This window comes from Eleutherodactylus coqui, chromosome 8 (assembly GCF_035609145.1).
Source record: "Eleutherodactylus coqui strain aEleCoq1 chromosome 8, aEleCoq1.hap1, whole genome shotgun sequence".
Classification (NCBI taxonomy): domain Eukaryota; kingdom Metazoa; phylum Chordata; class Amphibia; order Anura; family Eleutherodactylidae; genus Eleutherodactylus; species Eleutherodactylus coqui.
Genome location: NC_089844.1, coordinates 72,271,140 through 72,415,318, shown reverse-complemented (window position 1 = coordinate 72,415,318; position 144,179 = coordinate 72,271,140). Strand labels below are relative to the sequence as shown.

At 44.2% G+C, this 144,179-nt stretch overlaps 1 protein-coding gene across 5 annotated transcripts; it reads right to left on the bottom strand.

Moving 5' to 3' along the window:
- Positions 1-25,988: 25,988 nt before the first annotated feature.
- ATF2 (activating transcription factor 2) lies at positions 25,989-131,540 on the bottom strand. Of its 5 annotated transcripts, XM_066575809.1 has the most exons (13): positions 131,251-131,404; positions 131,077-131,146; positions 121,842-121,912; positions 120,206-120,302; positions 114,502-114,620; positions 113,293-113,421; positions 109,716-109,891; positions 107,205-107,319; positions 96,069-96,155; positions 75,219-75,368; positions 72,733-72,939; positions 52,825-52,930; positions 25,989-32,318 (listed from the first exon to the last, which is right to left on the bottom strand). In XM_066575809.1, the coding sequence occupies exons 3-13, from the start codon at positions 121,887-121,889 to the stop codon at positions 32,092-32,094; spliced, it is 1,461 nt and encodes a 486-aa protein (XP_066431906.1). In that variant the 5' UTR covers positions 121,890-121,912; positions 131,077-131,146; positions 131,251-131,404; the 3' UTR covers positions 25,989-32,091. The 5 variants fall into 5 exon arrangements, with proteins under 5 accessions (XP_066431906.1, XP_066431904.1, XP_066431907.1 ...); XM_066575807.1 differs by lacking the exons at positions 131,077-131,146; positions 131,251-131,404 and adding an exon at positions 131,411-131,540; XM_066575810.1 differs by lacking the exons at positions 131,077-131,146; positions 131,251-131,404 and adding an exon at positions 131,411-131,540 and having other exon boundaries at positions 25,989-32,315.
- Between the last annotated feature and the right edge of the window lie 12,639 nt (positions 131,541-144,179).

Sequence of the window (144,179 nt, the reverse complement as noted above, 5' to 3'; positions counted from 1 at the left end):
TACCAAAAGTTCATAAGGACCTGAATAAACCACCTGGCCACCCAATTGTGTCTGGCAGGGGGTCACTTATGAACAATGTCTCGAGGTTCCTCAACAGAGTGTTGAGAGATTTTGTTGTATCTACTTCATCATATGTGCGCGATACCTCAGACTTCTTGCTTAAAATCCAAGATGCTGAGGTATCAGAAACATCGATACTCGGGTCATTCGATGTGACATCACTATACCCCAATATCCAACATGATAGAGGGTTAGAGGCTGTAAACTACCACCTATCCCAGTCCCGTTTCAGCAACAGAAAAATAACTTTTCTTCTTAGCCTATTGGAAATGGTCCTTGATAGGAACTTTTTCCTGTATGGCGACTCCTCCTTCAGGCAACGCAGAGAGACGGCGATGGGCACGAATGTTGCCCCAACATATGCCAATTTATTTATGGCGCACGTAGAGGAGTCCCTTATTTACAAATTACAACTATGGAACAAAATGAAGATGTAGGTACGCTATATAGATGACATATTCATCATCTGGGAAGGTACCCAGCAAGAGCTTACACAGTTCCATGAGGAGCTCAATAACTTGGTTCCCAATCTAAAATTTACCCTAACTTGCTCTGCTGATTCTGTTCAGTTCTTAGATGTCCTGGTCTACAAACAGACGGGACGTCTACGATCTGATTTGTTCATTAAACCTACAGACAGAAATAACCTGCTAGCTTATGAGAGTTGCCATCCCCCAAGAATGAAGGATTCGTTACCCTGGAGTCAGCTGCTCAGGGTCCGATGTGTCATTTGCGATGAACATATCGATCAACGTTTGGAGCAGATGTGTTCCAATTTCCGCAGACGGGGGTACCCTGAGCGGCTGACTTCTGGGCTCTGTGAAAGAGCACGTCAATTGGACCGTGCTTCTCTCTTAATTCCAAAACCCAAACAATGTACCACAACCAGGATCCCTTTTGTGTCTTCATTTGGACCCATGAGTGGCCGTGTAGGCCAACTCATTAGGCGCCATTGGCCTTTATTGACACGATGTTACAGCACGATTCCAGAATTTCAAAGTCCCCCTATCTTTGCATATCATCGAGGAGTCAATCTTAGGGACAAAGTAGTCCATACAGTGAATGGGCCGGTTCAGCAGACGAAACAAATGATTTTAGGGCCTCTTAAATCTGGTAATTTTCCATGCTTAAATTGTGCCAGCTGCAACAATTTGGTGCGTGGCAGCACTTTCACACATCCTCGAACGGGCAGGAGATATAATATCAAGGGCAGACACACATGCAGTACATCTTTTGCAGTGTGGGTTGCGTTATGTCGGAGAGACGACACTTGAATGTCGTAGTCGCATCTCCAAACATAAAAGCACTATCCGCACGGGTAGAAAGGATGTCCCATTGGCTAAACATTTTAATGAAGTCCATCACAATGTCTGCCAATTGCGATACCAAATTATTGATGCCGTACCAATTAATATACGGGGCGGAGATAGAGAGAGGAGACTCAAGTTCCTAGAGGCTCAATGGATCTTTGAGCTTGATTCTCTCCATCCACTGGGACTCAATCTGGAATATAATCTGTTACCATTCATGGATTAATTATTATCCTGTTCAGTGTGTTTTATGTTTTACATGATTTTAATTTGTTTGTAACATTTGTTTGTGTTTTTTTGTAGATCCGTAGTTGGACTGGAGATTTTTATATGGCGGCACCCCATTCTTTTCCTCATTTTAATTCGCTCATTTTTTGGTGATTCTATGCATTTTGTTCTAAGTATACATGTTGATGTAATTTCTATCAATGACGTTTTCTCTGTATTGATTTTTTTGAATACTGATCGTTAATAAAGACTATTTTTGAAATATGAGTTTTGTACTCTTCTAATATATCTATTGTCTGTACTCAGAATAATATTGACAGTCTTGTGAAGGCCATTTTATAATCTATATGCAGCTCTATATGCCTTATGAGAAATAGGGGTATTTATAAAAATATATGCCCCGTTACCAATATGTATTTCTTATGCACATATATATAATAACTGTTGAGATTATTTCTCTGTAATAACTGCTACTGAGACGGAGCTGAGACTTATATTCCGTTGGAATGCCTTTTTCCATTCGCGGAGTTGTGTGCTTGGGATTCCGTAGTAACGTGTTCTTACACGGAATCCCCGCGTATGCGCTGTGAGCGAATTGAAGTCCTCGCACGTCGGTGCGCATTGACATTATGGCCGCGCACGCCCAGTGTAACTTGAGGACGGAATATACTCCTCACGTCTGAGCGCAATTACGTCATGGCCGCGCATACTCAAAGTAATCTGGAGACGCAAGACACCGTATACCAGAATTGGGTTGCCGCCATGTTTTCTCCTTGTCCTACACAACGGCTCATACAGGTGAATTGTCTTGTACACATGTGTTAATATATATATATTATCACTATGAACGTGGATTGGTACTATTTATGTATGACTCTGTTGTATGGAGCATTATCTTGACAAAGGCCCAATTGTGGGGCCGATACGTAGCTGCTTGCTTCATCCTTTTTTAATAGATTAATAAAGAAGACCTTTTAATTAAATGCTGCCCTACTGCTTTGTTTTTCGGTTTTATTCTATCATTCAACTGTATGGCTGTACACGGGACCGGGGGAACTTAGTATCCCTATGACATTCCTGCACTTGAATCAACCTCTGGCCCTTGTACTGTATTTACACCCCTGTGTATGCCATCGGTGAGGGTGGAGGATAGAAGAAGTAACAGGGAGGAGTTTAGTAATTTCATAAGGGACTGAAGAAGGCTCTTTTGGACCAATCATTGCAGAGGATTTCCTCCAGTGCTACTTACCCAGCTGACAGAAATGCAGCACACCTCTAAAGCTGACATGTTCTGACATCAGCATGCATGTGATATACATGGGATTATGTGCTGTGCATGCTAGGAATATGAGGAATCACATCCTGGTTCTGGGACTCTGAAACACAAGTATGATGCACAACTCCGCTTCTACAGACCCCTTTCTAAGAGCTAATTCGCACGGACGGATTTCTGCCGCGTTTCCTGCAGGGGAATAACGCAGCTTTTAGGTTCTATTAAACCTAATAGCTCAGTGCTCACATGCGTGATTCTGACGTGGATTTCTGCTGTGGGAAAAAAAAATCGCAGCATGTTCTAATTACCCACGGGAGGTCTCCTTTGATATATTGATAGAGACCTCGGGATTTCCGCAGCGGAATTATGTGATTGCTCGCGGTCACTCGCATTTTTAAACACGGTACTCCCGCAGCGGAAATCTGCAGGCGTATCCTGCTCTGTCCGTGGACAGCAGGCCTAAGGATGAAGTGCAAACTTGTGTAAGTAGCGACATAGTAACATGATTAGTTTTTTGTTTTTTTTTTGAAGGGGTTGTCCGAGTTAATTGTTTTTTAATTTGTGCTGCCCATGCGTATAAACAGAGACCCCATGCTCACCCCTCCCCACTGTGTCGAGTGCCAGCAGCTCTGGTCTCTCATCTGATGCCATGGTGACAGGCGCCCGTGACGTCCCGTCAACAGTTACATCTGGCAGCACCTCCTATGCCAGCTCAGAGCTGAAAGAGGTTTCTACTTTAAAAGTACACGAGTTTCTGGTGTGCATCATAGGAACTGATATGGGCTGCACACGGCCATGTACCCATATAGTGGTGGAGCCTGCAAATGTAAAAGTCTGAAAAGTCACAATTGTGCATGCAAAACTAGTGTAAAAAAAGATAATAAATATGCCTCACTGTATCTTTAGTGGGGATTTTTCTTACTTTTAGTGCATTTTTTGGGTCAGTGCCATTTTTTCAAAATTGCCTCATGCGCTGGGTCTGGTATAGGCAAAAAATCCAAACCCAAAACCTATATGTAACAAGAAATGACACTAAAAAAGGCTATCCAATGGATAATCTAGAAAAAAAAACAACTATGTCTGAAGCATGCCTAAAACAGACTTCTAGTCCAAAAATGCAATCTTGACTGTGCTCCTGAGTTCTTCAGTGTGTAGATTGCCTCTTTTTTCTCTGACGTAGTATTTACACGGCCGATAGCTATTTGCACCCAAGATCTTCGGGCACAACTTGCATTGCACTGACACCCCGTCCATATGCTGTATGAGATACCGCGCATTGTAAGTCCTATTCTTGTGCAAGAATCCCATGAAGATATGAACCGCTCCTGTCATGTACTATTGGTGCGAAAGAAGAAATACCCGTGTAAAGTAACCCATTGGAAATAATGCGCTATTACAATGCGCAACTTCTGTGTGTTGCGCAGTCACACATTTTTCTTGCCCATGTAAATACGGCCTCAGTTACAGTGAGTGAACCCTCCATCTCTCCCACTGGCAGGCACTCATATACATAACTTAAAATATTTTTTTTAACCCTGTAAAGACCAGGGTGTTTCGCCCCTAAAGGACCAGATACTTTTTAGCGATTTACATATCCAGTGCTTGGTCCTTAATGGGCTAATCAAATCTCCAGATATAGAATAGGATATAAGTCACTTCAGTCTGAGAGAAAAAATGTTTTCCAAGATTTGGTAATAAGAGATTAGTAAACGATTTGTCATTGTCATTGCCTAGCATTGCTTGCAATGATCACCTTCCGTCCTTCTGCCCACACAACTAAAAGGTAAACTCATAGATCTCCCCAGATAGCTCCGTATGTATGCATGGGGAATATAAAACATGTCTTACTATATCCTAAGGAGACCAATTAGTCTGACTATTGAAGTCTTGGTGGAAAACTGAAGGTGAACAACTTTTATATTTATACCAATTCAACATTTCTTAAAGGGGCATCGCAGCAAAAAACATTTATCACCTATCTGCTGACTAGGTGATAAATGTCCGATCAGTGAGAGTTCAACCACTGGGACTCCCATCAACTGCTAGAAGAGGGGACACTACCCACATCGCTACAGAGAGAAGTAGTGTGTATGTAGCATGTCCTCCTATTTCAGAGGGAGACCTTCTAGACTGCCTCAGGAACCGGCGCCTGAGTGCAAACCCTGCTCCCTCTAAAACAAGAACAATTTTAAAAAGCTCAACACAACTAATATAACAATTGGTTTCTGCCATGTTTAATGACTACCGCTGTCTTAGAAATATTCAACCTGTTCAATAGAATCCTTCATAAAAGCACACATTTGCAAATGGGGTGTTTCTCAAGCACACCTGATGCAACTAATCAAGGGCTTCATTGGTTGCATCAGGTGTACTTGAGATTAAACACATCAAATACCTTGATTGGTTAGGGCTTTATTGACTGTGACGTTTGATTGCATGTTTTACAAGAAAGCTGTCTAAAAGGTTAAGAGAAGAGATTATTGCATTGCATAGACAAGTACAAGGATAAGAAAAGTTGGCAAAAGTACTGAATGTTCCTAGTGATACAGTTGAAAGTTTAGATCACAAGTTCAAAGTTAAAGGTACACTGGCTACATTACATGCATGTGGCAGAAAAAGGAAGCTATCACCAGCTGTGACCAGATTCCCAAGGAGGCAGGTGGTTAAAAACTTTGAAGTGACTGCAAAAGACCTGCAACAAAATTTTGCGGCAGCAGGTACTGAGGTTTCTGTTTGCACAGTAAGGCCTCTTTCACGTGGCTGTAGGCATTTTTACGTGTGCCTGCTGGCACCGTAAAAATTGCGTTAACAGGCGCACAAATTAATGTTTGTGCGCCCGTTTAGATGGCACAGGCCTCGGCATATATATGCTGAGGCTGCAATGCTATTGCCTCCCCTTCGCCAGCTCACCTCCTCTCTCCTTCCCTCTGGCTGTTTGGAATGGGAGTGGACGGGATGGTGGCGGAGCTAAGCACCCACTCCTCCCCTTAGCCAACAATGGGAGGGCAGAGCTTAGCTCCACCCTGCCCCCTCTCATTGCAAACAGCCGGAGGGGAGGAAAGAGGAGGAGAGAAGAGGGAGGGAGTTTAGCAGTCACGCTGCTAAACTCCCACCCACCTCCCTTCTCCGGCCACTGTCATTGGCTCCCATAGAAGCCCATGCAGCAGCCGTTGTCCTCCGGGAAGAAATATAGTTCCGGGATTATCTTTTTGGCCCGGTGTAAAAGTGCCCGATGCTTTATTGGACCGACTGGGCGCTTTTACGCCGCGGGAATATGGCCATGTGATCTGATGCATTGGAATCTAATACATCAGATCGTAGAGTATATCGGCTGGTCCTAAAAACGGCGGCTGATATACGCTCATGTGAAAGAGCCCTAAGGTGCACACTACATCCTGAAGGTATTCACGCCTGAACTCCAAGACGTATACCTCTACTGACCTCCAAAAGCACAAACGTCAACTCCAATATGATGAAAAACAGAAAATAAGCCTTAGAAGTTCGGGGATTCTGTTCTGTGCAGCAGTGAAACAAAACAGAAACTATTTAGGCCCATAGATCAGCGGTTTATCTGGAGGAGGAATAATGAAGCATATGCTGAAAAGAGCACCCTGCCTATAGTGAAGCAAGGTTGTGACTTGGTGATGCTCTGGGATTGCTTTGCTTCCTCTGAAACTGGAAACCTGCAGTGTGTGGAGGTGTAAGGGGGTAATGCCACAGTGATCCCCCTTAGACTCTGGAGCAGCATGCAGCCGCTGATAAGAGTGGCTTTTAGCTGTAACAATAGGCCTCGCTCCCTCCAGTCCTGTACCCAGGCAGAAAGGGGAGTATGAAGGAAGAGAAGACCAGCGCTTGCCAGCGGTAGTCCTAAAAACACTGCAGCATTGCTGCTTGGGCTTCCCTCCACTCTCCAGAGCCACGGGCAGGGAGGTGATGGAGAAAGGGAGCAGGGCACTATGTTGGAGCACCCCAGGCACCGTCATTTTGTTGTAGCCTTACAGGATGCTGAAGAGATGGTTCCGTTCCCAGTCAAAGTGCAGCTTCCCGTAGGGTTACCCCGGACACATGGTATATGCTAAAGAGCTGGGAGGGCAAGATGCTGGCTTGTCACAGTGGCACTTACCACACTCCCTCCCAGAGGAATGTACCAGGGCAGCGCTGGGACTCTTCCGGATACTCCTGGCATGGGGATGCCCAATAAACATTAGGACAGGTGAAGGGATAGTAACGGGTGACGCCACCGATCTGGCACCCATCAGCATGAACATCGGCGGGAAAATAATTGAGCCACAGACAGTGATAGAGTACCTCAGGACCCCGGGAACGGTCAGGGCCTGGAATAACTTTACTTAACGTAACTTCAGGAATACACAAGGCACAATTGGAAGCAATGACAGTGCAGGAAAATTAGTAGACATGAACAGTAGTAAGCAGTACAGTCCAAAGAAATGGGGAGCTAGAATTGTGAAAACAGTGTCTTACTTTATTTTTCTTGTGCCATAAAATACAGGAAGAGATCAGGCTGGTAGAAAACCGCCAAAACTGGGCGGTGTGGCTGGTTATGGAACAGTGCTGCAATAGCGGCATAAATGCTGAAGACTTCAAGAAAGGTGAGCCGATTCCTTTCCTTTTTTCTTGATCAGTAATACCTCCACACAGTGATCCAGACTTCAGATCGCCTGTGCGTGACAGACAAATTGGGTGTACCTCTACACAGTGATTCAGACTTCAGACAGCCGCATAGGAGAATATAAACTCAGACAGAACCTCTGCACTGGGCCTTGATAAGCACTCACTCATGGTTGCTCTCGCTCTGCTTAGGTGGGGCTCACTCCTTCCTCCTCACGTGCATATTCAAGCTGGGAAATCTCTCTTCCTCCTCCATGCTTCACTACACAAGGGCTGAACATGCCCCCATGCAGCCAGACCTCCTGACTATGACTCCTGAAGACATGGAACTCTTTCCCGCCCCGCTCTCAACCACTTACCTTTATAGCCTCACTCATATCAGGGGACAGGACATGAATTGATACATTTACAGACATTCAGCTCACACTTTGCAGACATTAACCCATCACACGTTGCAGCTGTGCAATACACATAGCAATGACAAGACAGTTTTGCACAGAGCATCCACATAAGACATACATGTGTGACATTATAGAGGAGGCCAGGAAAGCATGTACTGGGCCACAACAAAAGGGAATAATGCAGGGCTGAAGCCGGCCCCGGAGCCCGGTAAGATTTTGACGCTTTAGGTTCACCTTATATAAGGGCTTGAGCTGCATCACAGCTACAGTCTAGACAGAGCAGGCAGACCCTGAGACTGCAGCAGCAACCACAGCTATGCTGGGGAAAGATAGCCTGCAAGAGACAATTAGAATTGCCCCGATGACCCAGGCGCCAAGAAAGACTGCATAAAAGAAGAGTGAGTCTTCCTTACCACTGGGGGCTTGGTCCCTAAAAGCCGCTGACAGCACCGTGGTCCTGGGAATGGCGACAGTTGCAAGAATGGCGTAAGACGGGTCCAACACAACAGTTAGAGTGCACACACTGTAGACAGGGACCATGCTGAATGAATTCGGACTGGCGAAGTATCTACCCAAGGAGTTCATAGTTATGTTGGGGACTGTAGTTCTAAGAGGTCCACATTATGAGAGTTAGGAGGTTCGTTGATGTGTTGAACAAGACTGTGACTAGGGATTGGACACTTCGGACAACAGTGTTACATGCAGACAGAAATGTACAAGAAACTGTAATGCAGTAGTGTAGATGACAATGTAGCTGGTATATTGCTTTGCACCTATGGTGTGTTGTGGGCCGTGAAGTTAGGCATGCTGCGGACCTTCAGTAATACGGAGCACAAAGATGCATATGGCATAATACGAGTATAGTGGATAGATATGATGTTGTTCAAAGTGTCCGTTGCCATGAGAAAGGAGGAAAATATACCCTCACACCTATGGTGCACTTAGCCCGCATGCTGCAGAATCCTGCAAAATCCATCGTCAAAAAAAATCCAGCACCTAGAAGAAGTTGTCGTTTTGCTGCATAACTCGGCATGCAGTTACATCTCAGGTAGATATACAAATGATTAGAGTTGTGGTGCGATTAGATGAACATTCTTGGCACCTGAGGCCCTAAGAGTGGTTTCTGGCCTATGAAAAGGCTCTGAGAGGATACTTGTGTGTAGTGACATCTTTTTCTGCTTGTAGACCTGGTTGACCACTAGACGCCTCTACGACGAAGAGAAGAGATTTCACCCCGTTACCATAGTCTGAGAGGGGCGCATTATTGGAATGTGAGAAGCTGGATGGTCGTATTAACGAATTACCCGCCACCTGGGCCGTTCGCATCGGGCTGTTAGGAGCTGTTGGGTCTTTTGGATGCGTGAGTGCACAGACAAGGATACCAGGCTCAGGACGCCTCAACAGACCACCAGTAGAGAGGATCATTTGATCCTCCGACAAGCACAAGCAGCTCCAACACATTTGTTGTCCACCACCCAAAGACCCTGTAACCCTGTTGGAACCATTTCCTGGCACTTGGCTGAAGGACTTTTGGTCTCACGGTGTCAAATACATGTACTGCCTTTGAAACCCATTGAGACATTAGCAGTGGTGTCGTGAACAACGAAACGAGAAAGGCATTTTCCAGCAGGGTAATGCAATGCTCGGTCGCACACAGCAAGGGGTCACAGAAATGCCTCCACAACATTATCACACCTCCATAGCTGCCTAGTTGTCAGATTTGTCGCCAATAGAAAATGTATGGGACTATCTGTGATGCCAATTCAGACAGCCTACAAGTTTGCACGATTTAGAGGCTCAGTTACAGCAAATGTGGACCAATATGGCATAAGATAACATACGGAACCTGTATACCTCCATGCCCACCCATATCACATCTTGTATTCAAGCTAGAGGTGGTACAACAGGGTACCAAAGCCTCCATGTCCGCCCGTATCACATATTGTATCCAAACTAGCAGTAGTACCACAGGGTACTAGAGCCTCTATGCCCGCCCATATCACATCTTGTATCTAAGCTAGAGGTAGTATAACAGGGTACGAGAGCCTCCATGCCCATCCGTATCACATCTTGTATCCAAGCCAGAGGTGGTACAACAGGGTACTAGAGTCTCCATGCACTCCTGTATCACATCTTGTATCCAACCTAGAGGCGGTACAACAGGGTACTAGAGCCTCCATGCCCACCTGTATCACATCTTGTATCCAAGCTAGAGGCGGTACAACAGGGTACTAGAGCCTCCATGCCCACCCATATCACATCTTGTATCCAAGCTAGAGGCGATACAACAGGGTACTAGAGCCTCCATGCACTCCTGTATCACATCTTGTATCCAAGCTACAGGCGGTACAACAGGGTACTAGAGCCTCCATGCCCACCTGTATCACATCTTGTATCCAAGCTAGAGGCGGTACAACAGGGTACTAAAGCCTCCATGCCCACCCATATCACATCTTGTATCCAAGCTAGAGGCGGTACAACAGGGTACTAGAGCCTCCATGCCTGCCCATATCACATCTTGTATCCAAGCTAGAAGTGGTACAACAGGGTACTAGAGCTTCCCTACAAGTGTTCAGTTTTCTGCAATAAAGGATGCTTTTGCTCTGATATTGTAATCACTGACTTATATCAATGTTGCAATCACACAGAGAAAGTTTTATTTGGTTCAGACAACTTTTAGGCCTCATGTCCACGGGGAAAATCAGGCCCGCTACAGATTCTCCGTGGAGAATCCGTAGCGGGTCCCTCCTGCCCCGCGGACATGAGCGCTGAAAATAAGAATAAACTTACCTGCAGCAGATCGGGCAGGTCTTCTCTTCTTCATGGCCGGATCTTCTTTCTTTGGCCGGCGGATGTACTCAGGAGACCCGCACGAAAATGGAGCACGTCACGGTTTTTTTCATGCTCCATTTTTTAAAATTCACTTTTATTGACCATCCGCGGGTATTTATCTACCTAGTGGTCAATGCATCCCTATGGGATGCGGATCCGCATGCGGGTGATCCGCTGCGGATTTCAAATCATATTTTGCCCGTGGACATGAGGCCTTAAGTGTTTGATTGTTTCAGACAATGAGTGTGTTACGAGTGGGAATTACGGTTGATAATGCAACATTTAAGTATTATACACTCCCATGGAGTGATGCTTAATTCCAGTTTGTTAAGTAAAGCCAATTTTTTAATAAAAAAATGTGTGCCTCAGTCTCTGTCTGTCACCGCTGCACCATCTTGCATCCTGTAACAGTGGGCATTACCACCTTCTCAGAGGGCAAATGGATTCAATCAAGTATCAGGAAATCCTAGGAGAAAACTTCATGTCTTCTGTGAGGGAGCTGAATCTTAGGCGTTATCGGATCTTCCAGCAGGACAATGATCCAAAGCATACGGGTACCTCAAAGTCCACTGAGACTAAGAAAAGGTTCTGAAAGAATCTGGAGTGGCTGTCACAGTCGCCTGACTTGAAGTCAGTGGCAGCACACAAACCCAAGAATATTAGTGAAGTGTTGGCCATTGCCCATGAGGATTGGGCTAGGATTCATCGGGAGCGCTGTCATCAGCTGCTGTCTGGCTATGCATCACATTTGCAGCAGGTCATAACAGTAAAAGGTGCTCTAATAAGTACTAAAGGTGCTTGTCATGAAGGGAAGGGGTTGACTAATATTAAGACTGCAAGTCACTAAAAGTGGCATTTTGTGTTGAATTTCAAGAAACAACTTGTTATGTTAGTTTTATTGAACCATTTAATTTGTTCTTGTTTGATTGTTTTTTTTAAAAAACAGCTGAAAGTTTGTAAAATTGGCATATAAACCGAATTTGCAATGAGGGATGAAAAAGTTTGAATGCGGCTGTAGTTATTCCATTTGAATGCAGGTGTGAAATGCTAAGGATATAATCAGTATTGCCACTGGGTAGGTAGTGCCACATTGTCTGGAATGTCTCTGTACCCATACATAACCAGACCCCTCAATAATAGAAAGAGGGTTAAAGAAAAACACAACACAAATTGCAGATGAACACAGTAGACGTGCATCTTGTAGTTTTGGCCACTAGAGGTCACTTTATACAAACATACAGCATTTCCCCTTCTGGTGGGCTAGCATATAATACATTCTACACAAAAACATAGATAAAACATTAGTTTTGTTGTTATTTTTATAACACATAAAGCTAATTTGTATTTGGGATTTTTATAAGCTGTAGCATAACATGAAGTCAGTTTGTAAGTTTAAAAGCTTTTATCATTGAGAAACAGTTTACAGTTCTGTATGTCTCCAGCAATGTAAACCATAACTACTTCCATTCTAGTTGCTATGGCTAATATATAAGAATAAACGATTGTCCCCAATAGAATGCCTCTGGCCTGTCTGGGTCGCACTATTTACTCCAGGACCTAAATCCATGCTGATTGTACCCAGGCATATTTCCCTCCCTGGAGCAGATGACTGCTCATATTTACTGCTCATGCACATGGCATCTTAGTTATCAGCTTGTAAGCTGCACCTTAAAACCGTACCTAGGGCCTCCTGCCCACAGCCGTGTCGGACTCTGCCAGCGGAATATCACAGCGGAGTCTGACACTGCGCCCCCCCAAAGACCCCATACTCACCTCTCCGGATCTGCTGCGCAAGCCCCGCCCAGGGAGGTGGCGCTCATGCGCAGTGCAGCGCATGACGGGCCGGCGGCGACGCGTAATCACGTGATACTTCCGCTGTGCTCACAGCAGAAGTATCGTGTGACGGACAACTTTCATTGACTACAATGGAAGCCAGCCAATCGTTTTTCCACGGCAATTAAAACATACCGCGATTTCTTTCACACTGCGGAATTCCGCGGTAGAATTCAGCAGCGTGAACATTGAAAGGCAGAAAGCTATTAGGTTCAATAGAACCTAATAGCTTCGGGATAACACCGCGTAAAACGCAGCAGAAGTACATCTGTGGGAAGTAGCCCTTACTCATCTAATAGCCTCTGTGCGTCTCATCAATATTGTACTATATGTTCACTATTTATATTTTTAATACTGAAAATCAAGGCTGAAGTGCAGCCCTCTGCAATCCACTGCCTGTTGTTAGGCATTCAGCTTCTCTAGCAAGTAGGGCAGTACAAGACATTAGGACATCTTTTTAGCTGTGGGGAAGGGTTGTATTCACAGACTGGTCGTCTCTGCACTTACACAGCTTTCAGATCTGCAGCCAGTGTGTTCACAATCTCTACCTCTCCTGATGTTACATAACTTTTCTTTAGGTCATGTGTCTCTATAGTTTGTGGGCAAAAGCAGCACAACTCTTATTAGATTAATCTTTACTAGCTGCTTTACTAGCTCTTGTGTGTTTGCATGGTCATAGCATTTGTACATTCATTGTCAATAGAATTTCAAGATTCTAGAAGAAATTTTCGAAATTAAATGAAACTTTCTATGCGCGATTGTAACGTTGATATAAGTCAGTGATTACAAAAGGAGATAATTTATTGTGGAAAACTTAACGATTGAAGGGAGGCTCCAGTACCCTTTTGTACCACCTCTAGCTTGGATACAAGATGTGATACAGGTGGGCACGGAGGCTCTAGTAGCCTGTTATACCGCCTCTAGCTTGGATACAAGATGTGATACGGGTGGGCATGAAGGCTCTAGTACCCTGTTGTACCGCCTCTAGCTTGGATACAAGATGTGATACGGGTGGGCATGGAGGCTCTAGTACCCTGTTGTACCGCCTCTAACTTGGATACAGGTTGCATGGAGGCTCTATACCCTGTTGTACCACCTCCAGCTTGGATACAAGATGTGATACAGGAGTGCATCGAGGCTCTAGTACCTTGTTGTACAGCCTCTAGCTTGGACACAAGATGTGATACAGGTGGGCATGGAGGCTCTAGTACCCTGTTGTACCACCTCTAGCTTGGATACAAGATGTGATACAGGTGGGCACGGAGGCTCTAGTAGCCTGTTATACCGCCTCTAGCTTGGATACAAGATGTAATACGGGCGGTTATGGAGGCTCTAGTACTCTGTTGTACCACCTCTAGCTTGGATACAAGATGTGATACGGGTGGGCATGGAGGCTCTAGTGCCCTGTTGTACCGCCTTTTGCTTGGATACAAGATGTGATACGGGCGGGTATGGAGGTTCTAGTACCTTGTTGTACCGCCGCTAGCTTGGATACAAGATGTGATACGGGTGAGCATGGAGGCTCTAGTACCCTGTTGCACTGCCTCTAGCTTGGATGCAAGATGTGATACAGGTGGGCATAAAGGCTCTAGTACCCTGTTGTACCGCCTCTTGCTTGGATACAAGATGTGATACGGGCGGGTATGGAGGTTCTAGTACCTTGTTGTACCGCCACTAGCTTGGATACAAGATGTGATACGGGTGGGCATGGAGGCTCTAGTACCCTGTTGCACTGCCTCTAGCTTGGATGCAAGATGTGATACAGGCGGGCATGGAGGCTCTAGTACCCTGTTGTACCGCCTCTAGCTTGGATACAAGATGTGATACGGGCGGGTATGGAGGCATACAGGTTTTGTATGGTATGCTGTGGCATATCGCTCCACATTTGCTATAACTGAGCTTCTTGATCCCACAAACTTGTAGGCTATCGAAGCTATTGGCCCAGATGATTCTATACATTGTCTATTGGTGATAAATCTGCCGACCAGGCAGGCTACGGAAGTGTGGCATTGTTGTGGGGACATTCCTGTGACCCCCTTGTGTGTGCGGCCGAGCATTATCCTGCTGGAAAATGCCCCTAGGAAGCTGCCATGGCAGACAACACATGTGGCTGTGGCTGCAGACTATCACACCAGCAGTGGGGGCAGTGTGCCGCTCCACAGCAAAGGCAGTTTGAAGCACTAACCCCAAGGTTGTCAGTGCCCAAACTAAACCTGGATTCATAGCTGAAGACAACCCGGTTCAACTCCGTAGCGTCCAGTTATGTGGTTTACGACACCACTGCAAACGGTGGGTGTCAAAGGCAGGACATGAAATGGGCATCAGGAGAGCGTCTGTATAGGATTGCATAAACTAATACAATCTTATGGCAGTGTGCACGGGCAGAAATTCTGCAGGAAATCCTGCTGCGGAATTTCCGCCATTGTGCATTCACCCATAAAGTGATAAAGTGCAAATACCAGGTTATATAACATAAGGAGAGGCACAGATTCTGTACACACTGACTGCAGATCTGAGAGCTGTGTGATTGCAGAAAAGCAGAGACTATGAAGACAGTCCCTCCCCCATGGCTAAGATGATGTTCTAATGTCTTAATTGCTAGAGAAGCTGAATGTCTAACAACAGGCAGTGGATTGCAGAGAAACTGCACCTCGCACCTGATTTATAGTGGAAAAAAAAAACGTATGCAATTATATTCTAAAATTGATGAGAAACACGGACTATTAGATGAGCATGAGTTGTTAAAACTTAGTTACGCTACCGTATTGGACCTGGGAGATGAAGAAAGGCTTTTCCAGAAAGAAAAAATCCTTTTCGGAAAGATTTTTCTGCTTTCACATAATGAGGTTAGATTGCATCTTGCCACTGAGTTCCAGACTCATTAGGAGGCATAACTATCTGTGCTTCATCTAATAAGCAACAAGATGTACTGCTCCCCTAGCAAGATGACTACTACCTTACACTATCTAAGTACAGTGATGATGATTCCTCACTGCTCAAAATAGTCAGGAGGTTCTTTGGTGGGTGTGTATTTAAAATTCGACCCACCCCATTGCACTCTCATTGGTTGCTGAGTCCACTGAATGCACATAAATACATATGAGCGGTCTTCAAGTGAACACTCACTGCTGCGGTCCCTGACTGGTACGACTGAATAGTCAGTTTGAGTGACAGTTTTTTAGTAATCAATCATCTTTGCATAACTCTAAGTAGCTAATTATCTACTAAAGAGTTAATGCAGGCGGAGCGGGATACCCCTGCGATAGCTCCGAGAACAATGCAGCTGTTTTGTATATGCAAACAGTTGCTTTGTTCTCCGCGCTTTCAGCTGGTGTCCTTCTGAGAACTGTCAGCGTGATACCAGCTGAAAGAATGCTATCAGCACCGCCTGCTGAGATATCAGCGTGCGGCGCTGATAAGGCTTATCGCTCATTTCTAGCTTGCTAGAAATGAGTGATGATGAACAGTGTACAAAAAGTGCATGATGGCCGCGTGTTTAGACGCAACGGTTATCACTCAAAAGCTGACTTTGGAGCGCATTTTGAGCGATAATCGTTATGTCTAAATGGGCCTTTACATTCGCTCTATTGAGTAACCATTTGACAATAATTGTCCCATGTAAAGCCACCCTAAATCCACCGCTCATCTCTTTCCAGTAGAGATTCCACAATTGAAGTCAAGTTGGTCCCCCCTTATCAGGGTGCAGACGAACACCTCCTATCCTATTAAAGTTGTGCTGCTACAAGTTGATCTATGATCACATAAGCTCACACGGTTCGAAGAATGTGGTTTTCAATCATAGCACAAATAGCTCATGCATGCATTTTCTTTTAACCTCTTAAGGACCAAGGTGTTTTAGTCCTAAAGGACCAGACACTTTTTAAGGATTTTACCCATGTGGCAGTTTTACTGCCCTATTTTTTTCTCTTCAGCTACCAAAATTATTTTTCCCCCCATGACATATGGGGCTATTTTTAATATCTGTTTTTCACAGCCTTTTTTTATTCCCGTTTTTTTTAGTTTTAGTAGGAGTAAAAAGCTGAAAAAGAAGCAATTTTTTAAAATTTATACTTAGTGTAAGTATACTAATTTTAAAAATAAAGTATGGGAATGGGTTCCTCATTTTGTTTTATTTTGATATATAATTTGTATAGTTTTGGATCACAGGGCGCACACAGCGACGGTTTTGGTTGCCTTCGGCATGGAGTCATTTTCTCTTTTAAGTATATATTTTTATTTTATTCTGTACTTTTTTAAACTTATTTTTGTAGCTATTTTTTACCATGCATGTCTCCCATGGCGTCATAAGACCTCTGGGGGTCATTTACATTGTCTTTTTTTTAAATTCGTATATTTCCAGTGTAGATGGGGCATCCATAGGAGCCCCAGTTACAGGGAAAAACATTCCCCTATAGCGATAATAGTCACTAACAGAGCTGATCGGAATCTGCTAGGACCCTGCAGCTCTTTTGTAACAGGGGGACCCGGCAGTCACGTGATCGGCAGATCGCTGATCGGAACAAACACTTCTGCTTTCACTTTTTGGTACACAGCAGAGGTTTTAGGCCCAATCCATATTGGCGATTTTCTTGCGCGATTTTGTCGACAGTGCTACATATCACATGTATGTGGACCCCATGCTTTTCTATTGGTTCTTCCACACGAGCGACGTTTTGTAGCCTGCGACATTGCGAGACTACAAAATCGAGGGCATGCTCTATACAGTCGCGATTTGCGATGTTTTGTAGCCCATGTTTCCCTATGGAGCCTTCCTTTATGTCACATCTCATGAAAATGCGGTTTTCGTGCGGTGCAACTCTTACAGTAGGAAATTCTATTCTAAAAGCCCTGGCTGCAGTAAAAAAAAACAACAAAAAATAATAATAGATCAGCTATGTGTAGGCGGGGATTTTGATCCCACAATGCAGGAAGGGCTGGCAGAAGACTAAACATGAGGGCTGGAGATCAAGAAGGGACCCACTCACAGCGCTTCTTAGGTGATGTGTTTTTTTTTTGCTTTTTTTACTGCAGCTAGGGCTTATTTTTGGGGTAGGGCACTGTACTAATCTAGCAGGACTTGAATCATAACACACGGTTCACCTTTGAACAACTTCTGACATGTAGCTGAGACATGCCATAAGGCGTTATGGGTGAGGCTGTGGCCCTTGGCCCCCAGAGAGCTCTAGAACAATTGTTACAGCTCATTTTCTTACCAGGTCTTTAAACCTGATATAGGAATCTCCCCATGTAGTCACACTGCGGTGAATGGTAGATAATAACAATAGACTTGGAGAGCCTAAAACAGTGCAGTACTCGGAGGAGACCCTTCATTGTAGCGATCGATGGGGGTCACATCTTCTCAGTGATATGTCAGAGTCTACTTTTCAATGATATTTATCAATTCATGTATCTACGTCCCACAAAAGACCTCTCGCATCCAAACGGCCTCAAAGGTAAACTGTTGTATATCGTTGATAAGTCTACTAATAGGACTATCAGCTGGACTTGTAATGATATCCCAGATCCACCTTTCAATTACAGTAAATCACAATGTCTTTGTGGAGGTTTACCCGAAGGTTAAAAGCACATGGACATATTTTTGGGCCACCTACTGTCCATGTAATGAGGCTATATGAAGCGTCCAAAGAGCGGGCCCACAGCTGAGGAGATGGCGGGGTAGATAAGGGCCTTGTCACGGGGGTTCTACCATTTCCTCCCCTGGGGGCAGCTCTGGGCCTGTCCAAGCTACTGCTGGGGGAGGTCACAGGGATCTTCTTGCCACCGTTCTGTCCTCTGTGGTGACTCCCTCTGAAGTAAATAAATTAGTCTACGCACAGGGATGCTTTCTGGACAAACTGGGAACGGTTGGTAATGTCCGTTTACTGTAACTTCTGCAAAGTTTCAACGTACAACAGTTGTCAGGCACAAAGTACACTTCTAGAAGGGGGTGTGACAGGGAGAACGTCTCGGGGTAATCCGGACAATCTATAGTCCAAGTTATCTGTGTGATCCCGTTCCCAGGGACTGTCTCTCTCCCTCCAACACTCTACCGGTCAACACTCACACTTCTGGTGCCTTTCTCTCTCAAGCAATGGTCCTTCTCTCCCTCAGTGCTTAGTGGTAGCATCGGCACATCCTAAGTAGGGTAGGACCAGACCAAGCAGACTGGTATCACTCAGCTTCTTCCATTCTCCACACTCCACCCTGTGGGGTTCACTCGCTTGAAGGCTGGTTAACTCTTTCTAGCATAAACTCCCTTAGACCCACTTGCAAACACATATATATCACAAAGTCACATGACATGCAAGTAGATACATTTTCCAGACATTAACCCATTCGGTGCTGCAGAGATGCAATACACATACGAAATACATGCTACAATGAAGATACTGACAGGACAATGGCACGAGACAGACATATAACCTTATGGAGGGGCCCCACTTGTTTTGGGCCACTGCAATATACACTATTACATCTACCGTCCATGTAATTCTACGGACAGCACACAGCCTCGTTATAGCCTATGAGGCTATACACGAGTAATTTTTTTTTCTTTTCCTTTTATTGTAAAACACAACATTTAAATAAAAGCAATGCAAAAAAGAACAATGTGCAAAAATGTCAAGTTGTGAAAAAATAACTGCTCCCACACACTTGTGTTTTTTTTTTAATGTGATTGTCAATGGGACTTTCTAATGTTAAAAAGGCATCGCACAAAAATCGCAAAGCACAAACTTGCGATGCGTTTTAAACATTAGAAAGTCCCATTGACATAAGCATTAATAAAACGCAAGTGTGTGGGAGCCCTAAGACTACAATCAGGTGACCATCAAACAATAATACACTCATGAGCAATTTTTTGTACACTGCCCAATGGTCCGAATGAACAAACCCATGTCATATCCTATACCTGTACGTTTTCACCGACAAGAATGGGATATGTAATTATCACACAGGGTCCATATAGATCAGGCAACACAAGGATGGACACAACCCACATGATGGCCGTGTGCCTCTAGCCTGTACAACAGTGCAAGGAGCCACATGGTGTCAGGCTGCTGCTGTAAAGGCTCTCTCAGTTGCTCCATGTACAAAGCTCATCTTCCCTAGAACCAATACCTCTGCACATATGGCATTCAGAAGAATATGGCACAAATGTCATTATTGGATTCATTTAGTTTTTGACAAGACAAACTCCATATGACATAGGAAGCATGCAGAGTACAGTATAGGTTCCATGCACTTCTATGGGAGCCCTACTCCAGCTCTGTACAAAACAGACTTGTGATATAGGTGGATGCACAAAGCCTAATCCTAGGGCCACATGGTAAATTTATTGAACGGCTATTAAAGTCTGCATGTGGCTGCAGTCTAAAGGATTATGTACAGGGCCAGTTTTTTGATACAAAGCTATAATATGGCTTCCATATGGTACATGAGCCGTCTGTACTGCTGTGCCATTGCTTCTAGGGAAGAATTTTTAAAAATGATTAATTTAAAAAAAAAATAAGTATCCTTACCTGCGGTTTTCGTTGTGGATTCATGGGTAATCTGCAGCAAAATCAGCAAAATTACGATTTGTTACAGATTTAGACCTCTCTTACAGAAGCCTATTGTCACTGTGTACGCAACATGCGATGCCAATAGCTCATTGATTTCTACACTAGTGTGTTTTACTCACGCAAAGAAAATTGCGGCATCCACTATCTTGGCATGCATTACGCACGCATACATGCCAAGATCGTGTATTGGGATTGGCGGCACGCAGCAAGTACGCATGTCATTGCACCCTTGCTGCGCTCTCTCGCACACAGTGCTGCAACTTCCGACAGTCTGAGTCCAGTTTTGGACTTCCTCAGTGAACTGAATGGGGATAATCCGTAACTATTCCATTACCAATCCGCAGCATAGATTCACAGGCTGTGGATTTAAAATCCACAGAATGGGCCAAATTACAATGCAGATTATTATTTCCACAGTGGTTGGATGTGATTTCTTGAATGTTCATCAACTTGGTTTATACTGTAATATGCTGCAAATCTGCAGTGTGTAATACACAGCATATCCAGTCCTAGTCAGCATACCCTAAAAATATTTTGCCGAACATAAGCTGCAATGAAAAGCAACTTTTGATGCTCTGGGCTGTGGACATTGTGTGATTAATTGCATTCCCATAAATATGAGAGTCATTCAAAGTCGTGGCTAGAGATGCCTCCATCAATCAGATAGTAGTCCATCACAACAACAACCTATGAAGCCATATATTACCGCCATGAGGCTTGTTCGATAACTGCAAGACCTGTGAGTGAAGAACTGAATATCTGCTACTTGTAGCCATTGACATATAAAGACAGCAGATCCCCACCATGAAGATAAGGAAGCCACATTAGCTTTTTATGTCTGGTACAGAGTGTTATGGCAGCAGTATACAGTCCTAAGCTCTCGCTCAAGACCTGAAGGTTGTGAGTTGAATCCCAGCGTGGTTCAGGTAGTCGGCTCAAGGTTGACTCAGCCTTCCATCCTTCTGAGGTCGGTAAAATGAGTACCCAGCTTAGTGTGTGTGTGGGGGGGGGGGGGGGGGGGAATAAATAAATTATCTGAAAGCACTGTGGAATAAGTTGGCACTATACAAATAACAAGATTTTACACACAACAACACTATCATCATATTCGACATACTGCCGAACCAACAAGTCGTATATCAAGTCAAGTGACCACAGAGACAGTCTCATTCTTGGCAAGGTTCACACAACATAGCCTATGACCAGCAATAGAAATAATTGACTTTTTGGAGCTTACGCTGAAGAATTATAGTAGACTAAAGTAAAGTATATGACCTCATTGAGTGCAATGGTGAAAAATAATACACAAGCCATCTCATAACACTAAACTATGATATTAAATCTGACTTCAGAATGAAGTGCTCGATTGATTCCTTCTATTGAAACAGATTACAATATAAATTCTGTACCAAAAAAAGTGAACAGGAAATTGAAAATATGAGACTTGCTTTTTCTTATTAAAGCCCAGGAGAAAAAAAAGCATGAAGTGACTACAAAGAGGACCAGCACCAGTGCTATGACCAATGAAGGCAGGAGGAAGTGAAATGCGACAAGAACATAGCTGAATAGTCATCACTGGAGCCTGGGGAGGAGTACACCATGGATACCCAGCAGATAATCTGTTCACCATCCTTGACCACCAAAGGTGCTGGTATGACCATCTCACTACCCTAGACCACCAGGGATGCTGGTATTAAGTCTTTTTTCCCCATAGACCAACCAAAGATAAAACAAATTAACTCCAAAGCCTCCTTAGACTACCAGAACTAATATCAACTCCCTAAGCCAGTGGTCCTCAACCTGTGGCTTGGCAGTCACAAGTGGCTTGCAACCTCCAGAGTTATAGCCATATGCACTGGAAATTAGCATTATTGCAGACAAATTTTAACCACCAACCAGGGACAATTTGGATGGCGTAATACTAATGCCAAATTTTACATGAACATACTCCTCAGCGAATGTTTTTAATTTCACAATATATGGTTTCTTCATTTAGGTTGGGCTACATGGCAACTTGGTACAACACACATCAACGATTGTACTTTGGTCCAGCTAAATTGCAAACTGATAGAATTCACGTATATTAGAGTGTGATGTAGCAAGGCCACAATGTGGTTTTTGACTGGGTGCAAATTTTCGGAACCAAAGTCACTATGTAGCCCTAGCTTAAAAATTTTGCCCCTCCATTTTTAATTGGAATGTGGTCCCATCCATTCCTCAAAGTTGTATGTGGCTCACCAAGTACAATAAGTAGAGGACCTCTGCCCTTAGCTGTATAAAATAATCAGAAATATGCAGTGAACCACCCTTAGCTGCCAGGTATTCGATCCTAAGCCAAGTAGTTGAAGGGTATCCATACATGTGGTGGATGATCCGCAGTAACTACATATGGTTACCTATGTGCCTGACTCCATGACCTGCTATAATTTCAGTTGGCAAGTCCAGGTACAGCCCAGCAATTAATACTGATTTGCAAGCGGTGGATCATCCGCAGCCTATATGGTCACACTTAGAGGTTGTTGTCAGTGTATTTAGATGGCATAGTCATGTTAAGAATGCCTATATAAAGCAGGATTCAAGCTTAAAGGAGTTGTCCCAAAATGTAAATGTATCCATTATCCAGAGGAGAGTTGCTAAGTCTCTGATCGGTGAAGGTCCGACTGCTGGGACTTACACTGATCACAAGAAATGGGGTCCCATACTCCCCCCCCATCCCGGTATGAATGGAGCAGCCAAGAATGTGCACTGCCATGCCATTCATCTCTGTGGGACAGCTGAAAGTGTTTCTACAGCCTACAGAAATGGATGGAGTAGCTGCGCACAACTTCATTTATACAGGACCCCGTTCTTGTGATCAGTGGGGATACACTGGTGGACCCCCACCGATCACTTATACCCTATCCATATTATAGACGGAGGTCTCAAATCAAATGAGTGGAAAGTTTTACTGTTTACATACCCATTAGGCATCATCGATTTCAACCTGGCATGTAACAATATCACGTTCAAACTACATTAAAGGAATAGTAGTAACATATGTACATTCTATACTATACAATCAACACAATTGAATAAAAACATGCATAATATCTATGCAGTTTTTTTGCACACTGTCATATCTACATTATTTTTTTCCTTTTGCGCACCCTTCACATCATCTGCATTTCTGTCTTGTAGCAGTCTCAAACAAAAATCATGAATTAGTAATTTTCTTTACTTTCTTCATTTTTCAGGGCGTTTCTTCTAGGCATTATCCATGTTTTTTATTTGCATTGATAGAATAGTACAGAATGTACAAGTAGCCAACAATGATTTTTAGTCCTGCAGAAACTGGACAAGTGAGAAGCGGACGATTCTCGTTCAGCGCTCAGTTGTTGGCTCGCATTTAGACTGAATGCTTATCATTAATTTCCATTCAAACTTTTTTCAAAGATAATCGTTCCATCTAAATGCACCTGAAGAAACAGCGTGCAACACATTGAATGACTTTAGAATTCTTCGGACACCCTGTCTTTTTGCTATCTATGTCTTACCATGTCAGTTTGTGCTTTTACGACCTGTTCTATGGGTTTCCAGGAGCACAACTTCACAGGTGGGGGTTAAATGTGCTGGCTGGGTGTGGTGTTCTCTAGCCAGCCAATCTCCACTGGTCTTCTGCTCATATATACCAGCCTCTTTTGGTAGAGGATGCTGGTCATTTTATCCATGTTATGCATTCTGTGTTACTCCCAGGCTGAGCTGTTATGCATGTCTAGTCTGTAGTGTGTCTTTCACTTTTCCTGAGGATGGTCTGGACACTTGTAGTCCCCATCTGCATCTTAATCAGATCTCATCTCCCCTTCCCTTTGACAGGTGCGGCCTCCAGACATTTTAATGTCTCATGTGGCCAGGTGGGTAATGCCTGAAACTATTCCCTGTATGTCAGTTCGGTGTCTGACTCTTTCCCCTTGGTGTGAGGATAATTCCGCGAACATGGTTTGACATCTATATGCGTTAGAATTCTGAGTGGGGTTTTTATGCTGGGTTTCCCTTCCCCTTAGGGCTTTGATTTCATGCATTATGTGTGCGCATTTGCGTGGTATTTCCGGTTTCAGGGTCCGCTCACTGGATGTAACAACCTTTTCTGGAGCAATCTAATGACCAGCTTTCTCTTGCATTGTACTAGTACAGGCACAACACTATTGAAAGCCTGGTAGTACCTGCGGCAGCAACAGATCCATCACACAAAATGGTTCTGGATCCAACTCATATCATTCTAAGTAACAAATGGGTCTACATCAGCATGACACAAAATGAAGATAAAAACCCATCAGGTACAGTTTATTCTTAAGGCGTTTATTACTGAGGCTTCCCTCACACAGACAGTTTTTATTGCGATTAGCTCTTTCAGCACCACGCTAATCATGGTATAACACTCCAATTGTTTTCAATCTAACCGCTCAGATAGCTGCTCGATAGCAGCGCTTTTCAGCGCCACGATTTTCGAGCGGTGCATGTTCTATTTTTGAGCATTTAGCGCTCCTCATCAATGATGAGTGCTAGAAGCTGGTGTGTCTGTCGATGCTGCAGCCGAAAACTAAAGTAAATGCGGCACAGTGCCACAATTTAAATCATGACGCTTACAGCAACGCCTGTGTGAGGGAGCCGTTAGTGTCTGGATGACATGTTTCAGGAAAGAATGGTTCTCTTCTTCAGGTTAAATCAGAATACATCCTTATTCTCTGGAAAGATAGCAGAAGCACTTGTATCTTGAGATCGAAAGTAAGATGCAGCATGATTTTCTATATCTCAAAGATGAAAGCTTTAAATGGTCAATAACTTTTCAACAAACCTAAGCTTAGGTGATAGCCAGAGTGATAACAAGCAAAAGTGCAAATTACGTTATTTACCTAAAATGATGTCTTACAGCTAAAAAAATCCCTCAAAAGTGCCTAGGTCTAGTTCCTTCTAACTTGCTGTCCATTGCCCCTCGCCAAGTGAAATTTGTCTGTAGCAGCAGGGATCCCGAAATGAATTTCAGAAAGTGAAGGCTTTACTTGCTGCTGTCGCATGCTGCCCAGACAAATCTATTAAGGGGAAGGAGGCAAAGACTCAAGAGAAGCTGCAGGTACGTCTATGTATAAGTGTTTTATCTCACCTCAATGCTGGATTCATAGCTACACTGTTTAGTATTAGTTCTCTATAATGTCCTTAATGTTGCTTCTGAGTGTGTGCTACAGAGAGACAGGGGAGCAGGATCTCTTCTTTTCTGTGTGCACACAATACATCATAGCAGCTAGTCTTCACCCGCCAGCTTAGAGAATACTGAAAATCAGAGATGAAGCCTGCAGAAGGGAAGGCTGGTGAAAAGTGCCATTTATAGAAATGACACTTTTCCTCATGTATACACACAGCACCTTATTCTGAAAAGTCATCTGAAAATTTAGGTCGTACATAATATAGCCTACTTCATGCTGTACAATTCATTTGACCGCACCTGAAATGATAACGTTTTCTGCAAACAAAAATGATCTCTTTTATGAAGATTTGTAAAACTCCAACAAATTAACCCTTTCCAATCTACTGTCTGACGTCTAAAGACATTCTGATTAAAGGCTGTAGAGCTCCGATGTCAGAAAACACCCGGCAGGGTATTCTTACTGTAGATTACTGGCCGCTCTGTTGTCGGGGGCCTCTCCAGCATGTCCCATACCGCAGTACTGGCTCTAGCCAGCAGATGGCGCCATTGTATAATGGCAGAAAGAGAAAGCCACCTAGGAAACCCTGAATCCAAAATTGGATTGCAAAGGGTAAACCAATAACAAAAAGATACAATCCAACTGATTTTTAAAATGTTTATTTCAATGTACATTTATGTGCTTGCCTTCTAGACAGATCATAAAGACATTTTGTAAACAATGGAAATACAGTAACTGAATAAGATTATTAAAAATAAAAAACAATTTTAAATAATGTCTTATTTATTTTTATACATAATTTACTCATGCAAACTGTACTAAAAAAAAAAAATGATGCCGTACAGTTTGTGAAATGTTAAATCCAGAGATTAGAAATTGCTACGCATAGACTTGTCGACAAGTTGCAAAATGGACTTAAGAAGAACAAACCATTTACTCTCTTATATCCAGGACACAGATGCACATTGTTTTTCTAATATTGAAACTAACACCATTCACCAAATACATTTTCTCTTCATACTTACAGAATGATACCGTAAAATTTACAGCTGCGACAATTCTAGAATACAAAAACTGAAATGTATAAATAAAGTGAGAAGTGTCCACATTAGAGATTAAGAACCGCGCGTTCACAAATCATCATTAAATTCAACAACAAATAAAATATAAAGCTTTCCTGCAGAATTCACATTTGATGCAGCTGAGGTTAATTGGCATTAGAAGAAGAAAAATGCATTGTGTATGCCCCTTCAGCTGGAAACTAAAAAATGAAGAATAAAAAAAGGTAGTGCATTGTCTTTCATCTGGATTACTACAGCTTCATCCAGTGCTTAATTCGAGTTGATTTACATAGATCCTAAAACGTGACAGATGAAAATCTATTTAAAATGTAGGTTTACTTTTAAAGATTACGTTAAAATGCAATATGCAAATGAGAGATGGTGCAATGCCTCTAGAGTGCCACCTATTGGAAGGTAGCATTCTTGAAAGTCAATGTATATCCTTTAAACAAGCCTTGTTACAGGACTGGGAATATAGGCCAAAGCCAGAGTCTTCTCCAAAAAGCTGTTTCGGGGATCTTGCCCCTCATCTTAGAGTTGAAATAGTTTAGCTATGTGGTTAGGACCTTTCGGATAACAGCGGTCTGCTTGATCTGTCAGGACCGCCACTATATCAAGCCATTATTTACTATGTGGTCTGAACCTTTAACTATAACAGCAGTCTGGCTGTGTAGTCTGGACCTTCCTTCCCTGCCCATAACAGGAGTCTGCCTATGTAGTCTGGATCTCCTCCTACAATAGCCGTCTGACTAGGTAGACTGGACCTTTCCCACCATACAACACTCTAGCAAGGGGAGTCTGAACCACTCAATATAAGAAGTCAGGCTATGTGGTCAGGACCTTCCAGATAACAGCAGTCCGGTTGATCAGTCAGGACCGCTACTATATCAAGCTGTTATCTACTATGTGGTCTGACCCTCCCACTATAACAGCAGTCTGGCTGTGTAGTCTGGACCCTCCTTCCTTGCCCAGGGAGTCTGCCCATGCAGTCTGGATCTCCTCCTACAATAGCCGTCTGACTAGGTGGACTGTATCTTTCCTACCATACAACACTCTAGCAAGGGGAGTCTGAACCACCCAATATAACAAGTTAGGCTATGTGGTCAGGACCTTCCGAGTAACAGCAGTCCAGTTGATCGGTCAGGACCGCCACTATTTCAAGCCATTATCTATGTGGTCTGGACCTCCCACTATCACAACAGTCTGGCTGTGTAGTCTGGACCTTCCTTCTCTGCCCATAACAGGAGTCTGCCCATGCAGTCTGGATCTCCTCCTACAATAGCCGTCTGACTAGGTAGACTGGACCTTTCCCACCATACAACACTCTAGAAAGGGGAGTCTGAACCACTCAATATAAGAAGTCAGGCTATGTGGTCAGGACCTTCCGGATAATAGCAGTCCGGTTGATCAGTCAGGACCGCTACTATATCAAGCTGTTATCTACTATGTGGTCTGAACCTTCCACTATAACAGCAGTCTGGCTGTGTAGTCTGGACCCTTCTTACTTGCCCAGGGAGTCTGCCCATGCAGTCTGGATCTCCTCCTACAATAGCCGTTTGACCAGGTAGACTGGATCTTTCCCACCATACAAGACTCTAGCAAGGGGAGTCTGAACCACCCAATATAACAAGTTAGGCTATGTGGTCAGGACCTTCCGAGTAACAGCATTCCAGTTGATCGGTCAGGACCGCCACTATTTCAAGCCATTATCTATGTGGTCTGGACCTCCCACTATCACAACAGTCTGGCTGTGTAGTCTGGACCCTCCTTCCCTACCCATAACAGCAGTCTGGATCTGCTCTTACAATACCCATCTGACTAAGCAGACTGGACCTTTCCCACCATACAACACTCTAGCACTGTAGTCTGAACCACCTAATATAACAAGTCCGGCTATGTGGCCTGGATCTTCCTTCTCCCTTACAGCAGTAGTCTAACTAGAAGGGAAATGTATTTAATGATGTACGCCAGTTTTTGGTATAAGAAGGTTGCACATTTTGCCACATGTCACACCTGCACAAAAATCTGCGACTTTCTGCAGTTTTGTGCCTCCCTTGCTACTTTTCAAAACTAGTGAGAAAAAGGGAATGGGCTTAGCAAAGAAGCGGGGACATTCAGATCAACTGAAATTGGCATAAATCTATCCCTGCTCGTAGCCAGCAAAGCTTTGCTTTTCTGGCGCACGAAAGCCAAAAGATGCACCAAATTAATGAAAAGGCTTGCACCTCTTAAAAAAATTGGCGCAATTTACTCCAATGTACTTTGGATTGAGACCAGCATATGAAACGCTGGTCTTCGTAAATATTCGGCACCTCCCCTTATAACAGTGTAGGCAGGTAGTCCAACTTGCACCCTATAAAAGCAGTTTGCTTGTGTAATCCGGACTATCACCTTATTAGAGCAGTTTGAAAGTTTAGTTTGGAGTTGTCTGAAGTGTGCAATAGTCTATTACAAACTAATTCCTTCTTAAGCCTTCCAGCGACTTGTGATGTCATTCTTAGAAGTAACCTGCACTTTAAATCGGATTTGCATTTAAAATACAATAAATCATTTGAGGTTACAATATTTAATATAAAGTTGGGGCTGAAACCATTCAGAGGCTGACGTGTGAGGAAAGAATGATGTAACTCCTATTTGTCGCAGGTATGCTGCTAAGTAATCATTTTATATACATAAGACTTAGGAAAAACTGATTTAAAGTCAAGTAAACACTTTTACTTTCCTAGTGATCCTTGAAATATTGCATTGTGAATGAAAATACATCATGGCACATTGAGAGGACTTAATATCCTGCAGGCAACCTCGATAATGAGAATGTGTACCTTACAATCATCTCCTCCAACACAAACTACCGGACATTATGGAATGTTAGTTAGCAATCATCACACACATAAATATATATAATCTATATACATATACTTTTTTTTTTTTTTAAACCTGCAGTCTTCTATAAAGCCAGCATCACATTGAAGGCATCATAAAACATTCAGGCATAGATTGCTGGCAAAATCTATGGGTTCCGCTTTCCCCTTCCTGTTCCCTTACAGTCCTGACGTACACACTAGAATAATATTAAAGGGGTTCTCCGACAATATATAAGACGGGGGTAACTAACAAAGCACTGCATGGCATATTACATAACACCTTAAAGGGAGTTTCCAGGGAAATACAATTGGGGACCTATCCTAAGAATCGGTCATCAATAGTAGATGGACTGGGGTCTGCCACTCAAGACTCCGACCTGTCAGCTGATTGGGTTCCACGGTCAGTGGAGTGGAGGCTGCTGCTCCAACCCCTGGGTAGTGGCTGGTGATTGTAACTGCAGGCTGGGGTCTCATTAAAATCAACTGGAGTTGCAGTTCTGAGTGCCAACTACTACACGGGTTGGAGAACTGGCTTCCACTCCATACCCGTGTTAAGGTGCTAATACCGGGCGCCCAATCAGCCAGGGACCTGGATGGCGGACCCCGCCAAGGAACCATTGATGCCCTATCTTGAGGATAGGTCATCAATAGTATTTCCCTAGAAGGCACCTCTATTGTATCTTTACAGGGATCTCCAGTATGATGGGATCTTCCACTTTCCTTCAAGCTCTGTAATGCAAGTCATTTCTTTTTGTGATGTATTTGCCAGACAAGATGAGAAAGTATTTGGACTGATATGGAACAACATACACAGGAAGAAGCAGGTGACAATGCCAGAGGTCTATAGGCTAGCACTGCGTTGCTTTGTGCGTCCAGACTTTTTGTCCCGGGCTTTAGGTGAATCGCCATAAAAGGCATTCAGACGGAACAGTGAATGGAAAGATAGACCATTGTTAGTTAAACATAGGCCAATAAAGTTTCCGTTAGACATGGTTCCCGTTCCTTTACAGAATTAGTGTCAGACAGGATAGAGTAAATCAACTATGCCATTAAGGTCAAAAGGAGACAGAGCGGACAGGTTCTCCCATCTCCACCATTAAAAGCCTAGATAGGAATACCCCTTTAAAGCCAATGGTTCCCTCCAGAATTCCATTTACATGTTATTTTTTTGGCAATTCAGACGGAACGAAAAGCCTGAACAGACAACGAAACGCAGCGTGAACCCAGCCTTACTTCTGTGGGCACTAGTGGTGGATGCATACTAAAAAAGGACCATAAGTTCCTCCACTCCCGAGATTTCAGTTGGGACTATGACCACCGGTCTCCAGCACTGTACAAAATAAAAGCAATGCTTTTTTAAAGTTTTTAGGCAAGGGCACAATTGTATTGGCTTGCAGAAGAGATTTTTTTTTTACATGACATACATTTATTAAGATGTATGCAAACAAATATCACCCCAACCTTTGAGACATATGACTGATATTTGCTATAGCGCCAACATCAACCAGATTAGTTTCTATCCCCAGTGGTGCTTATTCTTACCATATCATAGCCACAAAATAGGGAGACTTATGTAGAAAGCCAATTAACTTAATATGCTTCATAAGTGTTGGAAGAAACCAGAGAACCCAGAGAAAACTCCTGCAAAGAGAGAAATCATACAAACTCCATGAAGATTTTGCCCTTAGTCAGATGCGAACCAGGACCCAAGTGCCACAAGGCAACGATGCTAACCACTGAGCCAATAGGTTGCCCCACACTGGCCCTGAGGGGTCAAATTTGCAACACAGTACATTGGGATGTTAGAATACATTTGAGTGCCTTGCCATAAATTACATAACATAATATCGCCAAAGATCGCCTTCCAGGTGACTTAATGGTTGGTCTCTACACAAAAAAACATATGAAAAGTCTGCTACAGATAATGATAATGCCACAAGTGGCTAAGTACAACTGAGCTTGCAAATACAATGAAAAACGTATGTTCCAAGTTGTCTAAACGTATGTATGTAGGCTCTTCCTGGCCATCAAACGCGGGAGCCCGTAGAGCATATAACGAGGTGTAGCTCTTGAAACTATCCCGCTGGCACTCCATGGATATGGGGGATTTTTTTTCACTATTTTTAGTAGGTCTGCCCCTTTCTCCCCCAACAAAGACAAAAAGGCAACTAAAGAATTATTGCACTTAGACGATAATTTCTGTAAATGAAAAGAAATTATTTTTTGTTTTGCTTTTTCAATGTAAAAGTGCCTTGATGACCAGACCACGAAAATATTGTGCAATTACAAAGAGGAAAAACAAAATTTCGTACAAAATGTAAATAATATCCCTTTCCAGCTGTGCAAATTAAAAGGAAAAAAAAAACAAAAACGGCAAAAAGATAAAAAACAAAAGAGTTTTTGTCTTTCTTTCTCACGCCTAGTGCATTGTGACCTTGACAATCAAGATCAAAAGGGACTATGCAACTTTGGTATAAAAGGTGACATAGTTCTTATTAGAAGCCTAGCTTCTGCCCTGGGTCTCAGGAGATCATCCCAATACTGTTTACAGGGAAATAGGGTTCTGATTTTTAGAATCCTGTATAGTCAAACATATGATACATATGTTGTTGTTTTAGAGCAGAAGGTATAACATAAATTGATTGAAAGCAACAAAGTAACTTCAAATAGTTACAAAATTAAATTAAGAGCCATTTGTTCCTGAAGAAGGGCAGAACTTGTTCCATGGTGGTAGCAACGTAAAACATAAAATACAGTAAGATGTTTTCATGTTAATTTCACCTAAAAGACTGGCCTTTTGCGGTTTTCCCCTCTGAAGTCACCAATCATCTGCTAAAACCTGACATGGTACATGTTTCTAATCAACTTCCTGAAGGCTGCGCAGGAGGTGGGGCCATAGTAGCGTGTGAGGCAGCTGGTTCTGTACTCTGATCGGCCATCTGGGTGAGAACAGATGTCGCTATTGCTTCTGCCACTGATGTGGAGCTCACGCCATTGGAAGTACTGATTGAACTGTGCTGGATTGCTTCAGTCTGTGGGCTGCCAGGCATCGAAAGGTCTTCTGAGCTTTCATCTTTTTCGGCATCTACTAAAAATACAAAATATATGTAAATATACAAAATTATAATACTACCGTGTTTCCCTGAAAATAAGACCGTCATATATTAATTTTTGCCCCAAAAGAGGCACTAGGTCTTATTTTCGGGGAGGTCTTATTTTACTTACCTAGCAGGCTCGGTCTGCGTCCATCATGCCACTCTCCGGAGGTCCGCGCTGTTCTTCAGTCCTAGCCCTTCGTACAGCATCACTTCCTGGTGACAGGATTCATAAGTCCCGCCTTCAGGAAGTGATGGCTATTGATTGGTTCTTCAAGCGCCGCGGCTCAGACAACCAATGTAGCACTGGATGAACCAATGCGATGGCTATCATTGGTTTATCGAACGCTGCATTGGTTGGCTGAGCGTGGCACTCAAGAACCAATCAACAACCATCGCTTTCTGGAGGCGGGATTTATGAATCCTGTTACCAGGAAGTGATGATGTACGAGCAGCTAGGGTTGCGAGGACTGCGGAAACAGTGCGGACCTTCAGAGAGCGGCATGAGGGACCTGGACCCATACTGCTAGGTAATATATTTCTTTTTTTAATGTAGTGTAGCTGAGGCTTATTTTTGGGGTAGGGCTTATATTTGTATAAGTCCCCACCAAAACCCCGAAAAATTAGGATAGGGCTTATTTTCAGGGAGGGTCTTATTGTCAGGGAAACACGGTACCCCATCTACCATAGGATCCATGTACACTATATCTATGAAAATCAATGATTGCATCTTGTCTGCTTGCATAAAGGCATGTGAGGCTATTGAGGAGCCATATGGGCTAGATAAAGACAGTCTGAAGGTTTTGCCTAACCAGTTGAATGCCCAACTGGAAATTGGCGTGCAACATCACAGGATAAAAGCTGAAAAGACTGGTAAATAGTGCAACCTTCCACTAAATCAAGGATGCGAGACCATAAAGAAAAAAACTTCTCTAGTTTTTGTAAAACCAGCAATGAAATGTGTTTCAAGGCTACAAGCCTCTTCCACAGTAATGCTGGGACATGTACAGCTAGGAGATGAATACTTGTTTTAGATGTATGTGAGGGCAATAAGTCTTCTCTAAAGAGCTGGGGACTAGACATTAGTTTAATTGGTGCACTAAGCTTGTTCCTCTTACGTACAGCCAAAACAATCATCATCTCCTAGCTGTACACGTCCCAGCATTACTGAGGAAGAGGCTTGTAACCTCAAAACGTGTTTAATCACTAGCTTCACAATAAATTAGGGAAGTTAGACTCATCTTCTCACCTCCTGCTTGACTTATTGGAAGATTGTGCCATTTACCAGTCTTTTCAGTTTTTATCCTGTCTTTATTATCAGACACAGGGCTGATCAATCATGTAGCCAGTAGCCATCTCCTCTGGATAGACAGTAAATATACAAAAGCAGGTCAGTCAAATGGGCGTGTTATTTTTGTGGTGGGAGGAGGAATAAATTCTTGACAGACAAGTACAACTGCTATGTCTCGCAAAGGCCGAAGTCAGGGGACGGTCTGCTGCCTCCCAAATTCATGAGTTTATTATCAAGCTCTACTGACAACAAGTTCATATCTATGTCAATCTTTACTTTGTGAGGTCCCTCCTAACCTACTCAAAAATAGGTGACGTACACTGAGTGCTGTTGGTGGTAAAACAAATTATAAATCCCTATACTAAATGGAGGACTCTAACTGTTTTTTGATGGTTGCGAATCATTCTCTTTTGATTTATTTATGATTACATTTATTATTAAACATTTGGAAACCCCGGTACGAATACATCCCTTCAAACCATATGCGCTTTTGACCATGAACCTTACCATATACAATTTACTAAGTCAAATATCTCCACATCCTCTAGTCCTCCTCAGGACGTATTTGGAGAATTCAGATAATTATCTCATTGACCACAAAACAAGGACGGATTCATTTAGATGTGACTGCCTTAATCGGTTACATTATATTACTTTTTTTGTTTATGTTTTGATTTCTGTTTATCCTTTATCAAAAGTATTAATATTGCAGGAAAGTAGAGCCCTCTGGTATGCCTAAATAATACAAGTAGATCTGCAATTCTGTGTGAACAAATACCGTATATACTCGAGTATTAGCCGACCCGAGTATAAGCCGAGTCAATAAGTTTTACCACAAAAAACTGGGAAAATTTATTGACTTGAGTATAAGCCTAGCTAAACTCGAGTATATACTAGGTAATTTAAAAAAAAACACAATACTCACCTCCCAGCTGACGTCTATGTCCCCGGCGCGATGGTCTCCCTGCTGTCATCTTCCTGCTCGGCTTTCAATTCCCCCGCCATCAGCGCTGTGTAAGTAAGCGCTGTGATTGGATCAAGCGCTGGCCAATCACAGCCAACGCTCGATAAACCAATCACAGCCATTCAGTGATGTCATTCACTGAATGGCTGTGAATGATCAAGCAGCAGCTGTGATTGGTCGGCGCTCGATCCAATCACAGCGCTTACTTACACAGCGCTGACGGCGGGGGAATTCAAAGCCAAGCAGGGAGATGACAGTGGGGAGAATTCTGAAGCAGCTTGCCACACAGCCGGAAACACAGACGCCAAATGGGAGGTGAGTATTGCGTTTAAAAAAATTTTTTTTACCTGCCTCACTGGAGTATAAGCCGAGGGGGGCTTTTTTAGCACAAAAGAATGTGCTGAAAAACTCGAGTATATACGGTAATTACATTTATAACTTCTGATAGGGATCTGCGTGTCCCATTTTATGTTGCCTCTTCCAGGTCTTTCAGCCTGTAGTTTTGTAACCTGCATTGCCAATTTGAGATGTACTCAATAACATAAGATTGAGCACAACAACAAGAGAATGTTAACAGTTATCAATGTAATACTAGTGCTCTTTGCCAGAGAGCACTAAATAGGAAAATAAATTATTAAATGTGCTGTCTGATAAAGACATCCCCTGTCCATATGCCCTTACAGAGTGGGGTACCCCGCTTACCCTTCCTCAGCCAAAGCAGAGAGCCCACTATAAGTGAAGCTTCCACTCAATCTGCCCATGTATTACATGGATGGTCATTCATCCAGCAAAATCAGCTGTGGGTACCAGGAGGCAGACCTGCAATGATCTATCAACCTCAATCTTAAAGAGGATGTCACCGATGAGTCAACTCCTTTAACCCTTTAAGGACAACAATTTTGGGGGGATTTTCATCTCTACTTTTCAAAAGTCATAACCTTTTTATTTTTCTGTCGGCGTAGCCGTATAAGGGCTTGCTTTTTGCGTAGTGAACTGTAGTTTTTTATTGGTGCCATTTTTGAGTACATAGACTATACTGTAAAATGTTTAATTCTTTTTTTATGATTGCAGGGAGAGAAAACGCATCAATTCTGCCATTGTTTTTTTTTTACAGCGTTAATCATGCAGCACAACTCACACAATAAATTTTTTCCACAGGTTGGTAAGATTACAACAATACCAGGTTTTTTCACAATAAAAACCTATTTTTTGGAATTTGTTTTTCTAAATCGCTGCATTCGAAGTCCTATAACTTTTTTACTTTTCTATGGATGGAACTCTGTAAGGGCTTGTTTTTTGGGTACAATTTGGGGGTACATACAGCTTTTTTGATAATTTTTATTATGTTTTTTTCCGTGCAAGATAAAAAGTGTGTTCAATTTATTGTACGAGTCATTACGGATACGATGATACCAAATATGTGGGATTTTAATTTTTACAATTTTTTTTATACTAATGGGGTAAAGCCCAAAAAAAGGTTGTTTTTTTTTAAACTTTTTTTTTACTTTTACACTATTTTTAATCTTCTGTCATGCAAATCACTTGTAATAGCGATCATAGGCATTGGCAAAGCAGGACGCCTGTAGCTGGTGTCCTGTTGCCATGGCAACCCACTGGCCTTACGCGATTACATCGCGGGGGTCCGATGACGTCATAGAGGGAGCATTCTTCCTCTGTGAACCCTTTACATACCGCGCTCTACATAGATCACAGCATGTAATTGGTTTACAGTGGGGGTCACTGTCCTTATGCACCCCCGCTGTTGCAGCGGGAGGCCGGCTATCAGTAACACGGGCTCCCACTGCCGGATAGCGCGGGATCTCTTCTGATCTCGTGCTATCCACAGGGTGTAAGTGTACATCCTCTTGCGTTAAGTACCCCGCCGCCAGGACATACACTTACACCCTGTGGCGTTAAGAGGGTTAACATTATGATCTGCCCTACCCACTTTTCCCAATTAGCCACAAATAGCTTACGCCTTTAAGACAGAACGCCGATAAATGAAATCATTTGCCAAGCAGCTTCATTAACGTCCCCCATCGCATCTGACATTTCCCGTTTTCAAATTTAGATCAAGTCCTGAAGAAAAAACAAAACACGTCAAATGCGCAACCTTCAAGAGACAAACGGGGAACAATGTTGTTCTTGAACATTTCTACTGTAAACTGGTTTAATTGAACTAATGCCATGTAATTATAGATGTGATGTAAACACACCTCGCAATGATTCCATGGCAAATAAAGATTATTTTTCACATTTATGGGGATGCCTCTCCATTAGGTGTAGCAGGAGCTGATGCTGGCACCTGACTGTAATGGTGTGCACTCAGGAGAATAAGCAGTATTTAGAGTCTAAATGCCACCAGCTGTTCCAGAGATGCACAAATTAATTGGGCTCAGGGCACCGAAAACATCCACTATTCCTCACGCTGAATCTAATAATTTAGCCCTTCTGAGCGGATCCTAAAAAGATAATTAAGAAGCCAATGAAAATACATCACTGTAAATTGTAGATGGCAAATGTGCAAATTGCTTCGCTAACCAACAAACATTTTTAAATGGTAAGGTAATGATGATGATGTTTTAACACATAAAAGAGTTAAGGCGAGCGCTGCTATGTTGTACAGAGACCAGCAATCATGATTCGAGCCGGCAAAGTTTGCTTATTTGTGAACAGATTCTACACTAATGCCGCTGCAAGGACGCCCCAAAGTAACTTTGCAAACATGTTTTGACTTAATTATTCTTTGGAACCGAAACGCAATAGAAAATTACAGTCAAATGGAAACATTCACTTCCTTCTGATCCCCAATTTGTAGATGTAGAAAATTGTTGTCTTTTTTGGGGGATCACTATAGATATTTTCTAAAGAATAGAAGATTATTATTTCACCATCTAGCATCATTATTGGAATTACTCCATTTAGAAAAGTAATAAAATAAATAAAAGTAGAAAAGTAAAATAAAATGCAGGACTGTAGAGAATCCCGACACACATCTTATTTTGACAGGTGAAGTTGCTGCTGGCTTTGTATTCCTCTGCAGCAGCCACTACAGGTGAAATGTAGTATTACAGTTGGTCATTCAACTGTATGGCCTTTCATGTAAATTATGAACCTGGAACGAGAGCGGTTGCTTGTTAAAGGTTCTGCTCTGCTTATATAGGGGACTTCCAAGTGAAGATAAGGTATATGATAAGGTATTTTTATGTGAGACAAGCCCTTTAAAATGGGAATTTCACCCAACTGTGACTTTTTTGCTGTATCAGGGCAAGGACACATGGAGCGGCTACCAGGAACCGTCTTTCAAATCAATTAATGTTTGCACAACTTTGCAGGTGAACAGCAATTTACCCACAAAACTATGCCGCTCCGTGTGTTCGTAAGAGGTCAGGAGTGTTTGAGCCTTATGCAGATTTTCAAAAATAAAGAGATACGGGTCTTTTCAATGATTGTGTTATTGGGCAAAAATGTTCATAGGGACGTTTGTTTGAGCGACCATCGGACTTTGTGAAGGCAGATGCTCATTTATAGGGTGAATGCATCTTTCATGCGGCACCATGCGGCGTGTTAGCGATCCTTCGTCCCTCATACATCCTGAATTGGCATGTGTAGGCAAGACAAACCAACGCTAATCTCGTTGATCGGTGCTCGTTACACGGCTCAGATTGACCCTAACCAAACAATTTGGAACTGCTCAGGGATCTTCAGCAACAAAAGTCATTCAAATAAATGGTGGCTTGCAAGAAAAAAAAAGGAATCTCCCTAGAGCACAATGTAGCGGAACCAAGGATGTATTTGGTTCAAGAGGAGTGTCGTGTCTCCTTACGGAGATCACCCAAAACGTGTGTGGAAACACCAAGGGGATGGCATCGTCTCTCCCCAAGGAGAGCACCTAGAAGTGGTGTGCTCTGCCATCCAATAGGTGGCGTTGCAGAGGTATTGTTCCACCTCTGTCTTTAGTATGTATTTCAAACCCACTAAAATACAACCCGATGCAAGCCTTGAACATTAGGGTGGAATAGTCTTTGGCCGTAATTCAACATACCACTCAACTTTACTGAAAGCATATACAGTAAGTATTATTATGTAAAATAATATAAGACCTAATGGACTCAAATTGTGGTAATCTAGCAAGATGTTGAAATAGCCCAGTTCAGAAATGCCAGGAAACTGCCTGATGACCTGGGAAGTGCACAGGAAGAGGCCATCTTTCTGCACAGCTCAATCTTGCAGAACCTCATCTCTGAAGCTTTGCAGTTGGTGCAAAAGCAGAGTATTGAACCTCAAGTGCAGGATCTGAAGTCAGAGCAAAGGACGTTTTCCTACCTATTATAGACCTTTCATGCTTGGTGTCAGGTTCTTGATGTCTTAATCTCACCACTGGTGATGCAACGTTTGGTGGTCCACCATGTTGGATAAATCCCACGCATTAAGATGGATACAAGCATTCATAAGGTATATTTAATGGTGGTGGGAGGTTACAGTTTATCACGGTTTAATGTTAGTATGTTGTTGTTTTCTTTAAGCTCTACTGGTGCACCAGAACGAGAACTGAGTGGATAAGGGCCCTTTTTACATGGGCGTAGGAGTTTTTATGTTTTCTTGCTGGCGCCGTAAAATAGCGTGAAAGGACTTTTTTCCGCGGGGGTAATTAGCGTTTTCTCACCTATTCACACGACTGTGAGCGTGGTTTTTAGCAAAAAAATATGTTGTACTCTGGAAAACCCTTGCTAGGCTTAAATCCTCTAAATTGACTTCTAATGCCTATATAGAGGTACCTGTAAGCTTTTCGCGGCATTGGCCATTGCAAAAATGCCTCCCTCTCCCTTTTTTCCCTGCTCCCATAGGAGTCTATGGAACTCGCTGGTGTATATTGGCCAAAACATAGTTCCGGAATTATCTTTTTGCCCAACATATATGCGTCGGTGCGTATTTTGATCGCGTATGTTCTATTTTTCATGGTTCCACGTTTTTACGCGCTGTATATTCGCCCGTGTGAACGGACGCATTGGAATCCAATGCTTCACATCGGTAGTGTATATACAGTCGGGTGTGAAAACGCGGCATACATGCGCCCATGTGAAAGAGCCCTAAGTGACAGGAAGTGCAGTGCGAATGGAAGGTAGCTAAGCCGTAGACTAAGGAAGAAGGGAGTCTCTTCTGGTTTGCACCAAAGAACTTTAGCAATTGTCCTACTGTCATTTTTCCTCTAGTGAAAAAGGAAGGGCTGAGTTTTTGAAATCAGTACCAGGTGGTTCTTCCATTCCTGCCCCTCCTATGACGCTGAACCCGCACCGGCAGCCTGGAGAGAATTTCATCCTAGTCGACCTGGCCTAAAGTCGCTAAAGGTATCCTGGGCCTAAAGACTGTCTACTGCTGATGCTGGTTGACCGGGCTGAGACTTTCGTTAAGCCCCGTTATACGGACTTTCATAGCTTTATTGATACAGTGAGATATCCCAAGTTATCGGGCCATACGTTATCAGTTTCCTTTTCCGCATGACAGCAATGACAGTTCCTGATGGCTATGTGAGCTACCCTAAAGACTTCAAGCCACAGTGGCAACTGCAAGACCCATCCCTCCACCGAACTGGTATGGCCAGAACTTGGACATGGGTCCCTGATGTCCTAATTGTTACCCACGAGAAAAAGAGGATCATGACCTCGCTTACGAAGTTCGGGCTGGCGCTCTTTGCCCATCACGCTGTCACCGACCCAGAAAACCGGGAAAGCCCCGAATCCACTTCCTGTAGTCTCTTACATATACATGTACTTTGCTTTTACTAAGTGACAACCATTCGGAATGAGCAAATTTCAAGAATGATTATATCATACAGCAAGATATCAAAATATGACAGCACATTTAGCCATTCTAATTGCATAACCCCATGACCTCATTTACTGTGAGATGAGTATACACGTGGCATGTCTACAAGGATATTGGGAAGACATCACAGCACACAATGGCAGATACTGGGAGCGTCTATGTGACATTATGTGGGTTTATCAGATGTAAAGGATAATAGCCTCATCCTCCCCGCAATCATTGTTAATACCCGTCTCCAACATATGCCTATGCCGATCCAATTTACTGCAAAATGTTATTCTCCAGCCCTGTCAAGTGGCTGTGCCTCCGTGTAGTAAGATTTATCAGCTCCGAAATGACAAAATCAGCTCCCTAAATATATATGGCGATGGAAAGTTGCCTTTACCGCTCAATTCTTTTAAATTAAAAAATATTGCCTGTTCTGATAAAACCGCTTAAAATGACTACAAGTAAAGATGGAGGCTATTAAGTTTTATCGCGAGCACCTGAGGAACTGTTTGCATGCAATTCAAAATGTTTCTTTATCCTCCTGAATTACTGACACTGGCAAATTAAAATGAAGTGGCTGCATATGGCGGAGACAATCTTCACATTTACAAATATCCTGGAATATCATTAACCCCTTAACGACCAGCCCATAGTGTTTTTACGTCCTCCCGAAGTGGGCTCTATTCTCTGAGGACGTAAAAACATGTGTCCTGCAGAGAATAGTGCCCCTCGGGCTGTGGACGTGACAGCTCCATGCTGTCGGTGTCCGCAGGTAGCTGACAGCATGGAGCTGTCATCCCGGGCTGTTCGGAGCCCCCCCCGGCATTGCGATCGGCGCTATGCAATGTATAGCGCCGATCGCAAAAAAAGTAAATAAAAGTACATAAAAGTTAAAGATTCAGCTGCTCTGATGGATCGGATCCATCGGAGCAGCTGAAATTACTCACCCAGGTCCTGCACGCTGCTCCCCGCTCTCCTGCCGCTCCGGGGCCCGAAGCCGGTCTTCTGCGCATGCGCGCCAGGCGGCATTACGTCAGCCGCATGCGCAGAAGGCCCGGCGGCGCGGGAGATTTAAAATCTCCTGGCTCCCGGCTCCTGTAGGTAGCCGGGAGGCAGGAGATGTCAGCGGGGACTGCGGTGAGCGGTCCCCGGTACCGCGATCGCCGTTATCCAATGGTTAGCGGCGATCGCGAAAAAGTTAAAAAAAAGTTTTAAAAAAGTCAGTTTCACCTCCCCTCATGGATCGGATCCATGAGGGGAGGTGAAAATACTCACCCCCAGTCCTCAGCGGTGTCCCGATGTCCCGGGACCCGAATCCCCGTCTGCGCATGCGCGCCCGATGATTGACATCGGGCGCGTGCACAGACGGGCTCGAGCCCCGGGGAATTTAAAATCCCTCTGCTCCTAGCTGCCATGTGTAGCTAGGAGCAGAGAGATTATACCAGGGACATGATCACTGTCATCCAATGGATGACAGTGATCATGTAAAGTGAAAAAAAAGTGTAAAAAAGTAAAAAAAAAAAAAAGTAAAAAAAAGTTTTTAAACGTTTAAAAAGCGTATGTTTCATCTCCCCTCATGGATCATATCCGTGAGGGAGGATGAAAGTACGTACCTAAGGCCCCCAGATTTATCCGCGGACCTTACCACAGCTTCTGCACACGCGCCCGTCGCCAAAATGGCGGGCGCATGCGCAAAAGCTGTGGATTGCCAGGATAATTTAAATTCTCCCTGCTCCTGGCTACAAAACGTAGCCAAGAGCATGGAGATTTAATGGGGGTCCGCGGTGAGCGGTTCCTGGTCACGTGTTCGCCATTATCCAATAATGGCGATCACGTAAAAGTTAAAAAAAAAATTTGAAGTTTCATCTCCCCTCACTGATGCGATCGGTGAGAGGAGATGAATCTTTTTACCGGAGGCCTCCGTATTTGAATCCCGACGCGATCTTCCTCCGTGGACCTTCCAGGATTCTGCACATGCGATTGCCGGCAAAAAGCCGGACACATGCGCAGGAGTCAGGGAGCCCAGGAAACTTAAAATCTCCTTGCTCCCAGCGACCAACAGTCGCCGAGAGTCTGGAGCAGTGACGGGTGGCCTCGTTGAGCGGTCCCTGGTCACGTGATAAAAAGGTAGCGAACTACCTTAGGCCGGTCTCACATGACCGGATAGGAATGACGGATTCCGCATGCGTCTGATCCGCGGTAATACGCAGATCAATCGCATTGGATTACACAATTCCGCTCACATTAGCGGGTCAGAATTGCGTAATCCACTCGCAGAAAAGAGAACGCAGCAGGTTCTATTTTACTGCGGAATCGGCAACATAGAGCCCATTGTGCTCCATGGTCGCGGATATACCTGCTGCCCATACGCAACTACCTTGTATACGGGCTGCGGGTACCCGCGTCATCGCTAAGCGACGGTGCGGGAAATACAAACAAAGGTGTACTGTGCATGACCGCCTGTGTGAGTAGGCAGTTATGCGCAGTACATTACGCAGCCGTACGCAGGGTCACAGCCGGGCTCACAGATGGGATCCGCTGTGGGCCTCCGCAAGCGGATTCCGCCTGCACCCGCGTGAGCCCGGCGTTATTCAGACCGCTACCTGTGATACGTATTTTACAAGAAGCCCCGGGAACGCTCGCTTTCCTGCAGTTCCAGGAGCACCTTGTTGAGCGCCTTCTGTGTGAGACCGCCGCACCTCATCAAGCTTACGGAGACTCACGGAACGCCACTTTTTACACCCCATACCCGCCACTGAGGTCATGAAATACCCCCAAAAAGCATGAGAGGGGGGGGGGATACCCGGTTTTATTGCCCCATGGGCCCATTCCAACCAGCCTCCGTAATTACCCCTGTCTTCGGAAATACTACACAGTTCACATTTTTACTTTTATCTAAGATTTGCGAACGCCAAAAAGGGCGTGGAGGGGGAGGGGGGGAATTTTTAGGGAGTCAATCTTTATTCTGTACAAATAAGCAATGGGGCCTGGAATGTATTCAGTTGTGCCCTAAAATCCAACGGGTGTTCCGTCCTTTATAGGCCTTGCCATGCGTCCTGTAAGTAGATTAGGGCCACAATGGGTATGTTTCTGAACTCGGGACAAACGGGGGTATCCATTTTGGGGTGAACGTCTTCATTCCTATGTACACTGTACAAAAAAACTGTTTTTAAATTGAAAAAATTGCCAAAAAAATTGAAAATCGTAACTTTTTCCTTCTGCTTTGCTTAGATTCATTCAAATACTGTGGGGTCAAAATACGCAGTACACCCCTAGATGAATTCGTTAAGGGGTCTAGTTTTCAAAATGGGGTCATTTGAGGGGGTTCTTTATAGTTTTGGCCGCTCAATGGCTCGATAAGTGGGCAATGGGGCCTGAAATTTATTCAGTGGTACCCTGAAATCCAACGGGTATTCCTTTCATTGTAGGCCTAGCCATGGGTCCTGTAAGTCTATTAGGGCCACAATGGGTATGTTTCTGAACACGGGACAAACAGGGGTATCCATTTTGGGGTGAAAGCCTTCATTTATATGTGTGCTGTACAAAAAAAACTGTTTTTAAATTGACACAATAGCCCAAAAAATGAAAATCCTATTTTTTTCCTTTTGCTTTGCTTGAATTTATTCAAAAACTGTGGGGTCAAAATATGCAGTACATCCCTAGATAAATTCGTTAAGGGGGTCTAGTTTTCAAAATGGGGTCATTTGTGGGGGTTCTATATGGTTTTGGGCGCTCAAGAACTCTACAAGTGGGCAATGGGGCCTAAAAGGACTTCAAGCAAAATCTATGTTCTGAAAGCCACCGATTACTCCTTTTATTTTGGGCCCCGTTGTGCATGCGGACATAAGATTAGGGCCACAATGGGTATATTTCTGAAAACAGCACAAACAGGGGTATCCATTTTGGGGTGTAAGTCTTCCTTCATATGTGTGCTGTACAAAAAAAGCTGTTTTTAAAATGACAAAATTGCCAAAAAAACAAAAATCCAAATTTTTTCCTTTTGCTTTGCTTGAATTTATTCAAAAACTGTGGGGTCAAAATGCGCAGTACACCCCTAGATAAATTCGTTAAGGAGTCTAGTTTTCAAAATGGGGTCATTTGTGGGGGTTCTCTATGGTTTTGGGCGCTCAAGAACTCTACAAGTGGGCAATGGGGCCTAAAAGGACTTCAAGCAAAATTTGTGTTCCGAAAGCCACCGGTCGCTCCTTTCATTTTGGGCTCCGTTGTGTATCCAGACATAAGATTAGGGCCACAATGGGTATGTCTCTGAACACGGGACAAACAGGGGTATCCATTTTTGGGTGCAAGTCTTCCTTCATATGTGTGCTGTACAAAAAAAGCTGTTTTTAAAATGACAGAATTGCCGAAAAAACGAAAATCACAATTTTTTCCTTTTGCTTGATTTGAATTCATGCAAAAACTGTGGGGTCAAAATATGCAGTACACCCCTAGATAAATTCCTTAAGGGGTCTAGTTTTCAAAATGGGGTCATTTGTGGGGGTTTTCTATGGTTTTGGGCGCTCAAGAACTCTACATGTGTGCTATGGGGCCTAAAAGGACTTCAAGCAAAATTTCTGTTTTGAAAGACACTGACTACTCCTTTCATTTTGGGCCCCGTTGTGGACTCAGATATAACAATAGGGCCACAATGGGTATATTTCTGAACACGGGAGAAATAGGGGTATCCATTTTGGGGTGTAAATCCTGATTTTCATGTAAACTATAGGAAAAAAATATGTCTTTAAAATGACAGATTTGCAAAAATATGAAATTTTACTTTTTCTCCTCTAAATTGAATTAATTCCTGAAAAAAAACTGTGGGGTCAAAATACTCATGACACCCCTCAGTGAATACATTAAGGGGTGTAGTTTTTAAAATGAGGTCATTTGGGGGGGTATCTATTATTCTGACACTCATGAGCCTTTCCAATCTCGGCTTGGTATAGGAAAACAAAGTGTTCCTCAAAATGCTAAAAAGTAATGTTAAATTTGTACGTCTCCTAAATAGTTAAAAAAAAACGAAAGTTTTTCCAATGTGCGCCCAAAATAAAGTAAACGGGTGGAAATATAAATCTTAGCAAAAATTTCTATATTATGTTTGCACATATTTAAGATATTGCAGTTGGAAATGTGAAAAAATGACGATTTTTTCAAAATTTTCCCAATTTTGGCGCTTTTAATAAATAAACACAATTTCTATCGGTCTATTTTTTCCGCCTAAATGAAGCACAACATGTGGCGAAAAAACAATGTCAGAATCGCTTGGATATGCAAAACCTTTCTGGTGTTTTTCCATGTTAAAGTGACACATGTCAGATTTGCAAAATTTGGCCTGGTCATTAAGGCGCAAACAGGCTTGGTCACTAAGGGGTTAAATCATAAAGGAGAAAGCTGTGGGTTATATATTATGAATGTTGCCTAATGCATTCCCAGCTTTGTTATTTGTTACAAATTTGTGTACCAGGGACAAAATTGGCCATTTATTCAGCGGCAGCAGCTGGTTGGAGCGCCGTATATCACAGCCAAAAAAGAGGGAGCGCAGGCAAGGCTCAATTAACCTTCCAAATGCCAAAGAGGTGACTAGTCATATTCTGATGGACAGACGTTACAGGAACATCTACTTTCATAAGCCGTACGTCTTACGGCGTTAGCGATATACAGAATGCACGGGAATGATTAGCAGCAACCGCCATTCATGGCGTACGGGGGCAATTTTTATTCCAGGTACAGGGTAGTTTTTCCTCATTAGGGCTCATGCTGACAGATGTTTTATTTCCACGGCATGGGGAATCTAGTGTAAAAAAATATATATATATGTTCTTCCCCTTTAAAGTCAACGGGAAATGACAGAAAGGAAAAGTAGGTGAAATCTGAGTATCAACTTCCCAATTAGGGGGAGTTCACATCAGTGTTTGATTCTCTGTTTTTCCATTCCGTCCTTAGAGCAGAAAACTGTGAAATAAGTAAAACCCCATTGATTTCAGTAGGATTTTTGTTTCAGTCGGCGTCCGTTTTGTCTGGTTTCCACTTATTTTGATGGAAAGAAAAAAGGAAATACAAGACTTTTTCCCCCCATTTAAAAAAAAAATTGAAGTTTTTAGGGGTTTTTTTTTGCATTCTGTCCTTCCCCCATTGAGTATTAATGTAAACTTCCATTTGTATCCGTTTGGGCTTTTGTTTAACAAGTCAGTCAAATTAGTAAACTTAGGCATTAGTTTTTTTTTAATTTTGGGAGAAAAAAAAAAGGGATTGGTTAAAAAGGATAAAAGAGCGCAGCCTTAGGCCGGCTGCACATGGGTGGATTTGCACTGCGGAATCCGGTGTGGGCATCCACCTCTGAATTCCGCAGCATATACCTTCCATAGCACGCTATAGAAAAGCGCTTTTACCTGCACACGAGCGATGACGCGGGAAAAGCAGGGGTTAAAAAGAAAATCTGTAGTGCGCATGTCCGACGGCGAGCCGTGCAGACCATCAGCAGTACAGAAAAGAAGATGTAAGGACAGGTATGCACGGTCGCCGGATGGGCACAGGGTCAGAATCCGACCTGGTGGGGTGCAGCCGGCCTAAGTCTTGCATTGACCTTAATTTAAAGGAAAAAAAAATCCATTTGCGTGAAATGTGACTGTATGTGTTGGAAAAACCTTACGGCTTTTCATTGAGATGAAGGTCTTTAGGTACAAAACAACCTGTACCCAGTAGTACATATGAGCGAGCGTACTTGCTAAGTCAAACTACTCGAGCAAGTAGTGCCTTATTCGAGTACCTAACCGCTCGTCTCTAAAGATTCGGGTGCCGGCGGCGGGCGGGGAGTGGCGGGGGAGAGCGGGGAGGAACGGAGGGGAGATCTCTCTCTCACTTTCTTCCCCCCGCTCCTCCCTGCTCACTCCCACAACTCACCGCTCCCCTCGCCGGCACCCGAATCTTTGGAAACGAGCGGGCAGGTACTCGCATAAGGCACTACTTGCTCAAGTAGTTTGCCTTAGCGAGTACGCTCGCTCATCTCTACCCAGTAGCATTACATCATACTGCAGGAACAATAAAAAAGCATCGCTAGTTGTGGTCCCCTAGGGGGAGCTGAAAAAAAAGTAAAAATAAAATAAATAAAGTTTTATTCATTGTAAAAAACAAAGTAATAAAAGTTTAACTCACCCCCCTTTTGGCATATCAATAATAAAAAAAAAATCAAAATCATAAAACTGAAATACATATTTGGTATCGCCGCGTCCGTAAAAGTCTGATCTATCAAAGTAGCGCAATATTTACCCCACACGATGAACGTTGTCCTAAAAAGAAAGAAATAAAGAACACCAGAAATGCACTTTCAGTCACCCTGTCTCCCAGAAAAAATGCAATAAAAAGCGATCAAATAGTCGCATGTATTCCGATATGGTACCAACGTAAACTACAGGACATTCCGCAAAAAATGAGACCTCGTACAACTACGTCGATGGACAAATAAAAAAGTTATTTTGCGCAGAAGATGGCAGCAGAAAATACTCTAAAAAAATTAAATGTCTTTGAAAATAAATAAAAGTAGTGCAGCAAAAAAACAAAAAAAAAAAACTCTACAAGTTTGGCATCATAGTAATCGTACTGACCCAAAGAAAAAAGTTATCATTTTTGATGCAGTTTGTGCGCTGTAGAAACAAGAAGCACCGAAAGATGGCGGAATGTCTTTTTTTTTTCATTTTACTTCACTTAAATTTTTTTAAAAAGCTCTGCTAAACTGCTTCCCCTTTTCTGTCCCCTCGTTGGCTCTCAGCAAGGGGAGGGAAAGGGGCGGGACAGGGCGGGAGCCAGTGTGCTAAGATCCCGCCCCCTCTCCACCCCTTGTCGGCTGCCAGCCGAGACACGCTGCTAAACTCTCTCCCACCACCCTTCCCCAGCAGCTGTCATAGGCTACCATAGGAGTTTATGGAAGCCGCCTCTGTATGCCACCCAGAAGATAGTTCCTGAACCATCTTCCTTGGCCAGCATAAAAGCACCCAGCCGAATATGCTATCTTGGATGGCCGGGCGCTTTTACACTGCGGGAATACGCCCGTTTGAACTGATGCATTGTAAACCAATGCATCAGATGGGCAGCGTATGTCGGCCAGCCGTGAAAGACGCTTGTGTGAATGAAGCCTAAGGATGGAACAAGAACTCCTGCACCTAGATGGTAATCCTAATCTAGTGGCCAGACAAGGATTCATATTCTCTTAGTTTGTACATGAATACTGGGATACATTTACAAATACTTTCTAAACAGTTAGACAGTGCAAGCTAAGACAGTCTAAAACTGTGCCGGATTCATCTTATCACAGCTGGATGGCAAATCTGTCAAATTATAAAACTGTCTAGTCTACGTTTATACCATCTATTAGTTGGCTTAATTCAGGTCAAAAGTTAAACCAAAATTTTGGTGCAATTTTATGCAATTTGCTACAATTTTTTGGATGAGTTGGAAAAATTGCCTGATAGTGTCTAGAAACACATCACAAAAGACCGTAAAACTTGTAAGGCCTCCTGCCCACGGGTGGATTTTCACTGCGTTCCCCACGGCGATAATCCAGCCGCAGTGAACGCTTTCCTACAGCGTTGCCACGGAAAGCTCTGCCACGCTGTCCACGAGCGGAGAATCAGCGATTCTCCGCTCGTGGGATTTAAATCACAGCAGGCTGCGAATCGCCACGATTTTCTGTGGTGAGCCTATCTGTCAGATAGGCTCAGCGCGGAGAGCCGTCAGCCCTCACCTGCTCCCAGGCAGCGGCTCCCGCGGTGGAGATCTGCCGCGGGATATCGCTACGCCCGTGGACAGGAGGCCTAAGGCAGTTTGTGTCAGAAACAGTTTGTGTTTTGAATAGCTAACATGCCCAATTATCTCCATGTTCCTAAGAGAATGGGCCTTGTTTACTGAAACCTTTAAACAGAAAAGCCGTCCCTCATTACCTACCATCTCCAATCAGAACTCAGCTCTCAGGTCTTAAAGAGGCCTGCAAAAAATGAAAGCTGCACTGTGATGTTCTGGTAGACCGCACAGGAAAGTAAATCGTTCAGATTCACGCTCTCCAGGGAGAATCTGTCGTTCAGTCTAAATACATGACCCAACTGAATGACGAATGATAATTCATTCACCTATCGAGCATGCATATAAACTGAACGATGGTCAGCCCATGTAAACAGGCAGCCATTCTATGAGCAACTGCCTGTTTATTGTGAATGGAGGGGGACAGGCCTTAGTGTTCCCTGGCTCGCTCCGCCTCCAGTTACTGAGCGATGAACGTCCTTGTGTAAAAGCATAGGAACAACCATTGCTAGGACAAGCTGTTGAGCATCTGCGGCCCTCAGGACATTCCATGTGAAAGGGCCCCAAGTCTGATACAAGGCCCAATATAGGATGAATGTCATAATGCTCCAATTGTTTTTTGGCCTTCATACAAGTGTACAGAACTTAGCACTGCTTCACTATAAGGGTGACTACCCACTAGCATTTTTTTTTCTGCTGCGAATTTGCTCCTATTTTTTCTTCCAATTGTCAATGGGACTTCCTAATGTTAAAACCACATCGCGACGCAACTTTGCGTTTTTAACATTAGAAAGTCCCATTGACAATTGGAAGAAAAAATAGGAGCAAATTTGCAGCAAAAAAAAAAAACGCTAGTGGGTAGTCACCCTAATGGGGAAATGGTAAAGGGCAATATTAATTGAACTTTAGAAAAATATTTCTAATTCAAATGGTTGTCTGGGACTGGAGAAAGGGAATAGATTTTTCTTCCACACAGAAACAGCGCCCCTCTTGTCCAAGGACATACGGCATGTCAGGCCCAATCAAATTATTGAGGTGGAGTTCCAAAACCAGACATAGCCCATGCAGAAGATTGGTGATGTGTGGGGAAAAAACTAAACAAAAAAACAGCCCCCACCAAAAAACAACAACTTTTTTTTTAGCCTAATCCTTGAAAACTCCTTTAAAAAGAACGAGCGAATGACATCAGAGTTCGCTGTCGTGCAGAAACATTGTTGGCTAGTCCAAACGAGAATCATTCAGTCTTTCACATTCGCTGTACAAGTGAATGAGAATGACTGAATGAGCGCCGTTTAAACCGAACGATAAGTGAACTGAGCCAACAATGGTTTTTATGACTGCATAAGATGAACGATGAGCGAAAAGCAAATGATTACACTGGGGAAAAAAAATATAGATTTTTTCCTTTCATGGTGCCTGGAATTTTAGACCTTATTCTGGGTATTTTGTGCCGCTGATTCCGGAAATCTCATCCATTTCATTCAAGAAGCTCTAGTTTTTGAGATATTCCTGATGTCATTATCTATTTTTGTTATAGTTACTTTATTTGCCTGCCAGCACGGATGAAACAATGTGTAAAGACATTGAAGAGAAATGGAACGTCTTTCGGCTAGAAATGTAGAACATTTCCTGCGATGGGCATGGAGAAGCTAAAGGCAGGTAAATTCAATGGACCACAAATCCGGGAACTCATGAAAGACCAGCGTCTCCAAGATTCAGTGGACAACTTTGTGGTTGTTTTGTAGGGTTGTAAAGCATTTCCTTGGGAGTTACCGTATTTCCCCGAAAATAAGACTCTGTCTTATAGTTTTTGCCCCAAAAGAGGCACAGGATCTTATTTGCGGGGGAAAGTGGGGGTTCTTATACTCATCTAGCAGGTGCCGTCCAGCTCCTGGCGCTCCGGCAGGCTTCCGTGCAGTCCTCAGCGCCACCAGAGCATCGCTAGCTCTGTTTGGTTCTCGAGCTCCACAGCTCAGCCCCTGCGGGTATTTTTTTTTCTTTTTTCGTGTAGTGTAGCTAGGGCTTATATTTCAAGCTCCCTCCCCTTTCCCTTGAAAATCTGGGTCTTATTTTCGGGGGAAACACGGTATAAGGCCTCCAACTGCAGAAAATTTGTGGGGAATTTGCTCACTTCTGTTTCTGAACACTTGGGTGTAGATTGTAGGACCTGCAGTCATTTGGGATGGATTTCCAGATTGTCTTGGTGATGTAAGTGATGAACAGGGTGAACGATCTCACCAGGAAATAAGGACTGTGGAAGAACAGGACTGCGGACGATGGGATACACATATGATGGCGGACTACTGGTGACCGTGGAAGAACAGTACTGCGGGAGATGGGATACACATATGATGGCGGACTACTGGTGACCGTGGAAAAACAGTACTGCGGGAGATGGGATACACATATCATGGCGGACTACTGGTGACCATGGTAGAACAGGACTGCGGACGATGGGATACACATATGATGGCGGACTACTGGTGACCGTGGAAAAACAGTACTGCGGGAGATGGGATACGCATATGATGGCCGACTACTGGTGACCGTGAAAGAACAGTACTGCGGGCGATGGGATACATATATGATGGCCAACTACTGGTGAAACATCCAGCGTGAATGTCCAGGAATACCTCATCGCCGGAAATGACAAGAATGTAGCTTCATCGACATCTCAATGAAGAAACTCGTGTTTTATTCGTGTTCTCGGCTTCTTGGAATTGAATTTTCTAACTTCAGCTTTTGATTGGCAGTCATCACATGTGTAATACAATATGTATGCCATATGCAATATCTTAATAAGCAGCAATAACTTGATGGAGAAAAACTAATGTCATTTTCAGAATTTATGACCCCAAAATAGCCCAAAAAGTACTAATATCTCCGTCACCAAAAATTGTGTTCCCCAGTGTTATCATTCGGTCGTTGGCGCACATTTAGACTGATCGATAATCGTTCCGTCCGACAAGAGCAGCACGCAGTACCATCTAGGAACAGCAGCACGCAGTACCATCTAGGAACAGCAGCACGCAGTACCATCTAGGACCGGCGAGTCGCAGGCTGTCTACCTCTGATGAACATTAGCATTCCAAACACAAGCCGCCAAACAGAAATATTAGGCATTTAATTCAAGATGCGGAAATCAATTCTGTGTGCAGCCGGAATAAATCCCATTACAATAAAATCTGTCAGATATACATACATATAATTTTTTTTTATGTGTTTACTTCACACACTGAAGAAACTTACCCGAGTCTTTTGCATATGTTTATCCTACTGTATGTGCGAAAAACAGGAGCACAATAGCTTTAGGGATTTTCAACATACAGTACTAATTAAAAAAACGCTTGGAAGGAAAAAAAAAAAGATCTGCAAAATGTTTTAAAGCTTTAAGAGCCGGAGAGACTTACAGTGAAGTTAATCAAGTGCAGCGAGAAAATATTTCACGGAGAGCAATGCGGAGATTAATTCTATAGAATCAACATCTGAATGTAGCGAGCGCTAAGTTTCCCTTATTTTCAATATTTAATGTTAAACACTAGAAGTGCATATGAGGCTTCTTATATTAATAGAGGCAACGTTCATTTTGGCAGTATTTCACTGTGTAGCCCAAGGCCATGGGTAATGGAACATTACTCACTATGATAGCCAGATTTCTTCTGCATGGCGGTTACAGGGCAATCTTTATGAGCCAGAAGAAGCTGTTTCAGCTGCGCCACTTCATTTCTCAGCAGGGTGACTTCATTCTAGAGGTAAAGGGGAAACTTTCTCTTTAGAACCAAATGGAATAAGTTCTCAAAGTTCATATCAAAGTAATAACATTCATGCAGCGCTAGGACAGTGGTGGAAGGGAACTTTACAGAATGTACAAAAGGTATACATAACAAAATACGGACAGGAGTCAATTAAAAATGAAGGACGTTAAATAACAACATCTTATGGATATTACATTGTGTTGATACAGGAAGTAAAATGGGGGAGATTTCAAGAATTTATATCTGCGTTTGGTTAGTGTCGCGTATGATAAGACTTGTTGGTGTAACCAAAAATGTTTAATTTCGGAGTAAAGCACGAGGTCAGACGGGGCGAGACGGGATATCTATGGTTAAATGCAGAGACTAGAACAGACTTTGATAAAGGACAGTGGTAGTGGCGACAAGGTAGTGTCTGAACTGTCCACTTAACCGGAGCACCTGCCCTGAAAAGGGTGACTCTACTGAAGAAGAGAAGCCATATCCCAAGGCTGAGAGGAACAAATGACTCTGACCCCAGGATACCAAGCCACAGATCTCCACAGATCAAAGCATGAAGTATTGAGTATCTGAGCACAAAACCACTGACAAGAATAATAGAAGTATAGCCAGCATCCAGTTCAGATGCCTTCATGGAGAAACTGACAGGCTGGAACCAAAGGGAGATGGTGATCCCTCAGTATTCAGCGCTGGAGGACACTACATATGCTCTGGCTAGTGCACCACGTGGTCTAAGGCTGACATTGTGGCATCACCCAGGACAGGCGCTGTTAACCAGGAAGTCACGGTGCTATCAGGAACTTGACAGTTTAGGCTGCATTCGCCCATTAGGTTTTTTTTCCCATGCATGAAAGCGCTGCGGAATAAGTTGGCACTATGCTAATAAAGATTATTATTATTTTTTGTGGTGGTTTTTAATTGCGGTTGAAAACTTCATCAGTAACACAAATGAAGCTTTAAAATAAGAACAAAAAACCCACTTTTTTTTAAAGAAGGTTCAATGCCACGAATCACCCAATGAACTGACAATACTCATTTGTTGGGTGATTGCATGTTTCACGCAGCACAAAAAAAATCTCTGTTGTTGGCAGCACATCTCCCCATGTGAACAGGAGTATGCTGCCAACAGCGATGAAATGGGAAGGGGGATGAACGATCGGTCGCCCCTCATAGATGCTGAATCAGTCTGTGTGAAATGCAGACAAATCAGCAATGATTGTGTGAAACACTCCCTTATTTACAAAAAAAAAAAAAAGGGTTGAATTCTTTTTGGACCACCGGGGTCATCTTACCATCTACGATTGGCCCTCAATTGGAAACGTCTTCTAATGCAATAGTGTGACAGAGGGCTGTTGTAGTATTTTATAGAGATTAATACTTAAAAGAGTGATCCAGAGTGAGAAGAATTTACCAGAGTCAGTCCGGGTCCAGCGGGGCTATCACTTCTAGCCCAACACAAATTCACATAGTCTGGACCCCCTCATAGTCAGCAACGGCACAATAGTGGTCTCGCTTATTTCAATAACTAAGCCAGCCCCCTTCTCGGTCTTTGCACCAACCCTGCAATGATGTCACTAAGAACGCGAGAAGGGTATCAGAGAACCCATACCACCTGACCTGATGTGGGAACCAAAAAGGTACTGGAGGTGCTGGCATTGCTGCACGTGGACTAGATTGGGTAATTTTTTCTATCCCCCAGACAACCCCTTTAGGGCTTCCGTACACATTAAATAAAATGGCCCAAACCCAAATTTTTACAGGATGGATCGTCTGATGTCTAATCCGTATGGGCAGCTATGTGTACTCCATTATAGTCAATGGCATCCGACTGGCACTGTTCAGTTCCATCCAGAGATGGAGCCGTTCGGCTACAGAGATTCCCCTTTCCTGCTCCCCGAACGGGATCCCCAGCGCAGATGTGAAACCAACCTAACAGTATTTGACAGTTATTTAATGTGTATGGCCACCTTTATACTATGCGGAATCTGCTAAGTAGTGGTAAAACAAACACAGTGAACTAAAATGTTATGTCTGGTGGTGGCACTCTTGCCCTCCTAATAAAGTACAATTACATATTTATATACTATGAGCAAAATAAATATCTGACAGCTCCATTTAGAATGGGAATCACAATGGGGGGGGGGGACAATTTCTTATAAAGGAGGTTTTCCTGCCAATATATACTTAATGCACAAATCCGCCAGTTGAAGTCAATCTGTAGTAAACAGTCATATACTCTCAAGACTTTAGTTCTTTCATAAGTAGTCATTCTATGGAAGAATCTGAACTAAGCATCACCCATAAATTCCATGTTGGTTAACACCTTATGAGCCTACACAGCACACATTGCAATGCAATTTACACAGAGGTTTTCAAAGAATAGGCATTTTTAATAGGGTAAATATGGCTCTGCTCCAATGGGTTAATTTTCACATAAAATCTTTACGAGCTGTTGAGAACTGGCTGCAAACTGAAAGTAAATCATTAGAGAAGATGGCAAATACATTGAAAGTGGACTAGACGGTATAGGCTGGCCAGTAAAACTAATGCATTAAATAATTACATATAGATTTAATTGTAGACAGAAATACACAATATTACAACATAAATTATGGTTCTGAATACAGAAATGTTTCGTTAAAGGAAGCGAAAAATGTCCCAAAACTGTTTTTATGGAAATATTATAGATGAAATGTGAAGCGCAGTGCAGAAAATGTACGCATGGTCCCCTTTAAAATACTATGGTCTTTCTCTTTAAGGATAGCAAGAGTGACTATCATAGTGTACCCGCTAACAGAGTCACCTAGACTGCGTGTGTCTGCCTAGTGTCAGACAGACTGTCTGCATCCGCCAGCTCAGTGACAACCAAAGAGTGTGTCTACATTGTCAACCATAGAGAGCACCCATAACTAATGGCAGTCAAAGAGTGCACCCATAAGTAGCGTCAGCCACAGAGAGCACCCATAAGTATCGTCAGCCACAGAGTGCACCCATAAGTAGCGTCAGCCACAGAGAGCCCCCATAAGTAGCGTCAGCCACAGAGAGCCCCCATAAGTAGCGTCAGCCACAGAGAGCCCCCGTAAGTAGCGTCAGTCACAGAGAGCCCCCATATGTAGCGTCAGTCACAGAGAGCCCCCATAAGTAGCGTCAGTCACAGAGAGCCCCCATAAGTAGCGTCAGTCACAGAGAGCCCCCATAAGTAGCGTCAGCCACAGAGAGCCCCCATAAGTAGCGTCAGCCACAGAGAGCCCCCATAAGTAGCGTCAGCCAGAGAGCCCCCATAAGTAGCGTCAGCCACAGAGAGCACCCATAAGTAGCGTCAGCCACAGAGAGCACCCATAAGTAGCGTCAGCCACAGAGAGCCCCCATAAGTAGCGTCAGCCACAGAGAGCCCCCATAAGTAGCGTCAGCCACAGAAAGCCCCCATAAGTAGCGTCAGCCACAGAGAGCCCCCATAAGTAGAGTCAGCCACAGAGAGCCCCAATAAGTAGCGTCAGCCACAGAGAGCCCCTATAAGTAGCGTCAGCCACAGAGAGCCCCTATAAGTAGCGTCAGCCACAGAGAGCCCCTATAAGTAGCGTCAGCCACAGAGAGCCCCCATAAGTAGCGTCAGCCAAAGAGAGCCCCCATAAGTAACGTCAGCCACAGAGAGCACCCATAAGTAGCGTCAGCCACAGAGAGCACCCATAAGTAGCGTCAGCCACAGAGAGCACCCATAAGTAGCGTCAGCCACAGAGAGCACCCATAAGTAGCGTCAGCCACAGAGAGCACCCATAAGTAGCGTCAGCCACAGAGAGCACCCATAAGTAGCGTCAGCCACAGAGAGCACCCATAAGTAGCGTCAGCCACAGAGAGCACCCATAAGTAGCGTCAGCCACAGAGAGTACCCATAAGTAGCGTCAGCCACAGAGAGTACCCATAAGTAGTGTCAGCCACAGAGTGCACCCATAACTAGTGTCAACCATAGAGTGCACCCATACGTAGTATCAGCCACAGAGTGCACCCATACGTAATGTCAGCCATAGAGAACAATCATAAGTAGTGTCAGCCATAGAGAGCCCCCATAAGTAGTGTTAGCCATAGAGAGCCCCCATAAGTAGTGTCAGCCATAGCATGCACACATAAAAGTCATAGACTAGACAAAGAAATAGTGCCATGAGACTGTGCCCTTAAAGGAGATGTCCCGAGGCAGCAAGTGGGTCTATACACTTCTGTATGGCCATAATAATGCACTTTGTAATGTACATTGTGCATTAATTATGAGCCATACAGAAGTTATAAAAAGTTTTATACTTACCTGCTCCGTTGCTGGCGTCCTCGTCTCCATGGTGCCGACTAATTTTCGCCCTCCGATGGCCAAATTAGCCGCGCTTGCGCAGTCCGGGTCTTCTGCTTTCTTCTATGGAGCCGCTCGTGCCAGAGAGCGGCTCCGTGTAGCTCCGCCCCGTCACGTGCCGATTCCAGCCAATCAGGAGGCTGGAATCGGCAGTGGACCGCACAGAAGAGCTGCGGTCCACGAAGGTAGAAGATCCCGGCGGCCATCTTCAGCGGTAAGTATTGAAGTCACCGGACCGCCGGGATTCAGGTAAGCGCTGTGCGGGTGGTTTTTTTAACCCCTGCATCGGGGTTGTCTCGCGCCGAACGAGGGGGGGGTTTAAAAAAAAAAAAACCCGTTTCGGCGCGGGACATCTCCTTTAAACAGTGCCAGTCAAAACGGTACATCCATTAACAGTGCCACCTGCCAGACACAGTGCCCATAAAAAGCCCAGACAATATGTTCTTTATCCAGTGTCTCTGCACACTGCCAGGAGGTGATACATGAATGGCCGACAACTGGGCCTCAGATATTACTTCCTTGCCCAATGTTGATTATTATCAGGTGGGAGGGCTTGTAAATACAATGCAGGTGAAGCCGCACAAGACGATTCAAATGAAAGCTCCCCTACCTTCATATCACCACTTATGATGCTGGTGACAGGGGATCTTTCAAGGTACAGTAAAGTACTGGTTACTGGTACAAAATTACTGCTTGGATAAAGAGACAAAGTTCTAGTAATTGCTTCTTATTTAAGCCATTGATTTCTATAGAAATCATTTACTCAGGAGGTCTTGTTTAGTTTTGAATAAAGTAACTTCACTGTATGTGTGCATAAATATAGCTTTACAGTACATATATGTGAAGACAACCTGGTTCCACTCCCTAGCAGTCCAGTTTCATTGTTCACGACACCACTGCAAATGGAGATGATGGTGGGCGAGTGTCAAAGGCAGTACTGTATATGTAATGGGTGCAGTGAGACCAAATGTTCTTCAGCCAGGGGCCGGTAACGATGGTGCCACCTGCCTTTGGATGGCAGTGTAAGGAGAATTTATGTGCTTACCAAGGAGAAGACAATCCCAGATCTCATGTAGAAGTCTGAGCCCAGGAGAAATACAAATCACACCAGCCTTGTTGCGGTATCAAATGATTTCTAATTTATTCTAAGGTGTATGTGGTTTATATACCATAAATGACATCACAGGAAAAGTACATACCTCTAAGATTAATAAGAATACATTATAAGGTACAACTAAAATGTTTAACATAAGTTACACCTTTTAAGGTGTAACTATAACATACAAAGAAACAGTTATGATTTCAGTGAAAAGGAATGCAGGGGGTGGGGGGTCTGGGAGACTTGTCTTCTGTCTGTCTCTATCCGTACCATTCACTGGTATAGAAAAGGTTTCGTTTAACCCCTTCGCTACTTATACTAGCACCACGCTATATCTTTCTACTCTACAATCTAATAGAAAAACAATTAACTGATACATTGAGCTACAATTTTCTTAACAGGCAGACAACAAAACAGTTAAAGCTGCTTAAGTTTGTTTGACAATCAGACGATCCTCTCTCCTGGTGGTCTGTCAAGGGCACCCAGAGCCCAGTTGCCTTGTGAGCGTGGCTTTGCGCATTCATTGGTCCCAACACCTCCGAACAGTCTGGTCAGAACGGCCCAGGTGGGGGGGGGGAAATTCATCGATACGACCATCCAGCTTCTTGTATTCAAATAATGCGCCCCTCTCAAACTCTGTTAACTGGGTGAAATTTCTTCAGTTGCGTCATAGAGGCGTCTAATAGTCAACAAGCTCTACACAAGTGGAAGAAGAGGTCACTACACACAAGGAGCCTCCGAGAGCCTTTTTATAGACCAAGGAAACACTCTTAGGGCCTCAGATGACAAGACCATTCATCTAATCACGCCACAACTCTAATCATTTGTATATCTGCCTGAGATGTAACTACATCCCGAGTTTTGCGCAAAACGACAACTCCTTCTAGGGGTTGATATTTTTTTTTTACAATGAGTGTAGTTAGCATTACAGCAACCAATCGTATTCTAGCTGTCTTTTCTAATACCCAACACAACACCCAAATGTTTCTATTACAACAACTAGTATTTTCCATTAGCATACATTCCCAGACCTGGCTTACTACAGCAATCAAGTGGAATTTGTAATAATACTTTAAACACGTTATAAATGCAAGCAACAGGAACCTACAGAGAAAGTTTATGGAAACCAATCCCAGCAGATAGTGCTCTTAATAATTGATCTGGTCTCAATATGCATGCTGATCGTTTTAATCAAGCAGCCCCTGAAAGGTATCCCGACTGGACTAGTAATTTTCAATCAGATCTTCTTGTGGTCAAGAGTTAACAGTCTCATCAGGAAATTGCACCCCTTCTGTCTTCACTTGCAAAGATAGAAGAGGTTGATTTATAGTATAGCTATCCTTGCTGATCTGGGGCAGTGCCGCCAAAAATGTTGTGTCTAACCTACATGTCTTAGGTCCATGATAACAGACTATGGAGAAACATCATAACTAATTTCTGCAAATAGGCTATGGGTGCGGATTTATGCTCAGCTGAACAAGCCAAGAGAGAACATTTGTTTGCACAGATCAGGTGGCCTCTACTCTTATATGTTCTTCTACAGCTTTATGCACACTGCTATATTATGCATCAGTGCTGTACACATCCATAGTATTGAGTACATAAGCTGCATACTGTACCTCAGTTTGGAGGGACATGCAGCTGCAAGAAATATTATTGACTTTTCTGAGATCTATATTTGGCAAAAGGCGTTTCCATTATGGAGATGAGATTGGCAGTGTGGGTTTCATAGGTGCTTTGCCCATTGGATAAAGACACACAAAGACTAGTTACTGACAAATATGTTCCTCTGCCTTGATTAAGGACTCTAAGTACGTCCGAAAGCTTGCATTAACATCATTTATTTGTGTTAGGCATTAAAAGGTATCATATCTACAAGATTACTTGGTTTCTCTTACTGAGAACAATCACACTTTGTTCTTCTCAAGATATATTAGTTAGTATGAACCAGGCCTTGATGCAAAAAACTTTTAGAAGACATATTCTAGAGACACATGAAGCTGGAAAAAGCTACATATGTATTGTTGTAGACAAATTGGCCACAACCTCAATGTTTCCCTAAGGCCTTATTAACACAAGCGTTTTATTGCGCCTATTTTGCCGTGATAAAATGTCAGCCATAAATCGCGACCATCTGAAGCGCTGCATTTCAATGCATTAGTTCAGGTAGGCGATGTTTAGCTGCGAAATAACGGCCGGCCGGCAAAGATAGCACGTACGCTTATGAATCTGGTGGATGATTTTACACGCGTCTGACAAAGATAGGTCTTGCCCTATCTTTTGGCTACGATCAGCTGGCAAAAAGACAGAGGGAGGGAGGGGTAGGGAGTTTAGCACGACTAGCACTGCTAAACTCCCTCCCTTTGCCAGCATCTTCCATAGGTTTCTACGGCAGCTTCTATTGCTGGGAGCTGCCGGCAAAGGGAGGGGGATTGAGTTTAGCAACGTCTTGCACTGCTAAACTGTCAACTGGCTCTATTAAGCCAGTTGAAGGATTTCTCCTCGACCAACAGAATTCATGGCTGTGGTGCTTTTATACGCCGCACCCAGTCTGTGAATGGGCGAGAAAACGTGAGACTTAGCCGTGAATTGGTCGCGGCTTTCTCTCGCACATGTGTTCTTCATCCGCAATGTGGCTGGCTGAAAAAGCGCTACACCTGTGTGAAAGAGGCTTCAGAGTAGCAAAGTTGCAGGACAATTACAAGAATTCCAACATTGTTATTGCAGGCCACCTGCAACTTTTTTCCTCGTAAGGACCCAGCGCACTTGCTGGTTGCAGAAATACTGCAACTTCAGGTGAACCTTGTGTTGCCCTCGTCAAACACTGAGTGTGGTTAGTTATTTCACCCATATTTACAGAATTTCAGAGAAACCCTTAATAATCTCTCATTACTTTTAGCTACATTAGACATTAAATGTCTTCTTTTTGAACTTTGTTTACATGTTCATCATCCACATCAATGGTCTAACATTCCACTTGCAACTTGTTTCTATAGTACATAAGTTGTTGATTATATTTGGAAATGGTTATTAATAATCTTGGTTAGTGTTAGAATTATCTTGTTGGCTCCCCATTATATGAGCCAGCACTATACTGGTGGGTAATTTAGATTGAAGGATTCAGTAAATCAATTATGTTGGCGGAGGACACAATCATTCCTGTTCTGGTCTGCTGCCTCAGTAATAGAAATTTATAAAGAGAAAATAACTAATATAAATGCTGTCAAAACTAACTGTGAAAGTTGTATCGTTATTCATCTATACATCAAGTTTACGTAGCGCGTATTATATACATCAGGTTATCGAAAATGGCCAAAATAAATATGAGTGTGAGTTGGTCTGTTGTGTGCCTTATAGGCAGCGTTCACATGTGCGTTCTCATTTTTGTCTTTTGAGTTCCATGATAGGTGCAGAACCCCCCCCCCCCCCCCAAAAAAAAAATAAAATAAATAAATTACAAAAGTCAGATTGGTCACATGAAGGACATGGACAGTGGTGGACTACATTGACTTATAACGTAGTTTATCTGGTTTTGCCATGGTATCTGCCATTTTTCCCCATCAAAGTGACGAACAGGTTACGAAAAATGTCCCTGTACTACTATAGTCTCCAGAGACACAGATTCTAGCAATGTAATGATTATCTGTGAACTCACTTTCACTCTCTTTCAGAAATCTGACAAACAGTCCATGATCTTCACGGCGATGCCTCCACCAGACTCCTAACACCCCGTTCACATGGGCGTATTTGCATACGCAATACACAGAGAACAAAACCTATTTACATGCACGTATTTACATGTGTATTTTGATCACGCAAAAAAACCCGCAGCATGCTCTATTTTCCTGCGCATCCAAATTCCCAAGCACGCGCAAATGCGCACACAATATGCTAGAAGATGTGTGAAACATTGCGTAATTGTGCAGGAAAAAGAACACACCTGGACTCATTTGACTAATTAGCCATTTAAATTGGTCTTTGTTTGCCACCTGCAAATGAACATGCCTTGCAAGTGCAAAATCTCGTACTTACAGTAAAATACGCCAATGTGCGCAAAAAAGCGTAGTTCATTCCACCAATACACGGCATTCAGGTGTGCACAAATATGCATTGGCTAATGTGAAGGGAGCCTAAGATCTGAGGAAATCAGTACAGCAGACTCCTGAACACTTCATGATCATCCAGAGCATGAAGCATTTGCCAGCTTACTGTGGGAGGAGAAAAGGGAGTTGGGAGATGAGAATGACATTGGCAGAATCTGTGGGTCTTCAGTTATCTACAGTTTCAGGGCCATTTCTCATGGTGGCAAATTCTCTTGAAAGCACCAGAACACCTTTTATTAGAACTCTGCATTGTGCCATTCCTCTGTTACTCCTGGAAATGTATAGATAAGCAACTGGATGCTATCATTTGCTTTGTCAATGGGGCGTGGTCCTGTATAATCTGACACTATACAAGCAGTGATAGCAGTTTCACTATGTTGGGGCACATCCCATTGACAAGGGAATGGTAATGCCCACTTGTCAGTTTAATTATACATTTCCTGGAAGAGGATTAATAGAGGATTGGCACAAGGCAAAGTTCTAAGAAAAGGTGCTCCAGAATTGTTATTTTATGAGCAATACAAATATGAACTAAAACCCATCAGGACAGCTAATAATCCTCTCTAAGTGACAAACATTAGAGCTCCCCATTTAATTAGCCTTCCCAGACCCCAGAATGGCAAATATGTCAAGTACACTTTTGGCATATTATGTCCACGGGCGGATCGGATTCCGCATGTGGGAACCTGCAGCGGAATCAAACCCTGCCCGTGGCCAGGGACACTGCTTACCTGTCCGGGTCTTCTGTATGCCTGTCCGGATCTTCTATTTTCTTCACTGCAGATATGTGCAGAAGCACCGGCCGACGCACATGCACAGTGGAGTTTTAAAAAAAAAAAAAAATTTAAACCCTTCTTTCCCCGCAGCCCGTCCGCAATTCAATTGCAGATGGGCCGTGGATCGGACGTGTTGCATTGACTTCAAAGGAAGCCGTCCGTCTGTGCGATTTGTTTTCCGCATGAAACAAATCCACATGCTTTAATTCAGCTGTGGACATCCATGTTTCTCTATGGGCGGCTTGAACTGCGGAACGATTCTGCAATTCAAGTCCGCTTATGGACATTGGGCCTTACATGCCCTGCTCCCAAACAGCAGGCCAGGTAGATATAGGCAAATACACCATTTAGGAGTTTGGGGAATTTATATACTAACATGTCTATCTTTATCCATTCAGTCGGGGCCGACCCTCAGACACTTCATGGATCGGCCCTCTCCATGCGGTTCTGTTTTGTACGGCTTCTATAATTTCGACCATTTACATTGGTGTTGGCCTTGATAGTGTCAAACCAGCTTGTTCTTTGGTGACCGGGTCTTCTTTTACCGATGACCACTCCAAGCTTTATGGAGGTTTCTAATGAATTACCCCGCATTATGTGGACGGAGTAGGAGAGTCTCATTGGTAATTTTGCCCTCCAATGAAAACTTTGGATTGATGCGGTCTAGCTAGCAAATATAATTTCTAACAAATTGACATTAACAGAAAACGACATAACCTCTACATACTAGTGATTTTCTTAACTGGAGGGCTTTGCATGATTTTACATTGCAACCACATATAGGACGATAACCATGTCTCAAAACAAAGAGGTAAAACAGATTTTCTTAGTAACGTATGGAATCCATTAAATATCATTCACCTAGGCCAAGCACAAGTCAATGTAAACTCATCCGAGAAAAAAAAAAAAAAACAGCTCATGGCCTAAATTGCCATGTAAAAGGCAGACCTCCAAACATATTACTTTTACTATTAAATGCAACGTAAAAGTAATCATGGGTCATTACTGCCCACTATGCTCATCAGCTTTGCCAGCATGTCAAGTGAAGAGTTATTAAGGAATACGCGGGATTGATTAATGTGCTCACATAAAGAACACTTTAATTATTTCTGTGACATTCAATTTTCTTTACAAGTCATTCTGTTCTTCACAGCCGACGGTTCTGCTGTTGGCAGACAGAAAGACTTCATTCTCTTAAAATCACCGCCGGTGTGGGCATTTTAACCCCTTACAGCCTGGCAGACCATGCATGCCTATAATCTGTAGGCACATATATGTGTGTGCCACCCGCGTTATAATGAGTGGGGAGTTTTTTTAATGCAGCAGTAAACGTCTTCATAGCTTACAATGCGCAGATATGATTATCAAAGAGGACCAATACTTTTCCTACATCGATAAACGTGTAGTTGTCACACAGTTGAACCTTTCCTACCTAAGCGATAATGTCTATACTGTGAAATGGCCTCCTCACTATTAAAAGCAGGTACTATAAGCAAGGCAGCGTTCGTAAATAGTATAGTGTAGCCCAAAATCAAGATGTGTCTGGTGTGTCATTGACTTTAAATATGTCAGAACTAGTAGCCCTATGGCGGTCCGGAGGATAATCATGGTGATAGAGAGACTACCCTGTAGTGACAGTACGGGGAGTTATCTAAAGGCCCCCCATACACATTAGCGAAAGGTTGGCTGAACCGCTGCTCTTTTTTGGACTGGCCGACTGTCATATGTGTATGGGGGCTCTCCTCGAACAGAAAATGTGGGGGAAAGAATGATTGGGCACGCTTATTTCAACACACGATTTTTTACCACTGGAGATAAGCCAGCGCCAGTGCTGTCTGGCAACAACTTTCTCCACTATGCCTATTGAAAACACATGAACACTCAGCTGAACTGAGTGCTCGTATGTATCGAGAAGTTGGAAGAAATGAACATTCGGCCAACAGCCATTAAAGATGTATGGGCACCTTAAGGTTCTGTTCACTCTAGCCAAGGCTGTTGAGTCGGTAAGCCAAACTTCCGACTCCTCAATTTTCCCAGGATCCGACTCCTTCATATATGGCTCATGTTTTTTAAGTTTCCTGTATTAAAATTGTAACATGAGGCTTTTCATCACCATTATGATAAAATAATCAAGCTACATCCTACATTCCACATCCTAGTTATCAATGTTGTTGCTAAATAGGGGCTTAGATAAAGAACATATTTATAGCACATTTCACAACTCTTCAAATTCTTATGACAGGAAATATATACCAAATTCTGCATAGAATTGTACTATATTTATAAAAGATATATTTTTTTTATAAGCAGACTCCATCAAAATGGGACTCCAACTCCAAGGCCCTGACACCAGCAGCATGGCTTCCATTTATAACAGAAGCTGTGATACCATGATGGATCTGTTGTCCAAACAGTCAGTTGTTGAAGCTCCAGCGTTCTTGATAGCAAAAATATTGTTAACAGAATTGAAATACCGCAAAGACCAATTGAATTTCCAGCATTCCCAACAGAGCCTAATATTGTGCCGAAACCTTTAACACGTACCTGTCGTCATCCACCAGTGCCTGCCCACCCACTACATTCTGAAGCAGCAAAATTAGTTTAGCTAATAGACTTTTAGTAGAGAGTAAGGACCTAAAATTCAGGAGAGATCTTGGTGGTAGTGAACCTCAGGGGCATTTTAAGTAAAGTTACCTTTATATAAAGCAACTCTTGTTCAGATTATTGCTCAGAAGTCATTGAAGTGTACAAATGGCAGTCGTTCATTTGCCTTTACCCAAAACAATGATTGTTCATTAGTTGTTTGCCAAGATATCGTTTGTATAGGGGATCTCCATGCAAATACGAACTGTGACTGTATACCAGACGAATTTTGATCAACCAGCGGCTATGAAAACGGCTGAAAATGAAACTACTAGTGAATTATCACTCATCACCCTGTCAGTGGCCGTATTAACAATGAACAACTATAATTTTAATTTGTTATTTCGAGCAATTACGTGGCTAATAGTTATGCCATGTAAAAGGTACCTTGAGCAGTGGTTGGCACAGATGCCCATTAATTACAATAGGGCCTTTGTCACGCTATTCTTTATCTGCATTTGTGCTGCACATAAAGCAAGCAAATACATTATGCCCCACCAGCCATCATAAAGCTGCGGAGATTGCTTTCAGCAAGTAGAAACCCTGTGACCATCTTCTGGTAAGCAGAATGAACATGAGTCAACAATGTGATGCAACAGCAAAAAAGGCAAACACAATTCTGAAATGTATTAAGACAAACATAGAGTCTAGATCATGGGAGGTAATTATTCCACTCTACTCTTCCTTAGTCAGACCTCATCTGGAATACTGTGTCCAGTTCTGGGAACCCCAATTTTAAAAAGACAGACAAACTGGAGCGAGTTCAGAGAAGAGTTACCAAGATGGTGAGCGGTCTGCAAATTATGTCCTATGAGGAACGGTTAAAGGATCTGGGAATGTTTAGCTTACAAAAAGAAGGCTGAGAGGAGACTTAATAGCGGTCTACAAATATCTGAAGGGCTGTCACAGTGCAGAGGGATCAGCCCTATTCTCATTTGCACAAGGAAAGACTAGAAGCAATGGGATGAAACTGAAAGGGGGGAGACATAGATTAGATATTAGAAAAAACTTTGACAGTGAGGAGGGTCAATAAGTGGAACACATTGCCAGAGGAGGCAGTGAGTTCTCCTTCAATGGATGTATTTAAACAGAGACTTCACAGATATCTGTCTGGGATTATTTAGTGATCCTGCACTGAGTAGGTGTGGGATCAGATGATCCTGGAGGTCCATTCCAACTCTACCATTCTATGACCTGCACAAATGAAAGGGTCTGTCCAAACACCACCAACTCTAATGAATCCTCCAGTAACGGCAATCATCATAATTAAAACATGTCCCAGGATTAGAAAAATATGGAGAATTTCCTCCAGAAACAGCACCACACGTGTCCACAGGTTGTGTGTGGTATTGCAGCTCAGTGCCCAATAATTTCAATAGAGTTGAACATACGTTAAGACATCTGTAGAGACACACTACAATGGGACGGAGCACTATTCGACACATATACATCATTACAGCAGTTACTGTAATTCAGAATTGATAACCTGCACTAAAACTTATATTAATCGTGATTTACAGTAACTGCAGTTCTCAGCATGTTGTATCTATAGCACAAGTGGTTCATCTCAAGTTGTTGACTGGGTGCAACAGCCAGAATTTAGAAATATCTGTGCAGGGAAGTAGAAATCTGGAAAAGAAGAATAGCATTTCTCTCTAGGAATGACAGGGTTAACACTTGTAGGGCTCTTAGGTAACCATATGGCTCTTACAAGATTTCCACATTGTGCTAGAATTTTTATTGGCAACAGCTTGTCTGTTTTACTCCTTAAGGTTTGTACTGCCTCAAAACCGCAAGGTTTAAATTAAAAGTTCGAGCTTCTCGAAAGAATGCATCAGCCTCCCAAGAAGACAGTCTGCGACCAAAGCAACATTTCCGGCCTCTAGGCTCTTCCCATTAGATGTCCAAAACTATTTTCACCAGTCTGCACCATACCTGTATACACTGAGATAAGCCGGATAGGACGGACCGCACTCTTACATCTCGTTACTTACTGTGAGAGTTTAGCTGAGATTTAGACAATCAAAGCTAAATTGTAGGGTCATCAAACTGTCACACTCTAAGTAGTAACCAATAGAAATGCTGCTTATACTTCGGATGGGACTAGAGGAAAAAAGTAGGATATAAAGCAACTTGTTACCAGACAACATTGTTGTTCTAGTGCTGTGTTAAAACAACAAAAAGAGAAGTACTTACCCTACCTATGTCGCCATGATCCAGCACTGCACCTTGCAGTGCTCCCGGTGTTTGTTGTTGCTGATGATGTCACTGGAAGTCACCTGAAAGCTACAGCCAATCAGACGCTGCAGGGTCACCGTTCTGAACTCCTGGTCTCATAGCATCCAGGATGTGAGTGCTGATGCCAGGTGAACAGGCAGTGATGGTGCTGCAGCAGTCAGGTGACTTCCAATTACATCATCAGTAACAATAATCACTGGGACTATTGAAAGGCTGAAGTGCTGACAGAGAAGGGGTAAGTACTTCTATTTTTGTTTTTAGAACACCATGCTAGAGGGACAAAGTTGTCTGGTAACTGGACAACTCCTTTAATCAATGAAAAAAGTCAAAATAAAAAAATAAATTTTAAAAACGTGATCCTTAAAGTGACCCTCCGGGCTTGGACGAAGCTGCCCAAAAAGCTCTCTGACTACCTGATGCACACTGTGCATTATATATATTGGTAGTCTAAGACACTACATGATGATCTGATTGGCCAGTAATGCTCACATGGGCAGCATTGGTTAATCCATGCAGCATGTAGAGTCTTAAACTAATGATGCATAATAATGCACAGTGTGCATCAGGTAGTCAGAGAACAGATGCAGCCATCTTTATTTGTCCAGGACCGGAAGGTCACTTATGTGAGCATTATAAGTTCATCATCCTGTGTGGCGCAGAGTGTTATGGCAGTAGAAATGCAGTCCTAAGCTCTCGCTCACAACTTGAAGGTTGTGGACTCAATCCTCGCGTGATTCAGGTAGCCAGCTCAAGGTTGACTCAGCCTTCCATCCTTCCGAGGTCAGTAAAATGAGTTCCCAGCTTGCTGGGGGATAATAAATAAATTACCTGAAAGCGCTGTGGAATAAGTTGGCGCTATACAGATAATAAGCTCAGCTTGAAGAACTACTAACTCTAAAATATAAGCTGACTTATACAAACCAGAGACAGGAGACGCTTGAGATAACTGGATACATGGAGTGACCTTGGAGTGAGACCCTTTCCTGCTTGCAGTAGGCTTCCCATTCAGAAATCCTATTATAATGTTTTTAAAAATGAGTTCTCTTTAGCATACAACAACACAAAAACAGTTCACTCTTCACCGTGCAATACATTTTTGAATGATCCATTTTGCATTAGATAATTTGAAAAAGTATCTTTGCAATAAAGACAACTTTACGTTTTTTTACTTTTTGAAATTTAGAAGAAAATACAAGACTACTTGAAAACCATCAACAAGTAGGTTAGCTCATGCGGCAGTTCTTATTTTCACTTTGGTTTGCATGAATCCCTGGGGATTCAGCCTGGGGCGCAGCCAATCAGAGCAATCTCTTGCTGGAGCTCCAGAGAGCAGCAGGAGGGACCCGGACGGCGCCTGCTAGGTGAGTATTGCTTTTTATCAGCTTTCTTGGCTGCGTTTTTAGCTGTGCTGAAAACGCAGCCAAAATGCTGGCAAAACGCATGCCAGCGCTGCTGAAACCGCAGTAAACGCACCATTGAAAAATGCTGCATTTCTGCAAACGCCTGTGTGAGGGAGGCCTAAGTTATCCAACAGCGGATGAGACATTCAGTACTGCACCCCTTCCCAAGACGTATACCGTTCAGTCGCTACGCCGACTTTATACACGACAAACCTCTATGCAGAGTAGATCAATAGTTCTCAAGAGCATTCATTCTACTCATGCAGAAGTTAGACCTCTTTCTAGTCTTCTACCCCTCGGATATACAGGGTCAAGGTTGTAATTATGGTCAAGACTAGAGATATTCTAGGTGTGTATTCTGCAATATCTGGTCGCCTCCTCAAGCGCTGGACAGGCTTCTGTATATCACGGAGCTCTTGGCTTATTTGGTTAGAGTAATGCGATCAGTGGGGTTCGCACACACTGCTCCACCCAAACTGCAATTTGGGGTCAGTATAACGCCCACTGGCTTAGCAATTCTACATTTCAAGCTCTAATGGGTTATCATAGAGACTCTTAGACTGACTGCCTTGAAGTTACAAGAGCAGTGGCCATTTCACTCCCTGGGGTCCATTAAATAAAAAGCAGGACTGCGTGGACCCCTCTAGTGTTCCTAAGAATCCTAAGAATGACTCCCTCGTACCCTTTATGTGCAACGCGAAAAGCTCCCAGCAGAACTTTTCACACCTCTTAAAGTCCTGGAGCTGGCACCAATACGTTCTCAGCTTTTGTTAGCGCTGCGTGCATATAGCAAATGTTGGGAATTTTGTAGCCTTTGGGCATGAAAGAAAAAATCTTGGCGTAAGCAATTGTAAGGAGTTTTACTGAACTGCTTGAGCCAACTGATATCACACAGAAGAAAGTGAAGCACTGAACTTTGTGTTTACAACGTTCTTTACATTAAAAGCATCTGAAAATTAAAGGGGTTTTCACAAAAATGAGATGTATAAGCTTTCCACAGGTAGGTGATCACTGGGAGCCTCCCACTGCGAGGAGTCTGAATGGAGTGGCGGCCGCCACCCCAAGAGTACGGTGCACACAGCAGAGCTCTCTACTAGGCTGTTACAATCAGTCCCATGGAATCTGAATGGCGCTGTAACATGCATATTCCCCTGGGGCTCTTCCTCACTGCCGATATAGACTAAAGAGGGGCTGGGGACATGGGACCACTGTTTCAGTGAACTCAGGGATTCCAGCGATTATATATTTATCACTCACCCTGTGGATATGCGATACATGTCATTTATGGAAAACCCCTTTTTAAAAGGGGTTTTCCAGGGCAAAACTATTGATGATGTATCTTCAGGAAAGGTCATTAATAGCAGATTTGGGTCCTGAGCGGCAGACCCCAGCCAGCAGATCAACTGATCAGGCGCCCTCTGTCAGCGCCACAACACACAGGGTAACAGAGCGCAAACCGCTGCTCCGACTCTGGTGCGGTCCCCAGCGCTTATAACGTTATCTTTTTTAATGAGAGCTGCGCCTGAAATTACAAGCCCCGGCCACTGCACAGGAGTTCGAGCAGCAACTTTTGCTCCGACTGCTGTGTTGCAGCGCTGACAGAAGGCGACTGATCAGCTGATCTACCAGGATAGGTCATCAACTATTGATGACCTATCCTGAAGAAATGTCATCAAAAGTATTTCCCTGGAAACCCCCTTAATTCAGAGTTGGACCCTGAAGCTCCAGTGCAAAATCCTTATAACAGCGCCCCCACCTATGTACCAACTATGTACTTGTTGCAGCACTGCCACCAAAGTATCTTGGTTCCCAATTTTTAACCGAGATGGAGTTCCAACACGTGGTTATTCGACTCCCTCCGCCGAAGCCGTTTTTACAGGTTCCACTGTTGCTGCGTATGCTCATTGTGCATAGTACTTCTCGCCAGGGCAATGTATGCCGCGTCACTATTGACGTAGCGATCATGGCCTGGTTGGATATGCAGAAGCTATGGTTGGGTCGTCATTTAAGCGCATGCATGGCCCTGAATGGCACTTGTGCATACATTATCCAGAAGAGCACTTTTGCATGGGGTATCCAAAAAGGCATACACTTTATGGGTTGTGGTGCCAACTGATTGCTGTGCATGCGCCATTCCACAAGCTACTGTTGATGAGTATTGACCCCACAGGGCGAAACCGAAAGCGATGCGGCACCAGGTTCTAGAACGCAACAAAGCAGCAGGAGTGCTGAAGACTGAAAAACAACAATGTGGACCCAAAATAAAGGCGCAAACACAGCTTGATGGGTAATGCTGGGGGGGACTCTGTTGGGGTCAATTAAAAAACACTTGAGTGGGAAGCCACTTAAAGTTTTATTACGGGCCTTAGGATTGGTTCAGTATGACAATGTAGCCCTTTGATCAGAAAAGTTTGTGCACCCCTGCCCTACAGCTACACCCTTGAGTTTATGTCTTATGTGTTCCTCCTTACACAAACAAAAAAAGTGAAGTCTTATATCAGACTAAGACAAACAAATCAATAACTGCTTTTATTGTTTGCATCGCCAAGCTTGAGCACTAAGTACACAATGAATTCCATGAGAAATGATTAGCGCCGGCGTTTTATACCATCCCTGTGAGGCATTTCTCCGTTTGCTTTAAGGACTGTAATATGTTCTTATAATGAATGGAATAAACCATACAAGCTTTAATTGCCTTAAAAAAAATGTATTAAGGGCGTTCATTACCGTATGTGTGAGAAGATCCTGTTCCTTTACTTGGTGGTATCTCAAAATACGTTGCAGCCGGTTATGGGTTGAATTAGCATAATGATCCCCTATCCAAAAAATATGGTCTATGGAAGACAGGCTGCAAATAAAACACACTAGCGAAATGACAACTGTCATCAGCCTCCGCCATCTAATTGTGAGATTCATCCTATAAGGCATTTCATTAAACCGCAAACCATTTATATCCTGTCAACGGAACCAATAAAGCTTTCAGATTCAATGTATCAAAATGGTTGTTTTTTTTTCTTTGTCGGAATTTTAAAAAGAATTCCATTTTAACAAATGGGAGGGAAAAACATAAAAGGCCGTTTCCTCTTCTTTTAAATTATTACCAGTTTACGAGACTGGAATGAACATGTACGCAATGAACGGAAAAATGGAAAGCTTCGACTTCACACTTAATGTGGCAAAGTTTTTCCAGGTCATCCATACCTGTAGCTGCACATTAAATGAACCCAGGTCCTCCGCTTTCTTTTCCAAGGATTGCACCCACACTTTCCTCTTCTGCCTGCACCTGGAAGCGGCAGCGCGGTTCCGTTCTAAAAACTTCCTCCTCTTTTCATCTGGGTCATCGCTTGCTGCTTTCCTCCGACGCCCCCCTGTGCTTTGAGTTTGTGGTGCGGGGGGAGCTGGAGATGCCTGCAACCAAACAAGGACAAAGTAGTTTGGTGTCTGGCGGATGTGTATATACAACTTTTCTCTCTGCATTGCATTAAAAAAAAAGGCGAAAAAGCAAAGGAAAATGTAAGCATTAAACAAGGGAGACGACAGCTGGTGAAGCAATCTCCCAGAACAGCCTTCTGTTCAGTAGATGTTGAGGAAGTACATAGAGCAAGAGGGGAAAATTGCTCCTTCACCGCAGTAAGACAGCGTGTGAGATTTCAAACATCGTAAAGCTACGATAAGACGTAGAGCGCAAATTTATGTAGAATGTAAGCGCTTGTAATGTTGCTGCAGCGCAGGTACGTTTACATGAAAGGGACGTCTCCAGTCTGAATTAAGAAGCTCACACCAGACAAAGGATTGTAGAGTCAGGAAGGGTATTGTTTCTCCTTAAGGAGAGCACCTAGAAAATATGCAAATGGGAAGATGGAACAGCATCTCTGTAGCGCCACCTATTGAAAGGCAGTATTCCTGCAGGTCACTTATAGACTTTTTAAACAAGTCTTGTAACAATGACTGGGAATTGTGAGCTAAAGCCAGAAAAGCCATACACAGACAGATGTTTCAAAGTGATTGCCGCTCATCAGTAGGCTTCTGGCTTGGCTAGTGAGAGGCTTATAGACGCGAGTCAGGAAGGGTATAGTTTCTCCTTAGGTCCCCTCGTACACTTGAAACAGTTGTAAGCTAAAACCAGAAAAACCATACACAGACAGATGTTTCAAAGTGATTGCCGCTCATCAGTAGGCTTCTGGCTTGGCTAGTGAGAGGCCTATAGACGTGGGTCAGGAAGGGTATCGTTACTCCTTAGGTCTTCTCATACACATTATAGGTGCTCTCCTTACGGAGAAAAAATGTCCCTCCTGACCCATATCTACAGGCTTTGGACTAGCAAAGCCAGAAACCTACTGATGAGGGGCAATCACCCCGAAACAGTTGTAAGCCAAAGTCAGAAAAACCATATATAGACAACTGTTTCGGTGTGATTGCCCCTCAACAGTAGGTTTTTGGCTTGGCTAGTGCGAGACCTGTAGACATGGGTCAGGAAGGGTACCATTTCTCCGTAAGGTGAGCACCTAGAATGCGTATAAAGAGACCTAAGGAGAAACGATACCCTTCCTGACCCACGTCTATAGCCCTCTCATTAGCCAAGCCAGAAACCTACTGATGAGAGGCAATCACTTTGAGATAGCTGTCTGTGTATGGTTTTTCTGGCTTTGGCTTACAATTCCCAGTCATTGTAACAAGACTTGTTTAAAAAGTCTACCATTGACTAGCAGGAATGCTGGATTCCAATAGGTGGCGTTGCAGAGGTATTGTTCCTTCTTCCCATTTGCAAACCTAAACTCTTCAAAACAGATTTTTTCCATTTCAAAAAGGTTTATTGGTTTTAGAAGTATAACATTACACAAAACTGCAGCGTCACACAGAATGATGTTGGGACTCATGTGAGAGATGTATAGGCAGTCGGATAAGATATATTGTAGAGTCAGAGGATGGAAATCCCTAAACAGTAAGGGGATATATCCAGAGTGAATCCTTGAGCGATGATCGTTGTCCATCTGAGAAAACCCGCCATTACAAAATCGTGCTGATAGCGGTACATTCCATAATCCCAGTTGCCCCACAGCCAACATCTGTGCACGCTGTTTTTTGCTCCAAAAATGCAACAATAATCCCCAGCACTAAAAAAACAAGAATACAGAGTTTTATGTGACACCGGCCTGACAATCAATCCCACTCTTGGAGTCAAGACATTCATCTGTATTATATGGATGGCCATCTACTCCCTCCTAACATACATTAGGTATAGAAATATGCTTGGGTATGGATACAAGAAGGTCTGGCTGCAAGATCAGACTACAGAGAGTTTGCCAGACTACAGAGAGTTTGTTTGTCGTCTGTTACTATAGAGACACATTGATTTGCATTGCAGCTGTAGACAAAAAAACAGTATGACATTTTTAATGAAGACCATTTGCAGCGTTGCCTCGTTTTTTAACCCAGTAACCCTTTAACAACCAGCCTACATTGTGCCTTAATGATCAAAAGATTTTCTTACTTTTTTTTGTAGATACAGCTGTATTAGGGTTTGCTTTTTGTAGGATGAGGGGTCTTTTGGGTACATGTAATGTAGGAGGGCCACATTTCAGTGGCTGCAGGATTGCTAGGCATTGCAACTTCTGAGTTCTGTACAGTGCATTATTACTAAACTGATATAAGAGAGTGTTATGGAGCCCTGGTTTAGACGTACATACCGGGGTTTCAGTAGTTGATGTGGCAGGCTGCTGTAGTGACTGTGGATGCGCTTCCTCTGTCTGAGTCTTTGTAGTTCCACTTGTCTGCCCCTTGGCGGTTTCACCATTTGTTACCTGAGGATGCTGCTGGGTCAGGGCAGCTTTCAGTCTCTAGAAGGTAGGAAACAAATGGTGTTAATTAGCAAAAGATATAACCTATAGAAAAAAGACTACTAGAGCCCAACAATACCTAAAGAGTGCTTATATACCAAATCAAATATTACACAGATGAAAAACACACACTCCCAATACAAATTCAAAAGAACACTTTATTAACCCCTTAGTGACCAGCCTATTTTGTGCCTGGCATTGCAAGAGCCATAATTCATTGACAGACATGTGAAAGCTTGCTTTTTTAATGGCACCACTATGGGATACATGTAATGTGTTGTACAACCTTTCTCAATTTTTTTTTTTTTTTTTGGGGGGGGGGGGGGGGGGGGGGGGAGTTGGAACAACCCCCCAGAAACTCCAGCATTGGTGCAATACTATGTTTATATAGATTTTTTTATTTTTTACTACTTTAGCACAAAAAAGCATTTTTAAACAAAAATGATTGCATCTTCCTCGCCGCATTCTGATTGTTGAATTGCTAGGATAGTACACTGCATTACTCGTGTAGTACATTCTACAATGCCTATGGCATCAGCCTGTTAGTCTCTCCTGTAGGAGGGGTCTAGTAGGCTGAGTATACAAGGTAGACATGGAGGTCTTTGTTAGGCCTTTGGCTGCCATGGGAAACGCCTGGTTCCTTGGGATCGCATTGTGGGCTACCTATAGGTGACAAGAGGAGTCTCTTCTCCCTCTCACATGCTTACATACTGCATTAGTAATTGATTGAGGCATGTAAGGGGCTTAACTGCCAGGCTATGAGTTCTCCTCTTCTAGCGGTAAGAGCAGGAGGCCGGCTGTCAGTAGTCAGCAAAGCCACTGCCTTAAAAAGATGTATGTGCCGGTTTAAAGCCCATTAGTGACTAGCATAAAAAGGCGTATTGGCGTCACTAAGGGACTAAACATACCATAAAAATAAAACCAAGAGGAAAAAATGGCACATCAACCCAAAATATGGCAAAATCCCAGGAAGAATGCGCAATCATAAAAAAGTGATATGTATAGAATAGGTGCCCAAGATAATACAAGTAAAGTGCAAATGCAATAAATACATATCCTACTGCAGCTAGCTAAACACAGAACACAATCATGAACATATATAAGGCCGGTTTCATATCTGCGTTGGATCCTCCGGTAGGAGGTCCTGTCACTGATCTGACTCAAAATCCCGGGGAAAAAAAGCGATGCATGCAGCGCTTTTTCTTCTGTCCGATAACCGGGCACCTGAGAGAAAACCAAACAGACCCCATTATAGTTAATGGGGTCTGTTCGGCGCTGTTCAATTCTGTCCTGAGATGGAGTCATTTGGCTGTTGGGGATTCCCCCTTCCTGCACTCCTAATGGAAAGCGATAACCCCGAGCACAGACGTGGAACAACCCTAACCATATACAGAGCCTAGATCTGCCTGCGTTCACATGCCTTTTGAGGATTCTTTGTTGGCATAGGATCAGTAGGATATGTACATATTGCATTTGCACTTGACTTCTATTATTGTGGGCAGCGATCCTATACATCAGAGTTACCTATGATTGTGCATTTTACCTGTGATTTGGCCATATATTTGGTTTATGTGCCATTTTTTCTTGGTTTTGCTGTTTTATGGCATGTGTAATAAAATTTTCTTTTGAATTCTGGAAGTGTGTTTTTTTTAATAGTTTTAACCTACTAAGGACCAGGCGCGGTAAATATACGGCTCATGGTCCTGGGCTTAAAACCCCGCCGATAGTAAAATTACGGCGGTGCTTTAAGCCTCCTGCTTTGCAATCAATCAGAGGAAGGAGGGGTTGTCAGCTGTTAGTGACAGCTGATAACCCAGAGCAGAAGGCAGCTCTCATTGAGCGCTGTGTATGTAAACGTGGAAGGGTTTCTTCCACTGCAGGAGCCGGGGGGTCATGGGACCGCCGGTGTTCCCTGCTACAGCAGAGCTGGAGGGTCATACTAAACCCTGGCCAGCTCTGCCAGTGACTAATGTCACTACAGGGGTTGCTTTCCCCTGTAACTGGGGCTTCAATGGATGCGGCTCCTATGGATGCCCCCCGCTACAGTGGGAAAGTGTCAAATAGAAAAAAACAAACAAACATGTGAATGTCCCCCAGAGGTCTTATATGACATCATGTGGGACATAGATGGTAAAAAACATACTGTATATACTCGAGTATAAGCCTAGTTTTTCAGAACTTTTTTTTACCTAGTATATACTCGAGTATAGCTCGGCTTATACTCGAGTCAATAAGTTTTACCAGTTTTTTGTGGTGAAACTTATTGTCTTGGCTTATACTTGGGTCGACTAATACTCAAGTATATACGGTAATTACATACATCAGTAAATAAAAATTACAGAATACAACAATATGTACATAAGAAAGAAAACAACCCAAAGCCGATGCCAACCAAAACCGTCGCTGTATGTGCCCTGTAAACCAAAACCATACATACTACATATCAAAACGTCTGAAAGAAATAGAGGAACCCGTTCCTGCACTTTATTTTAGCATAAATATACTCAATTTTAAAAAAAGAACTATAAATGTTAAAAAATATTATTTTTTGATTTAGCATTTTACCCCCAATAAAACTAAAAAACTGAAAAAAAAGTCAGTGAAAAAGATATTTTAGAAAAAAAAAAAAAAATTGCCCTATATGTCACGGGGAAAAAAACGCTGCGAAAATAATTTGGGTAGCTGAAGGAAAAAAAATAGGACAGTAAAACCATCACATGAGGAAAATCCCTAAAAAGTGTCTGGTCCTTAAGGTACAAAAAAGCTTGCTCCTTAAGGAGTTAATATTCACTAAAAGTGTTAAATGTGAGGTCAGTACGAGAAAAAATCTATAATATATAAAGCAGACTATTATTAATGATCCAAAATATCTTTATTATCTATTGTTTTGTTTACGGTACTAAAAATAACTGGTTTCTTAAATTTGCCGCGTTGTTCAGAAAACGCATCATTCATGATTCAGGAATATTCTTGGTGGTAAAAGGATTATAACGTTTACTTTACTATGGTCCAAGAAAAATACATGTATCACAGTGGAAAGAAAATATTTCCCACCGCACTGAGGGATAAGGGTCGGAGGTTCCACTGCAGATCCAACACAAAATACTGGTAGAAACCGGGCAGCTGAACGGAAACCCAACAGACCCCTTTATAGTCAATGGATCCGGTTGGCACTGTTCGGTTCACTCATAAGACAGAGCCATTTGGCAAGGGGATTCCCCTTTCCTGCTTCCCGAATGGAGCCAAAAACTGGAACCCCCACACAGATGTGAAACCACCCTAAATTGCTCATATCATTGGAAAAATTTATTCATGAATGGTCCCTTTCCTGACAACCACCATAACAGGTAAACGACTTTACGGGTGCCAATGCAAGTATGGTCGGATTTTGAAATGTATGTCATTGATGTCATTTACTTATAACGAGGTCTTTCGGGTTTCTTTGGGTTTTTTTTCCAATATCTTAGACAGCCCATTTAAAAGGATTGTCACATCTGGAAAATCCCTTCTCTACATGAGGACTGACTGGTGACGGGCTGATCCAGCGACTGAAACCTACAAAGAGATGCTGCTGGCAAAGAAAATTGGATAGGCAGCCATGTAATGCATGGAGGAGCCGAGTACTAAATAGCAGAAGATGCACTTTACACCAACTTCTGCTCTGGTTAATAGAGGAGCATCCTACGCATGGACCCCATCTGTGTCACACATATGCGCTAATAGGACATATGGAGCAGGAGACCCCATCTAAGGCATCCATATGTGCCAATGGGACATATGGAAAGTGGTTGCCCTGATCAAATAACCCCTTTAAAAGGGGCTATCCAGCTTTTAAAAATTGATGGCCTATCACAATCTGATCTGATCCCGTTCACTTCAATGGAACAAGCTCGTAGTACTCAGACTGACCACTAGAAACAGTAACGCGTTGAGTACAAACATGATTGTGCTCAGAAGCACACAAATAAAGAGGCTGCGGTGATCACAGCAATTAGCTGATCGGCAGGGATCCTGAGAGGCGGAACCCCACTGATCTGATATATATGGCCTATAGATTGCTGGATCCCCCCTTCAAGCTGAAGAATTGCAAAAAATGCATTTAGGTGGAGAAGTTCTTAAAGGGATTGTCCAGTTACTGGACAACATTGCAGCAATAGCTCCAAATGTCTTAAAATAAAGAGCAGTACTTACCCGTCCCCTGCCACGTGGATCCAGTACTGCTGCCCCGCCATTCTCCCTGTAATAATCGTGGTAGATGACATCAGCGGAAGTCACCTGACCGCTGCGGCGTTTCCATTCTGAATGCCTGGCATCATGGCGCCCAGGATATGAGTGCTGATAACAGGAGAATGGGAGGTGATGTTGCAGCGGTCAGGTAACTTTTGCTGACGTCATCTGCCACAACGATCACCGAGAGGACAATGCAGCGACAATGCCGAATTCATGTGGCAGAAGACAGGTAAGTACAGCTCCATTTGTTATTTTAAGCCAATCAAAGCTATGGCTGCAATATTGTCCGTTAACCGGACAACCCCTTTAATGCCACGGTCTATAGGCCGTTTCATACAGTGGTAAAACATTGCGTGTGAGCCTGGCATAACGGTAAGTGACTTTCTCCATTGACCTGCAACAAATCTGTCAAAAATACTGGGAAAAGGGTGGAGAATAGATGTAATTAAAAGTATGTTTCAGGAAAGAAACATGAATCTTACGAACACTTTACAATGGAGGAGTAGATGAAATAGTCCAAGACCTCTCCAGTCCGGGATGCTACAATTTTATAGTGGTATGAATTAAATAAATGGCTTTTCAAATTCGACCTCAATAGGCAAGATTAGCTGTGCAACCTAGATGTCACCAGCTGAGGCCCCAGCGTCACCGCTTACTCTCAAGTCCCAATTACAACCATAGCTCATTAAACAATGCTGCACTAACTTTTACTATCCAATTAAGAGTTTACACGACAAGTACAGGAAATCATTGATAAAAAAAAGAGAATCAACCGCAAAATATTTCCTGAATGTATCACTGGAAAACGACCCATTGTTCACATCAATCACCGTTTTAAATGGTGGTGCAAATTTTTGAGGTCGTTAAATAAAATTTAAAAAAAAACAAAAAACAGAGATCTTGCCGTTTCCAAATAAAAGCGGATCCTCGTAACAGTCTGACACTTCCTGTTCTGTAGAGAAAACTTTTCAGTAGACCTCTCACAGGCAGGATTACAATGACAGGTAATGCCTATATATAAAGATAACACAGGATGCACCATTCACAATAGGTGATGGTCATAGCTCACCTCCTTCGCCTCCCTGTACAATGACCTCTGTACAGGGTTCAACGCCCCCGCTCAATGCAGAATCACGAAATCATCCCAGACAGATGTCTATCCAGCCTCTGTTTGAACACTTCCATTGAAGGAGAACTCACCATCTCCCGTGACAACCTGTTCCACTCATTCATCACCCTCACTGTCTAATATCTAATCTTCGATATTTGTTGGCTGATTGTTCAGTTTCAGTGGGCATAAGAATACTCGCTGATCGGCGGAACATCGTGTGAACAGGATGTACAGCCAGCCTATCAGGGTGAACGATCATAGTAGCAATCATTCTTTCCCATAAGCCAATTCTCAGCCTGTGTAAAGCATTGAAGTGAGCGCCAGTCAACATACGCATCAGTCGGTGCTTGTTACATCTGCTCGAGGACTCAGCCCATGTAAAAGGACTATTACGACCCCCAGTGCACTATGGTATTTGGGTCAGTGTACTGTCCAGATTAATTCACGGACAGCGCACAGACCCATTATAGCCTACAGGGCTATGCAGAATGCCTGTGTGAAAAAAACTCATGACATACCCTATTGTTGTGCGTATCACGAATGAGAATTAGGACATGCAAATGCATGTCAATATGCAGACCATCCGTATACCGGGCAGCACGCGGACAGCTGTCTGTGTGTTGTCCGATGAGAGTTGCGCGGGAGCCTCTCGGGCAAAATTTGGACACACAAGTGTGTCAAACGCCTAAATAAGACATCTATATTTTCTCTTAGTACTTTATGGGTTGGCAAATCAGGCAATGTGTTTGGTATACTTGTAGTTTAGGCAGCAGATCCATTATTTAGACCTTCGTATTTGATTTGCAAACTCAATGCCTTTTAGAACAAACACCAAACCCCGGACGTGAAATGGTCAATATTTGTCTACAGCCATAGCCTTCCAACAGAGCTTGTGTTGAGGTCCCGGAGAAGGCCAAGAGGATTTGTCCCTTGTCTTTGTCTATTACTAGAGGTTTGTTAGTAAAAGCAGACACGCTCTCAGGAGTTATGAGGTTAAGCATTTGTCAGTGACCTTTCCCTCGTTATTTCCATGAGCTGACATGCAGGGTTTCCACGTTATGGAGGAAATTCATCTTTGAAATGGCCATTAAGTCCATGCTATGTGGTGTACATAGTCGTGCACATAATGTAGGTCATCTTCATCTCCAGATTAATCTCACTATGCCAATTAAGATGATGATTTAATCACGCTGTACAGAATTAATTATGCCTTTCGAATTTTAATGCATTGACATATATATGTGTGGTATAGGGAATGGTAGTAGTGCCAGGTGGGCACAGAGCAATTTGCAAGAATAGAAAAAAAAAATCAATAGAAGCGGTGTTATCTACACGATGGCTCTAGATCATTAAAATATGCTGATAATCTGGTCTTCATTGCCTATTCTACATGCTGATAGCAATAATGCCACATAAAAGTTATCATAGGCTTACTCCACTGAAAATATCTCACTTCCCTTAATGTAAGGATGTACATCATATAGAGGCAGAGCATACAGAGGCCCTGAGATCTTGGAGAAAGGGGCCCAGCCATCGTTGTTCCAACCCATTCACTACTGGGTCATGGCAGCTACTGTAGAACCCCTCCCAGCCAAACCATGTAGACAAACAAGGCAATTTAATAGAATAGTAGAGTTGGAAGGGACCTCCAGGGTCATCTGGTCCAACCCCCTGCTTAATGCAGGATCACTAAATCATCCCAGACAGATGTCTATCCAGCCTCTGTTTGAACACTTCCATTGAGGAAGAACTCACCACCTCCCGTGGCAACCTGTTCCACTCATTAAACGGGTTGCCACAGGAGGTGGTGAATTCATAGGAAGCGAATAAAAGTGGTCATCCCACCAAAAACACTGATCACCTGACTGAAGAATAGGTGAAAAATGTATGATCGCTGGGAGTTTGAATGCTGGAACCCCCTAGTGAATAGAGTGGCGGTGTGTAATGACGCCAAGATTTACTTCTTTGGGACTGAGGGAAATAACTGAATAAATCAGGGTGGTTTCACATCTGTGATGGGGATTCCGCTTTCTCGCTTAGTTTGGGGAGCAGGAAAGGGGAATCCCTGAGGGTGAACAGTTCTGTCTCTGGACGGAACTGAATAGCGCCAGGTGGATCCTATTGACTATAATGGAGACCACCTGCTTTCCGCCCAGGACAAAAGAAAAAGCGCTGCATGCTGGGCTTTTGATTTCAGTATTTTCAGACAGATCTGTGACTGAACCTCCGGTTGAAGGTTCTGATGCAGATGTGAAACCGGTCTCACTCACCTATCTCAATAGACAGTGAATTAAGTGGTGATTACACATATGCATAGCCACTCCATTCACTAGCGGGACTTGGGATATGCCGTTCTTGTAATCCCTGGGGATCCCAATGGTGAGACCCCAGCAATCATACATTTATCACCTATCCTGAGAATTTCAGGTCATTTTCAGCATCGCTTAGGAATATAGGAGGAAAAATGAGAAGACCCATTCAAGAACATACAAATTCACAACCAGAACCTCACGGCTGGAAGGCAACAGTTTTATCTACTAAGCCAACATGGCCCTTGTAGGCAATTGTAGATTTCTAGATATTGGGGTCAACTGAAGTCACACTGTAATTTCTGGTTTACATACATGTGTATGGATCAGACCCTTTAAACCCAAAAGTAACCAGAAATGCAATTGGTCAGGAAGTTAAAAAGAGACTGTGCCAAGATCACAATCCTTGCTCTCATGCTCTATTAGGGCATATGAATGTCGGAGAGCAAGGTACCCCACTCAGAACACCCCTCCATGGCTCCAAACTGAAAGCTGCCCTATAAGAGCGGCTCCTGTTCTGGCAGACTTTAATAGGTAAAACGAAAAAAAGGGTTTGGTACGGTGTTAGCCAGTAGAGCAAAGTGTGATTGATCCCAGCAAGAGAAACCAAGTATTCTTGTAGATATGATACCTTTTAATGGCTAACAAAAATACATGATGTTACAGCAAGCTTTCCCGTCTATCGACCCTTCCATGGACCCTTCCTCAGGCTTGGGTCCACAGAAGATCTGAAAGCTCGCTGTAACATTATGTATTTTTGTTAGCCATTGAAAAGTATCATATCTACAAGATTACTTCGTTTCTGTTACTTGGAACAGTCACATGGTGAAAATTGTGTTGGCCTTGTATTACAGGGCGGCCATTAAATTGCGATTGCTGCAGGGTAAAAGTTTGGACGGCCGTGGCTTCACTCGGCAAAATCAACGGTTTGCCAGAATGGTGGGAATGGGACCCAGGGTGATCAACTATTTACCCCGAGTGAAGCATTCTGAAAGGGGCTGACTGACTTGACAACCACTATAAGGAGGAAACTGGGCAAACTGCATAGCGGCAGCAATGAGATCAAAGGAGAAAAGATTTACAGTTGTATACTTCTGCCACCGATATTTTTTTACGGGATACAATTGTTGGTTTACTAATATAGTTTTAAAAAGCAACAAAGTCATACTGTACCAGTGCTTTCTGGCCTAAACTACAAGGTGTCCACAGAAATACCTATCCAGGGGCAAAAAGAGATCTTTCCAGCATTGCACAAGGATATGTGTGTGGAACAGTGGAGCGTGACCGTGCTGGTACCAAGCCCGCTTATGCTGCTCCAATGGCAAGTCATCAAGCCATTCATTCCTTGCTGTGATTGTCACATGACCCCTTAGTCGGTGGGTGCATTTTATTCCACTGACCATTAATTAATTTGTGGCATTTTCAGTGGTGGTAGTTGGGGGGGGGACAAAGAGTGTGTGAAAATAAAAAACACACGTACTCACCTTCCTCTGCGCATTGCTTCCCCTCCGTCGCTTGCGTCCTCTACTTCGGTAGCAGCAATGAAGTGGGTTGTTCGTCCACATGACCACTGCAGCCAATAGGAGGCCAGACAAGGACATTATCAGTGACGTCCTGTAAACCTGCCATGAGCTACTACATTAGAAGCCCACGTGACAGATTTAACCATTTGACGACCAAGAGACATACAGAGGATGGACAAAAATATGGAAACACTGTACAAAAAAGTTACATGGGACTAGAAATCATATTTCACAATACTAGCATATCAATATGCAAGAACTCTCTGCCGGAGGAAGTGGTGATGGCTAAATCCATAGAGGAGTTTAAAAGGGGACTTGATGTCTTTCTGGAGAGGAAGGATATTATAGGTTATAAATCTTAGGTTAATTGATAATCCGGGTATACAGGCAGGTAGGAACCATTAGGGGTTGATCCAGGGAACAGTCTGATTGCCATTAGGGAGTCGGGAAGGAATTTCTTCCCCAAAAGGGTTAATTGGCTTCTGCTCTTGGGGTTTTTTGCCTTCCTCTGGATCAACACAGGAGGATAGACAGGCTGGACTAGATGGACATTGTCTTCATTCAGCCTTACGAACTATGTTACTATGTAATATTAAGTGGCGGTAATATGACACAGATGCCCGAGCAACGAGGTTTCATTGGTCAGGGGTTTGCGCCACTCAGCTGCTGTTACCAGTCAGTTCCCAAAACCACCCAGAGCAGGGCAAGAGGTGAAGTAAACACAAATATGGCGGGAAAGCTCTCAGCCAAGCAGGGGTCAAAAGGACAGCTTAGTGATTAAAAATCGCATGCGTTTCATACACTGTTTCCATATTTTTGTTCCATAGCTTTAAACTGCACACAAATTTGATTGAATCATTTACGGTCCTGAAAGGGTTAAGGCACGTCACCAGGCCTTCAGATGCCGAGGCAGTGGCCAGTAGAATTGGCGGTCCTGTGCCATGGTGAGTACATTACTTTTATATAGTTTAGGGCATGGGGGCATAAAACTATATAAAAGAAATAACACGGAAAACCCCTTAAATTTCCACCGCTAAATAAATGCATTTTATCCCAATTTGTCTTAGCGCTAGAACAAGCGTGCTCCATACAAGTACCATGTGCAATGCTGGAAAGATGCTTTTTGGCCGCATGTTGGGTATTTCTTTGGACACCCTGTATATGCTTTTGGTACAAATATGGCCATTATGGGCTGTCGATATGCTCGCAACATATACAATAAACCTAGACGCCAAAAATGCAGTCTTAGTAATTCAAGAGCAGCACAAGATATGTCTTCGAAACAAATGGTTCTCAGTTAGCATTCACGCAGGCCGGTGAAAAATGCCTAAAAATCATTATGTTGAAGAATGACTGCAGGGCAAAGCTGTAATCTCATGCAAGGAAGCAGCAGCCATGATTCCTCATCATCTCCTTGTGCGCCCGGATCACACAGCATATACCGTATGGTCTGACAGACATGAGCTATATGTCACCGCCTCGCACAGTTTAAAGGAACTGATTAGGTGTGACTTAGCCCTGTAGGGCAAAACGGAGAACAGTATTCTCCCCCTTAAGATTTGTTAAATTAAATAAATGTACACAATGAGATTTGTTTAATCTTTAAACCCCTCCAGAGCAATATGTTGCTGGCCCTACTGGGAACAGTTGAGGGTTAATGGCGCTTACAAAACTGTGCGTACGGTTTAATACGAGCGCTGCTTTAGAGGAGGCTTTTAGTTTTATTTTTTTTACTTGAATTCACAAACTGTTATTTGCTCAACAGATCTGGCAGCAAATCAAGTAGCTAAAATGACGTAAAGCGCACAGTAGGACGAAAAACGTACACGGAAATGTGTGCTTTATGTATTGGGGCAACGTGGCGGAAAATATGACATGCACACTGTATATACTGTTTACTTTATTCCATAGCCATTGCCTGAAGACAGTAGTGTTTGCTTCGGACACTCTCACACAATCGGTTTTTTAACCACGTAATACGCAGCACTGAGGTTCCATGCATTTCAATGAGGTCTTCGCACTAGCTTTTTTAACGCGTGCAAAATCGCACGCTGTATGTTCTATTTTCAGCGTTGTAGCGTGTATTTCACGCACTGCATCGCCCACTGCAATGAATGGCGTAAAGAATGTGGTAAAGAATTGCTTGTCTGCGTTGTTACTGGCCAAAAATAGGCAGTAAAAAAGCAGGCAAATATGCCCCAAAACGCCACTCTGCACGCAGGAAGATGCTGTGTACAAAACAAAGCATTTTTACCAACGCTTGTGTGGGAGTGGCCTTACAACTTCACTATTCGGCGCAGTTTTATGCGTTGGGAAGTGATTCAAGCTCGTCATACATGTAAGATGACAGTCCATGGCATCAGACATCAGTTTACTATGCGGAGAGGTAGCCGGGCTGTTGACATCGGAGGGAGCAAGGGTTCAGCATGTTGGATTTCAGTATTCCTGATGCTCTCCCACTAGGAGATAAGGGGCACCAGGTGTCTGGAAGCTGCTTATCCCCTTCTCTCTATGGAAAGAGATACCCGCTTTGGGAGAATCCACACAGCAGTGTACGTTTGGCGTATGCGCTCAGAAACCGGCTGTTATATGAGGGGGTATCCAATAGAAAGAGGACTCTTCTCCTGGTGGCCGGATATTACTAGTACAGACTACTGTTGCTGGGTGAATGTCTGCGGAACCCTACGGAGGCGGTATACCAGCTGACATTGTTGGGGAGGGTTGCGTTCAGCTCTAGTGATTTTTTCTACGAGTGGTTCAGTTTTTCACCTATTTTGCGATGGCCGATTCATATGAACAACGTGCCGCTGGGAAATTTTGTTTTCTTTTCCACTGCCCAAAGTACTTGTAAATAAAAAAAAGTTGCACAGATCGAGATCAGGAGAAGATAGAGGGCGAGGGTTTTATGATGTTTGTCAAAAACTGCTGAACACTCAGCGCTCTGTGGGCAAACAGGTAACTGGTTCTTCCATCATGACAACGCACCTATCGTGTTAGGCCCCCTGTCTACGGCCGAGGCGCGGTGGAGGAGGGGGAAGCAGTGACAGGTCTCCGAAATTAGCCTATCGAATAGATTGCCTCGATTCTCCGCGGTGAGCCTATCGCAGCATGCCACAATTTAAATCCCGCGAGTGGAGAAATCGCTATGATTCTCCGCTTGTGGATGCCGGCGCTGTGCTTTTCATAGTAATCCTATGGAAAGCTTTGCAGAGTGTGATCCGCCGGCAATTTATTGCCAACGGATCATCGCTCGTCAACAGGCAGCTTTAAGCAATTTTTGACAAAAAACATCATGAACCCCTCGCCTCTCCCTCTATCTTCACCTCATCTTGCTCTGCGTGACTTTTTTACAAGTGTTTTGAGCAGTGGAAAAGGAAACAAAAACTCACAGCTGCATGTTGTTCGTATGAATCAGCCATATTAAAATAGACAAAAAACTAAACAAGTCATTGGAAAAAAAAAAAAAAATCACTGGAACCAAACACAACCTTCCCAACAATGTCGGCTGGTGTACCGCCTCAGGTTTCCGTAAACATTCACCTAACAACACAAGCCGGTACTATTAGCAGCCCGTCCACCAGAAGAAGAGCCCTGTTTCTTGTGGGTACCGCCTCGTATGTGTCAAAGTATCTATAGGCCCAAGAGAGTCATCCTGGCCTTTGTCGGGCTGGTTTCTGCTATACAGAACATGGTAGACAACTACACTATTCTTACCCAGAAGCAACCCATCACTTCTTTACTGCAAATGGATCCTCGGATGTTACAAGTATATGTTGTATATGTTCATAGCGTCACTAAACAAGATATCTAAAGCCATTTTTACATCTATGTTGGAGAAATTTTTAAAAAGCCTCATTTGCATATTCTGTCACCTAGAAGCAGTAAATAACGCTACCTGCAGTGTTACTTTTCCTTTCAAAATGACGGGCCCTTTGGCCAAACTCAATGGGCCCCATAAGGTCCTCCCGGCTCTGTTGGTGTCTGTTGCGCAACAAATCTGGCATGGTGGACAATGCCTAAGAGTGAATTCACACCGTCTACTTGTTACAGAATTTCGGGTGCAGACTTTGCATTGAAATTCCACAACGATGTACAATGCAATATTTTTTTTTACTTGCATCAGTTGAGTGATACGTGCAGTGAACGGGTCATGGACGTGAAAAATGTGCCTTCTTGAGTGTGACTGTTCTAAGATGGCCGAGCATCATGTAAGAATGAACCAAAGAAGCTTTGGCCACCCACCGGCCGGTCCGATGACATTATTAAGCAAGTGGAACAAATAGTTATGGAAAAGAATGCCTGCAAAGTTGGCATTTCTGTAGGCACTGTACAGAAACTGCGTGAAGACTTGAAGATACGGAAAGTTTCCTCCTTGTTGCCGCCAATATATCAAGACAATGCTTCAGCTCAACTTTGAAATTGTTCCTCAAGCTCCCTACTCACCCGACCTTGGACCGAGCAATTTTTGGCTTTTTCCAACTATGAAGAACACTTCCATGGTTGCACATTTTCTAGTTGTGCTGCTCTTCTATCAGTGATTTCCCAACGACCAAAACAGAACCCTAAAGAAGCATTTGCAGCGACCATGCATCAACATTGTGTACGTCAAGCGGGAGACTATGCTGAGAAGTGACAATACTTCCATCTTTCTGGGGTAAGTAGATTAGAAAAACAATTCGGAGACCTTAAAACTTGTATGCACCTCATTTTTCATGTACAGAATAGACATGATTGGAAACCCTATATCCAAGCTTCTGTCCTCCCTTTGTGGAAGTAGGACACTGATAATATACCGAACTCGTAAAACGTTTTTCTCATTAGCGTTTCTACATGGAGAATATTGTTAGTTGTGCACTAAGTACCCTTGAAAACAAACCCCTCAGACATCTGTCAAAATTTGGTAGGACTAGGTCGCTCCATCATCAGCGTACGGAAAGCAGGTAATATTCTCTAGGAACAACTCAGGAAAAAGTCAGATTCATATTTCATATCTGCCACAAAAGCTCATCAGGGTAATAACCCTCCTTCTCCTGGGTGTTATCCGACCATCTGCTGCTCTATTACTTATCTTTATTTTGCAACTAATTAACAGCATAATCTTCTAAATTCAGCAAGTTAATTATCATTATTGTGGTCTTTGCAGCATCATCAGTCCTCATGAAGTCTTGTCTCTCCTTCCCCCCCCCCCCCAGAGGACACGGGGAAAATGAAGTAGGTTGGGAACGGGTCTGTTTCGAGGGGGGGTTCATTAGGTGTTTGCTGATGAGCTTGGCATGCGGAGAGGCAGGTCAGGAGAATTCTGCTGAACACAAGGTTCCATGCCGGGCTCAACCAACTTAATATCGCTTTCTGACTAGACGCCAACCTGCCCTCCGTCAGCTCTCAATAGAAGCTTCCCGCGGTAAACCTATTGGCATCATAGTGTGCAGAAAGATAACTCACAGTTTGTCACAGAAGTCTTTACATGGCGGATCCCACCGGGGCAGAACTACACTTAATGTCCTATTGATTGTTCTTCCCTCCCTTCCAGCTCCTTCTTAAGTAGAGTGCTCAGAGATAAAAAAGTAGAGATGTGCACTTACCGTCACTAACTGGAAAGTGACACGCATGACGCATGGAATTATTTTCCTCCTGTGCGAATGATCTGAAGTGGTTGATGTGAACGGAAAAACAAAAACTACAGAGTCGCTAATGACCTGAACGTACAACACCAGAATTTCCACTCTAGCTTAGAGCTAATAGGATTAACGTAGACAAGCCTCAGGGGACCTGTGCCCATCTCAGCTGTGATCAGAACTAGAAGAATATCCCGTCGGAAATAACCAAAACTAGGATTATCCCACACCGCCCCGCTTTATTACACTGTCAGAAAGAAATAGGGCTTGTGCTTCAAAAGCATTTAAAAAAGGGTCGTGCCAAAATTTTGACCAAAAAAAGCCATATCTGTACGAACATTTGCAGCTTTTTGCCCTTTTTCCGCCATCCTTCCTTTTTTAAATTTTTTTTTAAGTAGGTGGGGCTTAGTGTAAGGGGCGGGGTCAGTGTCCCAACATATTTACTATCATTTTCACCAGAATCTAGTATCATTTAGAACATAAAGCCACACCAGATTTAACTTTCTGCTGCATAGACGCCCACAAATGTTTAACAAGTGTGCGCCTATTAATAAATATTTGGCACATTTCACTCCAGCGCACTTTGGATTACGCAGAGCTATACAGAGCTCCTTTAATTCCCCCCATAATTATTAGTCTAAGATACTAAACCTGCTTTGATTGGCCAGTGTTGCCCCCATGATCAGTGCTGACCAGTCAGAGCAGCATGTAGTGGCTTAGAGTACCCATGCATGCTACCCTGTTTTCCAGAAAATAAAACCTACCACGAAAATAAGCCCTAGCCTCATTTTCGGGGAGGCTTGAAATATAAGCCCTAACCCAAAAATAAGCCTTAATTACACTACATTGGAAAAAAAATGCATTACCTAGCAGGCTCAGTTCAGGTCCCTCCGGCTGCTCTCTAGAGGTTCGGCGCAGTTCCCGCAGTCCTCAGCCGCTCGTACAACATCACTTCCTGGTTACGGGATTCATAAATGCGATGGCTGTGATTGGTTCTTCAACCGCTGCTCAGCCAATCAATGCAGTGCTGGATGAACCAATGCGATAGCTGCAATTAACCGCGGCTCAGCCAATACATAAATCCCACCTCTAGAATGCGATGGCTGTTAATTGGTTCTTTCACCGATGCTCAGCCAATCAATGTAGCACTGGATATAAACCAATCACAGCCATCACATTGTTTAATCCAGAGCTGCATTGGCTGGCTGAGCAGCGGTCGAAGAACCAATCAGAAGTGCGTCGGAGCTGTGGACAGCAACGGGAGGGACCCAGACCAAGCCTGCTAGGTAAGTATAATAAGACATCCCCTAGTGCCTCTTAAAATTAATATAAGACAAGGGGGAAACACAGTAATATACATGGTATATTGGGTAGTCAAACAAGCAGTTCGGCCATGTTTGCTTCTCTAGGCACGGAAGGTAATTTAAAGAGTTGCTTTCAGATAGCCTAGAACCAGTTTCGTCACACATTCTAAGGAGACCAATGAGATATATAATCTGCAGGCAGTGTGTCGTAGAGCAGACTCTCCACTATGGTTTTCCTGGATGCTGTTTCACGAGTCTTGCCTTGACTCTCCCTTATGGCTTTCCTGGATAGAGCTGGAGAAGCCAAGTTAAAGGAGATGTCCCGAGGCAGCAAGTGGGTCTATACACTTCTGTATGGCCATAATAATGCACTTTGTAATATACATTGTGCATTAATTATGAGCCATACAGAAGTTATAAAAAGTTTTTTACTTACCTGCTCCGTTGCTAGCGTCCTCGTTCCCATGGAGCCGACTAATTTTTGGCCTCCGATGGCCAAATTAGCCGCGCTTGCGCAGTCCGGGTCTTCAGCAGTCTTCTATGGAGCCGCTCGTGCCAGAGAGCGGCTCCGTGTAGCTCCGCCCCGTCACGTGCCGATTCCAGCCAATCAGGAGGCTGGAATCGGCAGTGGACCGCACAGAAGAGCTGCGGTCCACGAAGACAGAGGATCCCGGCGGCCATCTTCAGAAGGTGAGTATGAAGACGCCGGACCGCCGGGATTCAGGTAAGCGCTGTGCGGGTGGTTTTTTTAACCCCTGCATCGGGGTTGTCTCGCGCCGAACGGGGGGGGGGTTTAAAAAAAAAAAACCCGTTTCGGCGCGGGACATCTCCTTTAACTAATATATAGTTTTGTTAAAAAAGTTTCAGTCTAGCTTGTCATTAAAGGGGTGGTCTCGCGAAACCAAGTGGGGTTATACACTTCCGTATGGCCATATTAATGCACTTTGTAATGTACATTGTGCATTAAATATGAGCCATACAGAAGTTATTCACTTACCTGCTCCGTTGCTAGCGTCCTCGTCTCCATGGTTCCGTCTAAATTCGCTGGCAGCTTGCTTTTTTAGACGCGCTTGCGCAGTCCGGTCTTCTGCTCAGCGCGAGCCGCTTCAGTGTGCTCCCCGCTACAGCTCTTCTGCGCATGCGCAGACGAGCTGTCACTGCTCGGGAGCGCGCTGAAGCGGCCATTCTGCACCATCCTCTGTTAGAGGAAGGTGCAGAAACTGGAGCTGCCCAGCGGAGAAGCCCAGCCCAGCAGCCCCGAGAAGCGTCCCAGGTAAGTGATGGGTCGGGGGGGGGCTGCCGCTGCGCCGGGGGGGCTGTCGCTGCGCCGGGGGGGGCTGCCGCTGTGATGGGGGGGCTGTCGCTAGGCCGGGGGGGGCTGCCGCTGTGATGGGGGGGCTGTCGCTAGGCCGGGGGGGGGCTGCCGCTGCGCCGGGCTGCGCCGGGGGGGCTGTCGCTAGGCCGGGGGGAGCTGCCGCTAGGCCGGGCTGCGCCGGGGGGGGCTGTCGCTAGGCCGGGCTGCGCCGGGGGGGGGCTGCCGCTAGGCTCCGGAACCTAGCGCTGGGCTCCGGGGCCTTCACCTGGGCTGAGGGTCTAGCGCTGGGGAGCCGGGGGCTAGCGCCGGTTACCTGCTGTCTGGTCGGCGGCTGCGGGGCGTCTGGTCGGCGGCTGCGATGCGTCCGGTTGCCATGGAGACACAGCTGGCGGCGTCTCGGGAGCGCGCACGTCGGGCTGCAGCGAGCGACGGGGAAAGAGCCGGCGGCCATCTTGAGGAAACTTTTATAAGTTGCTGAAACGCTGGAACGGTAAGTACGAACCAGCTAGAAATGTCATTTACAGGGGGGCTTAGTAATGTATGTTTAATGGGGGGGACTGGGCAAAAAAAAAAATTAACTGCTTCCTCGAGACATCTCCTTTAAGGGCTTATTCAGATGACCGTATATCGGTCGGGTATTCACGCCAGCCGATATACGGCGTCCCTCTCTGCAGGGGGAGGAGGCTGGAAGAGCCGGGAGCAGTGCTCTGAGCTCCTGCCCCCTCTCCGCCCCAAGTTATTGTTTCATTAGTTTTTAGTTTTGTCAAAAAAGTTCCCATTTATCACTCTGCTCATCTCCGGCTCTATAACCTGCAGATTTCACAGCTTTTTCAGTATGACGGGGTCCCTTTAATGACAAGGGAGAAGATGATCTGTCTCTGTGACAGATAAGAGAACGCATTAGGTGAGGACTTTACGGTAACATTTGATTATGTGACATCGTGTTAAAATCAACCATCACAAGACCTCAATGTTTCCCTATGGGGGAAAGAAAAAGTCATGCCAGAATTACAGGAAATCTGACATGGTTAGGCGACATTCACACAAGGCATAGTTTCTACGGTTTTGTGATTTGGATTATGCAGTGAAAATCCATGGTAATGTAAAGTACAATACATGTAGATGGGATTTTCAAAACTCCATCCACACCTAGTAAAAAATATTCTGTACGTAAATATGAGCATGATGTGACGCTTCAAATCCACAGTATGCTGAATCTTGTGGATTTTCACTGCGAATGTCACCTTTTGTTTTTTAAAACTGCAGCAAAATCCACAGTGAAACAGAAGGATTTTGCAAGAGAGCCCCCACCAGGAAACGTCCACTACATCTGGAAATATTGAGATTGTAGTAGCCCGTGATTTTACTGCAGCCAAATGTCATAATGCAGCCCTAGCCTTAAGGTGGATTTCTACTATAAGCAGCATTAAAGGGGTATTAAGAAGACAAGATTCTTTTTTCAAGTTTTCATCCATCCAGAGGATGGGTGAGAACTCATAGATCGGCGGAGATCCAACTGCTGGGACTTCCACCAATCCCTAGAAGGGGGTCCTGTTGGTCTCCAAGGGAAAGGAGTGGAGGTCACATAGACACACCGCTGCTCCATTCATTTCAGTGAGAGTGCTGGAGATTACAAAACACAAAGCAGCAAGCAAAGCGTTCAGTAATCTCCGGCACGCTGATTGAAATGAATGGAGCGGTGCTGAGCCTGAGCAACCTGCACTCCATTCCCATGGAGATCAGCCAGATCTCCGATCTTGGCATCAGTGGGATTCCCAACGATTGGGTCTCCATCGATCTATCAGTTTTTACACAGTTTTTATCTGTCTCCACAGCAGCCTGTATGTATGATGGAAAGATGACCACATACACATACTGACAGCAATCATCTTCTCTATAGATAATAGACCGGGAAGAGATAACTACGTAGCACCGCGAGCCTCGTCATCTAATAACGGCATATTACAGACCACAACCCAGTCTGCGAGTACAAGGAATAGACTCGTACGCTGCCGGTGTAAATGACCGCACGTCGGCCAACGTACCACCTTAGCCTTTTTTGGCATCCAAATGCTACTGCCAAATACTGTGCATCATGACTTCTGAGCAAACAACCTTTTCTTACAAGTAGCGGCAGTCGGAGGTTTTCTTGCAGTAGACTATATAACAGAATTGAAATGATCAGCAATATAAGGGTTTTTTGAAGAATAAAGTAGTGTTTCGTGACGGCCAACAATCTTGCATGAGATTTGTGTGTAGCGAGACTTACAAATCTTGCGCGAATATGAACCCCATTCTTTTGAAAGGGAGTATAATACATAAGTGATGTTTTCAATGCAGGGAGAACTCCTGGCATCAGCGCTCTCATCCTGGGCGCCATTATGCCAGGCGTTCAGGATGTTAGCATAGCAGCCTCCAATTCGATGCAGTGGTCACCTGACTTCTGGAGGACTCAGCCAGGATTCTGGCGCACTTAGCTTAGTAAATATCATCCAATGAAGATAAAATGGAAAGACAAGAAAAACTTTATAATATAATTACCTTAAAGGGGTTGTCACAGAACATGAAGTCATCCCGATTCACAGGATGCATGGTCACTGTGCCATTCATCCTTGGACTTTCAGGAACCCCATTCCCGTGATCTGTGCGCTCCCAATAGCTGGACCTCCACTGATCAATTATCCCCTATCCTGTGGATATGGAATAACTGCATTTCATAGGACAACCCCTTTAATAATTCTGCTGCCTTTCCACACTGTCAATCCTTGGGTCCACTGGTTCACAAATGCTGTAAAAAAGTGACATCCACGGGATGTGACATCGCTAGGAGTGAAAAGTCACTTGTTCATGCAGCCATTTTGCCTTGATGTCACATGGGTGGCACATCATCAGGTTCACTTATTGGAGACGCAGGAACAGAGCAAACTTACTTATATCCGTTGAAGCATTAAATATAAGTCTTCTCAGAAAGTGGTCCACAGACTGAGACCTTGCTGCCCAGAGGCCTGCGCAATTACTTACACATGCACATCCATACCGCCATTCTCTGATTGCATTGGACATTTTCATCATGGACATATAATATACAAACACTTCAATACGGTTCGGTCCCCTAAATCTCAGGAACCACAACGAGGCAGAAAACTAATAAAAAGTTTGAATAATTTCCGTTCTGAAGGATAGAGCTCTTCTAGTAGGGAACCGTTAGAGTAACCGTCCGAGACAGATGTAATAAGTGCATGGGTGACATAATTATACAAACACAAGCCCCACATACATAGGTGATAAGTTACCAGTTTTGCCTCTGACTGAACAGGTGGTGGAGATGGAGGGCCTGGAATCCCCGGGACAGTAGGCACCACGGTGACTGGTCGGACAATCTGTGGAAGAGCAGAAGACAGAACTGACAACCGTGATAAATTCATTACTAACGTCTCATAATATAATATTTGTATTCCATTAGAAAGGTATTATATGATCGGATGTCTTCGCGACTTTAAAGGGCAAGTTAGGCCACTCAATAAGCCCAATCAGGACAGACATTTTCCAAGTAAGCATATGTATATCATAGGGTGATGGGGGTTCACCATTATGGACGTCCTAATAAACTCAATTAGTGACCAGCTACATGTATTATATTCATTCATTTGTGTGGATGCCAAATAATACTACATTTTGTCTGCATTGGTAGATTTTACCTCTTGGCCTAAATTAAGAGATGGTTCTGCTTTAAATGGTTGTAGCTTTATTGCTGCAGGAAGCAAAACGCTCCATACATTACGCAATGGACCAGGTTGGACCAAGTCCTGTTGAAGCGAATAAGACTCACCTGCAGTACCGACCCAGGCCACTGAGCAATCTACGGAGCTGTCTGCTTTCTGCAGCAAAACAGCCAGAAGTGACACAACTGCTTTAAGTAGAACAATTTTGAAGATCCTACAGTCACACTCTCTAGAACATTTTGGCAAATATTATGATTTATTCATATTGCGTTAATGTGGAAATGCATGTTCTCCATTTATACCTAAGGCCTCATTCACAAGTGCGGTTTGCACACATTAGAGGTGCACACAGAAAGCGCTTCTATAAGAACTAATGGTCCTATGGAATCATTCAGATGAATGAATTTTAGACGTGCAAAAAGCTCGCACCTATAAAAGATAGGACATGCGAATGCAAACTCGCATCTAAGGTCCTTGGTGCGTGAAAAGATGGGAACTGACCTATCTTTGGTGCTTGCTTTCCATAGACTCCAATGGGAGCTGGAAAACACGCACCACGCACCTCCGATCGTGTGAACAGGCTAATTCAAGCCGAGACCTATGCTGCTGCCCTGCTACAACAGCTCAGATGACAACTAGACAGGTGTTTTGCTGGGCTGCAGCACTGTAACACACACCTCCATACACCGTGCAGTGGCCCAGAATGGTACTGCAAGCTGAGACCCTTTCTAAGTCAATGGGACTGAGCTCTCAGTATCATTCCAGGCTGCTGCACAGTAGCTCAGAAAAACAGCTCATTGGCTTGGATGCCAAGTGTCGGACTCCTACCCTTCTGATGTTAATGGCTTATCCTGAGGAGTGGTCATTAGTCCTGGGAAACTCCTTTAACTGCAGTTTCCAATAACAAGTAGGTGTAAAACCAGAAAGTGTTACCAAAGTTATACAACTTTTCAAAAAATGTAAAACTATAAAATATTGTTGCAGTTGTCAGCAGTCATTTCCACGGTTCATGGCGCCCCTCAACCATATTTTATACAACCCCCCCTAGCAGCCTTGTCATGGGCTTCCCACGTGTTTCCATATGAAATAATCTCTGTGTTATTAAAGGTTTAAAGAGGGGCTTTTTTCTGTTTTTGCACAGTAAATTCCACTGAAGGAATGGGGTCATCCAGGGAGAAAGATTGGGGTCACCCTTTACTATTTCGGCGCATTACACTGGGCCAGAGTTGTAGATGCTCTTAAAAGGTCCACATGAGGTGCAAGATTTACAAGATTATAGCTTAAACCTCCATTAGAATGTAATCCTCCTAATTCAGAGACAAGGCTGATTGGTGGGGGTCTGACTGTTGGGAACCCCACCAATCCCAAGAAATGGGTCCCAGTCAACCTATATGAACGGAGCAGCAGTTGAGCATGTGCAATGCCACTTCATTCATATCTACGGGACTGCGCAGAGAAAGAAGACAGTCCCATAGAGATGAATCTGAACTCTTATAGGCGCCCATATTTGTCACGACCCTTTAAGAATGCCGCTGAATATTACAGTTGGGTATATCTGCCACTGAGTCCAATTGTAAATGAACGCACAACGCGTATCTTTCAATACAGTGGGAGAAAAATGCATACAGTGGGCCTAATGTAAGCTAAAAGGACAATCTCTTGCCACATGTCTGGCCAATAGCAGTGATAATAGTGCCTAAAGACCTCTGGGGGACATTCACATGTTTTTTTGTTTTTTTTTATTTGACACTTTCATGGGAGCCCCAGTTAAAGAGGAAAACATCCCCCTGTAGTGACAAAAGTCAGTGGTAGAGCTGATCAGGGTCTGCTGGGAACCCTGCAGCTCTGCAGATGATCGCCGGCTCGTGTAGTGGAAGAAACACTTCCACTTTTACTTTTTAGTACATAGAGCTCATTGAGTGCTATGTACCTGAGAAAGGAGAAGACAGGAGCAGGGGGTTTAATCCCACGACGCACTTCTGTGGTCCTTAAGGGCTTGGTCCTTCAGAGGTTAAAGGGTTGCCCCATTTTCAAGATGTCAAGCGGGAAGGGGGATGGGAGTTCCTGTTCGAGATGGCCAGAAGCTATCAGTAGTGGCTCATGATCCGGCACACCGCCATGACTACATATTACATGCAATATCACATTTCTCTGCAGAAGAAAACATACAAGGTGATTCAAAAGGAAGGTGCAAAAGTAAAGCAGATGTCTTCATATACGAACTTACATACAGCAGCCAGAATGATCTGAAAAGATCGAAGAACACTTCAGGTATTTAAAGGGGTTGTCTCACGAAAGCAAGTGGGGTTATACACTTCTGTATGGCCATAATAATGCACTTTGTAATGTACATCGTGCATTAAATATGAGCCATACAGAAGTTATTCACTTACCTGCTCCGTTGCTGGCGTCCCCGTCTCCATGGCTCCGTCTAATTTCGGGGTCTTCTTGCTTTTTTAGACGCGCTTGCACAGAAGGGTCTTCTCCCTTCTGGACGGTCCAGGCACGAGCGGCGTTCTGGCTCTGCCCCCTTCTACGCGCCATCGCGTAGCTCCGCCCCGTCACGTGTGCCGATTCCAGCCAATCAGGAGGCTGGAATCGGAAATGGAACGCACAGAGCCCATGGTGCACCATGGGAGAAGACCCGCAGTGCACCATGGGAGAAAACCGCAGTGCATCTCTGGGAAAGGATCGGCGGCCATCTTGGGAGAAGAATTTTATAAGTTCATCTTTCATCACATCGGTGAGTAGCAAGCGGTTTAAAAACCGCTTTAAAATGCTATTTTATGCCAGGGGGTGACAGGGGGAATGGGCTAATGTAAAATTTTGATGTTCGCCGCGAGACAACCCCTTTAAGGCACCTTTTAGACGTTCATTATGGGTGCATTGGTGACACTAGATGACCTACAGCAACACATCTCCATTGTAATCGGATCGATAACTGAGGATAAGCAGGGATATGTCTCGGCAGAACTGGACTACCGACTTGACATCTGCAGTGTCACCAACGGCGCCAACATGGAGCATCTATAAGGTGCGTTAAATACCTGACAAGTTCTTCTATCTCTTCATGCCATGCCGGTTGCTGTATGTAAGTTCATGTATGAAGACATCAGCTTCACTTTTGCACCCTTCTTTTTCATTCACCCTGTAATAACTGCAGATCGCTGGTGATTTCTGAAGCCTGATGCAACCAGATCTGACATGGGGCTGACTTCATGAGAAAATCTCTTTAAAAATAGTTAAAAAAATAAAAATTAGAATGATCATTAATTATCAAAGCTCATTTTCAAATAATTTTGTGCAAAATGTACCATTATTGTTTATTTTAATAATTCAGCAGCTGGACACTAGAGGGCGAGCTTTACAAAGAAGAAAGAAACAAAGACATGGGGAATACAAGTATGTAGGAGTATACAGATCGGGGGGGGCTCCCCATAACGGCTACAAGAATGTGGAGTAGATACTATTGTATTCAGTGATCTACAGAAAAGCAAAAAGCGGAAAAAAAATGTTACGTTAACTCTCACACAAGCGTTTTTGGTTTTTTTACTGCACATTACTCATGCGCACATAATACGCAGCACCAAGGCTACAGCATCTGAATGGGGCTTTTCACACTAGCGTTTTTGCGTAGTGTTTTTTACGCACACGCAAAATCGCACGCAGCATGTCCTATTTGCGGCGTGTATTTCATGCACTAAATCGCCTATTGAAATGAATGGCATGGGTAATAAAGCAGTAAATACGCAATTGCACGCACAATACTTTGTTTTAGTGTTTTTTACGCAATTGCTATGGGGGGGGATAAGTTGTAACATCCTCAGTTTGCTTGCCTCATTGCTCCTGCGTATTCCGCACGAAGCCGCATACAAATGCATCTCTGCACGCAGTAAAACGCTGCGTTTTTACAGCCACTTGTGTGAGAGCGGCCTTATTACTAGAATCAGTATAAACATCTGGGAGATCCTCCTCTATTATAAGGGTCCATCCACATAATTAACCCTTTCCAATCCAGTGTCAGACCTCCTCTGCCATTGAGATTTCCCTGAAAAGCTCCCATGTCGGGGGCGACAAAAGTCAACGGAAGCCATCCGTCTAGCGGCCCTTCCGCAAGCAGCTTTGCAGATCCGCATCATCGCCTAGCGACAGTGTGGTAAAATCTGTACTGCGCATCTCTGACGGCTCGCTGGCCAGAACATCCTCACTACAGAAGGCCGTCTGCACTGACAGGTACGTGGTGTCACCGCCGGGCACAGGGTTGGATTCCGCTGCCGGAACCCAACCTATTCATGCACAGGCGGCCTAAGTTGTCCATGCACTTGGGATAAATGTTGGCAGAAATTGTGGTTTTTGACCTTTTCAGTTGGCCATCATTTGAGGTTTAGGTACAAACGACGGTGAGTGACGACCGTCAGCAGACTGAAAATACTCAGTCGCAGGCGGCTGAAACTTGTGTAAGAGTCCTTTTAGGCGAGCCGATTCTCATTTGAACAAGCGAGTGACGTCACCGCTAACTTGTTAGCAATCGTTTGCACGCATGCAGAATGTTTAGATGGGCAGATCATCATTGAGAATCGCAGATCATTACTGAGAATCGCTCACTTCTCGCTCAGCACTCTTATTCTAATTCTTAGTACAAGATGTAGCGGGGAGCGCTTAAACGTTAACGAGAAGTGAGTGAGCCAACGATGACTTTTATGATACCTGAAGCTGAACAATGAATGAAAAGTCAACAATTCTCATTCATCGGCTCGGGTTTAAACCAAACGATCATCATTCAGTTTAGTTCATTTTAGCAATTTTGTTTGAACGACAATCATTAGGTCTAAACGCAGCGTTACATGATCAGTCGAATGGGGCCGATCCTCTGTCACTCCGGCAAGCCAATACTGTCTCCCGGATCTACAAGTTTAGTCTGGCACGTTGATCACTGGATTAGCCGACTGATCAGCAGCATAATCTCATGGCCAGATCCAGTATGCACCATCCACAGCTCCGTCAGAAGGCCTGGAGGACTTCCTGCCGTCATGAGACTACATTAGCAGTTTTTCCATCTACACTTCCCAGATTTCAAGTTTGAGGCATCCATTACCAGGAAACTCATATAGGACCCCAAGTCTACTAGTAGTCAGTCTGCAGTCACATATAGACAGGCACAGCACAGAAGATGCGGATAGGCTCATCCACTACAATGCCGAGTCCTCGGTGATCCTGGCCGTCTCCGGAGAAGAGTCTGCAGCGGACATCCAGCTTGCATAAACATATAAGCCTTCTTTATTGCTAAAATCCATTAAAAAGCACATTGTTGCTCATAAAATAAACACTTTGCATTTGTTCTTAATTGTAGCCTGTCAAATAAATACACGAACAGATATTAAAAAGCCTCCAGAACCAATCAGGAGTGAGCCAATGGTCGTCCCATATAAATGTGCTGGACTGAGATGTAATATGTGCCACTTTGCCATGAAATGAGAATTTTCTGTAAATTTTGGTATGACGTATAATGTAAAACCTTTTATGAACTGCGATTCTAATGCTGTTTATGTCATCTAATGCGCTGTGTGCAATTTTCATTTATGTGGGATCTAACACTAGAAAATGAGAAACACACATAGCGGAACACTGCAGAAAAGAGGAAGCGTTCCGGTGCATCGAAGGATCTTGCTGAAGTGCACAATAGACATGTGGTTTAATATGGCATTGACAGGTTTAACAAACCCATAAGGCTGGGTTCACACTGGGCGGATTTGCTGCGGAAATTCCGTCCGGAATTTAGCCGCTGCGAATCCGCCTGCGGCCGCTAATCCCGGCATTGGCCAGCCATGTGAACGTGATTTCTCAGAAATCACGTCCACATGGGACGGCAAATCTGTCGCAGCAAAGCTGGCCGCCGGCCGCAGCATGTTCATTTTTTTTCTTCTTCCGCTGCGGCCACGCTCTCCTCTATGGGAGCGCCGGCCGCAGCGGAAGAGCAAGATATCCGCCAGGATTCCGGTGTGCATGAACCCAGCCTAAAGGGGCGGTAAGTGGAAAAAACTTCTGATCTGAGAAGCTGCTTGGATTCTGCACCATGGTTCAAGACATCCGCAGGGCTTAAATTATAAGTCATATTATTCATAGAAAATACATATTTGTTTCTTCAAAGAACTTCTATTGAAAAAACAAGACATAAAGAAATACATCTACAAAGAGGGGCAACATAAAGAGAAAAAGAGGCGGTTACATGCGTGCAGGCCATGGAAACAACGATCTGTATGAAAGCACCCTAAGTAAGGCTGAAGAGGAGAAAGGGGAGTAGGGACGGACACCAACATCAAACAAGCATAACCAGACGTCCATACAAACACCCACAGGGAAAACAGGGACGACCTTATACTTACCAATGTACTAAACAACCAGACAGATAGAAATATCTATACGCAGGTACGAGGTATTGGTTTGTATTTTGGCCAGAATATGTAAGCTGACAAGCCCACGTCAAGGGTCCTCGTTGGCTAGTGAGTCCCAACTCTAACAAGACAAATACTGATAGGGACGGCCCCACGCTGGAATCTAGGGGCCAACTGTCTGGACCTAGATGGTAATGAGCAGGAGCACCAGACAAGGGAAATACAACAGTTCCCACCAAGTGTAGTCCACACCTTCAGACTACACTGAACAGGACCTCGTTCATACCAGAAGTCTGCTCACCTCACAGACGCAGGGAAACCTCACTCAGAACCTCATACATGCATATATAAAACAGGAGCTAGTTCAATTGTCCACACAACAAGAAAGAGGCAAGTGCATCAGACATCACCCATCTGACGGCAGCAGGGAACATAGGGTCAGACATCACCCATCTGACGGCAGCAGGGAACATAGGGTCAGACATCACCCATCTGACGGCAGCAGGGAACATAGGGTCAGACATCACCCATCTGACGGCAGCAGGGAACATAGGGTCAGACATCACCCATCTGACGGCAGCAGGGAACATAGGGTCAGACATCACCCATCTGACGGCAGCAGGGAACATAGGGTCAGACATCACCCATCTGACGGCAGCAGGGAACATAGGGTCAGACATCACCCATCTGACGGCAGCAGGGAACATAGGGTCAGACATCACCCATCTGACGGCAGCAGGGAACATAGGGTCAGACATCACCCATCTGACGGCAGCAGGGAACATAGGGTCAGACATCACCCATCTGACGGCAGCAGGGAACATGGTATCAGACATCACCCATCTGACGGCAGCAGGGAACATAGGGTCAGACATCACCCATCTGACGGCAGCAGGGAACATGGTGTCAGACATCACCCATCTGACGGCAGCAGGGAACATGGTGTCAGACATCACCCATCTGACGGCAGCAGGGAACATGGTGTCAGACATCACCCATCTGACGGCAGCAGGGAACATGGTGTCAGACATCACCCATCTGACGGCAGCAGGGAACATGGTGTCAGACATCACCCATCTGACGGCAGCAGGGAACATGGTGTCAGACATCACCCATCTGACGGCAGCAGGGAACATGGTGTCAGACATCACCCATCTGACGGCAGCAGGGAACATGGTGTCAGACATCACCCATCTGACGGCAGCAGGGAACATAGGGTCAGACATCACCCATCTGACAGCAGCAAGGAACATAGTGTCAGACATCACCCATCTGACGGCAGCAGGGAACATAGGGTCAGACATCACCCATCTGACAAAACAAAAAAGACATCCGATGTCTGGAGGTTACACATGATAAAAGGGAAGGGAGTAGGGGCCCCAGAATATGCAGATGGGGAGATCAGGTGTTCAGACCATCTTCAGGGAAGGTGGGGGAAACAACTGAAACAAGTAGCATGCATAACCCTAAACACCAAGCGGCAATGATGTAAATGGATAAATGTTCAGCACCTTCTAGCAAAAGGGTTCGGAACATATCTGCATAGACCGGTGGTGACTGGCTGGCTGGAGCAATCCACACACCCAGCTCAATCACCCCACACCTGTGGAGGTGTGCTTCTGGTAACCCATAGAACTACAGGTCCCAGGAGAAACACGTAACAGAGGCACTTCAGAACATATGTAGCACCCAAGAACTGTGTACAGAACTGCACAAATAAATGGTTACAAACTGCAAAACAAAGGAAAATTGATTCTCAATCAGGAAATCTGGGATAAGGAAGGGGGAAAACATTGTAAAAAAATCTCACAAGAGAAACTAAGAAAAGTAGGAAGGATAAAAATCCAAAATTAGGTTTGCACCCGCAGCCGATCTCAGAAGATACAGCGCTCCTCCACCTCCGAAGTCTTCACGCTGTCAGCGCACTCCTTCACCCAGTAGCCTGCGGCCTGTACGGAGTGCAGCGCCGCTAGTCAGGAAATGCGAAGTGCTGTCGCCTGACCAGCAGCGCTGCACTCAGTACAGGCTGCCGGGTGAAGGAGTGCGCTGACAGCGTGAAGACTTCGGAGGGGGAGGGAGCGCTGTATCTTCTGAGATCAGCTGTGGGTGCGCAGCTGATTTCGAGTCAAAATTTGCACCAATGATTCTGACTCTGTTTTGGGTGCAGAAATGCTGTGGAATCTGCCACATTTGACATTCTGCAGCATTTTCGCCCTATATGAACACCGCCTATAGCGGACAAGTGCGATGTAGGTCAGTGAAACTCTGACCTACACATCGCACTCATTTACCAGCAATTTTTGAGCAAATTAACGCCATGTACAGTGCAATTTGGAATTAAAGACATGCGATGTCCATGTGCTTTTGACACGCATGAAAAGAAAAATAAAGCAAATGCATGTGGATCCAATACTTAAAATGCTATAAAAAAACATATCGCAGTCACATGTAAATATTATGGCACGCCAGTGTGATGAGCTCTTTTTCTTTTTACTGTCACAGTAAATTATGCGTGATTCGAGTACAGATATTGCACCACAATGGGACATGCAGCGATTCTTCACGCTCGGACCATCGGTGAATTAACCTATTGAAATAATGGGTTCTTTTCACGTGTGAATTCTGTCCTTCCCACAATGGAACACAACTCATAGGTGAAAACTGTTCATGTGAAAACAGCCTAAGGGTATGTTACAAATCCGCAGAATATTATGCACTACGAATTTTAATTTGGATTTCCTCAAAATTTGCAGCATTTGGTGCAAATTCTGATGCGAATTTGCAGCAAATTTCACCCTTTCAATTGAAAACAAAATCTGCCCCAATTCCACTACATGTGAATGTAACCTAAGACAACATATATAGCATAGAGCCCCAATAGAGTAAAGCAGACCAAACAGCGACACTCACATAGTGAAGGCAAGCCTCTCAAACCCCATGGTGGTTCCAATCACCAATGCACATATTAAGGTATAGAGGCATTCTTCATTTACACTGACATCCTGTTAATTAAACATGTTGTCAGACTATTTTTTTTTAGTACCCGATTCCCCATGCAGTAAAATAACTAACCGGCATATACTCACTTCTCTGGCTTCCCGCTGTGTCCTGCGCAGATGATTGGTCATCCACTCCAGTTATTTGTTGGTGCTGCAGCCAATGACGGCTCAGGGATCAATCAATGAGCTCTGTCACTGGCTGCAGCAGCCCATAAGTGTGACGTCAGAGGGGAGACCTAAAGCAGCGGCACGGGACATAGCAGGGAGTGATGACAGGTGACTATATGCTGGTTAGTTATTTTATTGCATGTGGAACAGGCTTTTAAACAAGAAAAACTCCTCAGAAAACAAATTTAAAGGACTTGTCCAATGCCTTTTTGTTACAAGAGTCCACAGATGATAAGATGATCACAGGGTAACTCACTGTTCACTTTCCCTGCAGTGCCACCACAGGAGAAATGAAGTACTGCACATTGAAATCAAAGGATCCTCTGTGCAATCTTTGGGTCCTCCAAAGACGTCCTTTACAGCCACTCCCCGTTCTAGCTAACAGACGAGTTCTGCACGTAAGACTCCTCTTTATTGACTCAAAATTCCCTCTTGGGATATATGAAGATAATGTCTGAACTTTTCATTCACACGTACAGATCATTTCTGTCTCTATACTTAAATATCATAATGGTGAACCCCTACAAACACCAGTGATACCGGATTATTAGAGGAACAGTTTTAGCACCTCACATAATGATTGTATTGGGTGGATCTAATTACCTCCTAAAGGCTGCTTTCACATAAATGTATTATGGGTGTATTATTGAACCTGTATTATGTACGATGGTCTCGACCCGACCGTGGGTCTACGCGGATCCGGACAGCATCATGCCGGCGGTCAGCCAGGGACACCTGTCTGTAATACGGGTCACCCGTCATATGCTTTTGTGAAAGCGGCCTTACTCATAGTGATTACTGCTACAGCCTGACAGTGAAAATTGCATGAAACATCTTTGATTAATTATCTCATATTAAACATCTTTGATGAATTTTGGTATAGGAGTTTATTTTCTGGCATGCCTAGAGAGCCGGAAATTAAGAAAAACCCAGTGACAGTAGTATATATATATATATATATATATATATATTCAACCCAAAGCAGCAAGAAAGAAGGAAGCAGGAGATCCCTTTCCATTATGCGGTTTCTAATACGTCAGAAATGAAAGTGTCATGGTGAGATGAACACAAGGGAAGAAGTATACAATGAAGACCGTTCTATCTACACAGTAAGACTACGAGGAGAAGTCACACACATACAAACTTACTGGGACTGAAGCAGGTATGTGTACATTGGAATTTGTGATTGAGGCAGGAATAGCAACAGGCATGGTTTGTCCATTAGGTAGATGTAACAAGAGAGGAAAAGGAGCTGGAACTGGTCTGAGGATAGAAAAAAGCAGGGTACCAACCTTAAAAAAGCAAGTCAACCATAGACTCGGTAGTTTAGAAAGTTTGGGTATTAGCCATTATCAAGTGAAATACAACACAACATTTGTAAAGTTAAATCATGGGAAAAACATAAAAAAAACTGCTTTTGTCTAGAGGTAAAAGTTTAACAGTCACTTTAAAAAACTTTTGACAAGTCACAAGTTTTGATCGGTGAGGCTGAGACCCCCCTCAATGACTGAAATGAAGTGACAGAATCACTGAAGACGGGCTTGTAGACTTTATGCATCTGCTGCTTCATTGCAGTGATTGATGGGGATCATAGATCCCGGACCCCACAGATCAAAACGTCTAACATGTAGCTACAATGTCAACATTTTTTTTTAAAGTGACAGTTACACTTTAAAGTGACCCTCCAGTTTCTGTTCTGGGACCAGAGGCCGAAGAGAGTATATTGCCTGCACTTGATTTCTCCTCTATCCCTTGTGTTGCACCAGTATTGGTCTCATTTTCGGGTGGCCATTATGGCCGACACCCTCTTTAGACTATTGAACAACCCATAGTGCATTGGAAGTGTTAGACTACTGTAATTCTTAATAGCTGGTCATGCAAAAAGCGTTGGCCAATCACAGAGCAGTGCACAGCTTAGTTAGAAAAATGGTAGCGGTTATTTTAACAGCCTGAAAATGGGACCTGAGCCAGCGCAATCGAGGGACAAAGCATCAAGTGCAAGTAATATACCTCCTCCACCCTCCAATCCTGGGGTAGAATTTTGTTCCACGACCAGAGGGTCACTTTAAGAAGCTTTAGCAATCCTCCCCTCCACCAAGTTCCCTCGTCAGCGCTGTAAGAGTACCCTGTAATAGTGTTTTACACACTCTTTTATTTCATGGTCATAACTGACTTGTAAAACCAGAAAGTCATCAGTGGGTGCGGCTCTAGCAGAATATGCGTTCACTGTGCAACGGAACGGCTAGCTTTAGCATTTTTATATGTCCGAATGTAAATTTGAGATAATGTAACTGCCGCGTCAAATGTAACTTTTACAATAATTTGACGATTGCAGGTTTGGGGGAAGCTAACCCCTCTGTCATACGATGACTGGATGACAGCCAGTGGTGTTCGCTCATGATCAGCTTGTGCTACGGTGTGTATCTCTATTTATACTTTTTACTCAAAGAGCTTCAGAGGAGGAAGCGAATCTTGAAACGCCACTTGTCTGTTTCACGCTGTATTCTTCTCCGATGCACTGTCGAATTTGGCCTACCTGATTGATAAGGCTACGATACCCATTGGGTATCACCTAAATTAAGCGATTACTCCAATGGCGCTGATGCAAAGATCCCCCATTGCCATCTCGCAGGCCTTTCCATACCAATGACTTCACTTCCGAGCACAGATAGTCCATAGACTACCTAAGAGACTCCATAGTGCAGAAGTCTCTTCTGTGCAGGTTTCTACTTGGCAGCTAACAGCGGAAGCAGGTGCCGGGAGATGCAGGGGGAACTCTGCATAGACATGGATATATCTGACATATCAATACCATAGAAATACATATAATAACCTACATAAAAAGTGCCACATTTAGAGTTTTATAATAATTATGTCTAATTAAATATGTTAAAGGGGTTTTTCGGTCAAAAATACTATTGATGACCTATCCTCAGGATAGGTCATCAATAGTTGATCAGCCGGGGTCCGCCGCTCGGGACCCCGACCGATCAGCTGTGCAAGCACAAGCTGTCAGTAAGAGGCGTCAGAGCAGAAGCCGAACTCGGTGTAGTGGCTGGCGCTGATAACTGCAGGAATCGCTCTCATAGAAATCAATGAGAGTCGTGCCTGCAGTTACAAGCACTGGCCACAACATAGGAGGTCGACGCAGGGGTTTCCGCTTCGATCTCTGTGTATTTGGAGCGGAAGTCTCCGCGCCGACCTTCCATGTAGAGGCCGACACTTGTAACTGCAGGCATGGCTCTCATCGATTTCAATGAGAGCTGAGCCTGCAATTACCAGCGCCAACCACTACATAGGAAGTCGGCGTGGAGGCTTCCGCTCCGACCTCTGTAACTGCGGCGCTGACAGCTTGCGCCCACACAGCTGATCAGTCAGGGTCCTGAGTGGCGGACCCCAACCGATCAACTATTGATGATCTATCCTGATGATAGGTCATCAATAGTATTTTTGACCAGAAAACCCCTTTAATATAACTCTGCCTAAATCTATTTACAAGGGACATCAATTAAGGCAAAATAGACAATTTCTGACAGTCTGGCATCCAGCTGGTCCGGGGAGTCCAGAGCTCTCAGAATTTTGCTGCCAGACATTTACAATGTAATCACTTATACGCTTAGGTTTTTGATAACAATATTAAAGAAAATAGCTTTACTCACACTATAGGCCTGTTAGAAGGTGGCGCTTGGGTTATTACAGTGCTAGATGTTGGTGAAGGTACCGCTGGTTGAATAATAACACTTGAGTCCGAAGTTGTAAGCAGCACGTTAGGGACTTGAAGTGATGGTGGCCGAACAATGGTAGATGTGGGCTGTGCGGTTGGCAATGGCACTTCCTACCAAACAGAGAAAAGACAATTCAACATATAGTAACATCAAAGAACAAAAACATCAATGAATACCGGTATATGAAGAGAATTAAAGTGGTTCAAGCGCTAAAAGGGGTATTCCCAAAAATCACATTGGTTGCACATTGTGTTTTGTATCTAAAATCATTAATCTTTGTAAATACACCCATTTTTGGAAAATGCCAATCCTGACTTCTCACCCCTCTCCAGTAGTTCTTCACTCTGGTCGACTCATGCTCAGTTCATACTTCTTCCACTTCTATGTAATTGCTCTGCCCGGTCTTTAGCACACAGGCTTATCATGAGCATAGGAGACTCTGTGGGCAAAAAGTTATTAAGACTGGCATTTCAAACGCCAATCTTACTATTTTCACCATAGGCGCATGCCCCTTCATACATTAGGTGCATGAAGTGACAAGGGAACTAAGCTGCCCCTATTAACACTTTCAGTACACAGGAAGAGTAGTGGCGTTTCCTATAAATGCAAAGAAATGGAAGGTGCCAGCAGCCAGGGGGTAGGAACTGGGAAGCAAGTGCTTCTGGGAACTGTTGGTCATGTGACTAAGCCAAAGGAATCACCTAATGAACATAAGCGCAGAGGGGCGGGGATCGATATGACCGCCCACCTCCATTCAAAAGGGAACAGGCCGTCGTGCATAGATGGCCAGCGTTCATTGGCCGATCATAATTTGATCTTTAAACCTGCAGAAACTAAACAAACAAATTACCGTTCATCATCCAGTCGCTGACGGTATTTGCACTCAACGATTATCATTCAGATTTCCGCAATCCAACGGTAATCTGAACAATTGTCGTTCAGTGTAAAAGGGCCCCAACAGTCCGCAGAGTGCTAAGGCAGCAGAAAAGCAGTCCTAGACTCTCACTTATGACCTGAAGGTTACAAGTTCAATCCCCGTGTGGATCAGGTAGCCGGCTCAAGGTTGACTCAGCTTTCCATCCTTCCGAGGCCGGTAAAATAAGTACCCAGCTTGGTGGTGGTGGGGTAATAAATAAATTACCTGAAAGCGCTGCGGAATAAGTTGGCGCTATACAAATAACAAGTTTCCTTTTTTTTAAATTTATTTAAAGACATAGGAGAGAGGCAGAAAGTAAGCTGATTTGTGCATGTGGCTTTCTATTTAATGATGTTAGGTAGATATTTGTCAAAAATGTTGGATTGCAGGAAAACCCCTTTAAAGGGAACCTGTCACCTCCCTACAGCATCACTCCCCATCTAATTTTTACTCGATTGAAAAACTGACCTTCTGGAATTCCGAACCTTCTTGTAGGGATGTCTTGTACATGAAAAAAGGGCAATTTTTGTATAGATTTTTTTGCGATTTTTATAGGGAAGTTTTTGGGTCACAGTTCTGTAATTGTGAAAGTCCTGCCACTTCAACTGAATGACATCCTATTTCTGTTTACTGGGAACATTGATAATTCTATGTATTTCCATCACACCATGGATAGCGTCCTCTTCCTGTACACTGCTATGTCCAGATTACTGGAACTTCTGTTCTGTAATCTCCACTTTATGATGATCTTTGTGCAAGAACTCTGTAACTGCTGCAACCAATTAGTGGCTATAACAGTTCATTCTGTAGCCAGTGATTGGCTGCAGTGGTCACATGTCCCGGAAGCAACCAGGAAGGACAAAGTGCTTGTGAAGTAATTTTAGGTAGTGGGAAAACCCCTTTAACAACAATCTGATGCAGTTTTACACAACGTGCAATTCAACTCTCATCAGCGCCTGTCAGCTGACAAAATAAAAGCCAGCTATTGGTCAGAGAAGTTAGTACACTATGGCTCAGATAATACGGTATCCTGGGGAGTTAGAACAAAATGGAATTATCGGACGTTCTTGTAGACAAACGATCTGAGCTTATGCAATACTGTCTTCTCGTAAACTACGGGAGTTAGAACACAGACGTGTATTTAACAGAGAATAGGCCAAACGTGGAGGTAAAACAGTCAGGAACTAAGTTAACAACATTAATTTAGATTGGACTGTAATGCGGCGGCTCCCTTCACGGATGTGCCTGGACTGCTTTTTGTTTGCTTCTCCCCGTTTGTATTTTCTTTATATTTATGATGAATTGCTAAAATTGGATGTAATATTTTTTCCACATAGTTTATAGCTAGAGATGAGCGAGCACCAAAATGCTCGAGTGCTCGTTACTCGAGTCGAACTTTCAGTGATGCTCGAGAGTTCGTTTCGAGTAACGAACCCCATTGAAGTCAATGGGCAACTCGAGCATTTTTGTATATCGCCGATGCTCGCTAAGGTTTTCATTTGTGAAAACCTGGGAAATTCAAGAAAGTGATGAGAAGGACACAGAAACGGATAGGGCAGGCGAGGGGCTACATGTTGGGCTGCATCTCAAGTTCCCAGGTCCCACTATTAAGCCACAATAGTGGCAAGAGTGAGACCCCCCCGCACTGTCAGCGTAAAGATCGTTCTCCTCTGCCACAGCTGTAACAGCTGTGGCAGAGAAGAACGATGTTAGCCCATTGAATTCAATGGAGCCGGCAATACAGCCGGCTCCATAGAAAGCAATGGGCTGCCGGCGATCGCGGGATGAATTGTCGGGAAGGGCTTAAATATATAAGCCCTTCCCTGCAATTCATCCAGAAATGTGTAAAAATAAAAAAAAATATATACTCACCTTGTCCCGGCAGAACGATGTTAGTCCATTGAATTCAATGGAGCCGGCAATACAGCCGGCTCCATTGAAAGCAATGGGCTGCCGGCGATCGCGGGATGAATTGTCGGGAAGGAATCAGATTGGTCCCTGCGCTGAGCCTCTGAGAGGCAGCAGTCACTCACCCATTCATGAATTCATGAATGGGTGTGAGATCTGCCTCTGATTGGTCAGGCTGTGACCAATCAGAGGCAGCTCATTCAGCAGGCGGGGATTTTAAATCCCCGGCTGCTGAATACTACTCACAGCTGTTCAGAGCAGTTCAGCAGGACTGCAGCTGGCCGCGCTGAACTCCGTCTGCCGGGACCAGGTGAGTATATATATATTTTTTATTTTTACACATTTCTGGATGAATTGCAGGGAAGGGCTTATATATTTAAGCCCTTCCCGACAATTCATCCCGCGATCGCCGGCAGCCCATTGCTTTCTATGGAGCCGGCTGTATTGCCGGCTCCATTGAATTCAATGGTCAATGCTCGTTTAATCGAGACGAGTACCGCGTGGTGCTCGTCTCGAGTAACGAGCATCTCGAGCACCCTAATACTCGAACGAGCATCAAGCTCGGACGAGTATGCTCGCTCATCTCTATTTATAGCCTATTATTCATTCCTTTCATTTGGTTTGCTATTTAAAGAAAAATTGTATGCAGAAACGTAGAATACTGAAATATATCACAGGCTCGCTAACCTTTTCGTCACTTGTCGTAGACTCTGGATGAGGTAATGGACTGTCCTGATGTGTGGTTTCAACAATAGCTGGTTCTGCGATCTTGCTTCTAATAACCGGTGTTGCAAGAGGTGATAGATCCAAGGGCATCTACAAGACATATTTTCAAACTTAAAATTGCTTACAAAAACGTGAATTTAGGTAAAGAAAACAAGCTGGTCCAGAGATTATTATTGGATTAGTTACCTGTATAACCTACATTGTAACTGAACACTAGCGTTATTGAATAAAGCATTACCTAGAATTCCAAAGTTTCAACTAGACTCATCTCTTTCATCTACCTTGCAGCTCTTGTAGCAATGGCTAAATCATCAAAGTTGTCCAAAGTAAAGCGTACCCCCACTTTCAGATGCCTTCTCAGAAGTTGGCATGAGTTTACATGAGAAATAACACAATACCTGGCCATTATAGGACTTCTATCCTGTATTTTTCACCAGTTTTCCCACTGCAGGCTTCACCTCTACTTTTCAGTCTTCTCTGAGTTGATGGGTGGAGACTAGCTGCTTAAGACGTCTCCCATACACTGCACACATAGGAGAGCACGATCTCTTCTGTTTCTCTATATATACCCTCATAAGTAACAGCATCATGGAGGGCATTATACAGCAGTACTAAGCAATGTACATGTGATTTCAGTAGCTGTGACACAGTAAATCACTTACTAGAAGCTGCAGCCACATCTCTGTGTGAATCTCTCTGACTCCAGCAGCTCCCCTAACACCTTCCCCTCCTCAAAGACTTCTATGGGCAACATGAGACAAAAGCAAGCAAGGACCTTACACGCTATAGGGACTTTTTAATTCACAGTTGTAGCAAAGTTTAACTTGCTGCAACAAGTCTGTTTATCTTAACACAACAAAAGCTATTGAAAAGTTATTGAAAAGGCAAATAAACCGACAAACAACATTTTCTTAATGTGTTAAGTCTCAAGTTAAACTTTCCTACATCTTTAAATTTGTGTTAACATGTAAAATCCCTACATTTATTCTCAGGATAATTAGCCATTATTCTTCATATATAACGAGATATACATGTCTGAGGATAAGCACACTTGCACCCATTGCATATCCTCTCATGCAGCATCACAGAGCGGTTGAACCAGAGGACAAAGCTTTGTTCTCTCTCAGATGTCAGTGTGTGCAGAGATACTGTAAGTAATAATTTATGTACCTTCTTAATGTCATCATCCGACGCCTTCTTAAAATCATTTTCAAATGGACTTGCAAGCTCATTAAACAGACCAACTTCTTCACAGTTCTTCAGAAACCGAGTTGGGGTTGGTGTTTGATCTAGAAATGTAATGCAAAAAATGAATAAATAAAAGGAAATAAAGAAAATTGTGTTTTGTTATAATGCATTCTGTTACCAACTACCGTAGTTTTCAGACTATAAGATGCACCTAGGTTTAGATCACAGAAAATAGGGGAAAAAATATTTTATACTAATTCTATCTTCTAGGTAACATAGTATGTTAGGACGAAGGGAGACAATGTTCATCTAGTTCAGCCTGCCCCCCCCCCCCCCCTTGTTGATCTAGAGGAAGGCATTTGGGGGAAAAAATTCCTCCCCGACTCCATAATGACAGCCAGAACAATCCCTGGATCAATGTTTTGATAGTTCCCACCTGACTCCAAGACCCGGATAAATAACCCGCTGGTCGCCTAATGTCTATATCTTGTAATATCGTAGCGCTCTAATAAGACATCTAATTCCCTCTTAAACTCCTCCTACAGATTTTGCCATCACCACGTCCTCAGGCAGAGAGTTCCACAGTCTCACTGCTCTTACAGTAAAGAACCCCCTTATGTGTTGGTGATGAAACCTGCTTTCTTCTAGACGTAGCGGATGCCCTCTTGTTACAGTCGCAGTCCTGGGTATAAACAGATCATGGGAGCGATCTTTGTATTGTCCCCTCTTGTATTTATACATAGTTATTTGGTCTAAGTTAGTGATTGGCTGCAGTAGTCACTTATATAGTGGGGGTGTCACTAATGTATAAGTGACCACATGTAAAAAAAACCTTTAAGGGAAAGGACAGGAGCAGTGGTGTTGGGAGCAGCAGGGAACAAGTGGGTGAGAATAAACATTTTAGAACATTCGCTGCAATTACCAAAAAATATGTCATAACTTAGTTATTATCTTAACTCTCTAAGATAGTATGAATGTTTGTCCTACGGGATGTAACAGATATAGAGAGAGGTGTTTCTTTGAGCTTATTTACGGAACCCTTTTTCAACCTGTAGCACGGCTCCTGCATTTTGTGCCGCACCCCACTCTGAAAATCCCCTTTACCCTAGTATGGCTTCCTCTCCCTTCCCAACTGTGGCTTCTTCCCACCTGACGGGTGTTGTGCCATTTCTCTATAGAGACACCACTCTCTTCAACTCCTCTTCCATCTCTGGTCAACAAGTGAAGGAGCCATCTTGCTGACGACACTGTGTATAACGCTTCAACAGTGTCACCAAGACAATACGGACACTCCAAAGAACAGACAAGTTGCTCTCAAACTGTGTCACCATGACAACACAGACGGTCCATGGAGCAGAAGAGGCACTCTCTGGCTTCCTCTGTGCTACGCAGACACACCCACCACACCAGGAGAGGGACAACAGAGAACTTTGCAGTGCTGATTGGCTGGAGCTTTCCCATCCTCTACACACAGAGTGGGCAGCCCACTTACAAGCCCAGTCCACTGGGAATCTGACTGCAGTGGCTCCCACAGTCCAAGTGATGCTGTGGTATAATTCCTAATCCAAGCATGGAACTACATGATCAGCAGAGCACTTTATGAGCACCCTGCTGATCATTAGGGAAGCGGTTAGAGGAGTCTGGTACTGCCAAACCACCCTGACACTAGAGTAAAAGACACAGACACTTTTTAACATGATTTTCTCTTGCTAAAATGTACATTTATTTAGTCCGAAAAATATGGTAATGCATAAACTATTAATAAGTATCAAAATCCTTATATTTATAGAGAATCATTTACAAAGCTTAAAAAAGTAAAGGAAATCAGAGATGGGCACAATAGCCATAGTCATCACCCTCTTCCAGTAGCACCATTTCATGGGGTTGTCCCATTAAAAAGTTTGTTCAGGTTACATCCAGCTCATAATTGTAAATATTTTTTGGATTTATACTTATTTAAAAATATTTCTATCCTCAGATATTCCAGGACTAATATTAGAATAATGCCACTGCTATTTTTATTCTGTGTCCAATTCAGTGATTGTGCTACCAGGTTAAGGCCCATTTACACAGGACGAGTGTCGGGCAAACGATGCCAGACACTCGTACCTGTGTCTCTGCACTCCCGTGCTCCTGCACAGGAGCTAGCAGAGCTGGCTTGCACATCAAACGGCCAGCAGGGGGGGGGGGGGCGAGGCAGTGCAGGAGATTTCTCTCCTCTTGCTCCCCCACCCCTCTCCATTGAGATACACAGCGGACGTTCGCTACTGAACGGCGGCTGTTTAAACTGCACGATGAGCTTCATTGTTTATGCAGCATAAACTATGAGCGATGAAGCTAATCGTGCAGCTTAAACAGCGGCCGTTAAATAGCGAACGTCCGCTGTGTATCTCAATGGAGAGGGGCGGGGGAGCGAGAGGAGAGAAATCTCTTGCACTGCCCCGCCCCCCTGCTGGCCGGTCTGTGTGCGAGCCAGCCGTGCTAGCTCCTGTGCAAGTGCACGGTAGCATAGAGACACAGGTACGAGTGCCGGGCATCTTTTGCCCGACACTCGCCCTGTGTAAATGGGCCTTTAGTCTTGCTTCTCTCTCTACTCCACCGCATAGAAGCAAGACAGAGCATGGGTGACCACCTTGGAACATTCACTGAGGTGTACACAAAATAAAAACAGCAGGTGGCGCTATTATAACATTAGTCCTTTAATATCTGGGAATAGAAATGTTATTTAATAAGGGTATATGCATAAAATGTTTAGAATTTTTAGCTGGATGCAAGTATAAACATTATTTCATTTAAGGGCTACCATCTTTCATTCTCATGCAGACAGCCATGAAGGTAAGACAGGAGCCTCTATAACAAATATGACTTTACCATATAATGCATATTAATAACAAATACATTTCTCTAATTTGGTAATAGCATTAAAGGCCATGGCCAGCACGGACATGGAAAAAATAGTTTTACATATGTTATTGGTTACCTTAAGTTAAAGAAAAAAAAAAAGTTGCACCAAGGTTCAGGCTGCAAAATTCAGTCCATCATTTATTTTCAAACCCCTAAAATGTACTTTGCACCCTGCTCCTAATTTCAGACTATCCTCACATAGACGTGTCACTGCCAGTAGGACATGCTGGATGTGAGGTCTGTGTGTCCAGCATACTGCTGCCTTCACCAGCTCTCATATATTAGCATGACTTTCACTGCTGTGTTCATTTTTCATTCTACAACACACACGCGATCTCTTCTCCCTTGTGCCAACAGACACTGACATGGAGGGGGGTTGATTTCCCCCTCCCCCCCCTTGTAGAGTCCGCCATAGACTCTCTGTCAGTCCACTAACACACAGCCTGTGTGATTCACACCCTCTCTCTGCAGACTGACATGTATGCCCTCTCCTCTATTTAGACTGATAGACTAAAGTCTGCGTGATCTGCCTTCCATGAAGACTTGAATGCTTCCCTCTATCCCCCTCTCCTCTTCACGCTCTGATTGGCCATGTACAACCTCCTTCCCCTCCCTTTTGGTATTTCCAAAGGGCCTTTAATACGGAATGCTCAGATTCCCATGATCTAGGAAAAAGCCGAACAATTATCATTCAGTGTAAATGCATACCCCTACTGAATGATAGTTTATTCGCTTCTCATTCGTCATTCTGTTTCATGCAGAAAGCTGAATGATAGATCAGCCCGTATAAACAGGCAGTCATTCACTTAGGAACGACTGCCTGCTTACTTTCAATTAAGGCAGGTTTGCTGAAAAAATCCTCGACCCGTGCCACCTCAATTTACTAGTGATGATCGTTTCCATGATCGTTTTGCGCCTGACAAGTCGTCCAATTTAAAAGCACCCTAACATTGGGACTAGTAAAAGGGAGAACAGAGAGAACCAATACAGGCAGGAGATGCGTTCTGTTGATCATGTCAGGTGAAACAGGATAACCAGCTATATACAGGTGTTGCACAGACTCTACAACAACAAAATTGTATTCAATGAAGAGTATTTAGAAAGAGGTTTAGTTTTAGAATGCAAATGAATAAAACAAAATTTAAAGGGTACCTGCACATCCATAAATTAAGAATATAGGCTCATAGAAGAGGGGTGCTGTGCCTGTGACTTATACACTCACCTGCATAGGCGTATAAGCAGGGGGTGCCAGGGTCGCAACGGCGACCCGGCCCTTGCGCTTGAGGGGACCCAGAGGCCCCCTTCAGCATATACAGCTTTACTTTCACTTCGCGCTGTCGGCGGCCGCTTTCTAAGTTAGTGCGGTCCGGCCGGCCGACAGCACGAGCTAGAGAGTAGAGTAGGAGAAGGGAGGGGGAGGACTTGAAGAGAAGACAGGGGAAGAGGAGGGGGTAGGGGAAAGATCAGAGAGGACACAGAAGCAGACTCATCGCACACGGGCACAGCACAGCAAGGCATCGAGTGGAGCAGGGATAAGGTCATCTCCCTGCTGCTTCTGTCCTGTTGACACTGTGTACAGCTGCTCTCCTCAGCAGAGAAGTAGTCCGGGCACCAGGGTATGTATCTGCTTGTCTGCCTGTCTGTATGTCTTTCTATGTGTCTGTCTATCTATCTTGCCTGTCTCATATCTATCTATCTATCTCTCTATCTATCTCTCTATCTATCTCTCTATCTATCTCTCTATCTATCTCTCTATCTATCTCTCTATCTATGTATCTATCCATCTATCTCTCTTAGGCCTCATGCCCACTTGCACGCACAGATTTCACTGCTGAATCCCGCAGTGAAATCCGTGCATGCCCACGGACATGGAGAGGGAAAATACATTATACTTACCTCTCTGGACGCTGCGGGGCTCCCCTCTATGCAGGCCTGATCTTCTTTCTTCCGGTCGGCGGGCGTGCTCGGCACGCCGGCAAAGTGCCGCGTGCATGTGCACCAATATTTTTTAAAATCTCCTGTTCTCCCGCGTATCTGCGGCACAGCACAAAAACAGCTTCGGCTGCGCCGCAGATACGATCAGCTTCCATAGGCTTCAATGGAAGCCGCGGGAGCCATCAGTGTGGCAGATCCGCAGGAAAATAGATCATGCTGCGATTTCTTCCTGTGCGTGTGACCCGCACTCTGGGAAGGAATCCCATCTGCATGCTTTTAGCTGTCCTACCGATGCCAATGCATTCTTATGGGCAGAAAGATGCACGGATCTCCCGTGCGGATCCACATGCGGATTTTATAAATAAAATCTGCACGTGGACATTGGCCCTCAGGCATAGCTACGGGGCGAGGGGGAAAAGGGCCTGGGGGGCCTGAGCTGAACTTTTGCACCCGGGCCCCTGAGCCTTTAGGTACGCCCCTGCTCACCTGTCTCCTTGTCTGCCTACAAAGCCAGTGCTCAGTCCATTGAGCGGATTCCTTCTCTTCAATGCATGCAAGTGCACATACTGTCAATAAGGAGAGGACAAGATGTGCATGTAATGAAGAGAAGGAGTCCGTTCAAGGCACCAAGCACTGGCTTTGTAGGCAGGCAAGGAGGTAGGTGAGAATGAAAGTCACATCCCCAGACTCAGCACCCCCTGTCCCATAACTTTAGTTTATGGGACTGATAGGATGTGACAAGTTCATTTTAACGATCAAATTTGCAGCAGACTGATACACACCTTATTGGGGGCAAGAAGTCAAGGACGGCATAATTAAATTGTCAACCCACATAGGGAGTACTAACCTGCAACGATTACACTGTCGTTTCGGGCAGGACCAAACTTCAGGGTCATCTCATGTTTATGCTTATGTACGGCCAAATGATCTTCATTGGTAAAACGCTGTTAATCAGAAACAAAACGGACATAAGACAATGCTTCCTGAAAGTCTTCGTAGTGTCAGGATATACAGCAAATTATTCTAAAAAGCACCTAAAAATATTGCAAACTCATAAAAAGGTTTATTTGTTCCCAACAAACCAATTATGTGAGGTTAGATGAATAGTCCGAGACAGAACTCCGCTAACTCCAGAGCCTCAAACAAGACAATGTACATATCTTGTAGGTACTAGCTTTTGAGGATTGTGAAGCTGGCCCATTCACATACATGTAGCAGCTCCTTCACACGGCGGAACTCACCACAGAGTTTTCCATGTGAATTCGGCCTCTAAAAACCACGTCAAAATCTATGTCTTTCTGACGCCATTTTTGGCATGGATACGCGCACGGATTTAGCCCTGCCAATGGGCAAAATCCACATGTAGAATTCTGACTTGGAAAATCGCGTTTCTGTGAGTTTTCGCGTCAGGCTGCACTTACATGGCCAAAAACAAGTTGCTAGTGTTGGATGCAAATTGCATCACACCGACACCTTGTCTATGTGCCGCCACAGGAGACCGCACATTTGTATGTAGCATTCTCGTGCGAGACTAGTATGGAAATAGGGCATGCTGCAATTTTTCCGTTTTGCAGCATCACTGCGAGAGAAAAGTCACTCGTGTAAATAGAGCTATTGCAAATAATGGGTGCAAGCTTTGTGAGTAGAGATGATCGAGCATTGCCCTTAGCGAGTACCTGCCTGCTCGGAAGAAAAGATTCGGCTGCCGGCAGCGGGCAGGGAGCGGCGGTGGAGAGCGGGGAGGAACGGAGGGGAGATCTCTCTCTCCCTCTCTCTCCCCCGCTGACTGCCGCAACTCACTTTCATTGACTCCAATCACCACGTATTACAGGGATGTGCATTGTGTGCGTAATATGCGGTGAAGTCACACATGTGAATGAACCTTTATGCTACTCTCACACCTACTTTAGGCCGAGTTCAGGGTTTCCGTCTCTCTGCTGTTTTTGGAGGAGAGCAACTGAAATCAAACGGAAAAAAATGATGTTTCTTTTTTCCCATTGATTTCCATGGGGTTTAAAAAAACGGAAAAGTTTTCTGTCTAATCAGGTTTGTTTTTTTAGACGAAAACTGCCATATATTCCCGTCCACAAAACGGAAACCAAAGAGAATGGAAGCATTTTTGTTTTTTTGCCATTTTTTTTTAAAACCCATTAAAATCAATGGGAAGAAAAACTGATCCGTTTTTTTTTTTTGTTTTATTTCAGTTTCTCTCCTCCAAAAACGGAGCAGAGAGTCGGAATCCCTGAACTGACCCTAACGCAGGTGTGAGAGCAGCCTAAATATCATGTGGCCGGGGACCCCAAAAGCGGCTGCAAGGAAAGTGAAGAATTCTAAAGATCCATATATTGAAATAGGTTATATTTTTTGCTTTTCATGCAGTTTTAGATTGCCTTTATAAAGGCATTTTGGACAATATTTCCAGGGCTGTGGAGCTTAGGTTGATTATACAGTGCTTTGTTGCCCATATGACTATTCGGTCTTACCTGGCCACATCCAGGGGCAGTGCATACAAACGGTTTGTCATCACTCATATTCTACAGGTCCTTGTGATTACCTGGGAAACAAATCTGCATTATTAGAAGTAAATATAATGTCACATGTTATACATTCAGAAAAACTACAGAATAATATACTTCAATCTATGCGTACAGCATGTTTCAGCTTCTTAACCCACATTTAGTTCCAGTTGATCAATGTGGGAAATTACGATGCAAGCTTTTTTTTTTTACTAGTTTTCCTCTCTGCAGGCCTTATCTGTAATTCTCAGTTTTCCCTGAGCTGGTTGGTGGTAATTAGCTGTGGTGATGTCTCCCACATACTGCACACATGGAAGCAGAGCTCCCCAAACTCTCTCTTGCACACCCTCAGAAGCATGGAGAACATTAAACAGAACTACCGAGCAGTATAGATGTGATTCCTGCACTGTAGTGAGACAAAAACATATCTGCATGTGCCTCTCTGCTTCTCTCACTTTGCTGATGCTTCTTCCTTCCCATAGAGTTCTATGGGCAGCATGTAACCTGGTGCCTCAGTGAAGCTAATCATTCATCTTCAGGTCTACCTCATGAAAAATGGACTTTACCAGTCAACTGAGAGTGAGTGATTAGTGTGAGAGGAAAGAGGAGGAGGAGAGGAGTTTCATAAGTGAGGATATATATTTCCATAATAAGATACATTACAAGTAGAGATGAGCGAGCGTACTCGGCCACGCCCCTTTTTTACCCGAGCGCTGCGATTTTCGAGTACTTCCGTACTCGGGCGAAAAGATTTGGGGGGCGCCGTGGGTGAGTGGGGGGGTTGCAGCAGGGAGTGGGGGGGAGAGGGAGAGAGAGAGAGGGCTCCCCTCTGTTCCCCGCTGCTACCCCTCGCTCCGCCATGCCTCCCCCGAATCTTTACACCCGAATACTGAAGTACTCGAAAATCGCGGTGCTCGATCGAGTAATTACTCGAAACGAGTATACTCGCTCATCTCTAATTACAAGTCCTCTTATCAAAGCTTGTACTACTGATTCATGGAAAACAGAATTAAAATAATGGTTACATTCTACTCATCTGCTGAGGGGGGTAAGAGAAGAGAAGCTGGCACATACATTCGTTATTCCTACCCGCTATATTTTGACCTGATTCCAACCACAATTACTCTTCCAAATGGTTAGATATTACCCATAAACATTCTGGAGCATCTTTTCTCAGAACTGTACATTATATTGTTTTTCTTTGTGGAACTGTATATATAAATTAACAGCTAAGGGGTTAGCAGTCCCCTTGTCTATTTAGCATGAACTTACTTTTTCTAACATTGCCCAATCGGTGCTTATGCTATCAGAATCGGAATGGCAAGAGCAATGGGAAATGGCAACTTTGAGTTGGAAATATATTTTTACTTTTCCAGGAGGAATAACAGAGGAATTGCTCAAGCAGATTTCCAATGCTTCACAATTGTTGTTACACGTGGAATACAAGTATTTACCAAAACGTCTGAGCCAGTGGATCGGGTGGGTATAGCTCATTGCTCTTCGTTTCTGCTCATCTCACATTAGAATACATTTTAGAACTAGCATTCAAGCTTGTATGTCCTTTAGATACCCCTCAGTCTTAGGCCGGGCTCACACAGCCGTACGCCCAGCAAGCATAACTTGCCCAGTTTTTGCGCGCGTAATACGCAGTAGCAATAACCCATAGACTTTAATTATGCTGCTCATACAAGCGCAAGAAAAAATTTGCGGCATATTCAATCTTGACATGTATTATGCGCACATGCATGCCAAGTTAGGGTATGGGGATTGGCGGCATGCAGTAAGTACGCATGACATTGCTGCGTTCTCACGTGCAACCCGCAGGCAAACACGGTCGTGTGAGTCCAGCCTTATCAGCCATGTCCCTTACAAGTGTTTTTTTTTATTGTTCGTATATATGTAAAATAGAAAAAAAAGTTGGGTTGCCAATTTATTTGTCTTTATTTAAAATCTCCTGCGGTTTTCGGTCTACAACGCCTACATGATCTCTGCAGCAGCCGATCCCGCAGTCACACTCCCTTCCATCCGCCCACTGTTTCTTATTAACATGCATGCTATAGCTATAGACCGGCGGTATGTGCGATCCAGACCAGTCTCAAAGTTGCCTTTTTTAGCTACAGTGGGCTACTTCCGGTATTAGTTACAAGTTGCCATTTTCAATCACATTGATCTTATAGAACAACCACCGAGTGTGAATCCTGCGCGGCATCAACAGCGATTCACAGAGGATTTCTCTGCAGGTGATTTTAATACAGAAATGTAAAGCGATTAATCGTTGAGTGTTGCCGTCCTTCTCCAGAGACGTAATTACTAATTATCCCCATTTAGAATATGAAGTCATTGCAGGTTTGCTGTAGGTTGAGACTATGGCGGTCTACCGGAGCTTATTGCATTGTCTGTGCTCCCTCCATTCTGCTTTCGCGGGATTATAGAAGGCAGTCGTATTCTCAGAACTCCTCTTCTATATATTTGTCACTGTCTGTTTGTTGGAGCGTCACGCACAAACGATAAGACCGATGGACATGACATTGTGCACACAGTATAAGCTCGACCCGTTGAAGGTTATAGGCTAAAAAAAAAAATATTCTGAAATGTTGTTGTTTTGGCAACCTTATTTGCATATTTTTGCCTTTGCTTGAAATTTAATGCAGCAACCCCCAAATTTGCTTTACCAATGGATTCCACGCACTCGATTTAGTATGCCTGGTTATTTCCAACAAGTAATTCCCACTAGAAGAGTCATACTGAGGAATAGACATTTGTGTTTCAGGAGATGATCTGTTCCCAGGGGGAATACTTGGAGCAAATTCATGAACACCGGCCCTCATTTATTAACACTGCCTAACAGGAAATCAACAACAGTAGAAAACAGTTTTTGTTGCCCACAGCAACCAATCACAGTGCTGCTTTCATTTTACCTCAGCACTAAGAAGATTAAATACTGTTGCCCAAAGCAACCAATCACAGAGCAGCTTTCATTTTACCTCAGCACTAAGAAGATTAAATACTGTTGCCCAAAGCAACCAATCACAGAGCAGCTTTCATTTTATCTCAGCACTAAGAGCATTGAAAACTGTTGGCCAAAACAACCAATCACAGCGCAGCTTTCATTTTACCCTAGCATTAAGAGGATTAAAAGCTGTTGCCTATAGCAACCAATCACAGCACAGCTTTTATTTTACCTCAGCAGTATAGTATATAGCAACCAATCACAGCGCAGCTTTCATTTTACCTCAGCAGTATAATATATAGCAACCAATCACAGCGCAGCTTTCATTTTACCTCAGCAGTATAATATATAGCAACCAATCACAGCACAGCTTTTATTTTACCTCAGCAGTATAATATATAGCAACCAATCACAGCGCAGCTCTCATTTTACCTCAGCAGAATAACAAATGAAAGTTGAGCTATGATTGGGTGCAAAATTTTATTCAAATCAGACCAGAACTGGAGATTTGTTTAGGACACAAACAAACAGATTGTGCGTTTTAGATATAAGATGCCGAGCGAGCGAAGGACCTGTTTGGGCAGAAGAACAACAGCCACACTTAAAGTAGCAGCTGCTTGAGTAGCTGCAGCGCTGGAGCAAACTAACGGCCGACTCGAGAATCAACTCACTTGACAAGCCACCGCTCGACTAGATGAGACGCCGAAGCAAACTAACGGCCGACTTGAGAATCAACGCAAACAACAAGCCACCGCTCAAATTGTAGAAACTGACGAAGCGAAGCATGCCCGATGTTCTCCAGACTGAGAGACACTCAATTTTGAGAAGAACAGCTTGGAAATTCTTAGTGGGGGGAAGCTTTTAGATATAATGCAAACAATAACTGCGAGTGTCATCCGCAGCTCTCTATTGGCCGAATGAACAAACCATGTTCATACTGCAATGCTCTAAAGTGGCCCCAGGGGACCCCTGGACTATAAAGTGGCCCTGGGGGACCCCTGGACTATGTTGCTGTAGTGGGAAGGTTTTACTATCAGTGCTTAAAAGTCCTCCTGAACCCCTAGAGACTCTTCTGTCCGGGTCATCTTCTGGATCTAAACATTTCCTGGAAAATAGGAGAAAGTACAACTCTTGTTTTCAAATGACGTCATTTTGTGCGACAGAGAAATTGAGCGATGCCGGATTTTGGTCGACGTTTAAAGTCCAAGGGCAAATTTATCATCATGTTGGTTCACTACTGAATCAAAGAGGAACACAAGTCTCTGAAAGCGGCATGGTTAGCCCTGATCCCAGTTTCATCAGCACTGCATCCAGCACCTACTCACTATTTACGCTAGAACCAACGACAGAGGAAGAAGTCTCCAGGCTCCTTTCCGCTGCCCGCCCCACCACCTGCGCTAGCGACCCTCTCCCCTCTCACCTCCTCTGCTCCCTTTCCCCAGCTCTCATTACTCACCTTACCACAATCTGCAACCTCTCCCTAACCTCTGGCACTTTTCCCTCCTCATTCAAACACTCCATTATATCCCCTCTGCTTAAAAAACCAACCCTTGACCCGACTAATGCTGCCAACTACCGACCCGTCTCAAACCTCCCCTTTATCTCCAAATTACTGGAACGCCTGGTCTACTCCCGCCTTACTCGCTTTCTCTCTGACAACTCGCTCCTCGACCCCCTCCAGTCTGGTTTCCGCTCTCTACACTCGACAGAAACTGCCCTTACAAAAGTAACAAATGACCTGATGACTGCAAAGTCGAGAGGTGATTACTCCCTACTAATCCTCCTTGACCTGTCTGCTGCATTTGACACTGTCGACCATAATCTCCTTCTCACTATGCTCCACTCTATTGGTCTAAAGGACACTGCTCTCTCCTGGTTCTCTTCCTACCTCTCTGACCGCTCTTTCAGTGTTTCCTTTGCTGGTTCTATCTCTGCTCCACTTCCTCTCGCTGTCGGGGTACCCCAGGGCTCAGTCCTTGGTCCCCTTCTTTTCTCTATCTATACTGCCCCAATTGGACAAACCATCCACAGATTTGGCCTCCAATACCATCTCTATGCTGACGACACCCAACTATACACCTCCTCTCGTGAGATCTCTGGACCATTCCTCCAAAATATCACCGACTGTCTGTCCGCTGTCTCTAACACTATGTCCTCCCTTTTTCTCAAACTAAACCTCTCTAAAACTGACCTCCTTGTCTTTCCACCTTCTAACCGACCTCCCCTCAACATCTCCATTCCAGTGTCTGGCACCATCATAACCCCCAGACAGTATGCCCGATGCCTTGGGGTCACACTGGACTCTGACCTCTCCTTTGCCCCCCATATCCAATCTCTGGCCCAAACATGCCACATGCACCTCAGAAATATTGCTAAAATACATCTGTTCCTAACCACGGACACGCTAAAGACACTCGTGGTTGCGCTCATCCACTCCCGGCTTGACTACTGCAACTCGCTACTCATCAGCCTCCCCCGCACTAGACTCGCTCCGCTCCAATCCATACTAAATGCAGCAGCTAGACTCATTTTTCTATCCAGTCGTTACTCAGACGCCTCTGCACTATGCCAGTCGCTGCATTGGCTGCCCATCCACTGCAGAACTAAATTTAAACTCCTCTACCTCACTCACAAAGCTCTGCATGGCGCTGCGCCACCATACATCGCCTCCCTACTGTCAGTACACCACCCAGCCCGCTCACTCCGATCAGATAACACCCTCAGACTAAACACCCCTGTAATACGAACCTCTCATGCTCGCCTACAGGACTTCACCAGAGCAGCACCCATCCTCTGGAATGCTCTACCCCAAGGCATCCGGACAATTCCCGATGCACGAAATTTCAGACGTGCCTTAAAAACGCACCTCTTCAGGGAAGCATACCAAATCTCCTGACCTAGTCCCTCGCCCCTCCCTATGGTGCTCCACCCTGTTTGCCTTCTGATAAATGATCTGTACATAATATTTCCTATTGCCTGTGTTCCCCAACCCCTGCACCTCCTGTACCACCCTCAACCCATTTGTGTCTAACCCAATGTACCTTATATTGTAATTGTTGTATTGTTTTGCATTTATCCATGCCTGAAAGCGCTGCGGAATAAGTTGGCGCTATACAAATATAGATTATTATTATTATTATTATTATAAGTTCCTGCAGATCTACTTTATGGGGGCCGAACTGCAGCGAGCTGACCGACGCTGCAAGAACGTCCCACCCATGAGGGAAGATATTGTCTTATCTCTGCACCAGAATACCCGCTATGTTTGTAGTTTTAGATCAGCGCTGCGGTGAATGCCCTGTCATGTATTTAAAGTAGATGTTTGGGCAGACAAAACACTTTATGGTTAACATACAGGATGATTCAATGCGCCAACAATTGATGAAGTAGCCATAGTCATTGCTGGGGATGAGATTGGGAAGCGGGACATTATTTTGGAAAAACACAACAGTCCGTACCCTCTCAGACGATGGCTACCATATCAGTCTTATGCAGGTTGATCCGTTAACAAGGAATCCGACTTCAATGAAAATCTCTGCAATGGGTTTCTGTGCATCCAGATTAATGGTGTGAGCCGACACGGCAAATCAGATTCTCCGATGTCGCCAACTTTTTCATCAATATGTGGTTGACATTAGAGATGAGCGAGCACGCTCGGATAAAGCAGATACTCGAGTGAGCATCGCTCTTCTCGACTAACTGCTTACTGGTACGAGCAGGCTCAGGGGGGCGAGGGTGAGGGGGGGACGGTGTGGGTAGCAGGGGGCGAGTGAGAGAGATCTCTCTCCCCCCCTCCGCTCATATTTTACCACAGAATCCACATGGATGATGTCAATGGAGGTCTGCGACCCGAAGCCCATACGCAGTAAACATTGTGTATGGGCTGCGGCTACCAGCCTCATCTTTAAGCGATGGCACCGGGAATACAAACACACAGAGCCTCTGCGCTCATAGGCAATATGCTTGCAGAATCCGATCTGCCCGTGTGAGCCCGGCCTCGGACGTATCAATGTCCACCAGCTTATTTGTATAAAATGTGCAAATAAAAAATGCAAATGGTCACTAGTAGAATCCAGAAAACTTGGATTACAGGAAAAGTAATAAACGAAAGATAGTTTCACATAGTACCAAAAAGGGGAACTGTTGCCCATTTGTGTTATGTTTTGGGGTTATTAATAGGGATTCCGTCACCAGGCTGATGCTGCCCGAACCACAGGCCGTACGCACCCAGGACAGGTACGCACGGCGCCCCCATGTTTGTTTATTCTGAAACACTGCACCTTTTCTAAATAAACACAGTTTGAAGTGTGGCTCAGCTGAGCTTGGAGTCATGGAGGCCGGCCATACTGGCCTCTCCCCACCCGTATCATGCAAGGACAGCCCTCTCCCCTCTTGTGTACACAATCATAATAATAATACATAAAATAATATTTTTACTTATTTTGAAATACGAGATAACAAGAGTGCAGCCAATAGCTTCCACATCACTGCCCAATATTGGAAATAGACATACTCCCCCCAAAACCTAAGTTAAACACAGATGTGCGATATGCTAACAAGAGCAATGATATATTTTTTAAAAGTTACACTGCTACCTGAGCCCTGAAATCATGGAATTTAGCAATATGCAAATGAGGGGTGAAATGTTCTGCGGGCACTTCACATACTAAGACTAGTCCGGGCTCTGTCCCTTTCATTCAATCTAAACCCCACCACCGGCCTTGTGATTTCTCCCATTTGCTGGAGGCACTGTGCATTCCAAGGGAGTTAGAGAAGTCAATCAATAGGCAGGGGGCGGAGTTTAGTCTGACCGAGGAATTGTGAGCCGTGACCAGTCTCAGTGTGTGAACCACCCATTGGACAGTTCATACCTGATTTGCATACAGCCGAAAACACTGGAAGCAATACAAGGATCTCACAGAATTTCCAGGGATATATGCTCCTTTGGACAAAAATAGGCTAATCATAGACACAATAAATTTTAAAAAATCACAGCAGGGCATGCTGGGTCATATGCTAAAACATAACTTTCATTATTTCTAATTAAAAAAAAAAAAATTATTTGCACCCTAATCCATCCCAAGCACTAACCTGTAGATGATATAGTGGAGTGACTGCCCTGAAAAGGACGACCTCGCGCAGGAACCTAATCCTACCTCACCCTTATTAAAAGGGGGAAGAAGTGCGAGAAATATACAATGGTAAGGGTCAAGAAACTAGCGGGCATCCTTCGCATATGCAGTCACGGGACAATATTGGCGCTCAGCTGATCTATACCTGGGTATACAGCCACAGGACGATATTGGCGCGCTCAGCTGATCTATACCTGGGTATACAGCCACAGGACGATATTGGCGCGCTCAGCTGATCTATACCTGGGTATACAGCCACAGGACGATATTGGCGCGCTCAGCTGATCTATACCTGGGTATACAGCCACAGGACGATATTGGCGCGCTCAGCTGATCTATACCTGGCGTATGCAGCCACGGGCCAAAATTGGCGCTCAGCTGATCTATACCTGGGTATACAGCCACAGGACGATATTGGCGCGCTCGGCTGATCTATACCTGGTGTATGCAGCCACGGGACAAAATTGGCTGACTCGGCTGATCTATACTTTACATATGCAGTCACGGGACAATATTAGCGCTCAGCTGATCTATACCTGGCGTATACAGCCACAGGACGATATTGGTGTGCTCGATTGATCTATACCTGGTGTATGCGGCAATGGGACGATATTGGCGTGCTCAGCTGATCTATATCTGACGTATGCAGCCACGGGACAAAATTGGCGTGCTTGGCTGATCTATACCTGGCGTATGCAGCCACGGGACAAAATTGGCACGCTCGGCTGATCTATACTTCACATATACAGCCACAGGACGATATTGGCGCGCTCGACTGATCTATACCTGGCGTATACGCCCACGGGACGATATTGGTGTGCTCAACTGATCTATACATGGCGTATACGCCCACGGGGCGATATTAGCGTGCTTGACTGATCTATACCTGGTGTATGCGCCCATGGAACGATATTGGCGCGCTCGACTGATCTATACCTGGTGTATGCGGGCACGGCGTACCTCTGATTCTCATCAGATCTCACCCAATTTAGCTGATCCGCCGATCTCACGTCCGCTTAATGTGACAGGAGCTTTATCGGCGCTAATTCACGGTTTTATCAACGATCAGGAAACAAGTGCGCCAATCTCAGGCCGAGGAACAATGGCCACAATCTTCTACCTCCATGGCCATGGAAGGTTCCAGACACCGGAGTCGCTGTACATGTCACTGCTGTGTTTGGTCCAGGGGGCTAAGGAGAATAATGAAGGATGCTGTTGCCATGGTAACCAGACATCATGGCAGACAGTGTTGGGTGTACAAAGCTGCAGCCCAAGGACCCAGCAGCCATCCTACCTGACATAGGTGCAGTACAGGAAAGGGTTACTGTCCGGTCTCCCGCACTGAGGACATACACACTACGACTCTATAGTCTCCGCCATGTCACCGGGCAGCCGAGATCCCAGCAGTGCAGGTTGTCCGCGGACAGGTGCGACCTCCGTGTTTACAAACTTACCCCCTACAAGGGTTGAACCTTGCTCAAGGCCAAATCCCACCAGCTCCCTGTCAGGTTATCGCGATATCTCGTTTGACAGCTGGGCGGGTGGGAGTTTGATCGCTGCCTGCTGCTCCGGCTGTGGGAGAGAGCCAGCCAAAGAGATTACGTCATCGAATCCAAAAACTGGCTGCCAGGAGTAGTAATGGCGGTCGGGCAGCTGTGTGTGGGCGAGGCCACAGCAGGAAGTCCTTGCCTTTCCGAGCTTTCACTGCCTGTTTCAGGCGCTCCGCGTATGCGCATGCGCTCTGTAAACCACGTTGGTTGTGCTGGGTGACGTGGCCTGGGGTTATGGTGTAATTCCAGTCATAAATCACATTTATATGCTAATAAAGGTTTAAAATGTAATAGAGGGTTGAAGGTGCAGCATACAAGTGCGCTGAGCATGGACAGCTGCTGCGCCTCCATCTTGTTTGACCCTTTCAGGACAATTGGTTTAGGCTTGTGAAATACCTAAGACCCGGTTTCACACCTGCGTTGCAGGTTATGTCGCACAATATTACGAAAAAAAGCGCTGTGGGCAGTAGTTTTTCTTCTGGCTTAAAGCCAGCAGCCGAGCGGAAAGTGAACGGACCCCATTATTGTTAATGGAGTCCATTTGGCGCTGTCACTTCCATCCGAAGACGGAGCCCTTCGGCCATGGGGATTCCTCTTTCCTGCTCCCTGAACGGACCAGGAAAGCGAAACCCTGAGTGTAAATGTGAAAGCAGCCTAAGGTTACATTCACAGGAGCTTTGTGTGTTGCGAGACGTACGAAACTCGCATGTATATGAACTCAAGTCTTTTGAATACAGTCATACACATGAGCGATGCTGCGAGGTAAAAATATTGTGCATGTCCTATTTTTTCTCGTTCCTTGAAAAGCGTCACCCATTATTTCATCAATGGGAAGCACTTGCTGGCTCTCCGAGGGATTTTTAGGGATTTTTCCAATCCCTAAGGCCTCATGTCCACGGGGTTAAGATCCGCAGCGTTTTTCCCACACGCGGATCCGCGCCCCATAGGGATGCATTGGACATCCGCAGGTAGTTAAATACCTGCGGATGTCATTTTTCCCTTCAGGCACGGATCCGCTGGAAAAAAAATGGACATGCTCAATTTTAGTGCGGGGCTCCCGCAGGCTTCTATTGAAGCCTATGGAATCCGTCCGGATCCGCGGAACACCCACACCAGAATTAAAACTCACCTGTCCTGGACGCTGCAGGTCTCCCTTCCGTCGTGGCCGGATCTTCTTTCTTCGGCCTGGTGGATGTGCCCGGCGCATGAGCGCGGCACGCTGCTGGCGTGCCGAGCACATCCGCCGGGCCGAAGAAAGAAGATCCGGCCGCGACGGAGGGGAGACACGCAGCGTCAAGGACAGGTGAGTTTATTCTTATTTTCAGGCCTCATGTCCCCGGGAAAGGAGGGACCCGCTGCGGATTCTGCATGGAGAATCCTCGGCGGGCCTGATTTTTCCCGTGGACATGAGGCCTAAAAGAAGGAAGAATGGGCAGCATTTAAAGAGACCAGGATGGATGAACACAGAACTTGCACACATGTTAAAAAGGAAAAAAAATATGTTTATCGTGTGGAAAGAGGGGGGAATATCGAAAGAAGAATATAATGCGCTCTGCAGAAACTGTAGGGCAAGTGTGAATGGTCTTGGAATAGCCCTAATCTCAACCTCATCGAAAATCTGTAAAGCCGATCTAAGAAACGTGTTAATCAAAAGCAACAAAGGAATAAAACACAATTAATAGAAGCAATAATACAATTTTGGTTTCACATTAGAACACCCGAAGAACTAAAAAATGTCATTCTGTTGCGGCGGTTCTGGGACTGCTGCCATGCTGATAGCCCAGTGCAAACTTTGCAGGGGGTTCTCCATCTTCTTGCCCTGGTAGGTGTGATATTTGGTAAGACATGCTTAGCTGCATCGGTGGGTAATTATCATAGTTATTTAGTCTGGCTGATGCTGGACTGAATTGCCGTTGAATCTTCAGTCTAGCTCTGACTGTGGTCTCAGTTAGAGCTTGATCCTGGACCTATCATTTGCCTGCTGCATCTCAAAGCTAATGTTGTGTTTCTTTTCTTTTGTGTTTCTAATGTTATTCCCCTGTCCTACATAGGCTTAACTAAAGACTGAGGTATGAGGTCAGGTATGTCCTTGTCAGGGCGAATTACCTGTGTGTAGGCAGGTCCCTGTCCCTGAGGTTATTTAGATAAGGAAAGAGTTCACACATTGTTGTTTAGTGTTGTTTTGACGCAGTTTGTGTGTTTATGTAGGAGATCTGCGGGTTATATTTCCAGGACTTCCTGGGTGGACGTGACAAATTCAACGGCCCATACTTACTCGGTGGGATTTGTGTTTACATCTGAGTTGGATCCCATTGAGGTTTTGTCAGCTCAGCTAAAGGCGCTGACGATTGAGGTCGCTGAGCTTAAACAGCGGCAGCTGACTGGTGATACTAGGAAAGGAGCCTAAACTTGATTTACCTGATAGATTCTCTGGAAACAGGCAGGAATTTATTTCTTTTAGAGAGTCTTGCAGGCTTTTTTTTTAGGTTACATCCTGCTTCCACTGGTGATGAGTCGCAGAAGGTGGGCATTGTCATTTCCAGGCTGCAGGGGACTCTTCAGGCATGGGCTTTTTCCTTGCCTTTCTCCTCCTCTGTGGATAGTTTTTTCTGTGCCCTAGGTTTAATCCGTGATGATCCCGGTAGGGTGTCTCTGGCAGAGGGAAAGATAAGAGGTTTACATCAGGGAGATTCTCCTGTTGAGGATTTCTGCACCGAATTTCGCCATTGGGCTCAGTGGAATGACCCTGCTTTGCGAAGCCAGTTTTACTGTGGTCTGGCTAATAATATTAAAGATCTATTGGTTGCCTATCGGATGCCTCGCAGCCTTGAGGATGCCATGTGCTTGGCTATCAGAGTTGGTCGTCGGACTAGAGAAAGGCAAAGTAAGCTGTCAGCTATTTTATCTTTCATGCCTACTGGTGGGGAGGAACCCAGGCAACTGGGTTCATTAGTTGGCAACATCAGTAAGGGGGAGAAGTTGCAGTCCAAAGGGCGGTGCTTTGCATGCAATCATACCGGTCCTTTGGTTCAAAATTGTCCTTGTCGTCAGCCTTGGTCAGAGACATTAGGGGGCCTGAAAGTGGGAGGAAAAGTCCCTCAAGAGCCACTGATTGCTTGGATGGCATCCTCCAGGCTGGTTCTACCCGCTGAGATCCTTCTTGGGGGTGATAATGATCAAATCACAGTTTTTCTTGATTGTGGAGCTTGTATTAAGCTAATTCATCATGAGATGGTCAAACGCTTGGGGTTGGAGATAAAATCTCTGAATGCACCCATTCCTATGTCCGCCATTGATGCCTTTCCATTATCACAGAAGTGCTTGAAATTTTGTGTTCCGGATATATGTTTAAAGATTGGATTATTCCATATCGAGATCATCACTTTATATGTTATGGAATCCCTTCCAACACAGGTAGTCTTAGGCCTACCATGGTTGTATTTGCATAATCTGGTGGTGGACTGGGAGAAGGGAGACATTTCTAAATGGAGTCCATACTGTAATTTCGTTTGTAGCTCTTTAAGGGTTTCTTCAGTGCAAGTTGAAGAATTACCGGAATATATTGCTAATTTTGCTGATGTTTTTGTTCCGGAGGGAGCAGATAAGTTACCGCCTCACAGGGTTGGAGATTGTGTTTTTGAACTCGTTCGAGACGGTAAGCTTCAAAAAACCGTATGTACAATCTAACTACACCTGAGAGACAGTCTATGAAAGTTTATATTCATGACAGTTTGAAAAAGGGGCACATATGTCCCTCAAATTCCCCAATGGCCGCTACGTTATTCCTTGCCAAGAAAAAGGATGGAGGCTTGCGGCCTTGCATTGATTTCAGGGGGCAAAACAAAATCAACAAGCGTAATCCATACCCTTTGCCTCTCATTCCCGATCTGTTTTCACAGTTGAATGGCGCCAACAGGTTTTCAAAGTTGGATTTACATGGGGCATATAATTTGATTCGGATTAAGGAGGGGAACGAATGGAAAACCGCCTTTAACACCTCTGAAGGGCATTACAACAATTAGGTGATGCAGTTTGGTTTAACAAACGGTCCTGCGGTTTTCCAGTCCTTTATCAATGAGGTCCCCTGTAAATTTATCAGCTGCTTTGTTCTGGTATACCTCAGCGATATTTTTATCTTTTCGTCGGATTTTGATTCACACATTTCTCATATTCGTCAGGTCCTCCAGGCATTGCGTGATAATAATTTGTTTGCAAAAAGAAAATGTGTGTTTTTTCTGTCACATTTCTGGGACACATTATTACCTTGAAAGGGTTCAAGATGGATCCAGAGAAGGTCTGAGCGGTACGGGACTGGGTGTTATCAGAGAATTTAAAAGCACTTCAAAGGTTTATGGGGTTCGCCAATTATTATTGGAAATTTATCAGGGGATTTTCGGTTGTGGTCAAACCTTTGACGGATATGACAAAGAAAGGTTGCTTCCTTTTTAAATGGTCCCCAAGGGCATTACAATTTTTTCATGCCTTGAAGAGATGTTTTGCAATGGCTCCTGTTCCGGTGCAACCAGACTCCTCCAGAACTTTCGTGGTGGAGGTTGATGCCTCAGAAGTTAGGGTTGGGGTGGTGCTGTCTCAGGGAACTAGTATTTTTTAAGATCTTCGCCCTTGTGCGTTTTTTGCACAGAAATTTTCTACTGCTGAGAAAAATTACAATATTGGTGACAGAGAGCTGTTGGCAATTAAGTGGGCTTTTGAGGAGTGGCATCATCTCCTCGAGGGGGCGCAGCATAAGGTGACAGTTTTTATAGACCACAAGAACCTGATCTACCTAGGTATAGCCAAAAGACTTAACCCAAGACAGGCGCGGTGGTCACTGTTTTTTTCACGCTTTGACTTTATGGTTACATATCGTCCTGGCAGTAAAACTGTTAAGGCTGACGTGCTTTCCAGGAGCTTTGTCCTTTGTTCTAGTGGATGGAGATATTTAATTTGAGGTAAGTCGCATAGTGGACTCTCGTCAAGTTAGGAGATCCCTACAGTATTTAATACATTGGCATGGTTATGGTCCTGAGGAGAGGACATGGGTACTGGCTGCTGATGTCCATGCGGATCGGCTTGTGAAAAATTTTCAGACTGAATCTGAATCGACCTGGTCCTAAGGGTGCTGGGCCCCTTCCAAAAGGGGAGGTACTGTTGCAGCTGTTCTTGGATTGCTGCCATGCTGATAGACTGGTGCAGGATTTGCAAGTGGTTCTCCATCTTCTGGCCCTGGTGGGTGTGATATTAGGTGAGACATGCTTAACCACACCTGTGGGTAATTGTCATGGTCATTTAGTCTAGCTGATGCTAGACTGAATTGCTGTTGAATCTTCAGTTACGGTTCCAGCACGTCCTGGGTGGATGTGACAGATTCATTTCATGGGAACACGTTGTAAGGCCATAATTAAGGCTAAGGCCTCCTTCCCACGGACGGATTTCCGCCGCGTAATACGCGGCGAAAATCCGCCACGTTGCCCGCAGCTATTAGGTTCTATTGAACCTAATAGCTCAATGCTCACGGTGCGGAATTCCATCGTGGAATTCCGCACCGTGAAATCTCCCGTCCTCACCCGCGGCATGCTCTATTTGCCGCGGGTGTACGCGCGGCCGGCTTCCATTGCAGTCAATGGAAGCCGTCCGTTCACGCTATCTTCTGCTGTAGCACAGCGGAAGATAGCGTGAAATCGCCTCTCCGCCTACTGCCGCCGCGTCATGTGATGCTGTGGGCATGTCTTGTGATGTGGCCGGCGTGTCACATGATGCTGCGGCACGTCACGCCGAAGCGTCATGCGGGACCCAGGACGCCGGATCCGCTGGTAAGTATGGGGTCTCTGGGGGGCGCCGTGACGGGCTTCGCCGCGGAATATTCCGCGGCGGAGCCCGTCACGGCCGTGTGCAGCCGGCCTAAAGGTTTCCCAACTAAGTACTGATTGACATTCTGAGAAGTTTTGAATATTTGTTTTTTCTATGGAAAGAGGGACCACTATTATTCTTAATAAGGATAGGGGGGATGCACAGAGGGACCACTATTACTCTTTGGGGGTGGAAGACCAGAGGGACCACTATTACTCTTCGGGAGGACAGAGAGGTAAGAACAGAGGGGCTACTATTACTTAAGGGGATGCCCAAGTGGACTACTATATCCTTGTTAGAGAAGGCTTATTTCTTTGGAGCATAAGGGGGGTATTATTTAAGGTGACCAGACATCTCGATTTAGGTGGGACAGTCCCGCTTTGCGACCCTGTGTCCCGCTTTCCACTGTGACCCCAGCGGAACATCCATTAGTCCTGCTTTCAGGATGTCTCGTCACCATTACAGTGATTACCTGCCGGGTGCCGCAGCTCCCCGGACAGTAGTCACTCTGAAGCGGCGCAGCCGGATACACACACTGATGTCAGTGTGTGCATCCGGGATCTTTGGCCCTGCAAGAGAAGAGAGGGGAGGAGGCGCTGCTGCAGGCGTACACACTTCCGCTGGTAGCAGCGCTGAGAGGAGAAATGGTGCTGTAAAGACCAGGAGGAGGGAAAGTATATGGGTCTTAGGGGAACGCTTATACTACTGAGGTCACTGAGGGGGTCACTGTTATTGCTGGGGCTGATATAGGGGAGTGCTAAAACTATTGGGGCTACTGTGGGGGACACTGTTATTGCTGGGGCTGATAAAGGGGAGCGCTAATACTATTGGGACTACTGTGGGGGTCACTATTACAACTGAGGACACTCTGGCAGCGTACCTCAAGTTGACTTAGGATATGTTTATATGTGGTGGAATTGTTGTGGAATGCCCTCAGTGTAAATTTCCGCAGCAAATTCTGCATCTAAAAAAACAGTCAAGATCTGTACCATTGGTGCAGATTTTGACTGGAAATCAGACGTGTATCCGCAGATGATTTCATACTATGCGGCGCTCCCCCTCACATTCTATGAAGGCTTCCCGCAGTCACCACTCCCCAGCTTCCAGTTGCCAGCGGCCTGTATTGGCCTCACCTGACCAGCAGCATCGGACCTGACGAGGATGCAGGGAACCGGAATCCGTGGAGCACTGACAGCAGGAAGCCTTCGGAGGAGGTGAGGGGGGGTGCCGCATAGTATGAAATCAGCTGCAGGTGCATGGCTGATTTCCAGTCAAAATTCGCACCAATGGTACATATTTTGACTGTTTTTTGGATACTGAAATGCCGCAGAATTTGCTCCCTGTCTTTTTTGAACCGACCCTGTACTTTTTATAATGGCGAAGGTAAAATCATACGTTGTGATAAGCTCCGCCCACTGACCACACCCTTTTGTCCCGCTTTGACCCTGGGGAAATCTGGTCAGATTATATTATTACCACCAAAACCAAAAAGTTTGTCAGCGGCATTCTAATAAGACCACACCTTGGGGAAGCATCTATGTGCTAGCTTCCTGGAAGAAAGAGCTGTAGACCCTTCAGCCCTCAAAACTTGATCCAAATAAATGTAGGAGCTGCACTCAAGAACTCCCTTCAGCAAACTGCTTGTAGAAACGTTGTAAACTTTAATTCTCCTCCATAAAGGCATATATTATTAGTGTGTGAGCTCACAAATAGAGGCACTATTACAGTGATGCAACCAGCAGTCATAATTATGTGGTGGGAACAATGGGTGAATTAGTACTGTCTGGGCAGAGTAAGCTACTGTATCTAATCCTGTTGTGATATAATAGACATGCTGATTCTCCAATGCAAATTACTTTTCTTTCAGGGGAGCATATGTCTTGGGGCCTATTCTCATGATCTTTAAAGACCTTGACAACAATGCTTCATGTATATTTTAAAGACGTAGCATTGCAGGTGAAAGACGCTGAAGGACCATAGCTGTGAACCTTGAAGGGAAGTTGCATGCAGGTGACCCACGCCAAACCTTTGCACCAGAGCCTGTGAGCCTTTAGCTTCGTCCCTGGAAGTCATACCTATGTAATTCATCATGACTAGTGGCGGCTTTGATGCACAGCGGGGGAACAGTGGGGAAGCTAACTCTAATACTCACATCCCCAGACGCAGCGTTTTACTACTGTGAGGACATAAGTTTAGCTTATGTGGCTAATAGGAGCTGACAGAATCCCTTTAAAAGGGTTGTCCAACCCCATGAATATTTGTACAAACATCAATTTTATAAAACAGTAATACTCGCTTTATTAATCTCTTGCCGCTGATGTTGAAGCTTCCCCGGTCTTCCACTGATCATTCTTCCTGATCCAGCGATGATGCATCAAACCAATATTTGACCGCTGCAGCCAATCATTGGCCGCATTGGTGACCTCATTGCTATAGCCAGCGATTGGCCGCAGCAGTCACATGTTGTGCCAATACGTCATCACTTCAACAGGAAGAACATCAATAGGGGATTGGGAAAGCATGGGCACCAGAAAGGCAGAAGGGTGGTAAGGATAGTAATACTACTTATTACTTATTTTACACTGTTGTGAGCAATTTTAACAAAAATGTCATGGGGTCAGACAACACAATTTAAGAAGCTTTCTGTGACTTCATTACTGATAACTTATTCTTGTCATAGGCCATCAATATTAGATCGGTAGGTTCGCCATTTGGGACACCTGCCAATCAGCTGTCTGACGTGGTCACTGTCACATCACTGCACACCAAGCATAGTGCCGTACATTTCATAGTGACTGTGCCTGGTATTTCAGCTTAATATTAATCATTTGACTCTCAGGCCAACTGACCAATAACCGGGATATCACAGGCCTAAGATGAGGGTGAGAACCCTGGCCTCTTCAATCAGCTGATCAGTGGGGTTCTTGAGTGGTGGACACCAACCGATCAGATGACTTTTCCTGAGGATAGGTCATCAATACTTTAGTCCTGGAAAACCCCTCTAAAGTCAAGAATCTTAGACTTTAAATAATACCAACATCAAGCTCTCAGTGCAGGAGTGGAGCAGGGGCGTAACTATAGGGGATGCAGAGGATGCGGTTACATCCGGGCCCAGGAGTCTTAGGGGGGCCCATAAGGCCTCTCTTCTCCATATAGGGAGCTCAGTACTATAAATAAAGCATTATAGTTGGGGGCCCTGTTACAAATTTTGCATTGGGGCTCAAGAGTTTCAAGTTACACCCTCTGTAGTGGAGCACTCATTTTAAGTTAGTAAGCAGGATGAAAGGTTTTTCTTTATAGTTCTGTGTCTGTACGGGAGGGGCGAAAGTAGAGAAGCTACAAATGTGAGAGCAGGAAGAAAGATCAAAGGTCGTTACTGTAATCAGTCCCCACGTACAGCATCCAGTGACCCCAGAGGGGATACAGGAACTTCTATTCATGCTATAATTCCCTCCTCACTTCTTAGAGAGGATATATACTCTCTGCCATATTTAGGAAGAAGAGGAGGGCGTCTTATAGTTAAATCACCCTTTGAGCCTTAATAGATCATTTGCTGTCACTGACTTGGGTCAAGAGCGGTGTCGTCTCTATTTAGGGAGAGCACCCAAAAAATGTGTGGAGACACCTAGGGTGTCAGTGGGTCGGGGAATGGCATTGTATCTCCCCAAAAAGAGCACCCAAAAGGGGTGTGAAAAGACACCTGAAAGGTGAGTGAGGAGACTTATAAAGCCATGCACGCTCCTCTGGGTAATTTATCCAAATAAGTAAGATGGAACAATACCTCTGCAGCGCCACCTATTGGGTGGCAGCATTCCTTCAAATCAATGTACGACTTTTTAACAAGTCTGTAAAACAATGATTATGAATAGGAAACCAAGCCAGAAAACCATACATAGACAGCTGTTTCGGGGTGTTTGACCCTCATCAGTAGGCTTCTAGCTTGGCTGGTGAGAGGTCTATGATGTGGGTGCAGAGGGGTGTAATCTCTTCTTAAGGAAAGCCCCCAAAAAGTGTGTGGAGACACTTAGGGGGTGAGTGGGTCGGGTGAGGGGAGGTGGCATTGTCTCTCCCTTAAGGAGAGCACCCAGAAGGGATGTGGGAAGACACCTGAAAAGTGAGTGAGGAGACGTATAAGGCCATGCACGCCCCTCTGGGTAATTTATGCAAATAAGGAAGATGGAACAAGTCTCTGACTTGGATGTTTACTAGCAACTGGATCTCAGAGATTTTTGGATTATTCAGTTCTCAAGAGCCTTTTACATGGCCCAATTATCCGGTAAGAATGTTCACCTGAATGTTTGTTTGTCATGTAAAAGGGCAAACGCTTGTTCATGCCTAATCGTACCTTTTACGTGAGCATAATAATTCTTGCTAGTGGGCTGCACATCTCCCCATGTAAACGGGGATATGTGCTGCCAACCAATGATAGGTCTATGGGACGATTTATCATATTACCGATCGTTGTTGCTCTAATAGTTTCTGAATCGGTCTCTATAAAGGCCTGGCAGACGAACGCTAATCTCACTGATCGTTACTTGTCTACTGATCCACTTTGCTCCGTGTAAAAGGGCTAACAGGCATTAAAGGGAAACTATCACCTTCCTATAGCACCATAATCTAAGTTATGTTGCTGTTCGGAGGGTGACAGGGAGCCGGGTGATGCATTCTTTACACTCTCGTGCTCCCTGGTTCCAGCATTATCACCTGGTGAAGATTTCATAGCACACGGAAATCTGACTCTTTTCAGATTGGCGCGTGCATGCTCTCCCATGTACTTGTATGCCACATGCACAGCAATTTGAAAAGAGTCAGATTTCTGTGCACAGCGTAATCTTCACTGGGTGACAGTTCTGGAACCAGGGAGTGGGTGAGTATAAAAAAGAGGTGACAGGTTCCCTTTAAGCAGCATGTATGAATGCACACAATTTAAACTTTTAGTCTTAGGCCGGTCTCACACGACCAGATTTGAATTGCGGAATCCGTGATCATCACTCACGCGGACAATCCGCGGTATTCCGCACATATTAAAAAAATAGAATATTCGCTAAGATGAGCGGATTGCGATTTCCATGAAAGGAAATAAAATCGCAGTATATTCTATTTTTGTGCAGACTTCGCACAGATGGCTTCCATTGAAGTCAATGGAAGCTGTCCGACCCGCAGCACATCCGCAATTGACATTGCGGATAGGCCGTGGGTACCCGCGTCATCGCCTAGCGGCGGCGCAGGCAATACAATTTTCTAAAAAAAGTCTCTACTGCGCATGACCGATGGTGAGCGTCCACGGTCATCCGCAGTAAAGAAACAGCAGGGGTCGCCAGCCGCAGTCAGCGCCAGATTCTGCTACTGGCTCCCGCATGTGGAATATGACCCGTCCATGTGAGACCTGCCTTAGGTGGTGAGGGGCATCTCAGGCTAGGTGTGAGTGACACTTTTAGCTATCAGCATGAATTTTAATAGATTTGTCAATAAAATATTTGGTTTAGATGCAAAATTCCATGGTTTAAACGATATGGGATTATAATATATAACCCCATATGTTGTGTGTGTCTATATATATTGTAGGCCTGCACTGCAGAGAGTGGCCTGTAAGGGGCAACAGACAGTCAGTCTGGTGCCTGAGACAAGAGGAAACACACCCCACAGGTATGGTATGGAAGATGTATGTCACAGAGGTTGTTAGCTTCTGTGATGTAGAGCGGTCCAATAATACTCCAGGCCAGATCTTCCAACTGAACCAGCAAGCTATGTAAAGGGACAGGTGGAACTAAGGAGGAGGTGTGTGTGTCTGGGAGAACCAGACTTCAGTTGTAAACAGACTTGTGTTGTGACCAGACTTCTGGTCAACCTGACTTCTGTTGTGAGCAGAGAGACGCTGTGGACAAGGAGTTATGTTGTTCCAGCAGGACCCTTGGGGAACGCCTGCCCTAGGACTGGGGTCTGAAGACACTACGACTTAAAGACCAGCTGTGCTCTGGACAACTACAGGTCTGTGAAAACAAACTGACTTATTACGGTTTCCCTCAGCTGTGGACTTACTTGCTCCTCCTGTGGACTATGGAGGGTTAAATTGAAAGGACTTTTGGAAACTTTATTATTTTTCTGGAGACCCAGTCGTTTATATTCTGCTAAAACGTATATGAATAAACTAACAAAGAAGTAAAAGTGACCATTTGGCGTACTCATTAACCCCCGTGTTGCTAATATATATACATACACACACTATTTGGGTTTTATGTGTCAAAGTGTGAAAATTGGCCCAGAACCAGACATCAGAAAATTGGTAAATTTATTTCCATATTGCGATATCTAATGGTAATGTGGCTACTTTTTAACATGCGCACTTCTATGTTATGTCTTGGTGGTTTTAAATGTTTTTAACAATATGCTTTGGTGCTGCTAGTCTTGTTAAAATACATTTTGATATTATCTATATTTCTTTAGTATTACAGACTTTTATTATGCATTGTTTTACTCACACCTTGTATGTTTGGGCAGGTGAGCAACGTGCTGATCTGAAGCATGTCAGCATCAGTCCGTGTCTACTTTTTATTGCATCCTTTAGTGCTGGAATTCCAGAGGCATTTCTACATGTTGTAAACGATAGACCTTGGACTGTGAACCTGCTGTGCATAGGACGGTTTGTCTAGTTACTTTCACTATGAGGGAATTCACAAAAGAGTTTATGTTAGAATTGTCATAGTAAAAAATAGAAGCAAATTTTTGTCCAATTTTACTTGTGCAAAAATCTACACGTTTTCAGTATTTGCTGCCACCTCACCACTTTTGTAAATAGTGCATGAGGGGGTTAGCCGCCTGTGGC

What these genes read in the sequence shown, in the direction of transcription:
- ATF2 (XM_066575807.1), bottom strand. Translation starts at nt 121,889, where the DNA reads ATGAGTGATGACAAACCGTTTGTATGCACTGCCCCTGGATGTGGCCAG. An exon ending in CTGCCCCTGGATGTGGCCAG is followed by an intron (nt 120,303 to 121,841) that starts GTAAGACCGAAT and finishes TCTGATTAACAG; the next exon opens with CGTTTTACCAATGAAGATCA. An exon ending in CGACAGTGTAATCGTTGCAG is followed by an intron (nt 114,621 to 120,205) that starts GTTAGTACTCCC and finishes TTACATTTCTAG; the next exon opens with ATCAAACACCAACCCCAACT.